This window comes from Jaculus jaculus, chromosome 6, assembly GCF_020740685.1.
Source record: "Jaculus jaculus isolate mJacJac1 chromosome 6, mJacJac1.mat.Y.cur, whole genome shotgun sequence".
Lineage (NCBI taxonomy): Eukaryota > Metazoa > Chordata > Mammalia > Rodentia > Dipodidae > Jaculus > Jaculus jaculus.
The window spans coordinates 31,153,569-31,275,464 of NC_059107.1; the positions used below are offsets into that span (position 1 = coordinate 31,153,569).

General features: G+C 41.8%; 2 protein-coding genes and 1 non-coding gene across 4 annotated transcripts in view; 1 reads left to right on the top strand and 2 right to left on the bottom strand.

Moving 5' to 3' along the window:
- Positions 1-6,728, bottom strand: part of Thoc3 (THO complex 3) — a 10,604-nt gene extending 3,876 nt beyond the window's left edge. The window contains exons 1-3 of the mRNA XM_004665025.2: positions 6,400-6,728; positions 5,639-5,795; positions 3,599-3,803 (exon numbers count right to left, since the gene is read on the bottom strand). Coding sequence (XP_004665082.2) covers positions 3,599-3,803; positions 5,639-5,795; positions 6,400-6,666 — 629 coding nt within the window. The 5' untranslated portion in view covers positions 6,667-6,728. The remainder of the gene's footprint in view (positions 1-3,598; positions 3,804-5,638; positions 5,796-6,399) is intronic.
- Positions 6,729-44,294: 37,566 nt separating this feature from the next.
- Positions 44,295-121,027, top strand: Simc1 (SUMO interacting motifs containing 1). 2 transcript variants are annotated; one of them, XR_006637783.1, is made up of 11 exons: positions 44,295-44,591; positions 75,655-77,094; positions 81,626-81,858; positions 84,117-84,186; positions 87,027-87,181; positions 106,664-106,816; positions 108,853-108,981; positions 114,293-114,449; positions 114,591-114,675; positions 118,473-118,655; positions 120,254-120,329. XR_006637783.1 is itself a non-coding variant. In XM_045153296.1 (10 exons), exons 1-10 carry the CDS (start codon positions 44,463-44,465, stop codon positions 120,502-120,504), a joined length of 2,802 nt encoding a protein of 933 aa, XP_045009231.1. In that variant the 5' UTR covers positions 44,296-44,462; the 3' UTR covers positions 120,505-121,027. The 2 variants fall into 2 exon arrangements, 1 of the variants encoding a protein (XP_045009231.1); XM_045153296.1 differs by lacking the exon at positions 118,473-118,655 and having other exon boundaries at positions 44,296-44,591; positions 120,254-121,027.
- On the bottom strand, positions 63,051-63,157 carry LOC123461878. Its single transcript, XR_006637937.1, has one exon. It is a non-coding gene; the product is annotated as a U6 spliceosomal RNA (small nuclear RNA).
- Positions 121,028-121,896: the final 869 nt, after the last annotated feature.

Here is a 121,896-nt window from a genome sequence, read left to right on the forward strand (position 1 = left end):
ACGAATATACTGCTTTTATAAGACTATTGCAACAATTATTATTGACATTTTATCTTTAAGCAGGTTATATGACTGTAAGCTTTGTGCTTAGGGAATGTACGTGTGTGGGAGCTCATCAACTGTTTCACTAATAAAGTCACTGGATATGTAATACTTTACAAAATGTATAAGTAACAGTGGGCTAGAGATAGCTCCATGGTTAAAGGTGCTTGCTCAGAAAACCTGCTGACCTGGGCTCAATTTCCTAGTGCCAATATAAAGCCAGATGCACAGAGTGGCACATATGTGTAGAGTTCAGTTATCGTGGTAAGATGCCCTGGTGTACCCATTTTTTTCCTCTCTCTCTCCCCTTGTAAATGAATAAAACTATTTTATATTGGATTGAGACAAAAAAAAAGTACTGCAATAAGTAAGCATACAGGATCAGCAAAATCAAGACTGCAAGATTCTCTGTAAGAGACTTGTTTCGTCAACAGCCAAGTTATTAGGAAAAGGAAGAAGTGGAGGGGAATCCTATAGTTTTCTTTTTTCGTTTTCTGGGGGCTTTTTTGTTTTGTTTTTTTTTTGTTGTTGTTGTTGTTGATGTTGTTGTTTTACGAGGTAGGGGCTCACTCTAGCCCAGGCTGACCTGGAATTCACTATGGAGTCTCAGGGTGGCCTCAAACTCATGGCAATCCTCCTACATCTGCCTCCCAAGTGCTGGGAGAATCCAATAGTTTTAACAGACTCAAGGGACATAACAACTTCTCTTTTTTGTTTTTTTTTTTTTTTGAGGTAGAGTCTCACTCTAGCCCAGGCTGACCTATTCCTGGGGCAGACACAAACTCAGCATCCTCCTACCTCTGCCTCCCAAGTGCTGGGATTAAAGGCATACATCACCATGCCCAGCACAGTTTCTTTTTTTTTTCTTTTTTTTTTTTTTGTTACTTTTATTTATTTACTTGAGAGCAACTGAGAGAGAGAGAGAGAGAGAGAGAATGGGCATGCCAGGGCCTCCAGCCACTGTAAACAAACTCCAGACGTGTGCACCCTCTTGTGCATCTGGCTAATGTGGGTCCTGGGGAACCAAGCCTCAAACTGGAGCCCTTGGACTTCACAGGCAAGTGCTTAACCACTAAGCCATCTCTCCAGCCCAGCACAATTTCTTAAATAAACAAAACTAGAGCATCCAGGAACACACATGTGGCAGATGAAACCATAACTAGTGCCAAAGTCAGGAGAGTTTACTGTTGAGGGAGGGAGTTGTGATTGGGATAGAGTTCATGGATGATTTGAGGTGTCTGCAAAGTTTTTCAACCTGCGTGGAGGAATTCATAATGGTCCTGAAAGCAGTATTTTAACTTTATGCACTTTTAAAAAATATTTATTTATTTATTTGACAGAGACAGAAAGGGAGAGAATGGGCACGCCAGGGTCTACAGCCACTGCAAACTCCAGATGCATGCACCCCCTGATGCATCTGGCTAACGTGGGTCCTGAAGAATTAAACCTGGGTCCTTTGGTTTTGCAAGCAAATGCCTTAACCACTAAGCCATCCCTCCAGCCCTGCAATTTTTAATACTTGTGTTTTATAATAAAGAATTTTTTTAAGCCCAGCATGGTGGTGCACACCTTCAATGCCAGCACTTGGTTAGAAGGATTGCTGTGAGCTCGAGGCCACTCTGAGATTACATAGGAAATTCCAGGTCAGCCTGGGCTAGATCAAGACCCTACCTTGAGGAAAAAAAAAAAAAAAGAAAAGGATTTTTTAAGCTTATAGAACTCCCACTGCCTACAAAATTCAAGTTAGTAAGCATAAAATTTAAGGCCTTTTATATGCCACGCCCAAATTATATTCCAACTTTACCTTCCAGTTGTCATAACATTTCTTCATATCTCCTGACACCACTCCTCAACAACCTTGACTTTAAGTACTCAACAAATAAAATTCATACCTGTTGTCAATTAAGCTCACCCCTTTTGCTAATTCCAAAAACTCTTTTCACCTTTCAAAATCCAGCTCAGAAGCCAACTCCTTCAACCTCTGCCATTAATAATGTTTTTCTCTGGGATTCCACAGCCAACCACTGGACTTTTCTACCACAGAATCTATCTCCCTCTACCCTGCGTTGCTCCTTGGCACAGTACTAAGAATAGAATCTTACAGCCCTGAGTTTTAGTTCCACAATTTCACTCATCTAGAGAACATTAGAGCATACTTAGGATCTCACTATTATGTAAGAGGTACCAGGTTAGGCACCGGCAATTCAATAGTAAACAAGACAAACAGACCCTACCTCTATGCAATTTTATAAGATAAAGTTTAATGACATAGAATTGAGAGGTGCTTCCTATAGGAAGTAAATAAAATATACTATAATTGAGAGGGCTGGAGAGATGACTTAGCAGTTAAGGCACTCACCTGCAAAGCCTAAGGACCCAAGTTCGATTCCCAGGTACCCACATAAGCCAGATGCACAAGGTGGCACATGCATCTAGAGTTTGTTTGCAGTAGCTGGAGGCCCTGGTATGTCCCATATCCCCCCCCCCATATATGTATGTATTTGCCTCTTTCTCTTCTTCTCAAATGCCGGGCACAGCAGCACACGCCTTTAATTCCAGCACTGGGGAGGCAGAGGTATGTACGAGGATCATCATGAGTTCAAGGCCACTCTGAGACTACATAGTGAATTAATTCCAGGTCAGCCTGAGCTAGAGTGAGACCCTACCTCGAAAATTAAATAAATAAATAAATGTGTGTGTGTGTGTGTGTATGTGTGTGTGTGTGTGTGTGAGACTCAGCAGTTAATAGTGCTTATTTACAAAACCCGCTGACCCAGGTTCAATTTCCCAGTACCTGCAGAAAGACAAATGCACAAAGTGGTCCATACAACTGGAGTTTGTCTGCAATGGCAAGAGTCCTTGTTGTGCCCATCCTTTTTCTCAGTTTAATAAATAAATATGACTATTAATTAACATATTAATATTAGAACTCTTTTCTAAACATGGGGAGAAGGGAGGGTGGAAGTGGCTCTGCTAGAGGTGTCAGCCACAACTCAAAGTGTGCAATTCTCATGTCCACTAACTGGTAACTGATCTGACTTCCTGAGCCTCAGTTCCCCATAAAACCTCCACTTCTGTTAGTAAACAAAAAGATACAATCAAGCCCCAGGAAATCCTACCAGGACTCAGTAAAATCTATAATCTAATTGCTGACTTAACTGTGTCTAATGGAAGTTAGTATTTTATTTTATTTGTTTTTTAAATTTTTTTTTTGGTTTATTTTTATTTATTTATTTGAGAGCGACAGACAGAGAATGAGGCAGAGAGAAATGGGCACGCCAGGGCTTCCAGCCACTGCAGACAAATTCCAGATGCATGCGCCCCCTTGTGCATCTGGCTAACGTGGGTCCTGGGGAATCAAGCCTCGAACTGGGGTCCTTAGGCTTCACAGGTAAGCGCTTAACTGCTAAGCCATCTCTCCAGCCCAGGATTTTATTTTTAATTCTAATTTGTCTTTCAAATTTTTCAAGGGAGGCTCATGACTAACTCATCTCTAAATGTGATATAATACTGAGAGCAAAGAAAGAAAAGGCAGTCCTCCCAGCCAGAACCTCACCTGAGGATGTTGATACAACCATTGCCATTTGTCAGGAAGAACATGTTATTATCATTGTTCCAGGAGATTTCATTGACTTCAAACTTGAACTGTTCTTCTGCTTTGGAACGGTGTGTCTTGGCATCAATAAAGGTCACCACGTCATCCTTGTTGCCTACAGCAATAGTCTGCCCATCGGGACTCCAGCAGATATTAATGTTCTCCCCTGGGAACCCAGAGATAATCAAGATCATGTTGGCCAATAATCCTCCAGAAGTTTATTTTGCTATCCTAGAAAGAAGACCAGAGCTATCTTCAGAGCTCATTCATTCAGGTCCTAGTCAATGGAAGGAAATTTCCACAAAAGAAGTATTAACTATACATGCATCTAAAAAATTCCTACATCTGATCCTCTAACAAACCTAATTCTTACACTGGTATTTCTTAAACCTTGTCATTTACGTGCACCTTCCCCTTTTTGCCCTACCCATGTAACAGTTGTACTTTCACACCTTTCTTTTTTATTTATTTATATTTATTTTTTTGAGGTAGGGTCTCACTCTAGCTCAGGCTGACCTGGAATTCACCATGCAGTCTCCAGGTGGCCTCGCACTCATGGAGATCCTCCTACCTCTGCCTCCCGAGTGCTGGGATTAAAGGCGTGCGCCACCACGCCCAGTTAAGACCTTTCTTTAACTTGACTTTAAAATTTAAATTTAGCTTCAATTGAGCAACAAATCCTTTGAGCTAGTTCTTTTCTTCTATTAGAGACTAAACTTTATACACAACTGCTTTTTAGTGTTCATCCACATACCACCTCAATCACGCATACATCACCTTGTACACTTCAGGAAAGCACATTCTACTTCCAGGTGCAGATCTCATCAACAAAACTCTCTCAATAAATACATAAATTAAAATTTCCAACTACTGACTCTAAAATGCACATTTCTTCACATTGTAATATCTACAGTGCATCTTAAAATGGACCAGGTTGAGCCTGAAAAAGCTTGTTGGACCCCTTATGTGGATACCTGCCTCTCTAATGCATATAAAATACTGATGCTACTGGACACAATCAATGACATCTTAGAGACAAGTATGATACATGGTCTCAAGATTTACAGGATAAAGCCTGGCATGGTGGCACACGCCTGTAATCCCAGCACTCGGGAGGCAGAGGTAGGAGGACTGCCAAGACTTTGAGGCCACCCTGAGACTACATAGTGAATTCCAGGTCAGCCTGAGCTAGAGTGAGACCCTACCTGGGGGGGAAAAAAATGTAATGTACAACTTTCTTTTTTTTAATTTTTTTTGTTTATTTTTATTTATTTGAGAGCAACAGAGAGAGAGAGAGAGATTATGGGCACACCAGGACCTCTAACCACTGCAAACGAACTCTAGATGCATATGTCCCCTTGTGCATCTTACGTGGGTCCTGGGAAATCAAGCCTTGAACTGGAGCCCTCAGCCTTCACAGGCAAGCACTTAACCATTAAGCCATCTCTCCAGCCCTGTAAAACTTTCTTATTATTTTCCTCCAAACCACCAAGATAACTCAAGCTTGAGCCATTCTAACCCATCACAATTTCCCCAATTCCCTAGGCCTTTGTACATGCTGTTCCCTCCTAAAACTGCCTCCCTTTCTCAGCCACTGTACCCTGACCACTAAATTAGAATGGTCATTCAAAACAGTGCTTTATCTCTCTTCTTCCCTGACTCCCTCAGGCAGATATATCCATTTCTACTCTGGATAGCCACTGTGTAGACTACCAGACACAAAGACCATATCCAGGGGCCTGTGGACATGGCTCAGCAGTTAAATGTGCTTGCATGCAAAGCCTGCCCAGCCTGGTGCTCAATTCTCCAGCCATCTACATAGAGCCAGACTGGTATTCAATTGCAATGGCAGAAGATTTACACACACACACACACACACACACACACACACACACACAAATAAATGATTAAAAAAAAAGAAGAAAGAACATATGAATAAATGGTGGCTGAATAACTGCAGTAGCTTTTCTTCTTCCTAACATCCTCTCTTTGAATAGCTACCTTTGGTGTTCACAGTAGCAATGCATTTTGTGGTCCTCACGTCCCAGATCCGAATGGTTTTATCCCCAGATGCAGTGACGAAGAGGTCAGGATTACTTGGATGCCAGCACAGCTGATCCACACTGTCTCCATGCCCCCGATAGTTGTTTTCTTTGACCTTAAAAAAACAATACCCAGACGCCATTTCACACGTGCACCAACTCCACATGCAACCCATTTTTACTCAAATGAAGGCATCCTAGATAAAAATCTAAATAATTCAAAAGAATTCAGTCTTGTCTCCAAAACACCTTCATTCCCTCCGCTCCAATCACTGTGAACTACTCGTAGCTTCAACCTCAATCCCCTGAACTCTCCCCTTCCTGGCCCCCCTTCTGCTTTTCATGTCCTTCCCTCTACCACCAACATCCCAATACACCTGACCATTCCCAAAGGATGCGCTGTGACCTGCAAAGAGGGTCTCCACCATTCCATCAACCCTGAGCCACTCCCCCACCATGGGATGTCTTCTTCCTGCCACTCCCCTAAGCCCCCACCTTGCCCTTCCCAGCCAATACTGGGCCCCAGCACCACACTTACCACCACACACCCACCAACTCCCCAGCTCACCCCTCTAAGAAACCCAGGCCGTCGGCCCTCCTCCTCGCCTCAGCTCTTCCTCCCCACCAAGCACAAGGTATGGAGTCCTTCGCCATCATCCCATTCTCTCCCTCGCCACACCTCGCACCACCACGGCCCCTCTTCCTGGCCCGGATGCTCACCAACCGGTCCTTCTCCAGCAAGAAGACGCTGGCCGTCTTGTCGAAGGATCCCGAGGCTAAGCGACGCCCGTCGCAGCTCCAGGCCACCGAGTGCACCTTGGCGCTGTGCGCCGGAAACTCGCGCGTCTTACTGTGACCTCGGAACAACTCCTGCATCCCGAGGACGTAGCGTGACGGGCCGCTGCTCATGGAGCACCATGGAGCCATGGAGCCAGGACCTGTCTGGCCTAAAGCCGATGGCCCCATTGTGGGCGTGGGGACCGCCATGCGGATCTGCCGCAGGACTTGCGCGACAGCCAGTCCGGGTAAAGTTACTCCGGGAGCCGCCACGGCACGCATGCGCCCAGGCCGCCACATCGTAATGCGCCGGCGCACAGCGCGCCACCCCGGAAGAAACCACAAATCCCAGCGTGCAGTGCGTTTCCGCTTTGCGGATTCCTAGGATCTTTGGGCTGTAATTTTGTTTCAGTTTGAACGAGTTCAAGTTTTGTTTTTTTTTAACCGTTCATATTTCTCCCTTACCATCTTCTTGGTATCTTTGCTTATCCTAAGAATGGAATAACCTTAAGCCTCCCGTTTACCCACAGTAAAATATTTTTAACCGGAAGCTGGAGAGATGGCTTAGCGGTTAAGCGCTTGCCTGTGAAGCTTAAGACCCAGGTTCTAGGCTCGATTCCCCAGGACCCACGTAAGCCAGATGCACAAGGTGGTGCATGCGTCTGCAGTTTGTTTGCAGGGGCTAGAGGCTCTGGCGGGCCCATTTTCTTAAATATTTTTATCCTACAGTTGTTTCTCCCAGGGAACCGGCCCACCCAAGAACGTAAACTAAAGCCCTGGACGTCTGGGGCTGGTTCTGTAGGAAAAAACCCCCGCAGGGGGCCCCCACGCTCTGCCCGGATAAGGCGACACCCCCAAATCACTCACAAGAAGCGCTCTTGATGCAAACTGCAAGAGGATTTTATTCCAAGCGCGCTGGGGCCCACAGTCGTACACCTCACAGGGGTAGAGGACTGCAGAGCCCCGAATGCAGGAACAGGACAGTTTTTATAGGGTTTCTAACAAAGCCTGTGCATTAGACCAATCATTTTCTAATATTAGGAGCCCCGCAGGGTGTTAGCCAGTCAGTTTGTGCCACCCCATAGTTTCTAAGCCAATTAGTTTATGACCTTGGTGGTCAGCATTTGCGCAGGTCCTTGGGTGGGAGTAGCAGAGTGTGGTACCAGTCTCCTATGACCTTGGAGGTCAGCCTTTGTGCAATTCCTTAGGTGGGGGTAGCAGAGTATGGTATCAGCCTCCTGTGACCTTGGTGGGCTGAGGCAGGCTGTTACAGCTTATGGTGCGAGCTACTAAGGCTAACAGTGTGGGCTATTAAGGCTTATAGTGTAAGGCTTATAGTGCAGGCTATTTACAGAAACCAAATAAGTGGTTCACTTCATTACTCATTTCCCATCCTTGAGGGCTATCTCATGCCCTTTTACCTAGTTTTATATTAGGAGTAGGCTCTGATATAATGAGAAGAGGGATTTTTTACTTGCTTCCAACAGAGAGTAAAGCCTAGAGTTTGAGGTATGCAGGGAGCCCGTTTAAGCTCCCCTTGGAGCATGATAGTATTTCTGAGCTTCTGAATTCTTGGGCCTTTCAGTTCTGTCCAGTGGGCATAGGGAAGGCTGTATGTTTGTGGAGGAGTTGTAGAAGTCCAGGTTTTGTTGTTTTGTTTGTTTGTTGTTGTTTTAATTTTTAAAAATTCTTAAGAACTTGGGAGGCAGAGGTAGGAGGGGGCACAGTGAGTTCGAGGCCACCCTGAGACTACATAGTGAATTCCAGGTTGGCCTGGGCTAGAGTGAAACCCGACTTTGAAAAACCAAAATGGAAAAAAAGAAAAAATTTTGGGTTTTAAGACTGCATGTACATGATTGTAAATGCAAAAAAATATACAAAAAATAAGTAAGTACACCCTCGAACACAGGCACACACTTCTCACATCTCCATTAAGCCAAAATGCTCAGCAATTTCCTGTTGTAATATTGAAGAAATACCATATTTCTAATGTTTCCAGCATATATTAGTTTACATGGGATATAATCAATGTATCTATAAGGAATGTAAATGCACCTAGGACTTTCAATGAACTGATAGCTTTTGCACTTCCCTCCTCTGAAACTGCAGCTGGGGAGATTCCTCTGATGGTAGCTAACAAGAATTCTGTGACTCTGAGCCTGACCCTTTTGGACAACATGTAGCTTCCTTATCTCAGGAGACAGCTCCCTGTGCTTAATCTTATTTGACAGAACCCTACACTCATGCATGTAAGTCGCTCCCCTCTCCAAGCGCGAGAGAATTCAGACAAAGGGTTGTAAAAGATACTAGCCCAGGCCAATCAGAGATCAGGACCTCTGTCGGTTTTTGGTGTGAGCCAGCAGAGGTCCTCCTGTGAATAAAGGCTCTCTTCCTCTCTCTGAAGTGCATGTTGCCTGATTATTCTTATTGACTCATTAATCCCTACAACAGTAAAAGTCAGAGGGGACAGCGACAAGAGACTCTGGCACCCCTGCACAAAACGCACATGCACTCATGCACAAATAAAAATAAACAGAAAGAAACCAGTGTTGAGATGCCAGGATGAGCCAAGACCAGCTAGGAGATTTTTTTTTTTTTTTGATTGAAGCAGTTATAAATTGGAAAAACAAATCTTTGTGGATCTGCAATTACTTCAAAAGTTTTGGGATTGAAGACCTAGCATGCAAAGTCTTGGGTTAGATCCCCAGCATTTAAAAAAACTAAAAAAGCTAAAAAACTTTAGGACATTTTTTTCCTAATGTAACATGTGGACTTGGTAATGAATGTACAAAAGGAACTAAAGTAAAAAGTTTCCCCAGTCTTACTTAAGTCCCCAAAAACCCCTTCCAAATACATATATATTGTTAAATTTCTTATGTGAGCCTCTTATTCAAAATAGTGGTTGAAATCTTGGCTAGAGCAATAAGAAAAGAGGAGGAAACAAAAGGGATACAAACGGGAAAGGAAGAAGTCAAAGTATCCTTAGTCACAAATGACATGATTGTACACATAAGAGACCTCTCCCCCCCAAATCTCTTAGATCTAATAAACACTTTCAACAAAGTGGTGAGATTGGAAATTAGCATAGATACAAAATTGGCATACAAAAAAATCAGTAGCTTCCTATATGCCAATCACAAACATGCAGAGAAAGAAATCAGGAAAACAATCCTATTCATAATCATTTAAAAATAAAAAAAAAAGGAGTGGGCTTGGTGGCGCATGCCTTTAATCCCAGCACTCGGGAGGCAGAGGTAGGAGGAGCACAATGAGTTCGAGGCCACCCTGAGTCCACATAATGAATTCCAGGTCAACCTGAGCTGGTGTGAGACCCTACCTGGAAAAAAAAAAAAGCACACTGGGGGGAGGTGGGGCTGGAGAGATGGCTTAGCAGTTAAGGCCTGTGAAGCTTAAGGACCCAGGTTCTATTCTCCAGGTCCCACATAAGCCAGATGCGCATGGTGGGCACATGCATCTGGAGTTCGTTTGCAGTGGCTGGAAGCCCTGCACACCCATTCTCACTCTATCTCTCTCTCCCTCTATCTATGTCAAATAAATAAAATAGGTAAATAAGTTTAAAAAAAAAAAAAACACCTTGGGGGCTGGAGAGATGGCTTAGTGGTTAAGTGCTTGCCTGTGAAGCCTAAGAACCCAGTTCAAGGCTCGATTCCCCAGGACCTACATTAGCCAGATGCACAAGGGGGCACACACATCTGGAGTTATTTTGCAATGGCTGGAGGCCCTGGCATGCCCATTCTCCCCTCCCCCCTTTCTCTCTCTCTCTCTCTCTCTCTCTTGCTCTCAAATAAATAAATAAGAATAAACAAAAAAAGTTGTTTTTAAAAACACCTTGGTATAAATGAACCTAACCAAGAAAGTAAAATATGACAAAAACTTGAAAACACTGAAGGAATTGAAGAGGGCACTGGGAGCATAGGGACAATCCAGTGACTCAAGGCATCTCCCCAGTCCTGGTAGAGCAATACCAGGGCTCCCCTTCTGTGGATAATTGGTGTTCAGGCACATTGTGGTAGGACTGCTTAGACCAGTGTTGGATGAAAGTATAGTGAAGGTCAAACTGTCTTTGAAGTGAACAGTGAGGAAAAGCCCCTACTTACCATCTCGTGTATGCAAGACAGAGTGTACATATACTTTAAATTATGGCATGCATGGCCTGTGCAAGTGCAGATTGTGCAAGGTTATAAAACAGCTGTCAATCAGGGTAAGGATCCACCCCATCCTGCCTCTGAAAATAGGCTCCTCTCCCTACCTAAACTCATAAAAAAATAACTCAAGAAAGGAACTGGGAGGCACTTGATGGCATAGTTGCTAGTACTAGCTCTTGCCCTGTGCAGTCATCCTATGCATCTACTTCACTTTTAATAAATTCATACATGCTCTTGCACTATGTCTTGTCCAATTTCTTATTTACAACGCAAAGAGCATGGACATTGTAAGGTTCAAGAGTGACCAAGGAACACAGAGAGCACTCTGAGGGAAACATAGAAATTTTATTTGGGGGGGGGCATGAGCTGTCAGGACTGACTCTCAAGAGTGGGAACAGTCAGTTTGGGGTTACAGCTAGTGGGCTTTATAGACTTTTCAATTGGGGGAAGGTGAGAAAGTGAAGGAGTTTTCTTGTTAGGGCAGTAAATCTCTGTTCTTTACATTAGCCATATGGAGAGACCAGGAGTGACCCAGTGGGAGATAAGGGGGTAGTAAATCTCAAATCTTAGGGTGATGCCAGAAGTGACATGGTGAGAGATAAGGGGGTGTGGTAAATCTGTTGGTAAATCTCTGTTCTTGGGACATCATTAATCACTGGGTAATTTCTTGAGGACTGTGGATAATCCATTTCCTGATACCACCCTGTAGCCATCTTGTTTTCTTGTTCCTGATTTTAGTGGAAAAGCTTCCAGTTTTTCCCCATTTAGTAATATGTTGGCTGTAGGCTTGTCATAAATAGCCTTTATTATATTGATATGTTCCTTCTATTCCAAGTCTCTGTAGGACTTTGATCATGAAGGGATGTTGGATTTTGTCAAATGCTTTCTCTGCTTCTAATAGATGATCATGTGATTTTTGTCCTTCAATCCATTTGTTAAATGTATTACATTTATTGATTTGCATATATTGAACCATCCTTGCATCTCTGGGATAAAGCCTACTTGGTCAGGGTGAATGGTCTTTCTGATATATTCTTGTATTCTGTTTGCCAATATTTTGTTGAGAATTTCTACATCTGTGTTCATGAGGGAGATCGGTCTGTAATTTTTTGTTGTTGTTCTATCTTTGCCTGATTTTGGTATCAGGATGATGCTGACTTCATAGAAGGGGTTTGGTAGGATTACTTCTTTTTCTATTTTATGGAAAAGCTTAAGAAGCATTGGTCTTACTTCTTCTGTGAAGGTCTGGTAAAATGCACCAGTAAATCCATCTGGGCCTGGACGTTTTTCAGTTGGGAGATGTTTGATAACTGCTGAGATCTCCATACTTGTTATAGGTCTATTTAAGTGATTGATCTCTTCTTGATTTAATTTAGGTAGGTCATATAAATCAAGGAAATCATCCATTTCTTTCAGTTTTCATACTTAGTGGAGTACATGTTTTTATAGTATGTCCCTATGATTTTTTTAATTTCTCTGGTATCTGTTATGATGCTGCCTTTTCATCTCAAATTTTATTAATTTGTGTCTCTTCTTTCTTTCTTTTGGTCAGATTTTCTAAAGGTTTATCAATCTTGTTTATCCTTTCAAAGAACAAACTCTTTGTTTCATTGATTCCTTGGATTGTTATTTTGGTTTCTATGTCATTAATTTCTGCCCTAATCTGTAGATACCTGTTAGATCCATTTCTTCTATGAACTCATTTAATCCAGATGCCTCTCTGTTTACTTTTTTCCAGGATGACCTGTCAATTTATGAGAGTTGGACGTTGAAGTCACCCACTACAACTGGGTTTGCTGTTATCTGTGACCCTAGTTTAATAGCATCTGTTTGATGAAGCTGGGAGCCCCCATGTTAGGTGCATATATGTTTAGGATTGTAATATCCTCATGTTGGAGTGTGCCTTTAATCAATATAAAGTGACCTTTCTTATCTTTCCTAACTAATGTTGGACTGAAGTCTACCTTGTCAGATATTAGGATAGCAACCCCTACTTGTTTTCTAAGCCCATTTGCGTGAAACACCATTTTCCAACCTTTCACCCTAAGATAGTATCCATCCTTTGTGGAAAGGTTAGTTTCTTGGAGGCAACAAATTGAAGGATCCTGCTATTTAACCCAGTCTGCAAACCAATGTCTTTTGGTTGGGGCATTGAAGCCGCTGATATTAAGAGATATTATTAAAAAGTATGTATTTACTTTTGCCATCTTTTGTAGTTCTGGTTTTACCTTTGCTCTCTTGTATTATCTAGTATTTAAGTATTGTTTGTTTTTTTCCAGGTTCCTTATATGTGTACTTTTCTTTCTCTTCAGCATGGAGATTCTTTCAAGTATTTTCTGTAGAGCTGGTTTTGTCTTCAAATATTCCTTTAGCCTACTTTTGTCGTGGAATGTCCTTATTTCTCTGTCTATTTGAATGGATAGCTTTGCAGGATAAAGTAACCTTGGTTGGCAGTTGTTATCTTTCAGAACTTGGAATACATTACTCCAAGCCCTTCTGGCTTTTAAAGTTTGTGTTGAGTAATCTGCTGTGATCCTGATGGGCTTGTCTTTGTAAGTATCTTGATTTTTCACTCAAACTGCTTTCAATATATTTTCTTTGGTTTGTGTGTTTGGTAGGTTAATTATAATATGGATAGGAGAGGTTCTTGCCAGGTTTTATCTGCTTGGTGTTGTAAAGAGTTCCTGTATCTGCATTGGCACCTCTTTCCCAATTTGGAGGAAGTTTTCTTGTATGATTTTGTTGAAGACACCAACTATGCCTTTGGAGTGAAATTCTTCTCCTTCTACTATACCCTGAATTCTTATGTTTGATCTTTTCATAGTGTCCCAAATATCTTGAAATTCCCATTCATACTTTCCTATTAGTTTGTCTTTCTCTTTGTTGGACTGTATTAGGTCTGCCACCCGGTCTTCTAGTGTAGATAGGCTGTCTTCTTCATCCATTCAACTGGTGAGATTTTCTACAGAGATTTTTATTTCATTGACTGTGTTCTTCATTGCTAGAAATTCTGACTGGTTTTTCTTTATTATTTCTATTTCCTTATTTATGTCTTGTATTGACCTCTGTACTTCATTAAATTAGTTTCCTGTGTCTTTGATTCCTTTGATTTCCTCTTTCATTCCTTTGATTTCCTCTTTGACTTCTTTGGGCATATTTGTAATCATTCTTTTGAAATCTTTCTCAGGCATTTCCTCTAACTCATTCTCACTGGAAGTCATTTCTAATGCATTAATACTTTTTGGTGGATTTATATTGTCTTGATTTTTGGTGTTTCTTGTATCACAATATATATTTTTTTGCATCTTGGATTAATTTAATGCTTGGATTTTCTAGTTAGCTACAGTATTATTAGATGTATCAATCAATCTGATGTTATATATCTTCAGGATAGGAGCTTAAGGTGCTAGATGTGGCTCTTAAGACTCTCAGAGTATCTACAAAGTGACCCTAGGTGTTAGGTTTGCCTGCTGTGAGAGTATTCAAGTAGGCTAAGTGGATCAAAACACAGGCAGATTCTAAAATTTAACTAAACAATGTACACATTTAATGAAAAACAGCACAGAGTATTTATGCAAGAGTAGGTATTATGACAACCAGATCCTCTAACAAAGTCACTGTCTTTTAGGGTGTGTGGTGCCCCACACCCTTAGTACTGTCAACTAGGAGGTTAAGATTTCTGGTCTGTTGAGGGTTCCTAGTCAGCTTGTTACCAAGTGAAATCCTTCCCTAATGTACAACAGAAGACAAACAAAGCCACTATAAATTAAGAAGCAACAAATGACAAGCCAAAAATATAGCTTATTTAAGAATTGCAAATCCAACTATCCATCAGATTTAGCACATAATTTATCCTGATATGTAAGGTGCAATTAGCACTTCTGGTTCAGGGCTATATGCCAGGCTTATTTGGCAGATACTGACCTGATGTAATCCCAGTTACCTTTTGGGATGATTTTGGTCTCAGTTTTGCTGTGCTCCTGCTTGGGTCCCTCTTTAGTGCACTGTGGGTTCAAGTAGGCTGGCTGGATCACTGGGTCACTACTCTGGTCGCTGGTGCTGGATGCTGTGAGCTCCCTTCCCCTGGTCTCTGGTGCTTGCTGGCACTTGCACTGGCAGTGGAGGAGGGGAGGCTGTTGATGGTGGTTCTAGTTCTCCCTGTGGTCCACGTGATCCTCTACCTCGTGATCTGCTCCTCCGTAGTTTGCTGCGGTCCTCCCTTCACTTTTCTTGAGTTTGCGAAGAGCTGTGGTGTGAGTGGAAAATCCCCTCACCTGGCTTTTCCTGCAGCTCAAGCCAAACCTTGCAACTGTGGCCCTGCTGACCTGCTGCCACCGCAAACCTGGTGCTGCTGCTGCTGGAGCTGCTTCTGCCTGCCTATGTGGGCTCTAGATGCTCTGTATCTCTTCTACTTCTCTGCTGCCATTGGTAATTTCTTATATACACCTCACTTTTTAGTAGAAGAGTGTATTTTTCTGGGTGGGGGGAGTAGTTGGCTTTTTCTCCCCTAAGCTGCTTTGGCATGGTTCCTACACCACCATCTCAAGTGGACGTTTCCATCCTGTTTACTGTTGATGACTCCATTTTGGGAAGCCCATTTCAACCTAACAGACATCATGCCGTAAGACCCCCCATGAGACACCCTCCCCCCTGCAGTAGCACTCTTATGCTGATGCAGTGGAATAATTAGTATTATGAAAATGGCTCTACTACCAAAAGCAATCTACAGAGTCAATGCAAGCCTTGTCAAAGTCCAGTGCCATTCTTCACAGAAATTGAAGAAAAACAATCTTACAATTCATGTGGAAGCACAAAGGATTCCCAGATAACCAAAGCAATCCTGAGCCAAAAGAATAATACTGTAAGTATCATATATCTGAACTCAAGTTACACTACAGAGCCATAGTAATAATAACAGTGTGGTATTGGCACAAAACAGACATAAATCAGAGGGAAAGAATAGAAGAGCCAGAGATAAACCAACATAGCTATAGGAATGTGAAGTTTTTTTATTTTTTTATTTGAGAAACAAAGAGAGAGAGAGGTATGGGGAGAGAGAGAAAGAGAGAGAATGGGCACATCACAGCCTCTTGCTACTGCACATGACCTCCAGGTACATATGTCACTTTGTGCATCTGATTTTACATGGGTACTGAAGAATCAAACCCAGGCCAGCAGGCTTTGCAAGCAATTACCTTTAACTACTGAACCATCTCTCCAGCCCATAGCCATCTGATTTTTGACAAAGATGCCAAAAATATACTTAGAATAAAAGACATCCTCTCCAATAAATGATTCTGGGAAAACTGGATACCCACATATAGAAAGCTGAAACTAGATTCCTATCTCTCATCCTGTTTGAACATTAATTCAGAATGGATCAAAGATATTAATGTAGACCCAGAGCTCATTGATTTGGCTATTCTAGCTAAGCAGCTTCTCCCTTTGTCTCCAATTCCTGGGTTACACAGGGACTGCCATGCCCACCCAGCCTTTATGTGGGTTCTGGGGATCTAATCTCAACCTTATGTTTGTGTACCAAGTGTTTTACCAACTGAGGCATCTTCCAGCCCCAGGATGCTGTGTATAGAAAGTATCTCACGATAGGGCTGGAGGGATGGCTTAGCGGTTAAGGTGTTTACCTGCAAAGCTAAAGAACCCAGGTTCCATTCCCCAGGATCCACCTTAGCCAGATGCACAAGGAGACGTATGTGTCTGGAGTTCTTTTGCAGTGGCTGGAGGCCCTGGTGTGCCCATTCTCTCCTTCTTTCTAAAAAAAACAAAAATTATCTCACTACATAGCCCAGGCTAGTCTCAAACTTGTCATCCTCCTGAGTGCTGGAATTCAGGCATGTGCCACCCAGCAAGAGATTCTTAACTCAATGAATCCAAGATTATCAAATTTTTGTAATGTTACAAATTATGCTTTTAGTATACCGCATAAAAATATTTGCCAAACTACTATCAGAAAGATTTTATTTTTTTAAATAACTATTTTTTTTTTCCAGATAGGGTTTCACTCTAGCTGAGGCTGACCTGGAATTCACTATGTAGTCTCAAGGTGGCCTCAAACTCACAACAATCCTCCTACCTCTGCTTCCTGAGTGCTGGGACCAAAACCCAGCTATTTTTCATTTTATAATTTCTGGTGCTAAAGATTGGACCAAGGGCCCCATGCATGCTAAGCACATGCTCTACTTCAAAGTTAAAGCCTCAGGCTTGACAGTTATTTTGTTTTTAGTGTGTGTGGTATATACACATGTATATGCAGATGTGCACATGCAATGAACAAACATGCGGAAGCCAGAGAATATGAGGTGGCTTCTGTCACTCTTCCTCCTTATTTTCTTAAGACAAAGTCTCTCACTGAGCCTGAAGCTGCCATTATTTAGTCAGACTAGCTGAGCATCCAGTCCTAGTGATTCTCCTGTCTCTGCCCCCACCTCCTCAGTTCTGGGGTTACAAGCATGAAGGGCCACCCTCAGCTGTTTACATGGGTGCTGGGGATCAAATGCAGATCCTCATGCTTGTGCAGGAAGTGCTGAGCCATTTCCCTGGCCCTAAGAAGTATTTTTTAAAAGAGACTAGAGATTTGTTTCACATGTAAAAATCTTAATTTTTAGATGTTTTAAAACAAAGCATGTCTATGGTTTATGAAAGACCCATGGACCATGAGTAATGATAGATTGATTTATATTATTCAAACAAAATTATCTTTGGCCTGTATATTGATCCGATTAACTAAATTTTCTATTTTTAACTAATAAAAACAGTAGTTTATAGGCTAATTGTAGGTAGTCAGCTTGAGTCTCATGTCTTTGGCCCAAAACACAGTCAAATATCTATCTACCTATCATCATCAGTGTAGTCCTGTGAATCATATAAGCCACCCCAACCAGTACCTAACTAGGGAAGCATGTCTCCACGCTGAAGCAGAACAAGAGTCCATTGAGATGAGTCAGGTGATATTCTATATTACAAACAGAGGTCTCCACAAACATTTTACGCAAATTTCACATCTATTTCCACCATCCATCCATTCACCCATCCATCATGCCCTTCCTTCCTTTCTTGCCTTCCTTCCAGAATGGCTTCATTTCTGTGGCTAGCTAGGGACAAGGATAGAGGATTGCGTATGTACTCTTGCTTGGCCCCACTGAAATCCTTGCCCCCAACAACAATGAGACTAGAGCTTTGAGGAGACCAAACCTTCTTCCACTCACTCTACTTTCTCTGGGAGCCCCAGCCTCGTTTCCATTACAGCTCTCCAGTTTAGTTCCTTTCAGATTGTATACTGTGTGTTTACTGTTGAATTATTTTTCTTTTGAGAGCGACAGAGAGAAAAAGAGGCAGATAGACAGAGAGAGAGAGAGAGGGAGGGAGAGAATGGTCGTGCCAGGGCCTCTAGCCACTGTAAACGAACTCCAGACGCATCTTGTGCATCTGGCTAACAGGGGTCCTGGGGTACTGAGCCTCGAACTGAGGTCCTTAGGCTTCACAGGCAAACGCTTAACCACTAAGCCATCTCTCCAGCCCAAATTATTTTTTGTACTCATTGACACTCCAGAGAGCAGAGGTGTACTTTGACTGCCACCTAGCGGGCTTTGGTAAATATTTGTCAAGTGACAGATCTCTTAGAGACCAAATCCCCTGAGCTTGTACTATATGTTGTATGTTACAACATCCTAAGTAGCTCAGGATGAACACTGACCCAAGATACAAAAGGGCTGGGGAGGTGGCTCTGTGATTAAAGGTACTGGCAAATCCTGACAGCCTGATTTCAGTGCCCAGACACCCACCTAGAATCGGGGGGGCATCCCTTTGCAGCAGCAAAAGCCTCAGGTGTGTGCCAATACATCAATTTCTTTTTAAAGAAGAAACACGAAGCTCGTAATCCTTTACCTATAACTCACTAGAATGTGTGCTCCATGAGGGCAGAGGCCTGTGCTGTGCTCAGTGCTTGTCTACCCAAATCCAGGCTCAGTGGAGAGACCCTGTCTCAAAAAATTAAACAGCCGGGTGTGGTGGCGCACACGTTTAATTCCAGCACTTGGGAGGAAGAGGTAGGTGGATCCCCGTGAGTGTGAGGCCACTCTGAGATTATGTAGTGAATTCCAGGTCAGCCTGGGCTAGAGTGAGACCCAACCTCGAAAAACCAAAAATAAATAAATAAATAAAGCCGGGCGTAGTGACACAAGCCTTTAATAATACCAGCACTCGGGAGGCAGAGGTAGGAGGATTTCCATGAGTTCAAGGCCACCCTGAGACTACATAGTGAATTCCAGGTCAGCCTGAGCTAGAGTGAAATCCTACCTCGAAAAACTGAAAAATAAATAAATAAGATGGAGAGTAATGGAGGAAGACACCTGATGTGTTCTGATGGTGCCTACTCACACATGCACACATGTGCGTGTGTACGCACACTTATACAGACATTCATACGCACACACACCATACACACATAACCATACCAAAAACTTGTGAGGCCAGGTAGGAAGTCACTGGGGGCAACACCTTCAAAGACAATTGATGTAGTACTTGTGTGACCTCATTATTTTTATTCAGAGGGAGTTAAAAATGGACAGAGAGAAGCCTGTCTCTTGAATCATTCTCTGGCTTCCTTTCTCATCATGTGATGCTTCCTGTAAACACTCCTATCATGATGCCATCTGCTTTGAGGTGACTTAAGAGGACTGGTGCCATGCTACTTGCACTTTCCACCTCCAAGTGTTAACTAAGTGAACATCTTGTCTTCATAACCTAACAAAAATGTGTCGACACAGGCTGTCCAGGAATCAACAGTGAAATGGCATTGGCACAGCCTGGGTTTTTCCATGCCAACCGAATTATTTGCCCAGAACTGACACCATCATCCTGCCTGGCTTGCTTTCATAGAAGGGATTGCATGATACATCTGGACAAATTAATAACTGACCAAACCATGGAGTTCTGAGCCTAAATCACTATATGTCACTTCCCTGGCATAGCCCCAAGGTCAGAGCTCATTATTCTCTTAGTTGCTTTCTGTGGCTGACTGTCCACCCACACAGAGCTTTTGTAGTCAAGGAGGGATGGCTATGGACAGGGAACCTTGCTCTCTCTCTCTCTCTCTCTCTCTCTCTCTCTCTCTCTCTCTTTCTCTCTCACCACCTCCATATATACATATATATGATTGCAGGGGATACATAAAATTAATAAGAATCCAAAACTGGGATAGCATGAACAGCTCAAAGAATGATTCATTTAAGTTCATCTTGAAGAATAATATTAATTTTTTAGGAGTTATTTATGGAACAGTGGCAAACTACAGACAGCTGCATTTTCCTGATGTCACCAGCCCCCTGCCTACCTGTTTTATATGGCTCTGAGTATACAGCACAATCAGTGTGAACCTGGGCTCAAAGCACTACCTAGTGTCACAGCAGCAGAGGTGACAGGTTTAGAAAACACAAAGCACAAACAAAACCAGACACTGGGAAATACATAGTTTATAAGCATTCCACCCTTCCCCTTACTAGGGATTCTGCTTGTCTTGGGAAATACTGTCCCAGGCTGGCTTTTTTTGTTGTTGCAGTCTGGCACAGAGAACACATAAAGATACCTGATGGAGGCTGGAGAGATGACTCAGTGGTTAAGGTGCTTTCCTCCAAAGCCTAACAACCTAGATTCAGTTCCTCAGTACCCACATACAGCCAGATGCACAAGGCAGCACATGTACCTGGAGTTCATTTGCAGTGGCTAGAGGCCCTGGTGTGCCCATACACTCTCTCTCTCTCTCTCTCTATGTATGTGTATCTGTGTTTCTCTGCTTGCAAAAAAATTTTTAAGATACATGATGGGCTGGAAAAATGGCTTAGTGGTTAAGATGCTTGCCTGTGAAGCCTAAGGACCCAGGTTCAACTCCCTACTACCTACATTAGCCAGATGCACAAGGTGGTACATGTGTCTGGAGTTTGTTTACAGTAGCTAGAGGCCCTGGCATGCTCATTTCTCTCTCTCATTCTCTCAAATAAATAAATAAAATATATTTTTTTAAAAAGATACATGGAGAAAGGGTAGGGCTCCTTACAACATGCTCCTCCAGACACAAAATGGCCTGGATATCCATGACTTCACAGTGCCTGACACTACCTACACAAGACCATCATAATAGGAGGAAAATATGATGACATCAAAATAAAAGAGAGACTGATTGAGAGGAGGAAGAGGATATGATGGAGAGTGGAGTTTCAAAGGGGAAAGTGGGGGCAAGGGAATTACCATGGGATATTGTTTACAGTCATAGAAGTTGTCAATAAAAATAAAATAAAATAATAAAAAATAAAGATACATGGTAACCAGCAACAAGATGGCTAGAATTTGGAGGATTTATCTGCTCTGTGATGAAATGGATAGTGCATAGGACTTCTAGAATTTGAAGGACTTCCTCTCTCTCTCTCATATATATATGTGTGTGTGTGTGTGTGTGTGTGTGTGTGTGTGTGTGTGTGTATGTTATATATATTCTATACATATTCTTTATATATATGTATCACAATTACATATTTTTTGGTCTTTTATTTGAAAGACAGAGAATATGGGTGTGCCAGGGCATTCCCTGCTGCAAACAAACTCTGGATGCATGCAGCACTTTGTGAGTCCAGTTTTATGTGGGTACCAGGAAGTAGAACCCAGCCAGACCAGCAAGCTTTGCAAGGAAGTGCCTTTAAACCACTGAGCCATCTCTCCAGCCCCACAATTATATACATTATATATATATATATATATATATATATATATATATATTTACTATTCAAAGATCTACCATTCCTGGCTGGAGGGATGGCTTAGCGGTTAAGGCATTTACCTGCAAAGCCAAGGAACCCAGGTTCAATTCCCCAGGACCCATGTAAGCCAGATGCACAAAGGGGCACAGATGTCTGGAGTTCGTTTGCAGTGGCTGGAAGCCCTGGTGTGCCCATTCTCTCTCTCTCTCTCTCTCTCTCTCTCTCTCTTTCTCTGTCAAATAAATAAAATAGAATAAAAAGATCTATCATCCCTTCCCTACACTTTCTTAACCACTCCACTAAATTTTGATATGTCAAAGCAGTGAGAACAACAGAGGACAAGGTTTTTATGTGGCTGACATTTACCCACAGCTCAGAACCCTTATGCTACTAGGGAACCTCTAGTAGAAATAAGGGCTCTCTGGAAAGTGCATGGAACCATAAGGCTTTATACAGCTCATAAATTCCTGAAGAAAGAGATTAGAGGAACTAACAAAACCAGTCTTACAGAGCCCTGGGGTAAAATTTCAACAGGACCTCCAGCAGCAGCTGATGTTGTGGTCAACAAATCAATTACTACGGCATTTCGCTGCCATTCTCAAATGGGGAAGGGGTGCCTCCCTCAGCCTGGCAGGAGGGGATGTTGTAATTTCCTGATGCTAGAAATAATGAACAGGCAGCAGGTTTACAAAGACCCCAGAGGCTCGCCAACGCCTAGAAAACAGACCAAAGTCATTATACAAAGTGTATTCGTGACTGTCAGTTTGAATGTAAAGTGCCTCCCATAGCTAACTGCTATAGTTACTTTCTTTGCTGTGGCAAAATACCCAACAGGCAACTTAAGGAAGGAAAGGTTTATTTCACCTTATAGGTAAGTCTGTCACGGGGTGGGGGTGGAGGCAGAGCAGCAGGACCACGAAACAGCTGGTCACATTCAATCTGCCTTCAGAAAGCAGACAGCAATGAATGTTAATGCCCAGCTAGCTTCCTCTTTTTTTAAAAAAATTTTTTGTTTATTTTTATTTATTTATTTCAGAGCAACAGAGAAAGGAGGGGTCCAGATAGATAGAGAATGGGTGTGCCAGGGCCTCCAGCCACTGCAGACAAATGCCAGATGTTTGCACACCCTTGTGCATCTGGCTTACGTGGGTCCTGGGGAATCAAGCCTCGAACCAAGGTCCTGAGGCTTCACAGGCAAGTGCTTAACTGCAAAGCCATCTTCCCAGCCCTAGCTTCCTCTTTTTATTCAGTCCAAGCAGCAGCCCATGGAACGGTGCACCCACAGTAAGGGTGGAACTTCCCTGCTCGGTTAGCCTAATCTAGAAACTCTCTCACAGGCGTGCCCAGAGATTTGTCTTCTGGGTGATTCTGATTCTGGTCAAGTTGACAATGTTTGTTGTTTTTATTGTTGTTATTTGTGTTTATTAGTTGATCACTCAGAGGTTTCTGCCAGAGACTCCTCTTCTTACCTCACGTCTGCCTATCAGGTACCACAGGAAACCCAAGCATCTTCGCATAGGCCCTGCTTCCCAACCACTGTGATATGCGCCACCTTGGTCAGTCAGCAAAGCCAGCTACCAACAGAGGCCTTCAGAGGTGGCTGTCCATGCTGAGGTCAAGGACTCACGGTGCATCTGTTCAGTATTTTCATAGAGATTAGTACATGCACAGCGTGAAGACATTTCAGTCAGTGACAGACCCATATCCCCCAGTAGTTGTGCCCCACAGCCTAGTGCATAGCATGCTGTAACATACAGTGTAGGCTTGTATAAGGACACCTGGAAGATTTATATAACAGTGTCACCTAATGACATGTTTCTCTCTTCTTTTTAAAGAATGTTTATTGGGCTGGAGGGATGGCTTAGCAGTTAAGGCATTTGCCTGCAAAGCCAAAGGACCCAGGCTCAATTCCCCAGGACCCATGTTAGCCAAATGCACAAAGTGGTACACGTGTCTGGAGTTCATTTGCAGTGGCTGGAAGCCCTGGCACTCCCATTCTCTCTGTCTGTCAATCTCTTCCCCTCTTTCTCTGTCAAATAAATAAATAAATATTTATTTATTCACAAATTAAGAAAGCAAGAGGAGGAATGGGCATGCCAGGGCCTCTTTCCAGTGCAAATGAACTCCAGATACATGTGCCACTTTCTGTATCTGGTTTTATGTGGGTACTGCTGATTCAAACCTGGGCCATCAGGCTTTTTAAGAAAGCACCTTAAACTGCTGAGCCATCTCTCTAGCCCCTTTCCCATCTTAAAAGTGTATAGAGGAAATAGCAAATTTCATTACTAGTAAAAGAATATTCATTAAGTTCTTGCCTATATGAACTTATTAAATCCGCTTAACAACCCACTATGACATGTACAATCATTATCCCTTTTTACAAAGCCATCAAAGGCCAACATGTAGGACAACATGGTTGGAACGTAGGCAGGTTAACTAGGCTCTAAAATTTTACTCTGTATTCTGAAGAAAAAAAAAAAAAAAGTCCCAGGCTGGAAAGATTTCTCAATGGTTAACACACTTGTTTGCAAAGCCTAACAACCTGGGTTTGATTCTCCAGCACTCATATGCACAAAGTGGCTCACATGTCTGGAGTTTGTTTGCAGCAGCTGGAGGCTAGGGCAAGCCCATTCTCTTGTCTCTCTTCTCAGTATCTCTCTCTGCTAGTAAATGAATAAATAAAAATAGCTTTTGCTGGGCATGGTGGCACACCTCTTTAATCCCAACACTTGGGAAGCAGAAGTTGGAGGGTCACCATGTGTTCAGGGCTACCCTGAGACTACAGAGTGAATTCCAGGTCAGCCTGGACCGTAGTGAGACCTTACCTTGAAAAACAAAAACTTTTTTTTTTTTTAAGAAAAAACAGGGCTGCAGAGATGGCTTAGTGGAGAAGGTACTTGCCTGTGAAGCCTAAGGACCCATGTTCGACTTCCCAGATCTCACATAAGCCAGATGCACACAGGAACGCATGCAAAGGGTTGCACATGCATATACCATGGTACACACATCTGGAGTTCAACGGCAGTGGAGCTCTCTCTCTCTCTTCTCTGCCACACACACACACACATATACTTGTTTTTTCTCTCTCTCATTAAAAAAGAAAACACAATACTTAGTAGCAGAGGCCAGTAAGTTAAAAAGGAGATATAAAGGGAAGAGAAAGGAAGGAAGGAGGGTACTTAATAGGTTGGTATTGTATACATGTAAGTACAATGATTGAGATGGGGAGGTAATATGATGGAGAATGGAATGTCAAAGGGGAAAGTGTGGGGGGGAGGGTATTACCATGGGATTTTTTTATAATCATGGAAAATGTTAATAAAAATTAAATTAAAAAAATAACTTAATTAAGTTTAAAAAAAGAAAAAGAAAAAACAGGGCTGTAGGGATGGCTAAGCAGTTAAGGCACTGGCCTGCAAAGCCAAAGGACCTAGGTTCTATTCCCCAGGACCCATGAAAGTCAGATGCACAAAGTGGTGCATGTATCTGGAATTTGTTTGTAGTGGCTGGAGGCCCTGGCACACCCATTCTCTCTGTCTCTCTGTCTCTCTCTCTCTCTCTCTCTCTCAAATAAATAAATAATATTTTTTTAAAACGAAAAAAAAAAAAGCTGGGCATGATGGCACACTCCTTTAAGCCCAACACTTGGGAGGCAGAGGTAAGAGGATTGCCATGAGTTCAAGGCCACCCTGAGACTACATAGTGAATTCCAGGTCAGCCTGGGCTAGAGTGAGACTCTACCTCAAAAAATAAAATAAAATAAAAGGAAGGAAGAAAGGAAAGAGAGAGAAAAGAAAAAATAGTTCTGTTTCCTCAGTATCCTTGAACTGACTTTTACTAAATGCCAATGCCAACCCAGCAGGGGGTGAGTGTTTTATTTTTTAGCTTTTTAATTGCAAAATACTACAATCTGCTTTTTTTCCCCCACATGCAAATTCTACAAGATTTTCAACATGCATATGCTACTATAACCATCACCACAAATATCTGGCTGCTACGTAACTCTTATTTATATGCTTGTGTTCAAATGAAATGACCCCCATTGGCTCATGTGTTTTGAGTACTTGGTCCCCAGCTGCATGGCAATTCGGAAACACTGTGGAGGCTTTGGGATATGGAAACTTGATGGAGGAGGTGTGTCACTGGGGGTGGACCTTGAGGATTCAATAGCTAGCTCAATGGGACAACTTCCTTCCTGTTGGTGTGACAAGATGTGATATCCAGCCTCTGCTCTGCCATGCTTTCCCTGCCATGATGAAACTTTTCCTTGAAACTGTAAGCTGAAATAAACTCTTTCCTCCCATAAGCTGCTTCTGGTTGAGTGTAATGTCCCAGCACTGAGAAGTTGACTGCTACACTTAGTTAGGTGGTAGTTTTCTTTTTAAAAAAATATTTTGGGGGCTATAGGTTTGGCTTAGTGTAAGGCACTTGCCTGCAAAGTTTAAGGACTCAAATTCAATTTCCCAGTCCCCACGTAAGCCAGGTGCACAAGGGGCACATGAATCTAGAGTTTGTTTGTAATAGCTAGAGGTCCTGGCATGCCCATTCATTCTATCTGCATCTTTCTCTCTACAATAAATAAACAAAACATATTTTATTTATTTGAGAGCTAGTTTGGAGGTTTGCTGGCTTGGGACTGCCTGGACCCTGCAAGCATGCTGCAGAAGCAGGCCCCTTGCTCTGCCTTCCTGAATGAATAACCCCTGGGTCCCCAACTCCCAGATCCCCTGCTCCAGAGGGTGTGTACACAGAAAGGTAGTGAGACCCAAGGAGATAAACTACCCCTCACATGTCAGCCAAGCCACAGATGAAACCACAGAGGAATTGGGGAGATGAGCAAGAGCACTGCCTTCATGGTGAACCTGATAATCAGCACCAGGGTGAAAGAAACACATTGAGGATGTTCAACTCTTACAGAAATCCAGAGGCTCCTAAGATCTCATCACTGAAGTAGACTTAAAAGCACCACACCTGAGGGAACTTTGTGGAAGAGGGGCAGAAAGAATGTAAGAGCCACAGGTTGAGACATCATGGCCAGAGGCATTCTGTCCCCACCTCCCCCCCAAAAAAAACCTGACTGCTGCTCCCATGATGCATAACCCATAGCCCCATGAGGAATACCTACAACCCCAATGAGGAGGGTCCCCAGAAGAATGGGGGCAGGGACAAGGAAAAAGGTTAGCAAAACATGATGTATACAAAATATGTTGTTAACAAGACAAGAGTCAGAGAAGACAGAAAAAAAAAATAGAGCTGGAGGGATGGCTTAGTGGTTAAGGCATTTACCTGCAAAGTCAAAGGATCCGGGTTCCATTCTCCAAGACCCATATTAGTCACATGCACAAGGGGGCACATGGGTCTGGAGTTCATTTGCAGTGGCTGGAGACCCTGGCACACCCATTCTCTCTCTCTCCCTCTTTCTCTGTTAAATAAATAAATAAATAAAATGAGTAAAAATAAAATTCATAGGATGAGGAAAAAATGCTTTCAAACCATATCAATAATCAAGGACATGTATCCATAACTGATAAAGATACGTAATTTATAAGACAATCCAATTAAAACATGAGGAAAATAGTTAAATAAACATTTGACCTGGAAGGATATTGAGGTGGCTTGAATGTGAAATGTCCTCCATAACCTCTAGTGTTTATGATTAAGCCTCCTACTTAGTCCCCAGCTAGTGGAGCCTTTGGGAGGTGGAGCCTTGCTGGAGGAGGTGTGTCACTGGGGCGGACCTTGAGGTTTATTAACCCCATTCCCTATTGGGTGCTCAGAGCTAGCTCACTTTGACAGCTTCCTTCCTGATGATGTGTCACCCCAGCTTCTTTCTCTACCACAGTTTCCCTGCCTATGATGTTTTCTCCTTGAATCTATAAGGCAAAATAAACCCTCTCCTTCCATAAATTACTTCAGGTGAGGTGTTTTGTCCCAGTGATGAGACAATCAGTGCTGCAGATATGACTGGCTTAGAAGTATGCAAGCAGCCAGGTGTAGTGGCACATACCTTTAATCCCAGCACTTAGGAAGCCGAGGTAAGAGTATCACTGTCAGTTCAAGGCCAGCCTGAGACTATATAGTGAATTCTAGGTCAGTCTGGGCTACAGTGAGACCCTACCTCAAAAAAAAAAAAGCAAACAAAGAAAGAAAAGCAAAAGAAGTACACAGTTACTTGATATCTTTAATCATCAGAGAAATGAAATTATAATTACAAGGAGATACTATTTCATAATCACCAGAATGGCTAAATCAGATAAGGGACTGGCACACTACAGGGCCAATTGCCTCTTTTTGGAAATAGGAAATCAAGTTTTATTGTAGTCCATTCACCCCGCTTTGTTTTGATAGAAATGTTCATCCAAACACTGTTCATAATAGCCGCCCCCCCCCAAAAGAAACAAACATCCAGCCAGGCATGGTGGCACATGCCTTTAATCCCAGCACTTGGGAGGCAGAGGTAGGTGGATTGCTGTGAGTTTGAGGCCACCCTGAGACTACATAGTTAATTCCAGGTCAGCCTGGGCCAGAGTGAGACCTTATCTCAGAAAACCAAAAAAAAAAAAAAAGAAAAGAAAAGAAAGAAAAATAAGCCAAGAAACTGAGTATAAATAAGTGCTACAATATGGATGAAACTCAGTTAGGAAGCCTGGGTTGGGCAAACAAATTTGGATGTCAACTGCATATTCATTAAGAAGCTTAGTAAGAGTTCTTCAGAAAAGAGGTGGGAGATGATAATAAAAAAATAACTATGAGGGATGGAGAGATGGGCTGGCGGTTAAAGATGCTTGCAAAGCTTGATGGCACAGGTTCAATTCTCCAGCACCCATGAAAGCCAGATGCAACAAGTTGGCACATGCCATGCATCTGGATTTCGTTTGCAGCACCAGGAGGCCCTGGTGTACCCATATTCTCTCTCTCTGTCAAACAAATAAAATATGGATGTGAGGGTGATCTGGCTGTGACATTTGTCACCCCAATGATTGCCAGGGTTGATTTGGCTGGTTGGCTGGCTAGGTAGGTGACCCTTTCCTACCTCACCGCTCCATGTGTGTCCATCCCGAAGCTGTGCGCTCGGCTGAAGAGGGCGATCTTCCCTGAATAGAGGCCAGCAGGTCTTTGGTCAAGGGTACACAAGTAGCTGCGTTCCCTGGCTCAACCCCCAAACCAGCTCTCAAATAAATAACATATGTTTTACTTACTTACTTACTTACTTACTTATTTATTTATTTATTTATTTATTTATTTATTTATTTATTGGAGAGAGAGAGAGAGGCACATAGAGCAAATGGGCATGCCAGGGCCTCCAACCATTACAAACAAACTCCAGACACATGTGCCACCTTGTGCATCTGGCTTACATGGGTTCTGAGAAGTCAAACCTGAGTCCTTATGCTTTGCAGGCAAGTGCTTTTAACCACTGAGCCAAACCTATAGCCCCAAAAATACTTTTTAAAAAAGAAAGAAAGCAGAGCCCATGACTGGACTTGGAGGAGTCCCACATTTATTTTTTTATTTTTATTTATTTTTTTGTTTTTCAACGTAAGGTTTCACTCTAGTCCAGGCTGACCTGGAATTCATATGTAGTCTCAGGGTGGCCTCGAACTCATGGTGATCCTCTTACCTCTGCCTCTTGAGTGCTGGGATTAAAGGCATGCACCACCACACCCCAGCTCAAGTCCCACATTTAACTGCCTGTGGAGGAGAAAAGGATGTAGGAAAGAAGGGTCAGGAGGTAAATGTGATGTCATGTGATCAAAGGGAAGGACAACATCAAATGCTGCTGAGTCGTCACAGTATTCTTTAGACTTAGCAGCTGCAAATTGGATTGGCTATCTATTGCTGTTGTTAAAAGAACTCAGTGTGGGGCTGGAGAGATGGCTTAGTGGTTAAGCACTTGCCTGTGAAGCCTAAGGACCCCCATTCAAGGCTCAATTCCCCAGGACCCACGTAAGCTAGATGCACAAGGGGGCACATGCATCTGGAGTTTGTTTGCAGTGGCTGGAGGCCCTGGCACGCCCATTCTCTTTCTCTCTCTCTCTGTCTCTCTCTCTCTCTCACTCACTCTCAAATAAATAAAATAAATATTTAAAAAAAGAGAAAACTCAGTGTGTTCCCATCTTGGTGAGTACAAAGCCATGAAACACTACCAGGAGATAAAAGAAAGATTTATCATCCCCAGCAAGTAAAGGCAGCACTAAAATTACTTGCAAGTTTCTCCTAAAAATGAGGAGGCATCAGAATTATATTATTGGGCCTACAGATATTCATATAAGAAAGCACATGTTGGGGGGGAATGCTTCTGAGCATGTTCTCTGTAAGGTGTACATTTCTGGGCATGCTCAGTTCAAAGTCATAGAATGCTTTTTAAAAATTTTTATTAGTTATGTCTGTAGTGTGTATATAGCCATGATGATATCATCACTAGCCTTCTCCCTGTCATCCACCCGTGATGATTGTGAGTGTTGCATTGTGGGGGTGGCCATCAGTTATAGAGGAGAGGCAATGTCACTGTGCATAATGACCCAACTTATGGCTCTAACAAAGGAGAGCACACAACAGACATAAGTGAAATTGAGAGAATAATCAGGACTTACTTCAAAAACCTCTACTCCACAAAATTGGATAATATAGAGGAAATGGATGAATTCCTAGACACATCCCACCTACCAAAGCTAAACTCAGAGCAGATTAATCTCCTAAACAAACCTGTCACAACCACTGAAATTGAAAGGGTAATCAAAGTCCTCCCTAGAAAGAGCTCAGGACCAAATGGCTTCTCAGCTGAATTCTATCAAACCTTCATGGAAAAACTGAAACCAATTTTTTTCAAGTTGTGCCACACAATTGGAGAACAGGGAAAGCTCCCCAACTCCTTCTATGAAGCTAGTACCACCCTAATACCAAAACCAGGCAGAGATGCCACAAGAAAAGTAAACTACAGGCCTATTTCCCTAATGAATTTAGATACAAAGATCCTGAACAAAATCCTTGCAACCTGAATTCAACAGCACATCAAAAGCATTATCCACCTGGATCAAGTAGGTTTCATCCCAAGAATGCAAGGGTGATTCAACATACAGAAATCTGTCAATGTAATACATCATATAAACAAGCTTAAACACAAAAACCACATGATCATTTTGATAGATGCAAAAAAGGCCTTTGACAAAATACAACATCAGTTCATGATCAAAACATTGGAGAGAATAGGTATGGATGGTCTATATCTCAACATAATAAAGGTTATATATAAAGATCCTAAAACCCAAATAATACTTAACGGGGAGATACTGAGGGAATTCCCAGTGAGAGCAGGAACAAGACAGAGGTGTCCACTCTCACCTCTGCTCTCCAACATAGTGCTGGAAGCCCTAGCTCGAGCAATAAGACAGGAGAAAGAAATAAAAGGGATACAAATTGGGAAGGAAAAAGTTAAGTTAGCCCTATTTGAAATGGCATGATTTGCCGGGCGTGGTGGTGTATGCCTTTAATCCCAGCACTAGGGAGGCAGAGGTAGGAGAATCGCAGTGAGTTCAAGGCCATCCTGAGACTACAGAGTTAATTCCAGGTCAGCCTGGACCAGAGTGAGACCCTACCTCAAAAAACAAAAAAACAAACAAGCAAACAAAAAAAGAAATGGCATGATTCTATACATAAGTGACCTGAGAACCTCCATCTCAAAACTGTTAAAAATGATTAATTCCTTTAGTAAAGTAGCAGGATACAAAATCAATACACAAAAATCAGTAGCCTTTCTATATGCAAAAGACAAAGATACAGAGAAAGAAATCAGTGACATTGACCCATTTTCAATAGCATTAAAAAAAACCTGAAATACCTCAGAATAACGTTAACCAAGGATGTGAAAGACCTTTACAATGAAAACATAAAAATACTCAAGAAAGATATTGAGGAGGACTTGAGAAAATGGAAAGACCTCCCATGCTCCTAGATAGCAGAACTAACATTGTGAAAATGGCAATTTTACCAAAAGCAATATATAGATTTAATGCAATACCAATAAAAATCCCAACATCTTTCTTCACAGAGATAGAAAAAATGATCTCAAAATTCATATGGAATGGCAGAAGGCCTCAGATATCCAAGCATATCCTCAGCAAAAGAAACACCTCTGGAGTCATCACCATACCTGAACTAAAGCTATACTACAAAGCCATAGTAATAATAATAATTTAAAAAAACCATGGTGCTGGCATAAAAACAGGAACATAGACCAATGGAACAGAATCAAGGACCCAGATTTTGGGTCAAGTAAACTATAACTACTTGATATTTGACAAAGGCTCTAACAAATGGTGCTGGACAAACTGGATAAAAATGAAACTCGATCCACACATTTCACCATGCACAAAAATCAAGTCCAAATGGATCGAAGACCTTAATACAAGAATGGAAACTCTGCGACTACTGGAAGAAAAAATAGGAGGAACTTTCCATGATATAGGAATGGGAAAAGACTTCCTGAACAAACCCCAGTAGCTCAGGAAATTAAAACAGTCACTCCTACCTCTGCCTCCTAAGTGCTGGGATTAAAGGTATATAAAATCACACCTGGAGTCTTGAGTCATTTTTTGCATCCAGGTTATATGCGTGGCTGAGGAATTAGACCCTAGCCAGCAGACTTTCTAAATAAGTGCCTTTGACCACTGAGCCATCTCCCCAGGCCCAGATCACATATTTCAAAAGAAACAAGGAGATTTGTCCACTTTTGTACTTTTTTGTTTTGTTTTGTTTTTCAAGGTAGATGTCTCACTCTAGCCCAGGCTGACCCGGAATTCACTATGTAGTCTCAGGGTGGCCTTGAACTCACAGTGATCCTCCTACCTCTGCCTCCCAAGTGCTGGGATTAAAGGCATGTGCCACCATGCCTGGCTTCTGATTCTATTAAAACAATGTCAAAGAAGAGAATTACTCAAAATGTAGCTTAAAAGGTGAAAGAGCTGCACATGGGATAAAAGCATATTGACTTAAATGTCAAAATGTTTTCCCAGCATGCCAAAGGATCACCTCATGTATGTTATAAGTTTAATTTTAAATTTAATTTTAATTTTTAATTTAATTTTAATTACTATTCAGCATGAAAGGCACTAAAGAGGGCAAATAGTAATATTTCATGTCAATAAGATAATGATTAACAAAGAAGTATTGAATTTAGACTTTTAAAATGTATGACTTTTCCTACCTTACTATCCCACTTTAATTCCTAGTCTCATGATTGTCATTTTCTTTCTTAATAAACGGTCTCTATTTCTATTTTAAAACAGGAGGTAAGGGCTGGAGAGATGGCTTAGCAGTTAAGGCGCTTGCTTGAAAAGTCAAACGACCCAGGTTCAATTCCCCAGGACCCATGTAAGCCAGATGCACAAGGGGCGCATGTGTGTGGAGTCCATTTGCAATGGCTGTAGGCCCTGATGTGCCCATTCTCTTCTCTCTCTTTCTCCATCTCCTTCTTTCACTCTCTCTCTCTCAAATAAATAAATAAATAAAAATACAATATAACAAGGGATGGTTATGTAAAAATACAGGAGGAGAAAAGGAAGGAGGAAGATGAAGAAGGAGAAGGAAGGAAATAAGGAGGAGAAGAAGAACATTTGAATTTTTTTTTATGACTAAGAATGAAATGAAACCATAGTAAAGGACTTTTCTCCCTTAATGTCTAATGAAATGAGCAGTAAATGGCAAGTGTGTGGCACACACACACACACACACACACACACACACACACACACACACCTTCTCAACATCAGCAAACTTGACTGGTGGCCAATAACAGAAATGGAGAACTCTGATGCAAGTAGGTCAACTTAGTTCCGAAACTACCCTGACCTCACTGCCCAGTGGCCTTGTTGGTTAATTAACAAAAAACTCTGTAAGCTCTTGCTAACTACCACCATTCTGAAGATAATTTGACCTGAGTGGGAATTGTTCTCTGTTATCTTTTATACTGAAGAAGTGACTATAAGCTCCTAGAGAAGAACGGGGAAAGTCAGGTGCTGTGGTGCACGCCTTTAATCCCAGCACTTGGCAGGCTGAGGTAGGAAGGTTGCCACGAGTTCAAGGCCAGCCTGGGCCACACAGTGAGTTCCAGCTCAGCCTGGCTTAGAGTGAGAACCTGCCTCAAAAAAATAGCAAAAACAAATTGAAAAGATTAATCTACAGGTTCTTTTTCCATATTTTTAAGAATCAACAACAACTTGGTGGTAGGAAGATGGCTCTGTGATTAAAGGTGCTTGCTTGCAAAACCTGCTGGCCAGGGTTCAATAAGCCACCCATGTAAGCCAGATTCAAACGCTGGCACAAGCATCTGGCTATCATTTGCAGTTGCAAGAAGCCTTAGCACACGCACACGCACACGTCCTCCCAGCATATGTGTTTTCTTATATGAATATCTAAAGGCTCACCAATGAAATTCTGATGCCGCCTCATTTTCAGGAGAAAGTTGCAAGTAATTTTAGTGTTCCCTTTACTTGCTGTGGGTGATAAATCTTTCTTTTATCTCCTGATAGTGCTTCATGGCTTTGTACTCACCAAGATGAGAACCACTAATATATGTATACATCTATGGCAGGGATAAATTCATCACTATTGAAAAGTTGTTTGGGCTGGGAAGATGGCTTAGCAGTTAAAGACACAAGGTATTTACTTGCAAAGCCTGCTGGCCTGCTGAGTTTCGCCCAGGTTCAGATCCCCAGTACCCACATAGAGCCAGATGCACAGTAAGTGCAGAGGCAGGAGGCTCCTGGGCACTGATATTCATTCTCTCTCTCTCCTTGCAAGTAAATAAATAAAATATTTTAAGTATTTTATGTATTTATTTGAAAGAGAGATACAGAAGTAGGCAGGTAAACAGAGAGAGAATGGACATGCCAGAGCCTCCAGCTACTGCAAACAAACTCCAGATTCGTGTGCCCCCTTGTGCATCTGGCTTATGTGGGTCCTGGGGAGTCAAACTTGCGCCCTTGGCTTCACAGGCAAGGCTTAACCACTAAGCCATCTCTCCAGCCCATAAAATATTTTCTTAAATAAGAAAAGTTAAGTTATATCTGTATCAAAAAATCTGGTGGCCGCCCTAACTGACTAAACAGAATTGATATTGAATATATATAATAATTTCATGTATGTAGTATAGTGATTTCCTCCAAATTGAAACACTGAATTGAAGCATTGTCCTCTTGAAACTGAGGAGGGAAGCTGGAAGTTCAGGAGACTTGGGAGGATAAGCTAGTCTGGGGTAGATGAAACTTAGAAGTTACAAGTCCCTTTCCCAAGGTCATAGAAGCAATAAATAACTTCTGGAAGAGACTCTCCTACCAGCCCAGCTGCCTGCAAGTCCTGCCGTGAGCTCCTGAGATGCAGCTCCCGTGAGTGGTCACCTGTGCTGGGGTGGCCCTTGCAGAGATGCAGTTGCCTTTGTGTCACCCATGTTCCTGTAAGCAGCCCCTCACCCTGCACTGTAAGTCGCCCCAACAAACACATTGGTTCACCAGAATTGGTTTTGGCACAATTTTGCTTTTGCTTTGCTCTGTCATTTGTACCCTGAATATATACATGTTCATGTCTTCCCAAGGAAAAGTTTCACACAACATCTGTACAAGTAAATGACAAATTCACAATCCTCTCTATATTTATTGATATGCACGAGAATATGAATCTATATGTCTTTTTTTGTTTACTCCATTATGGAGAAGAATGTGTGTAGGCTTATATAATGGAGCAAATGATGTCACTTGCATGGTGTTACTCAACAGAGAATGCATAAAGGGAAATCAAAAAAAAGTTATCAAAATGGAAAATATGTATAGTATATCAAGGGAAATATATAAATCAGATAGGTAGCCATAATATTGCAACTCTATAAAACTGAATATGCACACAGTGATGACAGATGATAACATAATTGAAGGGGTAGATTTGTGTCACAGAAAAAAAGAAAAAGAAAGCCAGGCATGGTGGCACATACTTGTAATCCTAGAACTCAGGAGGCTAAGGTGGAGGATTTTCATGAGTTCAAGGCCAGACTGAGGCTAGACAGGGTGAGCCCCAAGTCCGCCTGGACTAAAGTGAGACCCTGCCTCAAAAAGACAGATAGGGAGGGAGGGAGGGAGGGAGAGAGAAACAGATTATCATTAATCAAATAAATGCATATTTATTACAAACCAACTGAGAAAAAATTTTGTCTACTTTGCCTGTCAGTGATATGAAAGCAGAAAATGTCTGTTCAGATAATTTCGTTGACAGAGTGGTGTGGGTAACTTCAGTTCTCTGGCAGACTTCTTGCTTGGTCCAAATCGCTTTAAGCAATGTCTAATTTAATAATGTCACCCCCAATAAGTCATATAAAACAAAGGTTGAAGTGTGGTCATCAACATAATTGGGTCTAAATTAGTCCCAATTCAATTGTTACTCAAATAAGAAATATAAAACTATTTCTCTCTACAATTTCTTCCATACTTTCCACTAATGAACAAGTTCTAAGATACAAAGAAGGGTTTGTGTGAGTTATCCTCCCCCAGATTATTTCCTAAGTTTAGTATACTATTCTGTATATAAGTTCATTTGAGCTCAGCTCACAATACATGAGTTCATTCACCCCTTAAGATCACAGACTCCATCTGTCTCCATTTAACTTAAATTAATATATTCCCCAAATACCAAGCATTCCTTCAAATCTTATGCACAATTCAGATAATGATGAGCAATGAAAAGTCAACACTTTACATGGCCATCAAATTATTCAGAATATAACCTGGGCATAGTCCCAGTACTTGGGAGGCAGAGGTATGAGCATCACTGTGAGTTCAAGGCCACCCTGAGACTACCTAGTGAATTCCAGGTCAGCCTGGGCTAGAATGAGACCCTACCTCAAAGAAAATTCAGAATGTGCTTATTATTATTTTTAATACTATGATTCCCTTGAAAAAATACATAATTAGGCCAGGTGTGGTGGCACACACCTTTAATCCCAGCACTGGGGAGGCAGAGGTATGAGGATCACCATGAGTTTGAGGTCACGCTGAGACTACATAGTGAATTCCAGGTCAGCCTCAGCTAGAGTGAAACCCTATCTCAAAAAAAATTTACAAGGTTAGTTTTTAATTAATTAATTTACTTCTTTATGTTCATGTATGGGCATGCTAGGCTCTCTTGCCACTGAAAATAAATACCCGTAACTCCAAAATGGAGAGGTAAGGTTTTAGTGTAGTTGTTAATGAGAGATGGCTGGAGAGATGGCTCAGCAGTTAAGGCACTTGCCTGCAAAGCTTTAACGACCCAGGTTTGATTCCCCAGTACCCATGTAAAGCCAGATGCACAGGGTGGCTAGAGACCTGGAGTACCCATTCTCTCTCTCTCTCTCCCTTCCTCTGTCCCTCCTTCAAATAAATAAATAATATATATATATTTCTACTTTTAAAATTTTTATTGATTTTTTTATATAAAAGGCTAATACAGTAGGCTGGAAAGATGGCTTAATGGTTAAGGCGTTTGTCTGTGAAGCCAAAGGACCCAGATTTGATTCCCCAAGACACATTTAAGCCATCTTCACAAGATAGCACATGCATCTGGAGTTCATCTGCAGTGGCTGAAGGCACTGGTACACCCATTCTCTCTCTCCCTCTCTCTCTCTTTCTCTCTCTCTCTCACACACACACACGCATTCTTTCTGCCCCTTTTTCTCTCCCTGTCTTTCAAATTGAAATAATTTTTTAAAAAAGTTCACCTACATAGACTCCCTCTCCCCTGGCCCAATTCCGCTGAGGGTCTTCTTTGGTGGGGTTATTGGTGTTCATTGTGGGGACCAAGAGGCCTCAGTCTCTGCAAGGATGGGGGAAGCATGATATCTCAGGCTGTTCCCACCAGCCCTGAGGCTCTTACAATCTTTCTGGCCCCTCTTCTGCAATGCTCCCTGAGCTTGGTGGGCAAGGTAGGAAATCTGATTTAGTGTTGCTTTCTCTGTAGCCTCTGGGTCTATGTTTTGATGAGGTTTGAGTGACCACTGTGTCACAATCTTCCTGGAACTGGTTTTCAGGCTAGCCATGGGAGCAGTATTGGTGTCACCACTTCCCTTATAATGCTTCTGGGCCCAGGCAAATGAGGTAAAGGTGACCCATCCCCTGGTAGACAGTTGGCTCTCTCTTGGTGTATTGGTGTATCTTTGTTCTCCCCTGTCTTCTCCTCCATGCTGTGTGCAAGGTCCCAGCTGCCCTCTACATTAAATATATTTTAAAAAAACAAAACATAAAGAAATAAGAGAGACAGGGCTGGGCAGATGGCTCAATGAATAAAGTATTTGCCACACAAGCATGAGGACCTGAGTTTGGATATTTGGTGCCTGAGTACAAGGCTAGAAATGGAGGCATGGTGGCATGTGCCTCTTATCCTAGCAGTGGTGAAGCAGAGAAAAAAATTCCCTGGGGCTCACTGCATTGGTAAACTCTAGGTTCAGTGAAAGACCTTGTCTCAGACAATCAAGTGAAGACTGGCTAAAGAAGACCTTCTACTTCACCCTCTGGCCTGCACACACACATGCATGCATAGCCACACACACATGTGTGCACATACATATCAACACACATAACATATGCATGCATACCACAAGCAAAAAAAAAGAAAATAATGTATACAATTTTAATGTATTAGTTAAAAATAAAAAGCCTGTAGGCTGAAGAGATGGCTTAGCAATTAAGGCACTTGCCAGCAAAGCCAAAGGACCCAGGTTTGATTCCCAGGACCCATGTAAACCAGATGCACAAGGTGGTGCATGTGGCTGGAGTTTGTTTGCAGCAGCTAAGGCCCTGGTGTGCCCATTCTCTCTCTCTAATAAAGAAATAACAATAAAATCTAAGAAAAAGCCTGCTGTGGGGCTGGACAGATGACTCAGTTGCTAAAGGAGCTTACTTGCAGAGCTTGATGGCCAGTGTTCAATTCTCCAGTACCCACATAAAGCCAGACACACAAAGTGGTACATGTATCTGGAGTTTGTAGTGGCAGAAGGCCCTGGCATGCACATACTCTCTCTCTCTCTTTCTCTCTCTCTGTCTCTCTCGCTTTTTCTCTCTTTCTCTCTCTGTCTCAAATAATTTTTTTAAAAGCCTGATGTGGTGGTTAGCTCAAGCCTATAATCCCAGCACTCAGGAGGATAAAGTCAGGAGATCACCATGAGTTCAATGCCAGCTTGGGCTATAGTTTCTAGAGTTCACTTACAGAGGCTGGAGGTTCTGGCACACCCATTCTCTCTCTATATATATATAGATATATATCTGCTTCTCTTTCTCTCACATAAATAAATAAAATAAAATAAACAAAAGCTGGGTATGGTGGTGCATGCCTTTAATCCCAGCACTTGGGAGGCAAAGGTAGGAGGATCACCTAGAGTTCAAGGCCACCCTGACAACACATAGTGAATTCCAGGTCAGCCTGAGCTAGAGTGAGACCCTACCTTGAAAAAACAAAATAAACATACAAACTAACAATAGATGAATGAATAAAATAGCACACAATAAAAGAAAAGGACATATTTATTCTGCAGTTAGGGAATGATCCCTAAACTATATTAAAGAAAAAAGAAGCAAGATATGTAACTATATATATAGTGTGATATTTCTGTGTTAAAAATAGAGATAGGGAGCTGGAGAAATGGCTTGGAGGTTAAGGCGTTTGCCTGCAAAGCCAAAGGACTTTGGTTTGTTTCCCCAGGACCCACATAAGCTGGTTGCACAAGGTGGCACATGCATCTGGAATTTGTTTGCAGTGGCTAGAGGCCCTGGTGTGCCCATTTTCTCTATCCTCTCTCTCTGTCTCTACCCCCCCCCACCCTCTTTCTCTTTGACTCTGTCAAATAAATAAGGAAATTTAAAAAATAGAGATAGGGGCTACAGAAATTGCTCAGTAGTTAAGGCGCATGCCTGGAAAGCCTAACAACCAGTGTTTGATTCCCCAGTACCTACATAAAGCCAGATGAACAAAGTGGAGTTTGTCTGCAGTGGCTGGAGGCCCCAGCATGCCCTCTCTCCTCTTCTCTCTGCTTGCAAATAAATAAATATAAAATGATAGGAAGATAAGAACCATAAGTTGTAACTTAAAATGTTTTGAAGAAAAATGGTATTTAGGGCTGGGGAAATGGCTCAGTGGTTAAAGGTGCTGGCTTGCAAAGTCTGTCAGTCCAGGTTCAATTCCCCCAGCACCCACGTAAAGCTGGATTCAGGGTGGTATATGCATGGCACACATGTGCCCATTTTCTCTTTCTCTCTCTCTTACACACACACATACACACGAATACATAAAAAATTTAAAGTATTTAATTTTTAGAAGTCTTGGCTGAGAAGACAACTTCCATTTTTTATTTCTTATTTTTTAAACTTTTAAAATACATTTTATTTATTTGAGAGAAAGAGGCAAATAGAGAGAGAATGGGCACACCAGGGCCTATAGCCCCTGCAAACAAACTCCAGACACATGTGCCATCCTATGCATTTGTCTTTACATGCGAATCAAACCTGGGTTCTTAGGCTTTATAGGCAAGCACCTTAACTGCTAAGCCATCTCTCCAGCCCTCATTTTTCATCTCTTAACTTTTCAAAATTTTATTTTATCTTTTTATTATTATTATTTATTTATTTGAGAGCAACTGACAGAGAGAGAAAGGGGGAGAGAGAGAGAGAGAGAGAGAGAGAGAGAGAGAGAGAGAGAGAGGGAGAGAGAGAGAGAAAGAATGGGCACGCCAGGGCCTCAGGCCACTGCAAACAAACTCCAGATGCATGCGCCCCTTGTGCATCTGGCTAACGTGGGTCCTGGGGAACTGAGCCTCGAACCAGAGTCCTTAGGCTTCACAGGAAAGCACTTAACCGCTAAGCCATCTCTCCAACCCAATCTTTTTCTTTTTGATAATCTTACACATGTGTATAATGTATTTTGATCATATCCCCCAATTCCCATGTATTATCTTCCTACACCCAAAAAAACCCTCCTGATTCCCAACTAATCCCCTTCTAACTTTCATGCCCCCCCCTTTTTTTTTCTTTCTTTCTTTTTTTGTAACTGCTAAGCAGTCCTCAACTGTGGTTTAATGCAATTTCTGTTGAATGATTTGTTTCCCATTTTGAAAGGGGAAGGTAATGATCATATAGCACTGTGAATATAATAACACCACTACATTGTGCACTCAAAATTGGTACAGTGGGGGCTGGAGAAATGGCTTAGTGGTTAAAGTACTTGCCTGCAATGCCTAATGACCTGAGTTCAAGTCCTCAGTACCCACATAAAGCCAGATGCACAAAGTGGTCCATGCATCTGCTGTTTGTTTGCAACAGCTGGAGGACCTGGTACACTCATTCTCTCTGTCTGTCTCTCTTCTATCTCTCTCTGCTTGCAAATAAATAAAAGTTTTTTTAAAAAAAAAATTTGAGCCTGGTATGATGGTGCATGCCTTTAATCCTAGCACTTAGGAGGTGGAGGTAGGAGGATTGCTGTGAGTTTGAGGCCAGCCTGAGATTACATAGTGAATTCCAGGTTAGCCTGGGCTAAAGTGAGATCCTACCTTGAAAAACAAAACAATTTTTTTTTTTAAATTATACACAAAGCTAAAGGCCTCTTGTCCTCCTTCCCAATCTTAACCTTCAGTTCCTTCTCTTCAGTATTCCCATGTTTATTCTTATTAACTTGTTCTGTGCATTTCCCCAAATTCATAAGTACATGCTTAAACGATATCTATTTTTAGCTTTAAGCAAGAGCATATCTTCTTTGTATGGAGATTTGAAACAATCATTTGTGGTAAAATATTCTAAACAATAGGCTTCCTGCCTTATTAATGGAGATTGTTTTGTCTTAACAATTTTTTCTTTTTTAAAAATTTTATTTGCATATAGAGAAAGACAGATAAAAGAGAGACAGAGATAATCAGCATGCCAGGGCCTCTAGCCACTGCAAACCAACTCCAGGTGCATGTGCCACTTTGTGCATCTAGCTTTATGTGGGTGCTGGAGAATGAAACCCTGGTCGTTAGGCTTTGCAGGCAAGTGCCTTAACTGCCAAGCCATTTCTCCAGCCCATCTTAACATCATTATGTTTTGTGGTTGTTATGCTGGGTTTGTGTGTGTGTGTGTGTGTGTATTTTGTTGTTGTTGTTGTCTTCTTTTTAGTTTTTTGAGGTAGGGTATTGCTCTAGGCCAGGCTGACCTAGAATGAGTCTCAGAGTGGCCTCAAGCTCACAGAAATCCTCCTACCTCAGCTTTCGGAGTGCTGGGAATAAAAGCATGCTCCACCATACCCGGCCTTAGCATCTTTAAAAGGCTACTTATTCTTTCATTTTTCTTTCTTTTCTTTTTTTAAATGCAAGGCAGGATCAGAGCCTGCAGACCTGCTTTTGTTTATGTTAAAGCTGGCCAGTTTGGGTTTCTCTTTGCTCTGGGGAACACTCTGTCCCTCCTGATGAATTATTTGAGAGAGAGAGAGGGAGAGAGCAAATAGGCACAGCTCTGTGCATTGGCTTTACATGGGTCCTGGAAATTGAACCTGAACTAGCAGGCTTTGTAAACAAGCATCTTTAACCCCTGAGCCATCTCTCCAGTGCTATATCTGTTTTATCTGTTTTGGGATTACATGTTTGTTGTCCTCCAAAATGATGAAATATATTAAATCCATACATAACCTTGTATCTGATGGTCTCTGGAGATGGAACATTTGGGAGTTAATTTAGCTTAGATTAAGTCATGAAAGTAGGTGCCTAAGAATGGGACTAGTGACTTTGTAAAAGAAAGAGATGGTTCTCTTTCTCTTTCTCCCTGGGTGCTCCCATAGGCCATGTGAGAACATAGTGAGAAGCTGACCATATGCAGCCCGAGGAGAGAAAATCTTCAACAGGAAAGATGAACCAGCACTTTGAAGTTGGACTTCCCAGGGTCCAGAAATAACAGAACTGAATTTCTATTGTTTAAACTACCCAATCTGTATTTTGTTATTTGGGAGGCTGGCCCTCAGGCTTGTGCAATTAGTATTTTTTAATTTATTTGTTTGTTTATTTGTGTGTGTGTGTACACATATATGGGCACACTAGAGTCTCTTGCCACTGCAAAGGAAGGCCAGAGTATATGCTACTTTTTGTGTCTGACTTTACGTGGATAAAAGAGAATTGAACCCAGGTTGGCAAGCTTTGCCAGCAAGCGCCTTTAACTTCCAGCCATCTCCTCAACCCTTTACTGAAAGTAAAGTAATGTCAACAACTCCTAGGAAATTGTTAGAAAAACAAACCTTGGAACCTCACTCCCATAATTCAGTACCTGGGTCAGAAACTTGGTGTGCAGTCCAGCAATCTTCACTTCAATAAGTCCTCTGAATGAATCAGAAGCCCAGGAAAGTTTAAGACCCACTGTATTAAAAATATTTTTAATCTATTTATGAGAAAGAGAGAGAATAGGAGCACTAGGGCCTCTAGCCACTGCAAACAAACTCCAGACATATACATCTGGCTTTATGTCGGTACTGGGGAATCAAACCTGGGTCCTTAGACTTTGCAGGCAAGCACCTTAACTGCTGAACCATCTCTCCAGGCCCTAGACCCCACTGTATTAGGTAGTGCTTATACAGTACCTCATAGCCATTCCCTTTCTGTTAAATACATTTTTCTTAGGATCTGTTACTATACTTGGCAAACTTGTTTTAAAAAACTGTATTTTTACTTCTGAGAGAGAGAGAGACAGAGGTAGGAAGAGAGAATGGGCATGCCAAGACCTCTTGTTGCTGCAAATAAAACTCCAGATGCATGGCTTTATGTGGGTCCTGGGGGATTAAACCCAGGAAGACAGGATGGCAGGGGAGGTCATGAGCCTTAGGGGTGTAAAGCCTGCTTTTATCTGACCTAGAACTCACTCTGAAGTCCAGGCCTTGATTTCAGGATGAATTTCCTACCTCAGTCTCCCAAATACTGGGATTACAGGCCTGAGCTGCCATGCCAGGCCAATCCCACAATTTTTATAAACATTGGTTCTATCTTGATAATGTTCCTGCCCTTCAAACTGCCAAAAAGCCAACTATTTACCAACTTCTCCCTTATTCATAACATCTTATTATTTTTTACTTCTAGTACCTCACGGATTTTTTTTTTTTTGTATGCTTTTCATGCAGCTAGCACCTTCTACACCTGACAGTTTAAACTTCTGTGACATATTGTTGGTGAAACTGCAAATTGGTGCAACTTAGGAGGGAAATGTGGTACCATTTACAAAGCAACAACAAAAACATAGCTTTTGAGGCAATAATTCCACTCTTGGGAATTCATACTACAGGTACACATGCACACAAAACGGTGTTCTGTCCCAGGGTGGAGCCAGGTCACCTACCCTCAGACAGTCGGTTGATTCTCCCCTCCCCTATCAGTAAGAAACCACCTTCCCTTGCCTGGGTCACGTAAGGGCCTCTCTAGTACCTTCTGACTGCATCCATCATTCTGTCCCTTCAACCCTGTCAGCCTTGGCACCCTGTCTCCCCTCAAGTGAGCCTGATGAAGTCAGGGGCCAGGCCACCCACTCTCTCGCCCTGAGTCCAGCCCCACTTTTCAGAGAGTTCCCACCTCCCGCAGTCGGGCAGTGGGGCTGATCACACCTCCCTTCCCGCCCACTTTTGTCCGTTGCAAACTCTGGAAGCCCCTCCCCAGACCTCAGCATCTCTGACGGGCCCGGCCTCCTCTCTCGGTCCGCATTTCTCTTTCCCTCTCCCGGGCCCTCCCACGCCCCGCCCCGCCCCCTTTCCCTTGGGTGCCTGTTCCTCCAATCAGAGTGACCGAGGCCTTGACCCGCGGGCCAGCCCCCCCGCAGCCCGCGCGCCCGCGGGTGGGCGTGGTCACGAGGGAGGGGGCGGGGCGGGGGCGGGGCCGGCGGGCCGAGAGCCCGAGAGGTCGCCGACGCCGTAGCTCGGCGCTCCCTCAGCCGCAGGAACCCAAGTCTCCGTGGCGGCGGCGGCGGCGGCTTCGGATCTCCGGTGTGCTCGCGCGCTAGCTCAGCACCATCACTCCCCGCCCTCACACACACACACACACGCACCCCGGGAAGGGGACACGGAAGCCATGGAGGACTTCATCGTGATTTCGGACGACAGTGGTTCCGAGAGTTCGGAAGGGACCCGTTCGGGCCGAGCGCGGAGGCTGCGCCGGGCCCTATCCCGGACCTCGGGCTCGCTGCCCCGCCGGACCGTGGTGAGTGAGCGCCCTCCCCCCCTCCACACACACACACCGTGTGGCCGGAGCGCGTCGCCTCGGCTCCGGGGCCTGGGTTCCTTGGTGGCGACCCTCCGCCGGGTCGGGGGATGGCGGAGGGAAGAGATTCCCCCCTCGTCGACACCGCCACCACCCCTCTTTCCAGCCGAGTGTCGCCGCCGCGCGCGCGCGCCCGGCGCTTCACTCACGGTTACCGCGGCTTCCCGCCATCCCGGCCTCGCACGGGCCTCGAGGGACGCGGCGGGCGGGCGGGCGGGACGCGCCAGGCCTCGGCTTCCAGCCCAGGGGGACGGCTGCGCTCGCTGGCAGCGGCCGCCGAGCACATGGGCGATGCCCGCGGTGCCCACCCCCGCCCCGCGCGAGCTTTTTGGCCGAGCCGGCGGAGGGGAAGGGGAAGAGGGTCGGAGGGGTCGGGCCTGGCCGCAGCCGCCACCAGGACCTCGGGAGCGGGGCAGTTGTGTGGCTTGTGATGGGCACACGCACAGCCTGGGAGGGAGCTCCAGGGCCTGGGTTCCCACCGTGGAGCCCCATCTTGGAGTTGTTGATGCGTATCCATGTACCAGACCCGGAGGGCATGAGAGTGTGTATGGGGGCGGGAGTAGGTATCGTATCTTTTTCCTCCCCTTTCAAGACCTTTCATCATTGTCCTTGCTCCTGAAGTGAATACACACACACACACACACACACACACACACACACACACACACACGTCCTGCTGTTCCAGAATCCTCCACAAATAATGTAATGAACCCCTCCAATGACCTGGACGGGAAATACAATGAAAAACACATTCTTGGTTCTCACGGTTTCTGTCATAGATGATAAGTTCAACAAGTGGTTACGGAGAACCTGCGTGGGAGGGGTGGGAGGTTAGGAGCTTAATACGCGAAAATCTGCAAGAGTCTCCTCAGCCTCCCAAGGTCATACCTCAGAAATGCAAGAATGGTCAAGCTGCAGTGTACTGAGTTTACATTGTACGAAAAGGCACCCTGTTTCCTATGTAAATTCTACTTTGAGGCGACTCTCCTAAGGAATCCTGCGCTGTGAACCTTTTCCTTCAGTGTCTTCCCCCCACCATCACCACAGGTTTAGGTGATTACTACAGCATGAATGGCCTTCGAAACCAGTTAACAGAAAATGTACTGTGATAGTGAGCACAAAGTCAGTTAACATGGAATGTTATGTTGCCAGGTTTCAAACAAGAGGGATTCTCAGTACATCGCAGTAAAGAGTTGACTAGCTGATAAGATGGATGGACGAGAGAGGTTCCCCCCACAAAGGAGAAATTGACCCAACCTCATGTGTGAACAGATGCGTGCACCTAGTTCTGTGGGAGATTCATCCATAAAATGTTTTATTGTCTATAACGATTACCTGCTGGATGAAAGAACGATTGAAGGAATTGAGGGGCAGCCATTCAGATGATCAGGCTCCTGGACAAAATACTAAGGCCCAGTTCGAACCCACTGTTACAGTTACAGTGCTGGTGGGAAACAGGTGGGTTTAGCCAACTTGAAGGAGTTGCTCTGAAGAAAAGTCAGGACTGGAGAGATTTGGCAGGATGCCAAATAAGATCACTAGGAAAAGGGTATGTAAATTTAAAAAAAATGGTAGAAGGAAAACTACAGTGAAGTAATTTATATTTAGTCCTTATCTTTTCATTTTTTAAATATTTTACTCTTGTTTATTTATTTGAGACAGAGAATGGGCATGCCAGGGCCTCTAGCCATTGCAAATGAACTCCAGGCACATGTGTGTTTGGTTTATGTGGGTACTGGGGAATTGAACCTGGGTCCTTAGCCTTCACAAGCAAGCGCCTTAACTACTAACTTAACTACCTCTCCAGCCCCTCCTTGTCTTTTTTTCTATTGGCTTCTTTTCTGTTCATGTCTTGTCTGTATACCCTCATCTCTGTCCAACTTTCTTTTATATACAGATGCCAACCTTACCTTATACCCTTGCACTCCCTAACCAAACATTCTGCTTTTAAATCTTTTAAAAAATATTTTATTTTATTTTATTTATTTGAAAGAATGGGTATATCAGGGCCTCTAGCCACTGCAAATGAACTCCAGATACATGTGCCACCATGTGTATCTGGCTTTATGTGGGTACTGGGGAAATTGAATCTGGGTCCTTTGGCTTTGCAGGCAAGTACCTTAACTGCTAAGCCATCTCTCCAGTCCTTAAATCTTTTAAGTTGAATGCAAATGAAGGAGAAGGCTTCACATGATGGTACACACCTCTAATCCCAATTTGGGAAGGAGAGAGAAGAGAATCAGGAGTTCAAGTCATCCTCCGCTATCAGCTGCACAGCAACTTAAAAGCCAGCCTGAGCTATTTGAGACCTTGTCTCAAAAACAAAGACAAGTTCTACAGAGCAACAATTTAAATCATCTTCAAACATTTGCTCCAGCTTTTTAAAAGCTCCTGTTCTCTTTTCTTGCAGGTTAGGTAAGGATGGCAAGATAGCTATCAAGATTAGAGAGATAGAGAGACTTGCAAGCCAAAAAGCCAAAAGCACGGGTTTTTTAACTTTCCTGAAGGCTCCAATGTCAGAGAAGATGGACCTCTGTTCAAATCAAAGTCCCCCTTGTAGAAGCCATGTGAGCTTTGGCAAGTTCTTTTTTTTTTTTTAATTTTTTTTTACTGACAACTTCTATACTTACAGACAATAAACCATGATATTTCCTTCCCTTTCCCCATGTTCCCCTGCACAACTCTGCTCTCCATCATATCCCCTCCCTCTCTCCAGTTAATCTCTCTTTTATTTTGATGTTATCATCTTTTTCTCCTACTATGAGGGTCTTGTGAAGGTATTGCTAGGCACTGCGAGGTCATGTATATTGAGGCCAATTTCTGTTTGGGCAGTTGCATTGTAAGGAGTGGTGCCCTTCCTTTGGCTCTTACATGTTTTCCACCACCTCCTCCACAATGGACTCTGAGGTTTGGAGGGTGTGATGGAGATGTTTCAGGGCCGAGCACTCCACCGTCACTTCTTCTTAGCACTATGTTGCCTTTTGAACCATCCCAGAGGTCACTGACATCTGAAAGAGAAGCTTCTCTAACCAAAAGTGAAAGTAGCATTAATATATGAATATGAACATTAAGTGTACTACTTTCAGGACACTTCAGTGAGAATAATATATACATTTAGCCAGACAAGAGCAGGCTTTATACCCTTAAGGCACAGGACCTCCCCTGCTATAGACTTTTGATTAGGTTTTCAGTACCAGGTATGTATTCCTTCCCATAGAGCTGGCTTCTAGTCCAATTAGAGAGCAGATGGTTTCCCCCAGAGCAGACATGCCACTATTGCACCCATTCCGTCATTTGCCCTACCTGGCAAAACTTGAGGCTTCCAGTGTCCACTGTTTTCACTGCTGATGCCTTCTGTCTCTCATTGGGCTGCATGCAGTGCAGCTTTTTCTAGCTTACAGTTGTCTGGTCTATAGGGATAAGGTCTTCAGCTCAGCACCAGCTTGATTATTTAGTGATCTTGCTGCCCACACAATGTGAAGTCTTCAACAATAGGGTATTACCATCTGTTACTCCTGGGAAACCAAGGGTCTTGGCAAAAGCCTGTAATGTTTTGGAGGCAGCAGGGACCTCCCTGGCCAACAACTCACTGGTAGGTATCCCATCCCTGGCACTGAAAATTTTCTAGTAGTAATCTGTGGCTTCTGGATGTGCCATTATCTAAAGAAGCAGGCTTTCATATGTCTTATTCAGAATATTTTAAATTTTGATTGACCCTCCCCTCCCCTTCTCTTACTCAGTCTCTTCCCCTAGACTCATTTATGCTATTCCATTCCCTATAATCTGTTCTACTTACATATATGTAATACCATCTCCTAAAGTCCTTCCTTCTCCCTGCCTTATAGCCTTTTTCCAGCTTACTGGCCTCTGCTACCAACTTTTGGTTCCAGCTCACACACAAGTCTATAAACAGCTGTTGCTAGAATCTACATATGAGAGAGAACTTTTGATGTTTGGCTTTCTGAGCCTGGGTTACCTCACTTAGTATAATCCTTTCCAGGTCCATACATTCCCCAGAAAATTTCATTTTTCTTTACTGCTGAACAGAACTCCATTGTGTAAATGTACCACATCTTTATTGCCCATTCATCTGTGGAGGGACATCGAGGCTGGTTCCATTTCCTACCTATTGTGAGTAGAGCAGCAATAAACATGGTTGTGCAAGTATCTCTAAGGTAGTGAGAAGAGTCATTAGGATATATGCCTAGGAGTACTATAGTTGGATCATAAGGTAAATTTATTTTTAGCCATCTCAAGAACCTCCATGCCCATACCAGATTACATTCCCACCAACAGTGTAGAAGGGTTCCTCTTTTTCCGCATCCTTGCCAACATTTACTTACTGTCATTTGTTTTCTTGATGGTAGCCATTCTGACAGGAGTGAGATGGCATCTCAAAGTGGTTTTTATTTGCATTTCCCTGATGGCTAAGGATGCAAAACACTTTTTTAGATGTTTACATGCCATATGTATTTCTTCCATTGAGAACTCTATTTAGTTTCATGGAGCTTTGACAAGTTTTATCACCTCTAAGTGTTTGAAGCCTGAACCCATTGTCCATTGATACTGTCGTGAGAAACTTGTCCCCTGGAGAGATGCAGACACTGCCTTCACCCCAAATAGAGCTCAGATGGCAGTCCAAAGTACATTTACACCAATACCAGTTTTGGTGAACCAATAGTTTATTAGAGGTCACTTACAGAGCATACAGGAATGTGGGGCCCCAAAGCAGCCACTTCGATGGAGATTCCTGTGTCAGAATTACTCCTTAGATGCTCCTCCCATAGCCTCAGGATGAAGGCTTACTTACAGAGCACCAGAACCCCAGAGCAGCCACACCACAAGAGAAGTCCCATTCTACCCTGAATGACAGCTTCCCTGTGGCCACTTCTAAAAGCTCCTTGTCCCTGTCCAGGAGTATAAGGCCATAGAACAGCCTTTCAGTGGGCCTCGCTGTATCAGGGTTCCTCCATGGATGCTCCTTCCTCAGCCTCAGAGTCAGGGCTTATTTACAGAGTTTGAGACCCCCAATGCAGCACTTCAGTGGGACTCACTATGTCGGGATTACCCCCCTTGGATGCTCTTCCCTTCAACCTCAGGATGTGAAGGCTTACTTACAGAGCATGGAACCCCCAAAGCAGCACTTCAGTGAGGCTCACTATATCAGGTGGATGCTCCTTCCTCAGCCTTGGGATAAGGGCTTACTTACAGAGCATGGGACCCCCAAAGCAAAACTTCAGGAGGACTCTTATTCAGGATTGCCCCCATAAATACTCCTCCCTCAGCCTCAGGGTGAGGGCTTACTTACAGAGCATAGAGACTCCAGAGACACCACCTCAATGAAGCTCATTGTTCCTGGATCTTTTTCTCTATATACACTCTATCTCCCCACCCCCAGGTCATGAGATCTTGTGCATTATTGTATACAACTGGCATGGTGGGGGAGGCATCTGAATCTCAGGTCGGGGTCCCCACACCTCTGGTGAGCAGACCCAACTGCTTTTTTTTTAAAAAATATTTATTTATTTATTTGAGAGTGACAGACACAGAGAGAAAGACAGATAGAGGGAGAGAGAGAGAATGGGCGCACCAGGGCTTCCAGCCTCTGCAAACGAACTCTAGACGCGTGCGTCCCCTTGTGCATCTGGCTAACGTGGGACCTGGGGAACCGAGCCTCGAACTGGGGTCCTGAGGCTTCACAGACAAGCGCTTAACCGCTAAGCCATCTCTCCAGCCCCCCAACTGCTTTTGATAAAACTGACAGTAGTAGTTTACGCCTTTCAATGTGGAGGAAATTTGTCATACCTACTTATGTACCAGGATTGTGTGATTTTTTTTCAAGGTAGGATCTCACTCTAGCCCAGGCTGGCTTGGCAGAAGTTAGTCACTAGGGGCAGGTCTTTGGAGATTAATAGCCTGCAATTAGTACCAGTGGCTTTCTGCTTCCAAATCCACTATATATGGAGAGTACATCACATACCTGCCACCATGAACTCTGCATACCTGCTCCGATCATGCTGTAGTGTACCATCTGAAATGAGCCAAAATAAACCTTTCCAAGCTAAGTGTGGTGGCACATGCTTTAATCCCAGCACTCAAGAGGCAGAGGTAGGAGGATCGCTGTGAGTTTGAGGCCACACTGAGACTGCATAGTAAATTTCAGGTCAGCCTGGGCTAGAGCAAGACACTATCTCAATAAACCAAAAATAAAATAAACCTTTCCTACTTAAGTTGTTTTGTCATAGCTAATATGCTACTCTTTGTGCAGTTTCTAAGTCAGGTCCTAGATCCTTTCAAGGGTAGCAGACAACAAAATAAGTAAGCTATATAGATATAGATATATATAGACAGATGATAGATTAGATAGATAGGGGTGTATCATGTATATTTATATAACAGTTATATATATATATTAGCTGAGAAGAAATAACTTACTTGAATTCAGAAAATCAGAATGTTGTCAACTGTAGATGGGATTTATTTTTTTGTAGTACTGGGGGTCAAACCCAAGACCTCACAAATAAGGGCTTTACCTCTGAGCTATATCCCCAGTTCATTCATTCATTCATTCATACACACACACATACACACACACACACAATTTATTTGCAAGGAGAGAGAAAGAGAATGGGTTTGCTAGGGCCTCTAGCCACTGCAAATGAACTCCAAATGCATGCACCTGGCTTTACGTGTGTACTGGGGAATCAGACCCAGATTGATAGGCATTGCAGGCAAACACCTTAACTGCTGAGCCATTTCTCTAGCCCCTACACCCCCAGTTCTTAATCTAGGCTTTAGTCCTCATGACTGTATATGTATTCAATGTTTTTTCCCCCAGTTAATAAAAGCAGAACATTTTCAGATAATCAATTAATTCTGGCTAGTCCAATCATTAAAAAATTTAAAAGTGTATAAATAACTCAAATTAACCTTATTATCCAAAAAATGTCACTAACTTAAAAAAATTACAATATATTCTGGCATCTAAACAAATGTCACTACTATATTCAGACGATAGTCCATTTTGTTTACATTGTTATTCCCAATACACAGTATGGCTCCTGGAACATTGTAAGTATGCATTTAAGGAATATTTTATTTTAGAGCTGGAAAGATGGCTTAATGGTTAAGGTGCTTGCCAATAAAGCCAAAGAACCCAGGTTCAATTCCCAGGACCCACGTAAAGCCAGATGCACAAGGTGACACATGCATCTGGAGTTTATTTGCAGTGGCAGGAGGCCCTGGCATGCTCATTCTCTCTCTCCCTTCCTTCTTTCTTCCCCCTCTCTCTCTTACTCCCTTCAACCTTCCTTTCCTGTCTTCTGATTTCTGCTTGTAAATAAATAAATAAAAACCATTTAAAAAAAGAAAGATTTTATTTTACATCTGTTTTTTTTTTTGAGGCATGGTCTCATTGTAGTCTAGGCTTACCTAGAATTCACTATATAGTCTCAGAATGGCCTCAAACTCATGGCAATCCTCCTAGCTCTGCCTCCTGAGTGCTGTGATTAAAGGTGTGTGCCACCATACCTAACCCAAGAAATATTTTATCAATTTCATGTTATCGTAATATGAAAGATAATTTAACTGGCCCTTTTTCATTTTTGTTTTGCACTGAAGACTATACTAAGATGAGCTTTCTTGCATGATCATAAAAATAAGCTTGTTGGGCTGGGGAAGTTGTTTAGTGGTTAAGGAGCTTCGTGAAGCCAAATGACCCAGATTTGATTCTCCAGGACCCACATAAGCCAGATGCACAAGATGGCACATACATCTGGAGTTGGTTTGCAGTGGTTGGAGTTCCTGGCACATCCATTCTCTCCCTCTCTCTCTCACTCAAATAAGCTTAAGCCGGGCGTGGTGGCACATGCCTTTAGTCCCAGCACTTGGGAGGTCAAAGTAGGAGTATCACCATGAGTTTGAGGCCACCCTAAGACTACATAGTGAGTCCCAGGTCAGCCTGGACTAGAGTGAAACCCTACCTCAAAAAAAAAGACAAAAAACTTGTACCTTATAGTGAACAGTGTGCTTATGATTTTAATGTACACCATTTATATTTGTTAATGTCCTTGCTGTTGTAACAAAATACCTGATAGAAGCAACATAAAAAAGAAAGGATTTATTTTGGTACATGGTTTTGGCCACCATTGTGGCAGGGAAGGCTGGTGGCGGGAGTAACTTTGTCCATGGTAGTGAGAGCTTATGGTCTGGCTTCGTAGGACTAAAAGCAGGACCAGGCTGGTACCCTATAAAGGCTTTTTCCCAGAGACCCACCTCCACCAGCCAAGACAAAACCTTGCACAGCAAGCATCACTAGTTGGAAAGTAGGTGTTCAAACACAGGAGCCTACAGAGGACATTTCAGACTCAATCCATAACACAGCTGTTGTGGACATTATGTCATTTTTGTAGGATTCTATTTGAAGCACAGAACTATGTTTTCAACTATTCCTCTTTCAGAGATATAATGTACTTTTATGTAAAGAAGTGGGTGCATGATCTCCCAGGTTCCACTGGATCTAGTATTTAGATAGGGCACTCACGAAAAGATAGTTAAAGACAAACGTCATCTGGGAAGTACGAGTCACCTATTAGCAGCCCAAATCCCCAACATGGAAAACTACTAAGTGGTGAGAAAACAGCAAAAAGAATTCTCATTCATTGCAGCTCAGAATACAAATGATACACTTTGGAAAATATGCTGATAGTTTCTTACAAATTAAACAGCTCTCACCATATTACCCAGCAGTTGTGCTCTATGCTAAATCTTTATCCACAGGAATGGAAAACTTTCGTCTATTCAGAAATCTTTTTTTAAAAATTTTTTATATATTTGAGAGACAAAGAGAGAGAGAGGGAGAGAATGGGCATGGCAGGGCCTCCAGCCACTGCAAACAAACTCCAGATGCATGCACCACCTTGTGCATCTGGCTTATGTGGGCCCTGGGGAATTGAACCTGGGTCCTTTGGCTTTGCAGGCAAGCACCTTAACAACAAAGCCATCTCTCCATACCATGTACAGAAATTTCAACACAGCTTTATTCATAGTAGCCATTACTTAAAAATGTACTTCAGTCAGTGAATAGATAAGTGAACTGTGATACATCTGGACACTGGAGTAAATAAGTATTCAGTCCTAAAAAGAAATAAAATGTCAAATAATGAAAAGAGAAAAAACATAACTGCACAACTCAAACTGAAAATGCCAATATGAAAAGGCTATCTACTATATAATTCTAATTATGTGGCATCATGGAAGAAACAAAACTATGGAGACAGTAAAAATATCTGTGGGGGTCAGGTAAGAGGAAGAGTTGGTAAATAGGTGAAGCACAGGATATTTAGGGCAGTGAAACCATCCTGTGTGATACTACAATAATGGACACACATCATTCCATATTAGCCAGAACACATAATCACCTTGAATGATCCCTCATGTGCATTAAGGACTTTGAGAGATAATGATGTGTCAATGGAAGTATCACTATCAGATGTCAATAATTAGATGCCAGTGGGAGTACTATGTGTACTTTGTGGGATCAGAGGTTTTATGGAAATTCCATGATTTCTGTTCAGTTTTGCTATGAGCCTAAAAATGATTTAAAAAATAAAAATTGGGCTGGAGGAATGGCTTAGCAGTTAAGGCCTTTGCCTGCAAAGTCAAAGGACCCAGGTTTGATTCCCTAAGACCCACATTAGCCAGCGGCACAGTGGCTGGAGGCCCCAGCACGCCCATTCTCTCTCTCCCTCTCCCTCTTTCTCTGTCAAATAAATAAAAATAAAATATTTAAAAATAGATAAATAAAAATTGATGATTTTTAAAAGTTATCTGTATTTGTGTAAAAATTCAAATACTAGAAAACAACATGTATAGTAGAAATTAGGATGACATTATTCCCCAGCTCATAGATTCCTAGAGTTTTTCTGGATTTTGTCAGGTAATGCTTTTTGTTTTATTTTCTTACTTAATGTGCTAGCCAGGCATGGTGGTATACACCTTTAATTCCAATACTCAGGAAGCTAAGGAGGGAGGATCTCTGTGAGTTTGAGGCCAGCCTGAACTACATGAGTTTCAGATCATCCTGGGCTAGAGTAAGATCCTGCTTCATTAAAAGCAAAAGATAATTTTTAAACTGAGACTACATAGTGAATTCCAGGTCAGTTTTGGCTAGAGTGAGACCCTACCTCAAAAAAAAAAAAAAATTATTGCCGGGCATGGGGACACAAGCCTTTAATCCCAGCACTTGGAGGCAGAGGTAGGAGGATCATTGAGAGTTCAAGGCTACCCTGAGACTACATAGTGAATTCCAGGTCAGCCTGGGCCAGAGTGAGACCCTACCTCAAAAAAACAAGAAAAAAAAATTATTTATTTAAGGAACAGAGGCAAACAGGAAAAAAATAAAAAGTGAGTGTGGGTGCTCCAGGGCCTTCAGCCACTGCAAACAAACTCCAGATGCATGCACTACTTTGTGTATCTGGCTTGCATGAGTACTGGGGAATTGAACCCAGGCCTTCAGGCTTTTACAAGCAAATGCTTTTAACCTCTGAGACATCTCTTCACTTTTTTTTTTGTTTGTTTGTTTGTTTTAAGTAGGGTCTCACTCAAGCCCAGGATGACCTGGAACTCACTATGTAGTCTCAGGGTGGCCTTGAACTCATGGCAATCCTCCTACCTCTGCCTCCTGAGTGCTGGGATTAAAGGCATGCACCACCACGCCCAGCTTTCTCCAGATCATTTAAAAAATATTTTATTTATTTGAGAGACATAGAAAGAAGCAGACAGAAAGAGAAGGTAGTGATTTTGATGAACAGAAATTCCCAGGATAGTCAATATTTTCTGTTATGGTTTATACATTGTATCTTATATAAGAAATATTTGGGGGTGGAGGTGATGCCTTCTTGGTTGCAGGCACTTGCTTGCAAAGTCTAGTGGCCTGGGTTTTATTCCCCAGTGCCCACACAGAGCCAAATGCAAAAAGTGGCATGTGTATGTATCTAGAGTTTGTTTGCGGTAGCGAGAAGTCCCCTGGCATACCCATTCTTGTTCTCACTCATTCTCTCTCTGTCTCTTTCTATTTGAAAATAAATAAATAAATAATTTTAAAAAGAAATTCTTTGGGCTGGGGGTTAAGCTCAGTGGTAAGCATTTCATACAAAGAATATACATGTTATATCCATGTATTCTGTAACGCAGGCTGCCTGGAATTCACTGTGTAACTCAGACAGGCCTCAAACCTCCAGTGAGCCTTTGGTTATGTTAACAGTTTGTTTTCAGTGTTGAGTTCTCTTTACCCTCTCTATTTCTGTTAAGATGTATTTCAGTTCACCTTTGTGTTTGTTGTTATTTCCCTGGAAACAGTTGTCAGGCTAGCATTGGGAGCAATAGGATCTGGATGGTTTGTTGTTGCTGCTGTAGTTTTATTTTGCTTTTCAAAGTAAGATCTCACTCTATCCCAGGCTAACCTGGAATTCACTCTCAGGCTAGCATGCACCACCATGCCCAGAAACTATCTTGGCTAGGCGTGGGAGTGTATACCTTTAATCCTATCACTCAAGAGGCAGAAGTAAGAGGATCACCATGAGCCTAAGGCCACCCTGAGACTACAGAGTGAATTGCAGGTTAGCCTGAGGTAGAGCAAAAACCTACCTTGAAGAACCAAAACAAAACCAAAAAAAGGGGGGTGATCCTGGTAACCATTTATGAATGCAGAATGAAATGACACCTTACTCCTAGGTTTCTAGTAATATAAGTCATTAAATTCTCTTTTATCAGCAGTTAATGCCAGTTTTAATTGGGTTTCCTGTCACTGGCAACCAATGTTACTATATTAAGAAACTCTCCCTAATGTTAACTGAATAAAGCTTAGGCAAGGGAAAGCCCTGGGCCCATGTTCTGTAGAAGATTTTGCCAACAGCCAGCTGTTGATCTGTAAGGTTCATACTATTGAATTTTCATGGAAGCATGTAAGCCTCCTTGAGGACATCCACAGTCTCAGAGCCACTGAGCAGAATTTTCTGGATGATGTGAGCCACAATTTCTCTGGGTGGATAATGCTGGGGTGAAACAAAGTCCATCAAAAGCTGCACAGTCCCCAGAGGAAAGTTTTCTTCAATGGTATTTGTCACCATTCTTAGTCTTTGATGAGGGATGGGTTCTGTAGAGAGAAAAAAATAGAAATTGCTGTGGGTTTCTGTAATACATTAAAATAAGCGGTTCTACAGAAGGTTAAAGACAGCACTATACATTTGAAGTATTTCATAATGGAAGAGAGATGAGAAAGGTCTATGTGAAAACCTCAATGACATGGGGAAGTTAAAAGATGAGCTCTAAGGAAAAGATGATGACATCAAAATAAAAGAGAGACTGATTGAGAGGAGGAGGGATATGATGGAGAGTGGAGTTTCAAAGGGGAAAGTGGGGGGGAGGGAGGGAATTACCATGGGATATTGTTTACAGTCATGGAAGCTGTCAATAAGAAATAAATAAATAAAAATTGTAGCAATCAAAAAAAAAAAGATGAGCTCTAAGTTCTACATACAACATTTTCATCTATGTTAAAAGATAGCATAGAAATTAAAATACAAGTCATCCAGCCCAGGATAATTTAAGACTGAGAGCAACAAGAGATATAGGGGTAGTTATAATGTTACCAGGTACTGAAAAACAGAGATAAGAAGGACAATTTAAATATGTTGTATTGTTAGAAGAATCCTATTTTCTTTCCTGTCTTCTTGTCCTCTCTCTTGTATCTTCTTGAGAGAGGGAACAGAAAGAAAGAAACCATCTGACCACAAGAAAATTGCCAGTGGTTGTCTCCTAGGGAGTGACTTGAAGTCAAGGACATTTTCACTCTTGTTTTTCATTTTCACTTTTGTTCTGTCTTAATTTTAAAAACCTTTCCCCATCTAGTATTTAAAAATTATAGAGCAAGCCAGTGTGGTTACACATGCCATGAATCCCAGCATTCTGGGGGCAGAGGTAGGAGGATTGCTATGAGTTCAAGGTCATCCTGGGACTACTGAGTGAGTTCCAGATCAGCCTGGGCTAGATTGAGATCCTACCTTGAAAAAAAATAATTACAAAGCTAATAGTAGTAGTAGTAGCAAAACAATATAAACTCAAATATGTTGCATTCTAGTGAGGTTTGTTTTTAAAAGTTGAATGGTGGTGTTCATTTAGCTTTCTCCTCCTTATTTAAAGTCCAAGATGGTGCTTCCCACAAAGTCAGTCTTCTTCCCATGTCAACCTATTATAGAAACTCATAGGTGTGCCCAGAGATTTGTCTCTTAGGTAAATCCAGATCCTGTCAAGTAGACAATCAATGTTAACCATCACAAGTTCACCACATTCCTGTTCCGAAAGATGAATAGTAAGACTTGAACCCGGCGGCAAATAGTAAACCCTGCCATCCCATACTCAGCACCTGGGGCTTGTGATGGGATCATTGAGGTTCCACAGGGCTTGGGTAGCCCTGTTCCTCTAGTCATGCTCTCTGCAGCACACAACCTCTCTCTTCCGCCAGACCTACTCCTTGCAGATGCTCCATGGTTTTGACCTGTCCAAAATCCTGAGGTTTCCATTGCAACTTAGACTTCACTTTCACAGCTTCAGTGACCTCTCAGGACCTTCTTGCAGGGGTTCTGACGTGACCCGGCCACACATTGCCTGGTCACAGCAGCTCTCTGGAACTGTGGTGCAATAATGCATGGCCCCCTCAATCTTGCATCTTTCATTTCTGCACAACCAGTACCATGTGCACAATGCTGCTGTGTTAACGTCAATTACATTAGCCTTTGCATGCTTCTTTTATCCTGATCCCAAGGGAAACTTTTGAGCAGGGACCCCCTTCAGTGGCGTTCTTAGTTTAGGTTCTCTCCTTCAAGTGAATTTACACTTTTACAAGATGGAGGAGCCTTTGATGGGTGGACTTTTCGAGATAGGGTCTCACTCTAGCTCAGGCTGACCTGGAATTCACTATGTAGTCTCAGGGTGGCCTCGAACTCACAGTGATCCTCCTCCTACTGCCTCCCGAGTGCTGGGATTATTTATTTAGACAGAGAGAAAGAGGATATGTCCCTCAGATTTGTCTCCTAAGTGATTCTAGAGCCTTTGGTCAAATTGACAATATTAACCATCACAACTATGATGGTTGTGGAATAGTGATATTTACAAAACTGGATTTTATTTAAATATTAGTATTCTACTGTAAAAACAATTTTTTTCAGGGCTGGAGAAATGGCTCAGTGGTTATATTATTGCTGGGACCTAAAGTATTTTATGGAAGGAAAGTGTTTATTTCTGTTCAGAAGAATTTTTTTTCTGGCTTACAGTTTTGAGAAGTCTGTCCTGGTAGTAGACTGTTAGCATCACATCTTCACACCAGCAGAGAGAAAGTAGAAAAGCACAAAAGCACCAAGCAGGGCTGGACTATAACACTCCACAGATCACCCCCACTGACACAACCACTGTAGTCAGCATTTAAAGGCACCACAAACTTCCAAAACACTGCCACCAACTGGGGATTAAGTATTCAAATACACAAGTTTATGGGGGATATTTACATCTAGACTACCACACTAGGTCCTGTTATGTTTCATTTTTTTTTTTTTCAAGAAACTACAAAGTTGATGCCCTGACTGCTGTTTTACATTCCCACTGGAAGTGTATGAGGAATCTAGTTTCTTTGTATCGTCCTCATCATCTGGTATTGTCACTGTTTTTTTTTTAATATTTGTATTTATTTATTCGCAAGCAGAGACAGATATATAGAGAGAGTGGGAGCTGGAGAGATGGCTTGGCGGTTAAGCACTTGCCTGTGAAGCCTAAGGACCCCGGTTTGAGGCTCGGTTCCCCAGGTCCCACGTTAGCCAGATGCACAAGGGGGCGCACACGTCTGGAGTTCATTTGCAGAAGCTGGAAGCCCTGGCGCGCCCATTCTCTCTCTCCCTCTATCTGTCTTTCTCTCTGTGTCTGTCGCTCTCAAATAAATAAATAAAATTTAAAAAAATATTAAAAAAAAAAAGAGAGAGAGAGTGGCCTCTAGCCACTGCAAACTCCAGATGCATGTGCCACTTTGTTCATCTGGCTTTACTTGGGTACTGGGGAATCAAACTGGTCAGTTGTCACTGTGTTTATTTTAGGTATTCTAATAGGTGTGTAGTAATAATCTCATGGCTAATAATATTTTTCTACATTTATGAGCTATATATCTTCTTGTTTAACTTTTTACATCAGTGAAATTTTAATAGGCTATATATCTACTTCATGAAATGTCTTTGTTCACAGGTTTTTCCACTTTTCTAGTTGGATTTTTTTATTTGGGGATGGGGCTTTACTTGATACACATTATAAAAATTCTTTATATATCTGAGAAACTAGTCTTTTGTTGGCTATGTGACCTACAAATATTTTCTTATAACCTATAGCATGTCTTTTCTTCTCATAAGCCTTCACAGAGCAAAAGTTAGTCATATATTTTTTGTATGTGGTGTGTATATGCTTATTTGTATGTGTGTAGGTACATGTTGAATGCAGGTACCCAGGTTTTCATGTGCATGTGGAGACCAAAGTCAGCATTAGGTATCTCTCTCTATGTCCCTACACCTTATAGGTCCAACAACCTAAAAAGCTCACTGATTTGGTTAGTCTAGCTGGTCAGCTTACCCTGAGGCCAAGCTTGAAGAGCTCACCACCAGAAAAAAAATGACTACATCATCATTGAAACTATTTTTCCCACTTGCTAGGCTGACAAGAGTTAATAGAAATATCCTAGGAGAAAAGCTGAGCCCAAAACCGTAGGAAATTAGAGTGCTGAATAGCACATTACATCACGAACACTACAGGCAGGAGATAAGCCTTGGGCCAGCAGTATATTACTATAGCTGAATCTGAAACCTCTGATTCAAAACCCCAAAAGATAGTGCCCCGCTTTCTGAGCTTTATGGGTTTTTACTCTAAAATATGAATCATATTCCCATCACAGGGTTGTTATGAGATTTCTAGGTCTGAATATAACCCTATTTTCAAAGGAACAAGCCTGGTGACCTAGTTTCATTGTGCATATGGCCAAATTTTGGGGAGCCTTAGTCATTTGTATCTTCTCTCCTGGCAACCCAATTATTAAAACTGAAAAGATAATTTATTATCTATGAAAACTGAGAGGACTATGTGATGAAAATGCAAATAATTATTAAGAAAACAATGAGATGAGATGGTAAGTAAGCTATAGCTTAAATTTATTCATTTGTTTCAGGCAAGATACCAAGGATATGGAATACAAAAAGTTGTTTTCTGTTAGGTGAGGGGCTAATCAAGTACTCTATCAAGTGCCCTATAATATGCTGTGTCAGTTACTTTCTCATTACTGGGACAAAGTAACTGGCCAGAAACTGTTTATGGAAGGAGAAGGTTTTAATTGGGCTTATAGTTCCAGATTGTGAGTCGGTTATGGCCGGGAAACAATGGCAGGAAGAAGAGGCAGTTTCACATTGTAACATCAGCAGAGAGGAAGTGGGGGAGGAAGAGAGAGATTGAGAGAAAAGCAAGTAGGGCTGCACTATCAAACCTCAAGGCCAGGCTGGGGAGATGGTGTAGCACTTAAGGCAAAAGCCAAAGGACCTCAGTTCAGTTCCCCAGGACCCACAGAAGCCAGATACACAAGGGGACGCATGCATCTGGAGTTCGTTTGCAGTGGCTAGAGGCCCTGGCATGCCCATTCTCTCTCCCTTTCAAATAAAAAAAAAAGTTAAAAAAAAAAAACTCAGGACCCACCCACAGTGACACACTTCCTCTAGTAAGATTCCACAACTCTCCAGAACAGCACCACCAGCTGGGGATTAAGTATTCAAGCACACGAGTTTGGGGGCATTTTGCATTCAAATCACCACCTATGCTACTTTGTGGTGTGGTGTGGAATTATCAAAGAAGGGAACAACTGTGTCTTTCCCAGGTTTGCAATCAGTATAGTTGGATCTTCTTCTAGTCTATAAATCTTTGTTATTTCATTATGTGGTTCTCTTGGATGCCTAGTAAAGTATCAGGAGATGAAGCTGGGTATGGTGGCACACACCTGTGATGCCAGCACTCACGAGACAAGAGATAGGAGGATTACTGTGAGTTGATGTCAGCCTGAGACTACAGAATAAGTTCCAGGCCAACCTGGGCTAGAGTGGAAAAAAAAATCGGGATAAAAGGTCAAGCATGGCAGTACATGCCTATAACCAGTGGCAAAGGTCAGGGTTAGTAGAATGGGACAAAAAAAGTAGAGATTTCTAGAAACGAGTTAGCCCACAGGAAGGATAAGCCCCAAAAGTTGAGTGTCATATCAGCCTACATCCTTGGCTGAAAGCCAGTTGTGCAGGCACATGGGGAATCCTCTCCTTCAAATGTGTAACAAATCCAAAGTGATTCTGACATTTGCTCATGTTGCATTGGACAGTTTGCACTGCAGTCTTGGGGCTTGCACACTTTGCATTGCTTTTACTGTCATGTTATCCAATGCCAACGCTACCTGGGATACCTCAGTTGAGATTCAAGACTATCTATGCTATGAATTGTTTTTGTTGTATTTAACTTTTAGTTGCTGGGAAAAAACACCCAACCAAAAGCAGCTGATGAGAGGGAAGGGTTTATTTTGGCTTTACAGTCTTGGGGGGGGGGGGGTTCTATCATAGCATGGAAAAGCATGACAAAGCTGAGACTGGGTATCACATCTTGCCATGGCAGCTCATAGGAAACAGCAAGTATAAGCTGACTAACACTGGCAAGCTGGCCTAATAAACTTCAAGATCCACCTCCAATGACACACCTCCTCCAAGATTCCAATTCCCAAATTGACACCAGCTGGGGACCCAGTATGAAACTTAATCCCAATTACATGAAGCTATGGGAGACACTTTAGATTCAAACTAATGTACTGTATATGCAAAGTTTTTTATTGCTAAAGAGCCATAAAAGTTTCATTACAGAAAACAAAGACTTCTAATGTTTTCTTACCATCATTCTTCAGCATGTAAATATCAAATTAATCTGGTTTATGATTGTACTATGTTAGAATTTTTTATCTTAAGAACTGCAGTTTGAGTTACCAGTTTGCATTTCATTTAAAAAAAAAAAAAAAAAGCTGAACCCAGTGTGGTGGCACACGCCTTTAATCCCAGCACTTGGGAGGTAGGAGGATCACCAAGAGTTCAAGGCCACTCTGAGACTACATAATGAATTCTAGGTCAGCCTGAGCTAGAGAACAAGACCCTGCCTCAAAAAACAAAAGTTTGAAATGGTGGGCTGGAGAGATGCCTCTGCATTTAAGGCACTTGCCTACAAAGCCCAACGACCTGAGTACCCATGTAAAGCCAAATGCATAAAGTAGTACTAGAGTCCGTTTGCAGCAGCTGGAGGCCCTGGCGCACCCATTCTCTCATGAATTTGCATGTCATCCGTGTATAGGGACCATGTTAATCTTCTCTGTATCATTCCAATTTTAGTATATGTGCTGCCAAAGTGAGCATAAAAAAAATATTTTTTTTAATGTCAAATGAACCAATGTGATGGCACATGCTATTAATCCCAGCACTTAGGAGGCAGAGGTAGGATCACTGTAAGTGGGTTCAAGGCCAACCTGGGACTGCAGAGAGAGTTTCAGCCTAGGTTAGAGTGAGACCTTACCTCGACAAAGCTAAAAAAAAAAAAATAAACCTGGCAAATGCATCGTCTTGGCTCTGGATTAGGATGGAATTTCCAACAGTTTCTGAAATGTCCCTAAACATACTTCTGCCACTGCCACTTTATACTGTGTATTTATGCAAAGTGGCATTCTCAACACTGACAATTATAAAAAAAAAATAGCTAAGGCTAGGGAGATGACTCAATGGTTCAAGGTGCTTTTTTGTTGTTTTGTTTGTTTGTTTGTTTTGTTTTTCAAGGTAGGATATTGCTGTAGCCCAGGCTGACTTGGAATTCACTATGATGTAGACCTAGGTAGCCTTAAACTCATGGCAGTCCTCCTGCCTTGGCCTCCCAGGTGCTGGCATTAAAGGAATGCACCACCATGCCCAGCCCTAAAGGTGCCCCACTACCCATGTAAAGCCAAATGCACAAAGTGGTGCATGCATCTAGAATTCATTTGTAGAGGCCCTGGCATATACACATATTCATTAATTCTCTCTCCTTGCAAGTAAGTTTTTTTTAAAAAAAGGAAGATATCAGCCATCTATGAAAAGTGTTGAGGAAGCTCTATATCCTCTCCTACATATCAAATATTCAGCTAAAAAAAATTTTTTTTTGAGATAGGGCTGAACTGGAATTCACTGTGTAATCTTGGGGTGGCCTCAAACTCATGGCGATCCTCCTACCTCTGCCTCCCGAGTCAAAATTTAATTCTTTCTCTAAAGTAAGCAAGCATATTTATCTCATTAGTATGCAACTTGATTTTTGTCTCTAATAAGTGGATTATAAATAATATATGTAATAACTAATAAATAAATAATGGATATTCCAAATAATTGTTTTAAAATCAATTTCTTGGGCTGGTGAGATGGCTTAGCAGTTAAGCACTTGCCTGTGAAGCCTAAGGGCCCCGGTTCGAGGCTTGGTTCCCCAGGACCCACATTAGCCAGATACACAAGGGGGCACACGTGTCTGGAGTTCGTTTGCAGTGGCTGGAAGCCCTGGCATGCCCATTCTCTCTCTCTCTCTCTCTCTCTCTCTCTCTCTCTCTCTCTCTCTCTCTGCCTCTTTCTCTCTCTGTCTGTCACTCTCAAATAAATAAATTAAAATAAACAAAAAAATTTAAATATAAAATCATCTTTAGTATGGGGAGTTTGGCTCAGTGGATAAAAGCACTTGCCTCACAAGCATGCGCACCTGGATATAGATCACACTCACACATAGAAAGCTGGAAGCCGTGGTGGATTTTTTTAAATGTATTTTTATTTATTTATCTGCAGAGAGAGATTGAGAATGGGTGAGCCAGGGCCTCTAACCACTGCTAACAAACTCCAGATGCATGTGCCACTTCGTATATTGGGCTTTACGTGGGTACTGGGTAACCAAACCCCAGTCTTTAGGCTTTCAGGGAAGTACCTTAGCCACTGAGCCATCTCTCTAGCCCATGGTGGATTTTTGTAATCCTGGCATGCTGGATGGCAAGAAGGAAAGCTGAAGCAGGAGAATTTTCCAGGAAAACCTTTGGACCAGGTAGCCCAGAAAACAAAATGATGAACAATGGGAATGAGACACCCTGCCTGAAAACATAGTAGAAGGAAAGGACTGACACCTGAACGCTGTCCTCTACTGTCTACATGCACACTGTGGCACATGCGTGCTCACAGTCACATACACACGCAAATAAATTTCTTTATGATTGATTATCAGTAAATGTTTGATTTGTATACCTACTTTATACCTACCTGAGGTTGCATAAAAGGTTTTTGAAGTGAAAAGGGGCCACGAGTGGAAAACATTTAAGAAGCTCTGCACTAGAACATCGGAAGCATGACAGGGCTGGGGAGATGGCTTGGTAGTTAAAGGAGCTTACTTGCAAATCTTGCTGGCCTAGACTCAGTTGCCCAGTACCCACGTAAAGCCAGATGCACAAAATGGTACATGTACCTAGAGTTTATATGCAGCAACAAGAGGCCTTGGCATGCCCATTCTCTCTCTCTCTCTCCCTCTCAAAATAAATAAAGATTTTTTAAAACAACAAAAAAGAAATAAAATCTCAACAGAGGGCCTGGAGAGATGGCTTAGCAATTAAGGCGCTTGCTTGCAAAGCCAAAGGACCCAGGTTCTGTTCCCCAGGACCCATGTAAGCCAAATGCACAAGGTGATACATGCATCTTGAGTTCATTTGCAAGCAGCTGGATGCCCTGGTGTGCCCATTCTCTCCTTCTCTCTCTCAAATAACTAAAATGCTAGAAGAAAAGATTTAAAAAGAAAGAAAAAAAATCTCAATAAGAAAATGGAACCTGAAAAACTGTGTCTCCTCCAGTATAATGGAAAGTCAAAAATATAGCTGAAATTTATGAAAAAAAAGTAACCAGACTCAACAGAAAACTGAAAACTGATTAACAAAATGAACAAGAAGTTTAAGACAGATCAGTAAGAATCATTCAATTTCAAAATAGAGCAGGCAAGAAGATGGAATACAACTAGGTAGAACAACAAAGACGTGTGGAGCAATATGAACCAACCCCAAAGCATGTGTGATTGACATCGTGCCAGGTGGGTGTGCAGCATCCCTATAATCCCAGCCCTCGGGAGACAGAGACAGAATAACTAGGAGCATGCTGACTAGCCACATCTTACAGCCCTGGATCACAAGAGACCTACCCCCAGTAAAACAAGATGAAAGAACTGACTTCCACACATGTGTACCCACACATGTGAACATGTACACATGCACCCCGTACACACAACAAAAATATAAGGTGAGGTACAGTGTAAGGTGGAGAGGTTTCTTTTTTTGGTTTTTGAGGTAGGGTTTCACTTCTAGCCCAGGCTGACCTGGAATTCACTATGAAGTCTCAGGGTGGCCTCAAACTCATGATGATCCTCCTACCTCTGCCTCCCAAGAGTGCTGGGATTAAAGGCGTGTGCCACCATGCCCAGCCAAGGTGGAGAGTTTTATAATGCTACTATGTTTTTACTCCTAATCCAATTTGTTTTTTCTAAGCACACTAGAACAAACTGAATTTCTATACTGTAACCCCAAAAGCAGCCACAGAAAATATAATTTAAAGAAGAAGCAAGAAAATTAATAGGAATTCAAAAGAGATAGGTAGAATATCAACAAAGGAATTTAATTGGAATGCCATAGAAATGTGGTTAACATAAAGGGAGGTGTGGGGTAAGAGGACCAGAGGAACAATGGACAGGTGGGACAAATTCAAAAACATGGCATGACTATAGATTTAAAATCAATATCAATAATAAATAGACCAAAATTCTTTTTTGCCTTTTTTGATATTCTTTGCATGTACATGATGTATTTTGAACATAATCCCCCTATTACTTTTCCTATCCCCACTCCCTACCTACTTCCATTAATCCCGTCTTCCCAATCAGTCCCTCTTCTACTTTATGTCTTTTTGTGTGTGTCTGTGTGTTTGTGTGTGACCCACTGAGTTTAATTAGGGTTGCCTGCATGAACATAGGTTTAGGGTTATTTACCAGAGCACATGCAATTTACCAGTGGTTATGCCACTGAAGAAAATGTCTCTGGTCCTCCAGAATGGGCCAACAACTCTTCAGGGAGTAATAGGGGCCACATGCCCTCCTCTACCATCCACAACAGAATGTTGTTGATGGGCCCAGTATTGTCAAAATGATAGTCAGGTTGAAGTCATGAACACAATGACCATGTCATACCCAGATGACAGCATTCCAAAGCACTTGTCCCCATCTTTTTTGGCTGTTACATTCTTTCCACTACCCCTTCTACAAAGTTGCCTGAGCCTTGGTGGACTAAGGTGTCTCATTTAGTGCTGAGCACTCAATAGCCAATTCTTAGCACTTTGATGAGGTTTTACTCTCCCCAGTCACATTGTGATTGGGTCTAGTGTTCAAATTCCAGCACTTGCAATCTCCCTGTTAGTTCCACCATGTGTGTACATACCACTGACCAGGGAGGCGAGGATTTGTGCTGTTTCAGCACTCAGATTCTCTTCAGCAATCCTCCCTTCCATACCATGGTAGGGAAGGCCACCAGTGATCTCCCATTTGAGCAAGTACCCAAGTGTAAATTAAAACCTAGCTGCAATCAAATTAAGACCACCCACAAAAAAGTACCAAGTGCCTCTAAGACTAAACCCCAAGCACCTCAAAGCAGAACAAAGACCAGTGAAAACAAACATTAAGCATGATTCCAAGTAACACAGATGTGCCAAATAAACCTGAGCAATGCACTACTTCCAAGTGGATGAAAAGCCAAGCCAAACATGTCTTCCCCAAGAAATTCCAGTCCTATAGCCGAGGACCACCTAGCTACCTAGATGAAATTCCAAAGAGCTCAAAAGAATGATTATAAATATGTATAAAAACCTCGAAGAAGGCATGGATAAATGCATAAATAAAATCTTGAATACATTCAGAGAGGACACAAACAGATAAAATGAGAAAATCAAACCAGGATATAAAAATGGAACTTGAGCCGGGCGTGGTGGCGCATGCCTTTAATCCCAGCACCCGGGAGGCAGAGTTAGGAGGATCATGATGAGTTCAAGGCCACCCTGAGACTACATAGTGAAATCCAGGTCAGCCTGGGCTAGAATGAAGCCCTACCTTGAAAAACTAAAAAAAAAAAAAAGGAACTTGAGCCAAGTGTGGTGGTGCACACCTTTAATCCCAGCACTCGGGAGGCAGAGGTAGGAGGATTGTCATGTGTTTGAGGCCACCCTGAGACTATATAGTTAATTCCAGGTCAGCCTGGGCCAGAGTGAAACCCTACCTCCAAAAAGAAAAAAAGGAACTTAATAAAGAGAGAGAAATCCTGAAGAAAAGCCAAGCTGGCCAGGCATTGTGGTGCACTTCTTTAATCCCAGCACTCGGGAGGCAGAAGTAGGAGGATTGCCATGAGTTCAAGGCCATCCTGAGACTTCATAGTGAATTCCAGGTCAGCTGGGCTAGAGCGAGCTCCTACCTCAAAAAAAAAAAATAAAAGCCAGGCTGGAGAGATGGCTCAGTGGTTAAGCACTTGCCTGTGAAGCCTAAGGACCCTGGTTCAAGGCTTGATTCCCCAGGACCCATGTTAGCCAGATAAACCGGGGCACATGCTTCTGGAGTTCGTTTGCAGTGGCTGGAAGCCCTGGCGTGCCCATTCTCTTCTCTCTCTATCTGCCTCTTTCTCTCTCTGTCACTCTCAAATAAATAAATAAAAATGAACAAAAAATTAAAAAAGAAAAGAAAAGCCAAGCTGAAAATGAAAAACACAATAAGTTAAACAAAATGTTCCTGGACAATTTCACCACGTGGCAGACAGAATAACAGGCCTTGAAGAAAAGAAAAGAAATTGGATAAATTAGAAACAATGAGAAGTTTTTAAAAGTGACACAGGACTGGAGAGATGGCTTTGCAGTTAAGGTGCTTGCCTGTGAAGCCTAAGGGTTCATGTTCGACTCTCTAGGTCCCACGTATGCCAGACACACAGTGACATAAGCATGTAATGTTGCATGTGCACACAAGGTGGCACACATGTAGAGAAATGTGTGACACCTTGAAAAGACCAAGGAGAACCTCAGGCCAATGGCAATGAAAATGTTTGTAATAAAATTACAGAAGAAAATTCCCAAATCTAGGGAAAGAGATGCCCACCCAAATACAAGAGGCATGCTGAAGAAAGAAAAACTTTGCATGGTAAAAACAGGCTAAAGGAATATATGAGCACTAGGCCAACCCTACAGAGGATCCTGAGTGGAATACTTCCCATTGAAGAGAAGAATAGATGTATGGAAGAAGCTAGAGGAGGAAAAAGCAATAACCAACACAAGAATACTTGTTAAGCAAATGGAGACCAAGAACATACCAAAGACAATAAAACATCAACATGACAGGAATTAACACACATTTTCAATCATAATACTAATGGTCTTAACTCCCTAAACAAAAGACATATACTTACAGACTGGATCAGGAATCAGGATCCATCTCTTTGCTATCTCTAAGAAACTCACTATCAAAGACAGATACAACCTTAGGGCAAAAGGATGGAAAAAGGCATTCCAAGAAAATGGAACTAGGAAATAAGCAGGTGTGGTGACTTTGAAAAAATAGATTTCAAACCAAATTAATCAGAATAGGTAAAGAAAGTCACTTCATGCTGATTAAGGGATCAGTCCACCAAGAGGATATTAAAACTCTAAACATATGCATACTGAACACAGGTATATCAAATTTTATTAAAAAAATCTATGAGATATAAATTCAAAATAAATCCAAACAAAATAATAACGGGCAACTTTTGTACCTACTATCACCAATAAGTAGGTCATCTAACTAGAAAATAAACAGAGACAATGAAGTAACACCATACATCAAATGGACTTAACATACCTTTACACAGATTCCATCCAAAAACTACAGAATATGCATTCTTCTGAGCAGCCCATGAAACTGTCTCTAAAATATATTACATATTAGCACATAAAACAGGTCTCAACAAATTTGGGGAAATTAAAATAATTTCATGTATTTTATCTGACCACAATACAACAAATCTAGATATCAACAAGAGAAACTCCAGAAAATATACAAACTGGCCAGACATGTTAGAGCAAGACCCAACCTTGAAAAACCAAAATGAAAGAAAGAGAAGAAAAGAAAAGGGCTGGAGAGATGGCTTAGCTGTTAAGGTGCTTGCCTGTGAAATCTAAGGGCCCATGCTTGACTCTCCATGTCCCACATAAGCCAGACACACAAGGTGACACAAGTGTGCAAGGTTGCACATGTGCCCAAGGTGGTGCACATGTCTGGAGTTTGATTGCAATGGCTGGAGGTCCTGGCATGCCAATTCTCTCTTTCTCTCTGTCTCTCTTAAAAAATAATACAAAAAAATTTTAAGGGCTGTAGCAGTGAAGGAGCTTGCCTACAAAGCCTAAGGACCCAAGTTTGATTCCCCAGTACTTACATAAAGTAAATGCACAAGGTGACACAAGCATCTGGAGTTCATTTGCAGTGGCTAGAGAACCTGGCCTGCCCATCCCTTCTCTCTCTGTCTCTCAAATAATTAAACATAAATAAAGATTTTTAAAAAATTTTAAAATTTTAAATAAAGATTTTAAAAAGGAAAAAAAGCTATACCAATGTCCTTGATGAAAATTCAAAAATCAAGAATATGGGCTAGAGAGATGGCTTAGTGGTTAAGGCACTTGCCTGTGAAGCCTAAGGACCCATGTTTGACTCACCAGATCCCATGTAAGCCAGACACACAAAGGTGAGGCAAGCACAAGGTTACACATGCCCACTAGGTGGTGCAAGCGTTTGGAGTTCAAGTGCAGCAGCTGAGGCCCTAGCATGCCAATTCTCTCTCTCTCCTCTGTCTCTCTCTCTCTCTAAAATAAATTAAAGTTAAGTGGATTTTTTTAAAATCAAGAATTTGTTGAATATGCACCTAAATCAAGTTGGCATTTTACCAGATATGCAGAGATGATTCAACATCCACAAATCAATAAGCATACACATCACATAAACAGACACATGGACATAAATTATATGATCATCTCAAAAGATGCAAAAATTTTTTTTTTATAAAATCTAATATCCTTTCATGATAAAAACATGAGACTAGGGATGGAGGGAGTGCATCTCAACCTAATAAAGGCTATTATAACAAGCCTATAGCCAAAATAATACCAAAAATGGAGGAAACACTCAAAACATTCCTACTAAGATCTGGAACAAGACAAGGGTATCCATTCACCTTTTATCCCAACACTTGGGAGGCAGAGGTGGGAGGATCACCATGAGTTCGAGATCATCCTGAGACTACATAGTGAATTCAGTTCAGCCTGTACTAGAATGAAACCCTACCTCCAAAAACAAAACAAAAGAAGGGGGGAGCTGAGTGATGGCTTAGCCATTAAGGGGGCTTGCTAGTTTCCAGATCTCATGTTATCCAGTCACACAAAGGTGAGGCAAGAACAAGGTCGCACATGCCCATTAGGTGGCATAAGCGTCTGGAGTGGCTGAGGCCCTGGGTTTCTCTCCTCTCTGTTTCTCTCTCTAAAAAAATAACTAAAAATAAAAAATAAAAATAAAAAAATAACTAAATAATAATAATAATAAATACTGTTAAAAAACAGTATCCACTGCTATTTAACATAGTAATTAACTTCTTAGTTCAGCAAGACAAAAGAAAGAAAATAGAAGATACAAATTGGAAAGGAAGAAGTTAGCCTATCCTTGTTTACTAATGGCATGATTCTCTATATGAGATGCTAAATTTCCACCAGAAAACTCCTAGAGCTAATAAATTTTTCAGCAAGGTGGCAGGGTTTGTAAGCGTTAGTGAAAGAGCGGGGAGAGGTACGGATAGGTACGGGTCATAAGGGGATTAGTTAGTACAAAGGTCCTATTGATGCCTACTTAGCATGTAGGGATTTTCCAGGTGAGTGGGAAAGGGTCACATGGTCTAAGTGGCAGGAAGAGGTATAGGGTGTGGGTCATTAGGAGATTGGCTGTGCTAAGACTGCTGGCTGATACCTCATTAGCATTTTGGGACATTCTGGGAAAGTGGCAAAAGGTCACAAGGCTCTGGGGAAAGTGAAACCAAAGTCTTATCAGGAAGTCGAGGCGCCCCAGGCTGGGGGTAGGGAGCGACCTCACTTCTGCCGGTCTCAGAGTCTAAACCTGCTGCAACCTCTGGAGTCCAGGACCCTTAGTCATGCCTGACATCTCAGGCCTGCTTAAACCTCCAGTGACCCAGAGCCCCCAACCATGCCCAACAAACATGTTATCATGAGTAACGAAGGAAGGGGTACATCAAAATAGGACAGGGGGACTGGAGAGATGGCTTAACAATTAAGGCACTTTCCTGCAAAGCCAAAAGATCCAGGTTCGATTCCACAATACCCATGTAAAACAGATGTACAAGGTGACACATGCACATGGAGTTTTTTTTGTTGTTGTTGTTTTTGTTTTTTGTTTTTTGTTTTTTTGAGGTAGGGTCTCACTCTGGCTCAGGCTGACCTGGAATTCACTATGTAGTCACAGGGTGGCCTCGAACTCACGGCGATCCTCCTACCTCTGCCTCCCGAGTGCTGGGATTAAAGGCGTGCGCCACCACGCCCGGCTCTTGTTGTTGTTTTTTGCAGTGGCTGGAGACCCTGGTGTGTCCATTCTCTCTCTCCCGCCTCCCTCAAATTAATTAAATATTTTAAAAAATATTTATTTTATTCAAGAGAGAGAAAGGAAGATACAGAGAGAGAGAAAGGGCATTCCAGGGCTTCCAGCCACTGCAAATGAACAGACACATGCAACTCCTTCTGCATCTGGCTTACTTGAATCCTGGAGAATTGAACCTGAGCCCTTAGGCTGCACAGGCAAGTGCCTTAACCACTAAGCCATCTCCTCAGCCCCCTGTTCTATTGTTTAAAACATATTTTATTTAAGGGGTTAGAGAGATGGTTTAGTGGTTAACAAACTTGCCTGCACAGCCTAAGGACCCAGGTTTGACTTCTCTCCAGGTCCTGCGTTAGCCATATGCACAAAGGTGAGGCAAGCACAGGGTCGTACATGCCCGTTAGGTGGCACAAGTGTCTGGAGTTCAATTGCAGTGGCTGAGGCCTTGGCACACCAATTCTCTCTAAAAAAATTATGACAGGGATGGAGAGATGGCTTAGTGGTTAAAGCACTTGCCTGAGAAGCCTAAGGACCCAGGTTCTATTCGCCAGGACCCACATAAGCCAGATGCACAAGGTGCTGCATGCATATGGAGTTAATTTGCAGTGGCTGGAGGCCCTGGCATATCCATTCTCTCTTTTTTTCTCTTTCTGTGTCTGTCTGCCTGCCTGCCCCCCCCCCCCCGCTCAAATAAAATATCCAGGTATAGTGGCACACACCTTTTATCCCAACACTTGGGAGGCAGAGGTGGGAGGATCATCATGAGTTCGAGATCATCCTGAGACTACATAGTGAATTCAGTTCAGCCTGTACTAGAATGAAACCCTACCTCCAAAAACAAAACAAAAGAAGGGGGGAGCTGAGTGATGGCTTAGCCATTAAGGGGGCTTGCTAGTTTCCAGATCTCATGTTATCTAGTCACACAAAGGTGAGGCAAGAACAAGGTCGCACATGCCCATTAGGTGGCATAAGCGTCTGGAGTGGCTGAGGCCCTGGGTTTCTCTCCTCTCTGTTTCTCTCTCTAAAAAAATAACTAAATAATAATAATAATAAATACTGTTAAAAAACAGGATGGAACTGATGGGAGGGAGAAAGAGATTCAATCAAAAGGGTATAGGTTAGTGGGAGAAGAGAGAGTGATAGGAGGGTATTAAGATATATATAGGTGTGGTCAAAAGGATATAAAATATACTATCAACTACAATGAACTAATTGAATTTGCAGAACTATTAACAACTGCATAAAGCTTTTTCTCCCAAATGCATGCAGAAGATTCACCAAGGTAGGCCATGTGCTAGGGGCTAAACCCAGGGCCTTGTGCATGCTGGGCATATACTCACCACTGAAATAGACTCCCTGCCCAATGCTGCTGCAGTTTAGCAGTTAACAGTGGGAACGAAATTAGGTTCAGACCTTCAGAGTGGTCTTTTAGCTGTTAGTTCAGTTCAGCTAGCTGTTGCAAGTCATCAAAGGCAAGCCTCTGTGATGATTGCCTAGGAGTGAAGCATTAGATTTTACCAAACAGTTCTTCAGCATTGAGTACATCCTACCTTCTTAACTTGATACATCCCGAATCCTGTGTGCTGCTTTAGTGCTCTTGGCAGTGGTTACCATCACGTCTGTTAAGAGAAGTAGCATGAAAGCAGTAGAAAGGCCTGTCTTGAGGGAGAAAGGTACCAACAAATGATGATGAGGAAGTGGTCAGGGGAAGGCATTGGGGTGGGCAGCAAAAAAATACAAAGTTTGTGTATATGAAAATATGACAATACATACATGAATATATATATATATAACAGTATATGAATATATAACATAAATATGAAAGTATCAATGTATACACATGAAAATATGACATCATATATAACACATTACATTGTACGCGAACTAAAAAAAAAATTTTAGAAGAGAGAAATAGCATGCTGGCTCTAGTTGGAGCAGTAGCACTTCTAGGATCCTAATGTACCCACAACAGTAGTGCTCAACCAGGTGAGACTACAGCAGTTTCATTTCAGGATCATGGAAGAAAGGTTGATAGCCATACACCTGGCTATCATTGAGTTTTGTGAACTGCCTGATCAATTTTCCAAGAAATAGGTAATTAATATAGTTAGAGCTCAGACTTACACTATTGCTCTTATAGGCCTTATTGTTATGAAAAAATGTCTTTTTAAGATGATGACATTGGATAAAATTATACATTTCTAGACCATAACAGAGAAATTTGACATTTGAGTGTCTGTCTGCCTCTGCTACTTAGCTGTATTATCCTTAGGTAAAGAGCATAGCCCCCTCAAACTGTTCATTTCATTGTGAAAATTTAATATACCATATGAAAAATGACACGAATTTAAAAGAAGACAGGATAATGGCATCTATATTAAGCCTGATAGTTGTGGCCTTATCTGGATAAAGTCTTCACAGCTCCTACTATTCCCTTAGCTGTGCTCTGCAGGGGTCTTAAAGACCCAAAAGTTCAGGCTGAGATCTCATTATAGTTGCACTTTCATGCAGGTGCCTCTTTTCACATTACAACGTTGGTTCTGAACATTCCATCTTTTGTTAAAACTCTCCTTCCCTGATTCCTAGAAATGCCCTCCCAATTCCCAGAAATCTTCACAATGGCATAAGATTTTCTGTCTCATAACAATTTAGTTGCCAAGCTGAGTTGCCTACTTTTCTCCCTTTTTTATGAATGTACAGTTGCTTTTGCTTTAAGGAATCTATTTCTACTTGTGTGTTACCATCTCTGATAAGACTAAACACCTTTGGGACCTCCATCACCAGTGACAAAACACTCAATATGTTTGTAGTACATAGATCATCTTATATTAATTAGCTTCTATTGATTATCCTTGCATTTGCTTTTTCCTAACAAAGGTTGCTTTCAAGTTGTGACAGATGGAATATCCCTATGCCAAAAGCAAAACACTGAACAAAGGAAATAAATGAATACGTATGCTATAGAATAGGCATAGGGGTCTGGAGGTACAGCTCAGTGATAGAACACTTACCTAGCCATGTACAAACCTCTGAGCTCAGTCACCAGCACCGAAAAAGAATATAACTTACCAATGAAATGAGATTATTCATTCTTAAGTGCTAAAACTTAAGTCTTCTCAGGTAAAGTTGACATTCCCCTCTCTAAATCTTCTCTTCTCACAATCTTCAACAGGACTTCATTGACTTAACTAAAGAAACCAGAACAAGGACGAAAGATCGCAATGAACTCTGTGTGATTGATCTGACAAGAAGTGAGGAAGAAAGCAGACCTATTGCCACTCTAGACTTGACACTAGAGCCTGTCACTTCCTCCCAGAAGGAACCAGCCATTCTCCAGACAAGTACCAGTCTCTCAGATAAAAATGTGATGGAAACTCAGGTAGACAGAAGCTCTCGGCCTGCAGCACAGAGAATCATTAACAGTGTCCCTGTGGATTTGGATCTGGTGGAAGAAATCACATTTGAAGGCCCTCAACCCCCTACAGCCATGGATCAAGACTCCATTTATCCACCAGTACCAAATTGTAGCTCAGCCCCATGCAAAGGTGGCCTCAGCTTCTTGACAAGCCTCCAGCTCTCCTCACAAGTGAGCTCCCTCTTCCCAGCAAGCAGTAATGGTAGCATCAGCAATCAGAGGGCACCTTTGCCATGCCCACAGCAAGATGTGCCTTGCCCACCTCAAGGCTTTCCATGCCTACTGCAAGCCCTACCATGCCCACTAAGAGCGTCTCCATGCCCATCACAGGCCTCTTCATGCCCACCACGAGCCTCTTCATGCCCACCGCGAGCTATGTCGTGCCCATCACAAACTGGGCAGTGCCAGTTCCAATCCTTGCCGCATCCACCTCAACAAGTGCCGTGTTCCTCTCCAGATCTGCCATGCCCCCAGCACCCAGTGAGCACACTGCAGGATGTTCCAGACCCACCTCAAAACTTACTCTGGCATCCTCAGCACCCAGTGACCCTACCACAAGATGTATCAGACCCACCTCAAAGTCTCTCATATACTCAAGATGTCCTAGGCTCACCTCAAAGTCTCTCTTACGCACAGAATGCAGCACACCTTAAAGACATTACTCAATCATTGCGAGATGTGCCACCAACAACAACAGATTTATCCCAGTCACCAGGAGATGTGAAGCAATCACTCAGAAGTGTGTCAGAGTCAGTAGATATTCCAGAGCCACCCAGCAATGCCCTACACTTGCGAAGCAATATGTCAGAGTCAGTGGGAGATTTACCAGGAAATGTTCCACACTCTCCACAAGACTTAGTGAGCTTACCACACAGGAGGCCCGGCTCTTCCCTGAATGATGTGCAGAATCATGACATACCTATGGATATTTCTGCTCCATCTTCTCCAAGCCACTCCCCCTGTCCACAGTCTGAAAATTCCTTAGAGAAAGTTCCTTGGCTTTCTGTTGCAGAAACCCCAGCCAGAAAAGAGAAATCACTGCCAGAGTCTACCAATCCTGGGTCTTCCCGGGTACACGCACAAATACAAGGTGGGGTGCACAGTAGGCCTTGCCTACATAGACTAAAGTACTTCTTACGACCTCCAGTACATCATCTCTTCTTCCAGACACTAATACCAGATAAAGATACACGGGAGGTGAGCTGAAATGCTTCCCTTGGGGATTGGATGACCTTTCCATAGGCCCTAGATAAGGCTACTGTGACTGGAGTCTTGCATTAGAGAACAAGCCAAATATAAATGAAATTTTTATCTTTACTCTGCTTGTAAAGGGAATCAGATCTGAGTTCAAACTTGAGAACCCACACTTAACAGCAGGCACTTTATATATCACTCTACTTTTGTGAGTCTTAGCCTCCGTATCTGTAAAATGAAGGCAACACATATGCCTCATGGAGTCATTAAATGAGCTGATACACAAGCTTGGTAGTGTCTGACTTGTCATAAGCCTTCATTCAATTCTCATCCTCCATCATAGTGCCTTTCTCTTCCTGATACCCATACAGTTCCCATATCACAGGAGAGTAATAATCTTGTCACCTTAGTGCCTCCAAAACACTAATATTTGGGAGTAGAAATTGTTTTTTTTTTCATTTTTATATTAACTTTATTCTACTTAAGTCCTTAAGAATTTCATCAAGCCAGGTGTGGTGGTGCACACCTTTAATCCCAGCACTCGGGAGGCAGAGGTAGAGGAGGATCACTGAGTTCGAGGCCACCCTGAGACTACAGAGTGAATTCCAGGTCAGCCTGGGCTAGAGTGAGGCCTTACCTTGAAAAACAAAAAAACAAAAAGAAAGAATTTCATCAGTATTGTAATAAATAAAACTTATTCCATAGTCGAAATTCAATTTTTAAGGCTTAATGTGAATACTTTTTTCCATTAGACATCATTGCTATATTAGAGTTAAACTAGATGTAAAGGGACAAAAATGTTGTGACTTAAGTTTCACAGTGTAAAGCCTATTTTTTTTTTTAATTCCCTTCAGCCTCATCCGAACATTGAAGTTCATAAAGTCAAAATGCATACTCTCCTTGTACGAGGGCGACAGCCCAGTAGGTCCAAAAGTTTACGTATTTGTCTTCTGATAGATGACAACTTATTCTTTTTTCCTATGGGTTTTGTCTCAGGATGGCACAAGCATCTGTCCATTATCAAAAGCACCCTTGCATGATTCAGGAGAGCTCATTAGGTGCTTTGGAGGTGCTATGACTATAAGGAAGCTGTCCTCCACCTGTGAGCATGTAATGGCTCAGAGTATGAGTTGGCAATTTGGCTAAATAGAATTTTCTTTTGCTTAACACTTTAATGAAGAACATAATGCAAATTGGTCATCTTTCCATTGGGTTAGCCTCTTACACCCCTCTTACCTGCCCCCATTTCCCAGAGGGTCTTCTTCAGTGGGGCATTGTAGTCACTATGGGGTCATGAGTGCACTGTCAGTTCCTGTGGGGAGGACAGTGCCTCATAGTATGCCTTGCCATCCTGTGGCTCTTACATTCTTTAGCCTAAAGGGGGTTTTCTTTGTCTTTATTTCTTTCTTTAAAAAATTCAGACATCTAGAATATATGTATAAAACTTTTCTACCTGTCTTCTGATTTATTTTGGGCTTTTGGCAAATATGTCTTCACTGGGTCACATTTCTCCCAGGATTTTTTTCACCTAGTCTCTACCACTGCCAATTTCCAGCAGTTGGCCTTGATTCCCGAGTCTCTTTTATGTTTAGCTCTAAAATAAAAGACATATCATAAAATTACTTGTCTTAAAGGTAAACATACACAGCCACCTTTCAAAGCCTGCACTTACACCAGGGATGTAGCCTGGTGGTAGAACATTTGCCTAGCATATGAAAGCTGTGGGTTCAATCCCTAACACTACAAACAACAAAAAAATTTTTTGCTTTAATGATATGGGCATCAGGGCCTGGAGAGATGGCTCAGAGGCCAAAGGCACATGTTGCGAAAACTTCCAGCTTGGGTTCTATTCCCCAGTACTCACATAAAACCAGATGCACAAAGTGGTACATGCATCTGGAGTTCATTTGTAGTGCAAGAGGCTTTGATACGCCCGTATTCATCTATCTATCTGTCTGTCAGTCTAGTATGTCTCAAATGAATACATTTAGTTTTATTTAAGAGAGAGAAAGAGGCAGAGAGAGGGAGAGAGAGAATGGATGTACCAGGTCCTCCAGCCACTGCAAACACACTCTAGACACCCCCTTGTGCATCTGGCTTACGTGGGTCCTGGGGAATCAAACCAGGGTCATCTGGCTTTTGCAGGCAAATGCCTTAACCACTAAGCCATCTCTCCAGCCCACATATTTTTTTTAACAATATGGACATCAAAATAATTTGTAAATATTTCTTTGTTGATGTCCCCATTTGTAGGCAAAAAATTTAATAATGCAGGTTTAAGATTGTAAAGTATGTTACATATAAAATCATTCCTCAAAGCAAGAATTTTATTTTTCTCTTGCCTTTTCTCTTAATTCTTATTTTATGCCTTATCTCTCATCATTGAATTCAGGTGTACCCTATAGGTGATTTGAGACCTAAGGATAGGGCTGGAGAGAGGGCTGAGTAGTTTAGGCACTTGCCTGCAAAACCCAACAACCTGAGTTTGATGCACCAGTACCCACGTAAAGCCAGATGCACAAAGTGGCACACACATCTGGAGTTAGTTTGCAGTGGCTAGAGGCACTGGTGTGCCCATATGTTTCCTTCCTTCCTCCCTCCCTCCCTCTTTCCCCCTCCACCCCTCTCTCTCTCCCCCCCCCCCTTGCAAACAAATAAGACATAAGGATAGGCTACTGGTCTTTTCCTCAGAGGGTTTTCTGGAGCCACCACTGTGTTACCATATTAAAATATACTGTTGGAATTTCTTTTGTTAGTAGTTAAAAATGAATGTTTATTTTATGATTTTAGTTTTTCGAGGTAAGGTCTCACTCTAGCCCAGGCTGACCTGGAATTTACCATGTAGTCTCAGAGTGGCCTTGAACACAATCCTTGTACCTCAGACTCCCAAGTGCAGGGATTAAAGGTATGCACCACCAAGCCTGGCTACTATTTTATAATTTTTAAATAGTGCTTGCTTATTACAAATATTTAAAAAAATATATTTAGAGTGAAATAGAAAGAATTAACATGCTAGGGCCTCAGCCACTGCAATTGAACTCCAGACACTTACACCACTATGGGTGTGTGTGACCTTGTTCTTGCCTCACCTTTATGTATCTGGCTTATATGGAATCTGGAGAGCCAAACGTGGGTCCTTAGGCTTCACAGGCAAGTGCCTTAACTGGTAAACGATCTCTCCAGCCCCTACAAATATTTTTAAGTCACCCATTGTACTGTTATACAGCATGTTATATACACTGTCAGTATTATTCCCTTCCCAATTGCCTTTTTATATCCAGTCATTTTAGTTATTTTTAATAGCTGGGAATTTTTAGCATATATACTTATTACTGGATTTGTTGTCTATAGAAAGAAAGGACGAAGAACCAGGTATGGTGGCACATGCCTGCAATTCTAGCAATTGGAAAATGGTGGCAGGAGGATTAAGAGTTCAAGGCCAGTAGCCACTAGTTACATAGTGAGTTTTAGTGGGCCCTTGTAGTGCAGTGGTAGCAACTGACTTTATAGTGAGTTTGAGACAAGCCTGAGCTACCTGGTACCCTATGCCCTCTCTCAAGAAAGGAAGAAGAAAAAGAAGGAGGAAGATAGAAAAGAAGACAGGAAAGAAAATAGGATACTCCTAACAATACAGCATATTTAAATTGTCCATCTTATCTCTGTTTTTCAGCACCTAGTAACATTATAAATATCCCTATATCTCTTGTTACTCTCATCTTTTGAATTTTAATTTCCACCTTTTTTTTTTTTTTTTGTTTTGTTTTGTTTTGTTTTTCAAGGTAGGGTCTCACTTTGGTTCAGGCTGACCTGGAATTCACTATGTAGTCTCAGGGTGGCCTCAGACTCATAGCGACCCTCCTGCCTCTGCCTTCTGGGTGCTGGGATTAAAGGCGTGCACCACCACGCCCAGTTTGTATTTTAATTTCTATGCTATCTTTTTTTTTTAACCTTTTTCAAAGATTTTTTTTTTCTTTTTTTTTTTGTGTTTTGGGGTAGGGTCTCTAGCCCAGGCTGACCTGGAATTCACTATGGAGTTTCAGGGTGGCCTCGAACTCATGGCTATCCTCCTACCTCTGCTTCCCGAGTGCTGGGATTAAAGGCATGAGCCGCCACACCCGGCTGCTCAAAGATTTATATTTATTTATTAGAGAGAGAGAGGGAAAGAATGGGCACACCAGGGCCTCTAGCCACTGCAAATGAACTCCAGACAAATGTGCCACCTTGTGCATCTGGCTTATGTGGCACCTGGGAAATTGAACCTGGATCCTAGGCTTCACAGTCAAGCACCTTAACCACTAAGCAATCTCTCCAGCCCATATGCTGTCTTTTAATATAGATGAAAATGTTGTATGTAGAGCTCAGAGCTCATCTTTTAACTTCCCCATGTCATTGAGGTTTTCAGATAGATCTTTCTCATCTCTTCCATTATGAAATATTTCAAATGCATAGTGCTGTCTTTAACCTTCTGTAGAACCTATTTTTATCTACTATAGAAACCTACAGTAATTTCTATTTTTTTTTTTTATCTCTACAGAACAGGGGTCAAAAATTAGAACCCATCCCTCATCGAAGACTAAGAATGGTGACAAATACCATTGAAGAAAACTTTCCTCTGGGGACTGTGCAGTTTTTGATGGACTTTGTTTCACCCCAGCATTATCCACCCAGAGAAATTGTGGCTCACATCATCCAGAAAATTCTGCTCAGTGGCTCTGAGACTGTGGATGTCCTCAAGGAGGCTTACATGCTTCTCATGAAAATTCAACAGTATGAACCTTATGGGTCAACAGCTGGCTGTTGCAAAATCTTCTAGGGAACCTGGGCCCAGGGCTTTCCCTTGCCTAAGCTTTATTTAGTTAACATTAGGGAGAGTTTCTTAATATAGTAACATTGGTTGCAAGTGACAGGAAACCCAATTAAAACTGGCTTTAGAGCTATGCATGGTGGCACACGCTTTTAATCCCATCACTTGGGAGGCAGAGGTAGTAGGAGGATCACTGTGAGTGTGAGGCCAGCCTGAGACTCCATAGTGAATTCCAGGCCAGCCTGGACTAGAGTGAGACCCTACCTCAAAAAAAAAAAAAAAAAAAAAAATCTCGCTTTAATTGCTAGTAAAAGAGAATTTAATGACTTATGTTGCTAGAAGCCTAGAAGTAAGATGTCATTTGATTCTGCATTCATTAATGGTTACCAAGGTCCTTTTTTTTTTTAACCTCTGCCTCTCAAGTGCTGACATTAAATGTGTGTGCCACCACGCCTGGCAAAGGGTCCATTTTTCATCTGTCTTAATTCTGTTTTGAGGCTCCACCTGGTAGTCCTTAGTCTTGGGCTTTTATAATCCTCTGACACAGAGTCTGTTTTCGCTATAGTCATAAAGGAGTTAGACTGCATGTGTGATTGTATGTATGGGCACCCATGAGTATGCAGGTGCACGTTCACATACTTATACATGTGGAGACCAGGGTTGATGATGGTTATCATCTTCAGTCACTGCCTTAGTTTTTGGAGACAGGATCTCTCAGTGAACCCGGAGCTCACCAATTAGGTAGATTAGTCAGCAAGCCCCAAGCATGCTCCTGTCTCCATGTCCCCAGCTCTAGGATTATAGATGTGCACCACAACACGTGGCTTTCATGTGGGTTCTGGGGACTCACTGTCCATCTCTTTGTTCTTGTTATTGTTGTTCAGACATTTATTGAATGTTTTTCTGAGAAAATGGAATGGGCTTACCAAGTTCCAGGAACAATTGGGCTTAAATCTACCCTGATGATAGGCGATGAAGAGTCAATGAAGTATCAAAATAATAGTTGTAGTAATAACAATAAAGTATCAAAACAGTAATAGCCAGACCAGCACTCAGGAGGCAGAGGTAGCAGGATCACCATGAGTTCAAGGCCATCCTGAGATTACATAGTGAATTCCTGGTCAGCTTGGTCTAAAGTAAGACCCTACCTCAAAAAACAAACAAAAAGATACTAATAACATTCTCCATTGAGACAAGTTAAGATAATATTTAGTTTGAGTGTATCTAATGAACAGGAAGTCAATCACTTGATACATCTGGTTTTTGTTGCTGCTGCTGCTGCTGGGTTTTGGGGTTTTTTTAAATTTTTTTTAAAATAGTTTTTATTTCTTTTCTTTCTTTTTTTGTTTGTTTGTTTTTCAAGGTAGGGTCTTGCTCTAGCCCAGATTCACTCTGTAGTCTCAGGGTGGCCTCAGATTCACGACAATCCTCCTACTTCTGCCTACCAAGTGCTGGGATTAAAGGTGTGTACCACCCTGCCCAGCTTTTTGAAAATAGTTTTTATTTATTTGAGAGAAAGAAAAAAATGCAGATAGAAAGAAGGAATGGGCACACCAGGGCCTCTAGCCACTGCAAACAAACTCTAGACACGTGCCACCTTGTGCATCCGGCTTTACGTGGGTACCAGGAATCAAACCTGGATCCTTTGGTTTCACAGGCAAGCGCCTTAATTGCTAAGCCATTTCTCCAGCCCTGTTTTATTTATTTTTTTAACAAAGGTTTTAGTCTTATATCCCTTCTCCCCCATCCCATTTTCCCTGAGGGCTCACCTCAGTGGGGTTGTTGGTGTTCACTGTTAGGTAGTTAAGGGCTCAGTCAGTCTCTGCAGTTGGAAGGAGTGGGCTGTACCTCAGGATATCTTTGTGCACCCTATGGCTCTTTCAGTTTTCCCACCCCCTCTGACCATTTCTACAGTACTGAAATTGAATCCTACAAGAATTATCTTAGCTTAACATAAGACTTGAGACATAAACCTATTTTTGAGCCAGTCACAGTGAATTGAGCAGAATATTGTGATTAGTTCAGCAAATCCTGTTTCATCCTAGGGCCCTAGTAGGTGAAGGTAGTTAGTAAGAACCATCCTGAGATTGACGTGGTGTGGTACTTCAGGGCAGGCCAGCACACTGAGAAGAAGAGGCTTTTCTCTTCTGTCATCTTTCAAGCCCTATCCCTTCTCCCACTTATATTTTTCAGAGTCCTAACTGTGTCACTTGGCTTTCAGGCTTCACCCAGCCAATGCCAAGACGGTGGAGTGGGACTGGAAGCTGCTCACCTATGTCATGGAAGAAGAGGTAACATATCATTATGAAGGTGTGTCTTTTGCAGAGGAAGTTCTAACTATAAAGAAAATGGGAAGAAAAAAATTTGGGAAAACCTTGATAATCCTATCCCTACCAAAAAATTACTATTAAAACTGTGTGTGTGGGCTGGGGAGATTGCTCAGTGGTTAAAGGCTCTTAATTGCAAAGTCTGCCAGCTGGATTCAATTATGAGAGATAGATAGATAGAGGAGTCTCAGGCTAGGAGTAGAAAAGAATATTTATTTATTTATTTATTTGAGAAAGAGAGAGAGAGAGAATGGGCATGCCAGGGCCTCCAGCCACTGCAAGTGAACTCTAGACACATACACTATCTTGTGCATCTGGCTTACATATATTTTTAACTATAAGCAATTATGTAGTGACAAAAATATTTTATAAGTAAACCATGTTTATACAGCTTCATTGAACTGTGCATTTTAAATAGGTGGATTTTATGGTATATGTATAAAGTTATTTTTTTTAGACATGCCCAATGGACTGGCCTTCGTTTTATGCAAGAGAGAGAGAAAATTGGCACGCCAGGTCCTACAGCCATTGTAATCGAACTCCAGACATGTGTGCCACCTTGTGCGCATGTGTGACCTTGCATGTTTGTATCACCTCATGCATCTGGCTTATGTGGGACCTGGAGAGTCGAACATAGGTCCTTAAGCTTTTCAGGCAAGCACCTTAACTGCTAAGCCATCTCTCCAGCCCTAATAAAATTATTTTTAAACTTTAAAAAGAAAAACAAGACTGACTTGAGTCGGGCATGGTGGTGCATGCCTTTAATCTTAGCACTCAGGAGGCTGAAGTAGGAGGATCACTGTGAGTTCAAGGCCATCCTGGAGCTACTGGGTGAGTTCCAGGTTATCTTGGGTTAGAGTGAGACTCTACCTTAGGGGGTAAAAAAAGACTGACTTGAAAACACAGGTATTAAAAACAAAATGAAGCTGGGTGTGGTGGCCCATGCCTTTAATCCTAGCACTCAGGAGGCAGAGGTAGGCGGATCACTATGAGTTCAAGGCCACTCTAAGACTACATAGTTAATTCCAGGTCAGCCTGAACCAAAGTGAGACCCTACCTTGAAAAAAAAGAAAAAAGAAAAAAGAAGGGACTGGAGAGATGGCTTAATGGTTAAGGTGCTTGCCTGCAAAGCTCAAGTTTTATTCCCTAACTCCCACATAATGCCAGGTTACAAGGTGGCGTATATATTTGGAGTTCATTTGCAGTGGCTAGTGGTCCTGGCATGCCCATTATCTCTGTCTGCCTCTCTCTGTATATTTCTCTCTCTCATGAATAAATAAAAATGTTTTTAAAATTTTTGAAGAATAAGCTGGGCATGGTGGCACACACCTTTAATCCCAGCACTTGGGAGACAGAGGTAGGGGGATTGCCATGAGTCCGAGGCCACCCTGAGACTACATAGGTCAGCCTGGGCTAGAAGTGAAACCCTACCTTGAAAAAAAACAAACCTTTTTTTGAAGAATGTTGGTATTCTGAAGATGTAACACCATTCTGAGGAATTGAAAAAAGCATGGTTATTATATTACACTGTGTAATGAAAGAAGAAAAAAACAGGAAAAGGAAAAAATCTTCACAAGGAAATAATGATTTTCTTAGTATATGAATTTTCAGTATAGTAAGTAATGTTAATGTAGTCCTGATGTTATTTAGTTAAACATTATGAATCAGTTTATATCTAAAGCAGAGGGATCAGTTCTCTTAGCCTTGATCATATAAAGTGTGAAACTTACAAACCCAGGTTCAATTCCCCAGTACCCACTTAAGCCAGATGCATAAGGTGGCACATAAGTCTGGAGTTTGTTTGCAGTGGCTTAGAGGCTCTGGAGTGCCCATTTTCTCTCTCTCTCTCTGTCTCTCTTTCTCTCTCTCTGTCTTCCTCCCCCCCCCCCATCAAATAAGTAAAATATTAAAAAGTTTTTTTTAATCCTAATCATCCACAAATGCCTAGTTTTTTAATTATTTATTTTTTTATTTTAGAGAGAGAGAATTGTTGTGCCAGGGCCTAAACCACTGAATTCAAACTCCCAGACACTTACACCATGTAATAGACATTTGCAGCCTTGCACTTTCCTCATCTTTGTGTGTCTGGCTTACATGGGATTCGGAGAATCAAACATGGGTCCTTAGGCTTCACAGGCAAGCACCTTAACTGCTAAGCCACTTCTCCAGCCCAGATGCCTAGATTTTTAAAAAATAATTTTAACAGCTGGGTGTGATGGTGCATGCCTTTAATCCCAGCACACAGGAGATAGAGGTAGGAGGATTGCCATGAGGTTGAGGCCACCGTGAGACTACATAGTGAAGTCCAGGTCAGCCTAGGCTAGAGTGAGACCCTACCTCGAAAAAATAAATAACAATTTTTACATGTATATTTATTTGAGAGAGAGAGGATGGATGCACCAGGGCCTCTTGCTGCTGCAAACCAACTCCAGATACATGTTCCATTTTGTGCAACTTACCTGAGTACTGGAGAATCGAACTAATGCTGGCAGCCTTTACAAACAAGCATCTTTAGCTACTAGGCCATTTCCCCAGCTCAGATGTCTAGGTTTTTTAGTAATCTTTTTTTTTTTTTAACTCCCTAGGCTGGGAAGGGCTTCTAAGACCTGAGGGAGTGTAATTATTTTTAGCATTTGCTTTATTTTTCCTCTTACTGGAATGACTCAGACTACCTGCTCTCTTTTAAGTCCAGATAAACTTGCAGACTCCTGTCATTTCCTTGAAACTTCAAGGTTATGACAGCCCGATGCTTATCATCATCCAAGAGACTGATAAGAAATATTGACATGCTCTTTCTCCTGCAGGGACAGACTCTGCCTGGGCGAGTCCTTTTTCTGCGATACGTAGTGCAGACCCTGGAGGATGACTTCCAGCATATCTTGAGGCGGCAGCGGCAGCACCTGCAGCAGTCCATCGCGAACACCGTGCTGTCCTGTGACAAGCAGCCCCACAATGTCAGGTAATCAGCTGCCAGAACTCGGGGATGTGCACCCAATAAGGGTCAGTGTAGTGAGAAATACAACTCAAGAGAAGGATTTATTTTAACTCTCAACTTCAGAGGTTTTAGTCCATCATGGTAAGGTGGATGTGGTGGGGCAGAGCTGCTGGACTCATGGCAGCCAGGAAGCAAAATAGAGTGGTAAGAGGAAAGGGCCAGGTCATGACATACCCCCAATGATCTGTTTTTCCAACCACAGCCCCCTTCCACATTTCTACCACGTCCTAATTGTGTTGGTCATATTTTTAAAATATTTTTTATTGTTGTATTTGAGAGAGAGAGAGAGAGAAAAAAAAAATGGATGCAGTAGGGACTCTAGCTATTGCAAACTAACTCCAGATGCATGTGCTACCTTATGCATCTGGCTTATGTGGGTACTATGGAATTGAACCTGAGTCCTTAGACTTTGCAGGCAAGTGCCTTAACTGCTAAGCAATCTCTCCAGCCCATATATATATTTTTTTCTTTTTTTGTGTTTTGTTTTGGAGGTACAGTTTCACTCTAGCTCAGGCTGACCTGGAATTCACTGTGTAGTCTCAGTGTGGCCTTGAACTCGTGCTGATCCTCCTACCTCTGCCTCCTGAATGCTGAGATTAAAGGCATATGCCGCCATGCCTGGCCCTTGCTTATATTTTTAATCAATAGGTTAGACCACTCATTACAGTGCTCTTATGATTGTGAGAGCTAATTGTCTCTGGAAATGTCCTCACAGACATCCAAAGGTGTGCTTTCATTAAAAAGTTTTTTTTTTTTTTTAATTTGTAAGCAAAGAGAGAGTGAGAGATAGATTTGGCATGCCAAGGCCTCTTGCCACTGCAAATGGACTCCAGATGCGTGTACCACTTTGTATATCTGGCTTTATGTGAGTACTTGCATATTGGACCCAAGCCAGCAAGCTTTGCTAAAAAGTGCCTTTTAACCATTGAGTAATCTCTCCAGCCTGCTTTCATTAAAAGAAAAAATTATTTATTTGAGAGAGAGATAGTATGGCATGCTAGGGCCTCTTGCCACTGCAAACTAAGTCCAAAAGCATGTGCCACTTTGTTCGCCTGGTTTTACCTGGGTACTGGGATTCCATCCTGGGATAGCAGGCTTTGCAAGCTTTTTAAGCAAGCTCCTTTAACCGCTGAGCCATCTTCCCAGCCCCAGAGGTGTGTTTTCAATCCCATCAGATTGACAATCAAAATTAACCCAGATACCCAGCCATGGTGGCACATGCCTTTAATCCCAGCACTGGGGAGGCAGAGGTAAGAGAATTGCTGTGAGTTTGAGACTACATAGTGAATTCCAGGTCAGCCTGGGCTAGAGCTAGAGCCTACTTTCAAAAACAAAACAAAACAAAAAGACAAGAAGAAAAATTTGTCTGGCATGGTGGTGCACACCTTTGATCCCAGCACTTGGAGAATTCCAGGTCAGCCTAGGCTAGAGTGAAACCCTACCTGGAAAAAAAAAAAAATTAACCCAGAGAGCTGGGCATAGTGATGTACACCTTTAATCTCAGCACTCGGGAGACTGAGGCAGGAAGATCCCTGTGAGTTTGGAGCTAACCTGGGCCACAGAATGAGTTCTAGGTCAGCCTGAGCTAGAATGCAACCCTTGCCACTAAATACTGTAAAAGGGATAATTATTAAAATTATGGAGATCCCCAAAGTGGCATATGTGTCGCGTTCATTTGCCGCAACAGAAGACTCTGACATGCCCATATACTCTCTGTGTCTATCTGTCTCTCTCTCTCTCTCTCTCTCTCTCTCTCAAATAAATAAATGTTTTTAAAAAAATTGTTTTTAGGGTTGGAAGATAGCTTAGCAGTTAAGGTACTTGCCTGTGAAGCCTAAGAACTCATGTTCAAATCTCCAGGTCCCATGTTAGCCAGACATACAGTGACACAAGTGTACAATGTCACACATGTGCACAAGAAGGCACATGTATCTGAAGTTCATTTTCACTAGCTGAAGGCCCTGGTACACCCATATTCTCTCTCTCGCTCTTGCTAATAAATAAAATAAATAAAAATTATTTTTAAACTGCAAGAGAAATTACAATAAAATAAACTATGGAGATCATAAAGAAATCCACTCTGAGCTAACAGTGTGCAAGCCCAAGTGGCTTTTCTCTCAAACTTCCATTGATCTAGTTCAGTATTGTCCAGTCTTATGAGATTTAGAGAAAAACCTTCATATGTATAAAACTTTTCATAGTTTTTATAAGTTATCCTCCTGATGAACTCAATGTGAATCTTATCTGTTACTATTGATTTCTAAAAATTGATATGACAGTAGTTGGCCATGTAGCTGACAATAAAGTTCAGTAGGAAGCAACATGGTAACCCAGGTTCAAGTCCCTAGTCATCCACATAATCTAGATGTAAAAAGTGGCTCAAGCATCTTCATTCATTTGCAGTGGCAAGAGGCCCTAGTGTGCCCATATGCACACAAGTGCAAATAATTAAAAGTTTTAATATCACTGTATAGCCCTGGCTGGCCTGGAATTGGCTGTGGTGGACCTCTGATTTGCAACAGTTCTCCTGCTTCAGCCTCTTGAGTGCTAGAGGCATGTACCACCACACCTGGGTTTTCGTCATTTTTATCACTGGTCATTGTATATTGACTTCCCACATGAAATAGAGGAGTTAGCTCTCTTCATCTCCACCTCTCCCCTCACACATACACATATCCCAGTCCCTATAAATTAGTATAATTTTAACAGTCTTAAATTGGTACTCAACATTTTTTATCATAATTATGTTAGCTTCTTATCCCTTTAACAGAATGTCTGACAGAAACAGGTGAAGTGAGGGAATGTTTGCTTTGGTTCTTGGTTTCAGAGGGTTCAGCCCATTATTGCTTGACCTCATGCATATTGGCAGAGCCTCATGATACAGGGACTGTATGGTAGAGGGAGTCTTCAGTTCATGGTAGAAGCAGAAGAGGAAGGAACAAAAACATACCTTTAAAGACATACCTCTCCAGAGTATCAACCTCCCAAAATATTGCCACCAGCTTGGAACAAGCACTCAACATGTAAATGTTCCCTGTGGGGGTAACATTTTATATTCAAGCCATACTAATGACTGCTAGCCAGAGTTTAGCCTTGTATTATAATTACTTCAACTTTCATTCATATCTTTTGATTTTCCTAGAGCCAATAATTACTTTAGTTTCCCTTTTTTTGTGTGTATATCAGAAGTCAATCTCAAATTCTGTTAGTTGATCTCAATCTGCTTTCAAGATGTTGATTTACACTGAGCAGTTTTCCTCTCTTGGACTGGGAATATATATTGCTCAGTGATAGAGCACTTTCCTAACATGCTTAATGCCCTAGATTTACTTCTGTGCACCACAACTAAACAAAATAAAAGTTCTTCCTGAAAACTGAGTTGAAACATTTTAATCTCTTCTATCTAGATTGGTTTTACTCTTTCCAGTAGTCATAATAAATTTGGGTTTCTCTTTACTTCTTTCTAGATTGGATCTCTATTTGTATGTTTGTTCAAGTGTGTTTTCATAGTTTACTTCCTTGGTTTTTGTTTGTTTGTTTGTTTGTTTTCTTCCATTTATTTGTTTTGTTCTGGTTCACTGTTATTTTTAGATGAAGTCTCACAGTGTTGCCCAGGATGGTTTAGAACTCAAGCAGTCTCCTGCCTCAGCCTCATAAGTAGCTGGGATTTCAGCTCGCTTCACCCAGAGTACTCCCTTGTTTTCATGAGTCAGACTCTCATAGCCTTCTAAGAAGGTAATATGGGAAGTAAAGTTTTTGTCATGTATGTATCTGAAAGTGTCTTTCCCCCCATATATTTACTGACAAATAGATTGAAAATAAATACTAAGTTTAAAATAATTTTTCTAGGGGCTGGGGAGATGGCTCAGTGGTTAAAGTCATTTGCAAAGCCTGCTGGCCCAGGTTTAATTTCCCAGTACCCATGTGCCAGATGCACAAAGTGGCCTATGTGTCTGGATTTCATTTGCAGCACCAAGAGGCTGTAGTACACACAGTCTCTGCCTCCCACTTCTCTGCTCACAAATAAATAGATAAATAAAAATAAAAAAGAAATAATTTTAACACAAGTTTGAATGGAATTATATCCTAGCTTCTAAAAATGTTAAGAAATCATATGCTGTTTTCCTCTGTAAGTTTATAAAGTGCACTTTGTGCAGTCTGTGTTTATTTTAGGTCTGTCTCCATCCATTGTGCTCCACATTCAGTGAGCTATTTCTGGGTAGAAAAATAATTCTTGATTTCTGGAAAATGGGATTTTTCATTGTTTTTCAAGAGCTCTTTTCTTTCCCTCTCTACTTGTTCCTTATTAAAATCAACAAATAATATTTTGATCTTAAACCAACATATCTCATATGTTCTATGATACTAATAATAGTTTTTTAGGTTTGTTTTTTTAATTTTGTGATTACTGTATAACCTATTTTCTGCAAGTGAGTTACCTTTGGGAGGGATTTTCTTAGCCATTTTGATCTCTAACTCTGTTTTTGTTTGTTTGCTTATTTGTTTGTTTTTCTGGCATGTGAAATTGTGTTTGTACATGTTTGCATTCTTGTGAGTACACATGTATGTACATGCACATGTGTGCATAGGGAGAGGTCAACATTGGGTGTCTCCTATTTTTTTAAATTTTTGTTTATTTTTATTTATTTGAGAAAGAGGCAGAGAGAAAGAGAGAGAATGGGCGCACCAGGTCCTCCAGCCACTGTAAACGAACTCCAGATGCATGTGCCACCTTGTGCATCTGGCTAACGTGGGTACTGAATGGAGCGTCGAACCAGGGTGCTTAGGTGTCACAGGCAAGCACCTAACTGCTGAGCCATCTCTTCAGCCCTAGGGTATCTTCTTAATTGTTCTCTACCTTCTTTTTCTTTTTTTCTTTCTTTTGTTTTTGGTGTTTTTTTTTTAATTATTTTTATTTATTTATTTATTTGACAGAGAAAGAGAGAATGGGCACACCAGGGCCTCCAGCCACTACAAATGAACTCCAGACTCGTGTGCCCCCTTGTGCATCTGGCTAATGTGGGTCCTGGGGAAACAAACCTGGGTCCTTTGACTTTGCAGCCAAATGCCTTAACTGCTAAGCCATCCCTCCAGCCCTTTGTTCTTGTTTTAGAGGTAGGGTCTCACTGTAGCCCAGGCTGACCTGGAATTCACTATGTGGTGTCAGGGTAACCTCGAACTCACAGCACTTCTCCTACCTCTGCCTCCCAAGTGCTGGGATTAAAGGTGTGAGCCACCACACCTAGCCTTTATTTATTTATTTTAAGAGAGGGAATGAGTGTGTCAGGGCCTCCAGCCACTGCAAACAAACTCCAAACACATGTACCAGCTTGTGCATCTGGCTTTCATGGGTCCTGGGGAGTTGAACCTGGGTCCTTTGGCTTCACAGGCCAGTGCCGTAATTGCTAAGCCATTTCTCCAGCCCTCTGCCTTATTTGTTGTTGTTGTTGTTGTTTTCTCTTTTTTCTTTTTATAAAAAAATTTTTAACTTTTAAAGCCAGGCATGGTTGTGCATGCCTTTAATCCCAGCACTTAGAAGGCAGAGGTAGTAGGATCACCGGCCAAGAGTTCAAGGCCACCCTAAGACGACAGTGAATTCCAGGTCAGCCTTGGCTACAGCAAGACACTACCTCAAAAAACAACAAAAAAAAAACCTTCATTGACAACTTCCATAATTATAGACAATAAACCATGATAATTCTGTCCCCCACTTTCTTCTTCACAAATCCAATCACTATCAATTCTCCTCCCCCTCTCAGTCAGTCTTTCTTTTACATTGATGTCATCATCTTTTCCTCCTATTATGAGGGTCTTGTACAGGTAATACCAGGCACACAAGACCATAGATTTCCAGGCTGTTTTGTGTCTGGAAGATTGTATTGTCAGCAGTCTTCTTACCTTTCTTTTGGCTCTTACATTCTTTTCACCACCTCTTCCATAATGGACCCTAAGCCTTGGGAAGTATGATACCGTTGTCTCAGTGCTGAGCACTCCTCTGTCTCTTCTCAGGACTATGCTAAATTTTGAGCCATACCAGAGGTCACTAACATCTGAAAAGAGAAGCTTCTCAAACCAAAAGTGAGAGTACATTAATATATAGGTATGAATGTTAAGAAAAGTGCTTACAGGGCAGTTTGGTGAGCATAATATATGCATTTAGCCAGACACCAGCAGGCATTATACCTTTAGAGCTCATGACTTCCCCTATCACAGGCTTTTGACTGGGTTTTCAGGTCCAGGCATGTATTCCTTCCCATGGAGGGGGCCTCCAGTCTGGTTGGTTTCCCCCATAACACACATACCAATATTTCACCTGTTGGCTCATTTAGCCTAGCTGACCAAACTTAAAACTCGCAGTGTCCACTGTTGTTTATCACTGCTCATGGCTTCTCTCTCCCATAGAGCTGCATGCAGCATGGTTTTTTCCAGCTTTCTGTCAGCTGGTCTACAGAGAGGAGATTTTCAGCTGAGCTCCAACTTGATTTCTCAGTTACCTGCAGCCCAAGCATGCAGAGTCTTCAGCAATAAGGTCTTACCTTCTATTTCTGGTGAAAAGTCAAGAACCTTGGCAATGGCCTGTAATGTTTTGGGGTATCAGGGATCTCCCTGACCAATAATTCACTGGAAGGTATCCCATCCCTACCACTGAAATTTTTCTAGCAACAATCTATGGCTTCTGGATGTACCATTGTCCAAAAAAGTAGGCTTCCATATACTTTATTCATAACACCTTAAATTTTCATTAACGATCCCCCACCCTTCCTTTACTCAGTCTCTTCCCAGGACCTCACTTAGGCCATTCCACCCCCAGTGATCTGTTCATCTACTTATATATACACAATGCCATCCCCTTAAGTCCTCTCCTCTCCTCTCCTTACTCCCTTTCTAGCTTACTGGCCTCTGCTACCAATTTTTGCTCTGACTCAACGTACAAGCGTAAACATTTGTAGCTAGGATCTACACATGGGAAAGAACATGTGGCATTTGGTTTCTGGGTCTGGGTTATCTCACTTAGGATAATCCTTTCCAGATATATCCATTTACCTACAAATTTCATAATTTCATTTTTCTTTACCACTGAATAGAACTGCATTGTATAAATAAATAACATCTTCATTATCCATTCATCAGTTGAGGGAAATCTATGCTGTTTCCATTTCCTAGCTATTGTGAATAGAGCAAAAATAAATACGAATGTGCAGGTGTGTCTAGGGTAATGAAGAGTCCTTAGGATATATACCTAGGAGTAGGAGTAGTACAGCTGGATTATATAGTAAATCTAATTTTTAGCTGTCTCAGAGGAACCTTCATACTGATTTCCACAATTGCTGTACCGGTTTTCATTCCCACCAACAATGGAGAAGGTTCCACTTTTTCTGTATCCTCTCCAGCATTTATTATCATTTGTTTTCTTGATGATAGCCATTCTCACAGGAGTGAAATGGAATCAAGCTAGTTTTAATTTGTATTTCCATGGTGACTAAGGATATAGAACACTTTTTTAGATGCTTATATGCCATCTATATTTCTTCCTTTGAGAACTCTATTTAGTTCCATAGCCCATTTTTTTTTACTTGGTTTAATTTATTATTTAACTTTTTTTCTTCTTTGTATATCCTAGGTATTAATCCTCTGTCAGATGTATAGCTGGCAAACATTTTCTCCCATTCGATAGGTTGTCATTTTTCTCTATTGACAGTGTCCTGTGCTGTACAAAAAGCTTTTTAATTTCATGAGTTCCCAGTTAATGGTTTTATTTCCTGAGTAACAGGGGTTATATTCAGAAAGTCATTGCCTATGCCAATATGTTGAAGTGTTTCCTCTACTTTTTCAAACTTAGCAGTTTAAGGATTTCAGGTCTGATATTAAGATCTTTGATCCATTTTGACTTGATTCTTGTGTAGGGAGAGAGATAAGGATCTATTTTCATCCTTCTACATATTGATATCCAGTTTTCCCAGCACCATTTGTTGAAGATGTTGTCCAATTAATATTTTTGACATTTTTGTTGAAAATCAGATGGCAACCAAGGATAGTGGCACACGCCTTTAATCCTAGCACTTGGGAGGCAGAGGTAGGCAGATCGCCGTGAGTTCAAGGCCACCCTGAGACTACATAGTGAGTTACAGGTCAGCCTGGACTAGAGTGAGACCCTACCTCAAAAAAAGAAAATCAGATGGCTGTAGCTGTCTGGATTTACATTTGGGTCCTCTATTCTTTTGCATTGATCTGTTTGCTTTTTGTGCCAGCACCATGCTGTTTTTGTTATTATGGCTCTGTACTATAGCTTAAAATCAGGTATGGTGATACCACTAGTCTTATTTTGGTATTCAAAATATATTTGGCTATTCAAGGTTTTTTGTGCTCCAAATCAAAGTTTAGGTTGTTTTTTTCAATTTCCCTGAAGAATGCCATTGAAATTTTGATAGGGATTGCATTAAATGTGTTTGCTTTTGGTGAGATTGCCATTTTCACAATATTGATTCTTCTAATCCAAGAATATGGGATGCCTTTCCATTTCCTAGTGTCTTCTGCAATTTCTGTCTTGAGTCTTAAAGTTTTCATTGCAAAGATCCTTCACTTCCTTGGTTAGGTTCATTCCAAGGTACTTTATTTATTTATTTGACTTACTTTTTATTTTATTTTTCAAATTTTTATTAACAACTTCCATGATTATAAAAAATATCCCATGGTAATACCCTCCCTCCCCCCACTTTCCCCTTTGAAACTTCATTCTCCATCATATCCCCTCCCCATCTCAATCAGTCTCTCTTTTATGTTGATGTCATGATCTTTTCCTCCTCTTATGATGGTCTTATGTAGGTAGTGTCAGGCACTTTGAGGTCATGGATGTCCAGGCCATTTTGTGTCTGGGGGGAGCATGTTGTAAGGAGTCCTATCCTTCCTTTGGCTCTTATATTCTTTTCGCCACCTCTTTCTCATTAGACCCTGAGCCTTGGAAGATGTGATAGAGATATTACAGTACTGAACACTCTGGTCACTTCTTTCCAGCACTGTGATGCCTTCTGAGGCATCCCAAGGTCACTTCCATTTGAAAAGAGAAGATTCTCTACCAAAAGTGAGAGTAGCATTAATATAAGGGTATAAACATTAAGAGAAGTGCTTACTGGGCAGTTTGATAAGCGTAGTATATACATCTAGCCAGACAGCAGCAGGGCTCATGACTACCCCTATTTTAAGTTTTCAGTTATCAGCGATGTATTCCCTCCCATGGAGCAGGCCTCCAGTCCAATTAGAGGGCAGTTGTTTCCAACATGACAGACGTGCCACTTTTGCATTCATTGGCTCATTTGGCCTGGCTGGCCAAATATAAGGCTTGCAGTGTCCACTGTTGAGTATATTCACTGATGATTTCTCTTTCTCCCATTGAACTGCATGGAGAATGGCTTCTTCCAGCTTTCTGTCAGCTGGTCTACATGGAAGAGGTTATCAGCTCAGTTCCAGCAGGATTTCTCAGTGGGCTTGCAGCCCAAGTATGTGGAGTCTTCAGCAATAGGGTCTTATACCATCTTTAACTGGTGGGAAACCAAGGGCCTTAGCAATGGCCTATAATGTTCTGGGAGCATCAGGGACCTCTCTGGCCAGCAACTCACTGGAAGGTATCCCATCCCTGGCACTGAAAATTTTCTAGCAACAGTCTATGGCTTCTGACTGTTCCATTGTCCAAAAGGGTAGGATTCCATGTGATTTATTTATATCCTCTTAGATTTAGAATAGCCCTCCCTCCACCTTTCCTTTACTCAGTCTTTTCCTCTGACCTCACTATGGGCCTTTTCACCCCCATTAATCTATTCATTTCTCTTTCCTTTATATTTCTTTTCTAGTTTACTGGCCTATGCTACTGAGTTTTCTTCCTACTCACACAGAAGTCCAGTCATCTGTAGCTAGGATCCACATATGACAGAGAACATGTGATACTTGGCTTTTTGGGCCTGGGTTTAGTATAATCCTTTCCAGATTCATCCATTTTTCTACCAATTTCATAAATTCATTTTTCTTTACCGCTGAGTAGAACTCCATTGTATAAATTTGCCATATCTTCATTATCCACTCATTGGTTGAGGGACATCTAGGCTGGTTCCATTTCCCATCTATTGTGAATTGAGTGGCAATAAACCTGGTTGAGAAAGTATATCTAAGGTAATGAGATGAGTCCTTAGGATATATGCATATGAGTGCTATAGCTGGGTCATATGGTAGATCTATTTTTAGCTGTCTTAGGAACCTCCACACTGATTTCCACAATGGCTGGACCAGATTGCATTCCCACCAACAGTGTAGAAGGGTTCTTCTTTTCCACATCCTCGCCAGCATTTATGGTCATTTGCTTTGATGATGGTAGCCAGTCTGACATGAGTGAGATAGAATCTCAACATAGTTTTAATCTGCATTTCCCTGATGACTAGGGATGTAGAACAGATTTTTCAGATGCTTATATGTCATCCATATTTCTTCTTTTGAGAACTCTATTTAGGTCCATAGCCCATTTTTAATTGGCTTGTTTGATTTCTTATTATTTAATTTTTTAAGTTCTTTGTATATTCTAGATATTAACCCTCTACCAGATGTATAGCTGGCAAAGATTTTGTTCCCATTCTGTAGGTTGCCTCTTTGCTTTATTCACAGTGTCCTTTGCCATGCAAAATTTTGTAATTTCATGAGGTCCCAGCGGTTAATCTGTGGTTTTATTGCCTGAGCAATTGGGGTTATATTCAGAAAGTCTTTGTCAAGACCAATATGTTGAAGGGTTTCCCCTACTTTTTCCTCTAGCAGTTTCAGAGTTTCAGGTCTGATGTTAAGGTCTTTAATCCATTTGGATTTAATTTTTGTGCATGGAGAGAGAGAAGAATCTATTTTCATCCTTCTACAGATACATATCCAGTTTTCCCATCACCATTTGCTGAAGAGGCTGTCTTTTCTCCAATGAGTATTTTTGGTATTTCTATTGAATATCAGGTGGCTATAGCTACCCAGACTTACATCTGGGTCTTCTATTCTGTTCCATTGATCTACATGTCTGCTTTTGTTCCAGTATCATGCTGTTTTTGTTACTATGGCTCTGTAGTATAGGTTAAAATCAGGTATGGTGGTACCACCAGCCTTATTTTTGTTGCTCAGTATTGTTTTAGATATTCGACGTTTTTTTGTGATTACAAATGAATTTTTAGATTGTTTTTTCAATTTCCGTGAAGACTGCCATTGGAATTTTGATGGGGATTGCATTAAATGTGTAGATTGCTTTTGGTAAGATTGCCATTTTTACAGTATTGATTCTTCTGATCCAGGAACAATGGATGTTTTTCTATTTCCTAGTGTCTTCTGCAATTTTTCCCTTGAGTGTTTTAAAGTTTTCATTGTAGAGATCCTTTGCTTCCTTGCTTAGGTTTATTCCATGGTACTGTATTTTCTTTGATGCAATTGTGAATGGGAGTGATTCTCTGATTTCATCCTCTGTATGTTTGTTGTTAGCATATAGGAAGGCTACTGATTTCTGTATATTTATTTTGTATTCTGCTACATGGACATAGGTGTTTATCAGCTCTAACAGTTTGCTGGTACAGTCTTTAGGGTCCTTTATGTATAGAATCATGTCATCTGCAAATAATGATAACTTGATCTCTTCCTTTCCAATTTGTATACCTTGTATGTGTGTCTCTTGCCTTATTGCTATGGCTAAGACTTCCAGTACTATATTAAATAAAAGTGGGGCCAGTGGACACCCTTTTCTTGTTCCTGATTTTAGTGGAAAAGTGTTGGCTGTAGGCTTGTCATAAATAACCTTTATTATATTGAGATATGTTCCATCTATTCCCAGTCTCTGTAGAACTTTTATCATGAACGGGTGTTGGATTTTATCAAATGCTTTCTCTGCATCTAATGAGATGATCATGTGATTTTTGTCCTTCAGTCCATTGATATAATGTATTACATTTATCAATTTGTATATGTTGAACCATTCCTGCATCTCTGGGATAAAGCCCACTTGGTCAAGGTGAATGACCTTTCTGATATATTCTTGTATTCTGTTTGCCAGTATTTTGTTGAGAATTTTTGCATCTATGTTCATGAGGGAAATTGGTCTGTAATTTTCTTTTTTTGTTCTATCTTTGCCTGGTTTTGATATCAGGATGATGCTGGCTTCATAGAAGGAATTTGGTAGGATTCCTTCTTTGTCTGTTTTATGAAAAAGCTTAAGAAGCAATGGTGTTAGTTCTTCCCTGAAGGTTTGGTAAAATTCAGCAGTGAATCCATCTGGGCCTGGACTTTTTTTAGTTGGGAGATATTTTTATAACTGCTTGGATCTCCATTCTTTTTTTTTTTTTTTTTTGGTTTTTTCGAGGTAGGGTCTCACTCTAGCCCAGGCTGACCTGGAATTCACTATGGAGTCTCAGGGTGGCCTTGAACTCACAGCGATCCTCCTATCTCTGCCTCCCAAGTGCTGGGATTAAAGGCGTGCGCCACCACGCCCGGCTTCCATTCTTGTTATAGGTCTATTTAAATGATTAATCTCATCTTGATTTAATTTAGGTAGGTAGATCATATAAATCAAGAAAATCATCCATTTCTTTCAGATTTTCAGACTTAGTGGAGCATATGTTTTTATAGTATATCTCTATGATTTTTTTGAATTTCTCTGGTATCTGTTGTGATGTTGCCTTTTTCATCTCTAATTTTATTAATTTGTGTCTCTTCTCTCTTTCTTTTGGTCAGATTTGCTAAGAGTTTATCAATTTTGTTTATCCTTTCAAAAAACCAACTCTGTTTCATTGATTCTTTGGATTTTTTTTTTGTTTGTTTTGTTTTCTATGTCATTAATTTCTGCCCTAATCTTTATTATTTCTTCTTGTCTACTGATTTTTGGTTTGCCTTGTTCTTCTTTTTCCAAAGCTTTAAGGTGAAGCATTAGGTTGTTTACTTGAGACCTTTCCAATTTCTTAATATAGGCACTTAAAGCTATAACTACCTGGATTTATCTCTTAGGACTGCCTTCATTGTGTCCCAAAGGTTTTGGTATGTTATGTTCTCACTATCATTTGACTCTATGAATTTTTTTATTTCCTTCTTGATTCTTCATTGACCCATTCATCATTCTGTAGTGTATTGTTTAGTTTCCATGATTTTATGTATGCTGTATAGCTGTTCTTGCTATTGATTTGTAGTTTGATTCCATTGTGGTCAGATATAATACAAGGAATTATTTCAATTTTCCTATATTTGTTAAGATTTGCTTTGTGTCCTGATATATGGTCTATTTTAGAGAATGTTCCATGTGCTGCTGAAAACAGTGTATATTCTGTAGCATTTTGATGAACTGTCCTACATATATCTGTTAGATTCATTTCTTCTATGACCTCATTTAGTCCAGATGCCTCTCTGTTTATTTTTTCCAGGGATGACCTGTCAATTGATGAGAGTGGGGTGTTGAAGTCACCCACTACCACTGTGTTTGGTGTTATCTGTGATCTTAGTTCTAATAGCATTTATTTGATGAATTTGGGAGCCCTCATGTTAGGTGCATATATATTAAGGATTGTAATGTCCTCCTGTTGGAGTGTGCTTTTTAATATAAAGTGATCTTCCTTATTTTCTTAACTAATGTTGGATTGAAGTCTACCTTGTCAGATATTAAGATACAACCCCTGCTTGCTTTCTAGGCCCATTTGCTTGAAACACCATTTTCCAACCTTTCACCCTAAGATAGTGTCTATCCTTTGTACAAAGGTGAGTTTCTTGGAGGCAACAAATTGAAGGATCCTGCTGTTTAACCCAGTCTGAAATCTATGCCTTTGGTTGGGGCATTGAGGCCATTGATATTATATATATTATTGAAAGGTGTGTATTTATTTTTGCCATCTTTTGTAGTTCTTCCAGTTTTACCTTTGCTCTCTTGTGTTTTAGTAGTATTTAAGTATTGTTTGTTTTTTTCAGATTCCTTGTAAGTGTGCTTTTCTTTTTCTTCAGCATGGAGGATTCTTCCAAGTATTTTCTGTAGAGCTGGTTTCGTCTTCAAATACTCCTTTAGCCTGCTTTTGTCGTGTAATGTCATTATTTCTCCATTTATTTGAATGGATAGCTTTGCAGGATAAAGTAACCTTGGTTGGCAGTTGTTGTCTTACAGAACTTGGAATACATCGCTCCAAGCCCTTCTGGCTTTTAAAGTTTATGTTGAGTAATCTACTGTGATCCTGATGAGCTTGCCTTTATAAGTAACTTGATTTTTCTCTCAAACTGCTTTCTATATATACATACATACATACATACATACATACATACATACATACACACACACACACACACACACACACATATATATTTGGTTTGTGTGTTTGGTAGTTTGATTATAATATGGAAAGGAGAGGTTCTTCCAGTTTTTGTCTGGTTGGTGTTCTAAAGGATTCCTGTATCTGCATTGCCACCTCTTTCCCAATTTGGGGAAAGTTTTCTTCTATAATTTTGTTGAAGACACCTACTATGCCTTTGGAGTGAAATTTTTCTCCTACTGTACCCTGAACTCTTATGTTTGATCTTTTCATAGTGTCCCAAATCTCTTGAAATTCCCATTCATACTTTCCTATTAGTTTGTCTTTCTCTTTGTTGGACTGTATTAGGTCTGGTCTTCTAGCTTAGATATTCTGTCCTCTCCTTCATCCATTCTACTGGTGAGATTTTCTACAGAGTTTTTTATTTCATTAACTGTGTTCTTCATTGCTAGTAATTCTGACTGGTTTTTCTTTATTATTGCTATTTCCTTATTTATGTCTTGTATTGACCTCTTTATTTCATTAAATTGGTATCCTCTGTCTTCTTTGATTCCTTTGATTTCTTCTTTGACATCTTTGAGCATATTTGTAATCACTCTTGAAATCTTTCTCAGGCATTTCCTCTAACTCATTCTCACTGGAGGTCATTTCTGATGTATTAATACTTTTTGGTGGATTTATATTGTCTTGTGTTTTGGTGTTTCTTGTGCTATAATGTATATATTTTTGCATCTTGGATTAATTTAATGCTTGGATTTTCTAGTTAGTTGCAGTATTATTAGATGTGTCAATCAATCTGATGTTATATATCTTCAGGGTAGGAGCTTAATGTGCTAGGTGTGGCTCTTAAGACTCAGAGTATCTACAAAAGTGACCCTAGGTGTTGGGTTTGACTGCTATGAGAGTATTCAAGTAGGCTGAGTGGGACAAAATACAGGCAGATTCTAAAATTTTACTAAACAATGTACACATTCAATGAAAAACAGCACAGAGTATTTTTGCAAGAGTAGGTATGATGACAACCAGGTCCTCTCACAAAGTCACTGTCCCTTAGGGTGAGTGTTGCCCCACACCCTTAATCCTGTCAACAAGGAGGTTAAGATTTCTGGTTTGTTGACGGTTCCAAATCAGCTTGTGATCAAGTGAGACCCTTCCCTAATGTACAACAGAAGAGGAAACAAAGCCACAGTAAATCAGAAAGCAACAAATAACAAGCCCAAAATATTTCTTATTTAAGAATTGCAATTCTGGGGCTGGAGAGATGGCTTAGCCGTTAAGATCTTGCCTGTGAAGCCTAAGACCCCAGTTTGAGGCTTGATTCCTCAGGACCCATGTTAGCCAGATGCACAAGGGGGTACACGCACCTGGAGTTCGTTTGCAGTGGCGAAGGCCCTGGCATGCCCATTCTGTGTCTCTCTCTCTCTCTCTCTCTCTCTCTCTCTCTCTCTCTCTCTCTGTCTCTTTCTCTCTCCATCTGTCACTCTCAAATAAATAAATAAAAATAAACAAAAAAATTTTAACAAAAAAACGAGTTGCAATTCTGACCATCCATCAGATTTGACATATAATTTATCCTGATATGGAAGGTGCAATTAGTACTTCCAGTTCAGGCCTATATACCAGGCTTATTTGGCAGGTACTGACCTGGTGTAATCCCAGTTACCTTTTGGGATGATTTTGGTCTCAGTTATGCTGCGCTCCTACTTGGGTCCCTCTTTGGTGCACTATGGGTTCAAGTAGGCTGGCTGGGTCATTGGATCGCTGCTCTGGTCACCGGCGCTAGGTGCTATGAGCTCCCTTCCCCAGGTCTCTGTTGCTTGCACTGGCAGTGGGAGAGGGGAGGCTATAGATGGTGGCTCTAGTTCTCCTGCTGGTACACGTGTTCCTCTACCTCATGATCTGCTCCTCCATTGTTCACTGCAGTTATCCCTTCACTTTTCTTAAGTTTTTGAAGAAGAGCTCTGGTGTGAGTAGAAAATCCCCTCACCTGGCTTTTCCTGCAGCTCAAGCTGAGCCTTGCAGCTGTGGCCCCGTGGACCTGGTGCCACCGCTGCTGGAGCCGCTTCTGCCTGCCTGTGTGGGCTGTGGATGCTCTAGTTCTCTCCTACTTCTCTGCTGCCATTGGTGATTTCTTATACACCTCACTGTTTAGTAGAAGAGTATATTTTGCTGGGGATTTTTTGTTTGTTTGTTTGTTTGGTTGGTTGGTTGGTTGGTTGGTTGGTTGGTTTTTTTTTTTTTTTTTGTCTTTTTCTCCCCTAGGCTGCTTTGGCAAGGTTTCTACGCTGCCATCTTTTTTTTTTTTTGGTTTTTCAAGGTAGGGTCTCATTCTAGCCCAGGCTGATCTGGAATTCACTATGGAGTCTCAGGGTGGCCTCAAACTCACTGTGATCCTCCTGCCTCTGCCTCCCGAGTGCTGAGATTAAAGGCATGAGCCACCATGCCCGGCTTTATGCCACCAACAAAAGTCCCCACTTCTATGACACATTTAATCCAGTTGCCTCTATGTTTATTTTTTGCTGGGATGATCTGTCAATTAATGAGAGTGGGGCATTAAAGTCACCCAGTACAATTGTGCTTGGTGTTTTCTGTGACTCTAAGTCTAATAGTATGTGTGTTGAAATTGGTACCCCTCATGTTAGGTGCCTATATGTTTAGAATTATAATGTCCTCCTGTTGGAGTGTTCCCTTTATCAGTATAAAGTGACTTTCTTTATCTTTTCTACTAATGTTGGTTTGAAGTCTACCCTGTCAAATATTAGGATAGCCACACCTGCTTATTTTCTAGGTTCTCACTGTACTCCAAACTCACCAGTTTAGATACTTTCTGTACCCTGTGTCCACCTCCCCAGCACTGAGTTTATAGTCATATAAACACATATATACATAGCTGCTAGGGATCCAAACTCAGCTCCTCACACTTACATGGCAAACATTTTAAAACTGAATGAGCCATCCGCTCAACACATTCTCTAACTTTTATGTTAGAAGTTTTCCAGATGCCTGGTAACCCTCGGTAGTCTCCCCTACTTAAAGGTGAGAGACTTAAAACATGATGGAGTCTCTGAGAACACAGGAGGCTCATCATTTCTGCACTTCCCTGTCACAGGCCTGATTTCCCATTTCCTGCAAAGTCTTTTCCTTTTTTCTGTTTTTGGGTGGTACTTGGGGTTGAGCCTAAAGCTTCACACGTGCTAGGCAAGTGCTAGATCTACCACTGATCTACTGATCTAGTTTTTAAAAGAACATTTTATTTATTTACTTTTGAGAGAGAGAGAGAGAGAGAATGAATGTGCCAGGGCCTCCAGCCACTGCAGGTGAGCTCCAGACACATGTACCACCTTGTGCATCTGGCTTATATGGGTACTGGGGAATCAAATCTGGATCTTTAGGCTTTGTAGGCAAGTACCTTAATCACTAAGCCATCTCTCCAACTCCCCCACCCCCAGCCCTTTTAAAATTTTTTTCATTTTGAGACTCATTAAGCTTACCAAGACAGCCTTGAACTTACTCTATAGTCTTGGCTGACTTGAACTGGGATCCTCCTACCTCAGCCTCCTAGGTAGTTTGGCTTCAGATCTGCTTAGATTATTTGGGTTTTTCAGAAAATTTCTACCTCCTACATGAAAGATAATGACTCAGATTTTGAAGACCACTGTGGGAGGGTGACAGGTCTCATCCAGCATGCTGTGGTTAACTGAATGTCTCCATTTTCCTTCATGCCTTTGTCTACACAGTGCATCTGCTGTTATTGTCTAGAGACCCTCTGCTTCATCTCTCTCCAAAGGAAAATAATAGTCTACAGTGTTGGGGAAGAAGACTTAGGGTTCTTGAAGTAGCTTGAAAAGATTTCAAGCCTTTCTACTTATTTTAATTTACCCTCCATTCACAGAAACTAAGAGCTGTCACTCTATGTTCTTTCAGTCTCTTAGGTAGATTGCTCTACTGCTGATTTGCCCTAGTTAAAACAGTTAAAGGTTATTCCTTTGCAAAAGTCCCAGACTTGGATTAAACAGCACCTTTAAAGCATGGCACAGTGCCTTACTTGCTTACTTAATTGGTTATCTCTAACTTTTTAGTCAGCACTTCTTTTTTTTTTTTTTTTTTTGAGGTAGGCTGGGGATGTAGTTCAGAAGTCCACTGCTTGCTCAGTTCAATCCTTAGTACCACAAAAAAAAAGGAAGGAAAATGTGTATATTTCAGTAAGCTTTTATAGCCATGCTGTAATTAAATTAAGGGTTTTCATTAGACTTATTTATTTATTTATTTGAGAGCGGAAAGAGGCAGAATGTTACAGAGAGAGAGAAAATGGACACACCAGGGCTTCCAGCCACTGCAAACAAATACCAGATACATGTGCTACCTTGTGCATGGTTTACATAGGTACTGGGGAATCAAACCGAGGTCCTTTGGCTTTGCAGGCAAGCTCCTTAACTGCTAAGCCATCTCTCCAACCCTAGACTTGTTTACATATTAAAAAATCTCAGGAGCTGGGTGTAGTGAAATCCCAGCACTTGGGAGGCAGAGGTAGGAGGATCACTGAGAGTTCAAGGCCACCCAGAGACTACATAATGAATTCCAGGTCAGCCTGGACCAGAATGAGACCCTACCTGGAAAAAACAAACAAAAATTAACTCAGGCTGGAGGGATTGCTTAGTGGTTAAGGCCCTTGCCTGCAAAGCCAAAAGACCCAGGTTCGATTCCCCAGGACCCATGTTATCCAGTTGCACAACAGGGCACATGCATCTGGAGTTTGTTAGTAGTAGCTGGAGGTCCTGGCATGCCCAATCTCTCTCTCTCTCTCTCTCTCTCTCTCTCTCTCTCTTTCTCCCTGCCTATTTTTCTCTCTCTCTCAAATAATAAAGGAAAATAAAATATTTTTTAAAAAGCTTAAAAGTTTTGTTGTTGGCGGGCATGGTGGCGCACACCTTTAATTCCAGCACTTGGGAGGCAGAGGTAGGAAGATCACTGTGAGTTCAAAGCCACCCTGAGACTACCTAGTGAATTCCAGGTCAGCCTGGGCTAGAAAGCTAGACCTTACCTCAAAAAACAAAGAAAAAGAAAAGTTCTTTTTGTTGCGTCTTCCAAAATTAAGTATTCAGTCCAGAGCACCTTGAGTAGAACAGAAGTTTGAATCTTCTCTTTCTTATCTTTTGCATCACAGAGATGTTATCAAGTGGCTGGTCAAAGCAGTGACTGAAAATGGATTAACTTCAGCCCCAAATGGGAATCAGACCTCTTCTGGACCAGGAATCTTGAAAACCTGCAACAGCCAACTTTCTTCCCAGCCTGCCCTGACCAAGAGCACCAATCAGCTGTAAGGAGCAAGCAAAGTTGTCTACCCAGGGCTGTTCTATTAGGACTAAGAGTTTTTGAGTGGAAGCCTAGTCCTGAAGAGTAGCTTCTCAAAAATTATTAAGCTGTTGTAATACAGACTGATTCATGTTGAAGACTTAGTTTAGGGTTGAATAAGCACTGGGTTTGATCTCCAATACTGAAATAAAAAAAATACCAAACATAAATAAATAAATACCAACACACAAAGGGTGAAATGGCTAAATCCAATTATAGAACAAATACAAATAAGTAATAAAGGATTATTGTTACTCATCACTGGAGCTGTCCCTACACAGATGCATGGTGGGGAGGTAAGACATTTAGCAGTCTTCAGTTCACAGAGCTCTTTGTTTCACTTCCCAATTCCTGTGAGGAAAATAGCAACTTCAACTTGCAGGTTCAAAAAGATACCCTAAGAATTGTTAAGGCCAGGGCAGGTCCTGTCACCTCAGATGACACTGGAAATGTTCAGTATTTCTTTTATGGAATTGAGGGTGGACTTGGCATTTTCTGTTGGATTTTAGGTTAGGGTTGCTCTTACACAAATAACCTAGGTTTTCATGCCAGTCATATTAGTCAAATCTTGAACATTTTAAATTTATTTTATTTATTTATTTGAAGTGGGAGGAGAGAATGGTCATGCCAGGGCCTCTAGCCACTGCAAACGAACTCTAGATGCATGAGCCACCTTCTGCATCTGGCTTATATGGGTACTGAGGAATCAAACCTGGGTCTTTAGGCTTTGCAGGCAGGCACCTTAACCACTAAGCCATCTCTCCAGCTCATATTTTAACATTTTAACATTTATAGTGCTGCATTATATTATATTTTGATCAATTTGATTTTCATATTAGGCTTATGGGCTTCAACTAATTTAGGAGACAGTCTTGTCCATAATGGGGAACTGTTTTAGAACAGTGATTTGTTTTGACATTGGAGAAGACTCTAAAGTGGGGTTATCAGGCTGAGAGTATAATTAAGTGATAGAGTGCTCACCTAGCAAGCATAGGCTATAGAATCAATACCCAGAAAAAAAGGGGGGACTGGGGAGATGGCTAAGCAGTTTAAAGTGCTTGTTCACAAAGCCTGCCATCCCAGGTTCAATTCTACAGCCATCCACATAGTCAGGTGGGTATTCTCTTACAGCACCAAGAGACCCTTGTAAGTGTGCGCACATACATGTGCACACACACAATTGTTTAAAACTGTCATGAAAAAGAAAAGGCTGGTATCAAGTCAGGCTTATCCTTCTGAGGGTTTGCCTAGATTCCCAACACCATATCAGGCTTTCTTGATGAAAGAGAAGGTCAGGTTTCACCGGTGGAAATTCTAACACTAATCTTAATAGGAAATTGCTGCATTTTAAAGGAACTAATAACAGGAGAAATAAATATATTTTCTCCTATATCAAAAGATTCAGCTGGTCTTAGTGGTGCATGCCTTTAACCCCAGCACTTAAAAGATAGAGGTAAGTGGATTACTGTGATTTTGTGGCCAGCCTGGGACTACAGAGTTACTTCCAGGTCAGCCTGGACTAGAACGAGACCCTACCTTGGAAGAAGGAGGGAAAAAAAATCAATACATTTAGTAACTTTAGACCTGTTGCTTTGTTTGCAAAATAAGGAAGTTATAAAGTAGATGGTATTTAGAATTCTCTAGGATGTTAAGATTGTGTGGTTCTATTTTTAATTTAACGGCAGCTCTTAGCAGGGCTGGAGAGAGAGCTTAGCTGGTAAAGCACTTGCCTTGCAAGTATGAGGACCTGAGTTTAATCCTCAGTGCCCACATCAAAGCAGCCTGTTTATGCAGACCAATCCCAGATTCTGACAGTGCTATGATGGCAGAGGGAGTGCAGGTGGGTGACTGTGCTCTGTGACACTCACTAACCTACTGTGTACTTTGTACCATCCTCTAGCGGCCTCTGTTCTTGGCATGCACTGGTATGACCGTTCCTTCAGCCATAGGTGACCTCTTGCCAGTCTTCCCCCTCACTTGTGTCCTGTGTTCTGGATCCAGGGTTGTGTGTCAGCTTCAGAGGATGTTGTCCATAGCCGTGGAGGTGGACCGCACTCCCACCTGCAGCTCCAATAAAATAGCTGAGATGATGTTTGGGTTCGTGCTAGACATTCCTGAGCGGAGTCAGAGGTGAGTCTAGTTTTCTTTTTGGCCTGTTTGTTTTCACCATTAAAAAGAGAATTGGGAATTTTTTTTTTTTCTTAAATTAACTTTTCTATCTATCCGGCTTGCTGAAACAATAGACTTTCAAAGGCAAAACCTCAAACTGAAGTTAAAAAAGGAAAAGGGTATGGGGAATAGTTTATGTCTGTGACTACTTGAAATAAAGAGGGTTCCAACTAATTACTATTTGCAATAAAAGCATTATTTCTTGGGAAGAACCAGGTTACTCTACCTAAATGATGAAGCCTACAGCCAAATGTAATGACGCACATCTTTAATCCCAGCTCTCAAGAGGCAGAGGCTGAAGGATTGCTGTGAGTTCAAGACTACCCTGAGATTACACAGAAAATTCCAGTTCAGCCTAGCCTAGAGCAAGACCCTACCTCAAAAATTTTTGTTAAAAAAAGCCAGGCATGGTGGCATACACCTTTAATCCCAGCACTTGGAAAGCAGAAGTAGGAAGATCGCCTTGAGTTCGAGGCCACCCTGAGACTACATAGGGAATTCCAGGTCAGCGTGGACGAGAGTGAAACTTTATCTCAAAAAAAAAAGATGGAGCCTAACTTTGACATATCTATTTGATCACCAGTTTTAACTCATCCTTCAAATTTAGACTTGGAATGAACAACAAAAAGAATTTAAGTAAAAGCTAACCCTAGGCCAGGTGTGGTGGCACACACCTTTAATCCCAGCACTCAGGAGGCTGAGGTAGGAGCATAGCAGTGAGTTTGAGGCCACCCTAAGACGACGTAGTGAATTCAAGATCAGCCTGGGGGCTGGAGAGATGGCATAGCGGTTAAGCGCTTCCCTGTGATGTCTAAGGACCCTGGCTCGAGGCTCGGTTCCCCAGGTCCCACGTTAGCCAGATGCACAAGGGGGCACACGCGTCTGGAGTTCGTTTGCAGAGGCTGAAAGCCCTGGCGTGCCCATTCTCTCTCTCTCCCTCTATCTGTCTTTCTCTCTGTGTCTGTCGCTCTCAAATAAATAAATAAATAATTTAAAAAAAAAAAAAAAGATCAGCCTGGGCTAGAGCAAGACCCTACCTCAAAAAAAAAACAAAAAGAAAAGAAAAAGATGGGTTCGCTGGGGCCTGGGAGTGCCCACAGCCATGGCGAGTCAGTCGCAGGGTGGCCAAGGTGTCTGAGGCCCACAAGCAAAAGACTCGAAGGCTGAAGCAGGCCAAAGAAGAAACCCAGGCTGAGATTGAACAGTACTGACTGCAGAGGGAAAAATAGTTCAAAGCCAAGGAAGCTGCAGCACTGGGGTGGAGAAGGAAACCCAAGAGAAGACAGCCGTCTTCCAGACCTACTTCCAGCAAATCATGGATGAAGTCCTGAATAACCTCTTGGCCATAGTGTGTGACATCTAGCCAGGAATTCACAAAAACTAACCATAACTTACTAAACATAAACATAAATGGATAGGAGAAGAGGGAAGCGCCTCTTCCACGGGCTAGCACTGAAGGCGCCCTCATGGAGTGGCAGCTTCGCAAAGCTGGAGTTCATATGAAAGGCATTACATTATTGTTCTTCGCTGTAGTATATCCCTTCACTTTTTGTAGAGTAGCAAAATCTAGCTCTTTGTATGGACTTACTACTTATCCAAAGAATTCATCTTATCACCTGTGTGTCTTAGAAATTTAATGAGCATATGTTGTCTGTTTCCCTGTGTGTTTTTGCTTAGGCAACATGTGTCAATGTTGACTTTTTCTTTCTTAGTCTAGTAGGAAGAAAATTAGTTCTTTGAAGAAAGGAAGGGATTAAATTTTCCCTCACACTTTCTTAAAGGTCAGGGGCTTTATCTATAAAAAAAGTAGCAAATAGTCAATTGTAACTTGAATGAAGCAGTAGCCAGTCTTCCAGTAATCTATTCTAGCTAAAGGTTAAAGCAAGTAAATAGTAATATACTTGTTTGGGCTGCTGCTAATCTGTCTTACTCAAAATTGCTAGATAGTAGGACTGAAGAACTTGTTACATGTTACTTGGTGTACTGGTAATCATTTAAAAGTAAGGACTTTGTCATGCAAAAAGAAAAAAGAAAAAGATATGTGAGGGTATATTTTTTTTATAATTTTTTTATGAGAGAGTGACTGAGAGCAAGAGAGAGAGAGAATTGGCATACCAAGGCCTCCAACCACTGCAGTCGAACTCCAGATTTATGCACATAGGTGACCTTGCATTGCCTTGTGTGTCTGGCTTATGTGGGACCTGGAGAGTCGAACATGGGTCCTTAGGCTTCTCAGGCAAAACCTTAACCGCTAAGCCATCTCTCCATTCTGTGAGGGTATACTTTAATACAGTTCATATACACATAATGTGTGTTCACACGTCTGTTTCATATCTCTGCACACTGAAACAGCATAGAAACATGACACTTAGTTGCAGTGAGCACGCTTCCTATGTGAATCTTTGTTTCTGAATTCCAATTTACACTGAAGAAAGTCAGAGCTCCTTAAATGGGTAGGTGAGAATAAAACTGATGAAGGATAAGTGCCCAGATGAACCTGAAACATCTGGTGTCAGAAAGTAAGGATATGTGTAAAAAATATTCACAATATTCAAAGACACATGAGTCAGCTTCAACTGACTAAACCTGGGTTAACCTGATTCTACAATGGCATTGGCAGGGAAGGATTGTAATCTGTTATTTAAAATAGGAACCTGCCAGGCATGGTGCCACATGCCTTTGATCCCAGCACATCGGAGGCAGAGGTAGGGGGATTTCCATGAGTTCAAGGCCAGCCTGGGATTACAGAGTGAGTTTCAGGTCAGCCTGGAACCCATAATTGTTTGGTTGGTTTTGCTTTTGGTTTTCAAGGTAGGGTCTTGCTGTAGCCCAGGCTGACCTGGAATTTGCTATGTAGCCTCAGGGTGGCCTTGAACTCATGGCAATACCCCTACCTCTGCCTCTGAGTGCTGGGATTAAAGGCATGTGCCATCATACCCAGCAGAACCCATAATTCAAATACTGATAGGAAGAAAGAAAGAGAAGGGATCCTTCTCCTCACAGTGAAAAGCAAAGTAGAAATGCAATAGGAAAACAATGGTATTTGGCTGTTATACTAATAGAATTAAGCCAGTGGTGCTATGATAATATTTAATTCAAGTATGAATAGATACTAAGATGGTAAAATTTATAGAATAACCAGACATTTTCAAACTGGGTTTGTTGATGCACCTGTAATCCCAGAATTCGAGTGGCTGAGTCAGGAGGATTGCAAGTTCAAAGCCAGTCTGGGCCACAGAACAAGACTCTGTCTCAAAAAACAAACAGGGCTGGAGAGATGGCTCAACAATTAAAGGTACTTACTTGCAAATCCTGACAAACTGGGTTCTGTTTCCCAGCTAAAGCCAGATGCACAAAGTGCATGTGAAGTTCATTTGCAGTGGCAAGAGACTCTGGCATGCCCATTCTCTTTCTCTGTCGCCCTCTTCTTGCAAATCAATAATAAAAATATAAAATCTAGCCAGGCATGGTGGCGCATGCCTTTAATCCTAGCACTTGGGAGGCAGAGGTAGGAAGATCAACATAAAATTGAGTCCACCCTGAGACTACATAGTGAATTCCAAGTCGGCCTGGGCTAGAGTGAAACCCTACCTCGAAAATACACACACACACACACACACACACACACACACACACACACACACATTATTTTCATACTTAAAAAGTATATTTTGGGGGCTGGAGAGATGGCTTAGCGGTTAAGCGCTTGCCTGTGAAGCCTAAGGACCCCGGTTCGAGGCTCGGTTCCCCAGGTCCCACGTTAGCCAGATGCACAAGGGGGCGCACGCGTCTGGAGTTCGTTTGCAGAGGCTGGAAGCCCTGGCGCGCCCATTCTCTCTCTCTCCCTCTATCTGTCTTTCTCTCTGTGTCTGTCGCTCTCAAATAAATAAATAAATAAATAATTTTTTAAAAAAAAAGTATATTTTGGGAGCCGGGCGTGGTGGCGCACGCCTTTAATCCCAGCACTTGGGAGGCAGAGGTAGGAGGATCTCCGAGAGTTCGAGGCCACCCTGAGACTACATAGTGAATTCCAGGTCAGCCTGAGCCAGAGTGAGACCCTACCTCGAAAAACCAAAAAAAAAAAAAAAGTATATTTTGGGGTCTGGAGAGGTGGCTTTGTGGTTACAGATGCTTGGTTGCAAAGCTTGACAACCCAGGTTCGATTTCCCAGTACCCACATAAGCCACATGCACGAAGTGGCACATGCATCTCATTTGTTTGCAGTGGCAACAGGCCCTGGTGTGCTCATTCAACTCTTAAATGAGAGACGTTCTATGAAGATGACCTATGCTTTTTTAAAATGCCAATTTATCATGAAAAACAAAATAAAATTCAAGAATTGTTCTGTATTAAAGGACATTAAAGCCAGGTGTAGTAGCACACGCATGTAATCCCAGGCTGAGGCAAAAAGATCACTGCAAATTTGAGGCCAGATTGATAGTGACTGGCCTCAAACTCATAATCTGCCTGCTCAGCCTTCAAAGTGTTGGATGTGTACCAGGTAGTCTTTAAATTGTCAAAGACTTTTCCTTCTCTCTGAAAGTTGTTAAGTCACAAACAAACTCATTTCTGTCCTATCCACAGGCATTGTAATTTTGAAGGTCTCCATTGTGTTCCTTCTGAACTGTTTTTTCCAAGGGTAAATGTTAGCACACTCACGGCAACTTGTAGTATCTGTTCTTTGAAACTGAGTTGTGGTGGGTCTGGAGAGATGGCTCAGTGGTCAAAGGCACTTGCTTGCAAAGTCTGCCAGCCCAGGTTCAAATCCCTAGTAGGTGTGTGCTACTATGCCAAGTTTAAAAATATGTTTAAGCCAGGTGTGGTGGCACATGCCTTTAATCCCAGCACTCAGTAGGCAGAGTTAGGAGGATCACCATGAGTTTGAGGCCACCCTGAGACTACATAGTGAATTCCAGGTCAGCCTGAGCTATAGTGAGGCCCTACCTCAAAAAAAAAAAAAAAAATCCAGGTATGATGGCACATGCCTTTAATCCCAGCACTCAGAGGCAGAGGTAGGAGGATCGCCAAGAGTTCGAGGCCACCCTGAGACTACAGAGTGAATTCCAGTTCAGCCTGAGCTAGAGTGAAACCCTACCTCAAAAAACAAAAGAACAACAACAAAAAAGTTAAGATTTAAAATAATACATGTGAGTCTGGAGTGGTGGCACTCCTTAAAAATGTGTGTGTGTGTGTGTGTGTGTGTGTGTGTGTGTGTGTGTAAGAAATGTAGTTGTGATAGTGAGCTCTTTTCCTTCTTATCTTTATCATGCAGGGAGATGTTCTTTACCACCATGGAAAGTCACCTTCTGCGCTGCAAGGTGTTAGAGATCATATTTCTCCACAGCTGCGAGACACCCACCCGCCTGCCCTTGTCCCTGGCCCAGGCCCTCTATTTTCTGAACAACTCCACATCACTGCTCAAGTGTCAGGTACATTTTTCCTGCTTCAATGCCAGGCCCTGCACACTTTGGCTTACTCCTGCTGAGCCTTATGTAAAAATGACTTGAACATTGTGGCCTAAGTTGAACTGGAAAAGACATTTATCATCACTTCCTTTACTGTCTCCATAGTCAGATAAAACCCAGTGGCAGACTTGGGATGAGCTGGTTGAGCATCTGCAGTTTCTGTTGTCCAGTTATCAACATGTTTTAAGAGGTAAGGAGCCCGTGCTCACCTCAGGGGTTGTGGGAGGTCTCACAATGAACATAATTATGAATGGCAGCCACAGAGAGGTATCATATTTGTTCTAGCATTTGCCTATGATCCCAACACTTAAGAAGCTGAGGCAGGAGGATGGACACTTCAAGGCTAGCCTGAACTACATAGTGAAACTCTGTCTAAAAAAAGCAAAAATTTGGGCTGGAGAAATGGCTCAATGGCTAAAAGCATGAGGGCCTGAGAACAATTATTGTGATTCTTCAGCACCCACATAAATAGCTAGACGTGACCCTGCACATCTGTAACCCAGTCATGGGAAACAGAGACCCAAGAATCACTGGGACTCACGAAGACAGCAAGCTCTGGAATCAGGCAAAGTCTCTGCCTCAAGGAAACAAGCAGGTAACAATGGAAGGAGGCACCCAACGTTCTCCTCGGGCCTCCATGCGTGTACATAGGGTGCCACATCTGCACACACACTGCATCACACCTACCACACATGTGCACACACACAAAATCATTGCCTGGATCCTAACTACTCCTCAGATTATCACATTATAAACATCTGCCAATATAGAACAAGCACAGATACCAAGATGGGCATGTGTATCTTAAAACAGATGATACCTAAAGCCTATGAAAGTAGCTCTTCAGAGTTGCTCAAATCCCAGGCAAAGCCAGGAACCAGACCCTGGGATGGCAGGACAGTGCAATAACTGTTTCTAGTGAGCCAAGGATTATTTATTAGGAAAATTGAAGAACTGGTAAATTACTAAATATAAGTGGAAAATAATTTTTAAATATTTATTTATTTGAGAGAAAAAGGGGCAGAGAGAGAAATAGTGGGTGTACCAGGGCTTCTAGCCACTGCAAATGGATTCCAGATGCATGTACCATGTTGTGCATCTGGCTTACGACAGACTAGGGAATTGAACCTGGGTTCTTAGGTTTCTCAGGCAAATACCTTAACAGCTAAACCATCTCTCCAGCCCAGAAAAATAATTTTTGACATATGATCTCTGTTTTGTAGCTCAGGATGGTCTGGAACGCACAGTATAGCTCAGGCTGGCTTTGAACTCAAGACCTTCCTGTCAACCTCCTGAGTGCTAGGGTTTACCTGTATATCAGATTGTTAACTTTATCTCGCTGGACCTTCAGGCAGACACCACCATAACTAGCAAAAAAATAGTAACTTGTCCAGGCATGGTGGCGCATGCCTTTAATCCCAGCACTTGGGAGGCAGAGGTAGGAGGATCAGTGTGAGTTCCAGGCCACCATGAGACGACATGGTGAATTCCAGGTCAGCCTGAGCTACAGTGAGACCCTACCTAGAGAAAAAAAAAAAAAATAGAGCAACTTAACAGGGAAGAATCCTGGCATTTCTCCTAGACATGTTAGACTGAGAAGGACACAGCATCACATATGTAAAGTTCTTGCTAAAAATCTATGACCTGCATCTAGTTACAGGAAGCATCAAACAAACCCAGCTGGAGTGACAACTTACAGATAACTGACTTTTGTGTGACTACGTCTCTGTTTAGATGTAGTAAGGTCTTAAACTGAACACTGCGATCCTGTTCCAGACTAAAAGGAGACCAGCACACATGTATACTAGGTGCAAAACATGATCCAGGCTGGCCCTGAATCTGAGGAAAGAAAATATTGGAGGGTTGGGTGTCAGTAGTAGAGGGCTTGACTAGCATGAGCAAGGCTATGGATTCTGTCCCTAGCACTGTAATATAAAGGGCACTGTTGAAACCATGGTAAAATTTGTTTCTTTTAATAATGATACCAGATTATGACACTGAGTGTCCTTGATCTTAGGATATCCATAAATGAATCCATAATGAAGTATTGAACATGGTGTCTGTAAATTATCCTCCAACAATAAGGGGAAAGTGTACATAGAAAGTTTGCCTGCCTGCCCATGAGCATGTTGATGTTGATTTTAGCTCAATAATACGCACAGAAGGGAAGAAAGCAGTTAGACTACTCGGGCCTGGCATGACAAAGCTGGTGCAGGGACTTTTAAAAATAAAAATAAAAACCCTGCATTTAAACAGGAAGTCTGGGTTTAGTTCCCAACTTCACCTTTTACCTATGTATCAGATTGTTAACTTTATCTTGCTAGACCTTCAGGATTTGTTTTTTTTTTTTTTTTTTTGCATACTTCAAAATATTTTATTTTCTTATTTGCAAGCAGAGAGAGTGTGTGTGTGACAGAAAGAGACAGATAGAGGACAGAGACAGGGAATGGGCATGTCAGGGTTTCTAACCACTGTAAATGAACTCCAGATGCGCATGCCACTTTGTGCATTTGGCTTTACGTGAGCACTAGAGCATTGAACCTAGGTCGTTAGGCTTTGCAGGTAAGTGGCTTATCCACTGAGCCATCTTTCCAGCCTCCCCCACCCCTAGGATTTGTTTTTTTGTGACTGTGTCTCACTCTGTACCCCAGGCTGGCCTTGGACTCCTGACGATCCTCCTGTCCTAGCCTCCCAAGTGCCAGGATTGCAAGCTTGAGCTACCATGCCCAGCTTCTAGGCCTTGGTTTCTTTCTTCTCTAGAATGTGGCTGAGGCTGATAATAGTAACTTGCAAGAATTAATTATTCTTTTGTTGTTGTTTTATTTTTTTGTTTGAATTAGTTTCTCACTCTAGGCCAGGCTGACCTGGAACTCATCCTGTAGTCTCAGGCAGATCTTGAACTCATGGTAATCCTCCTACTTTTGACTCCCAAATGCTGGGATCAAAGGTGTGTGCCACTACACTTGGTGATTAATCTTGAATATATGATAAAATAGTATTGTCCAATAATTGTGTGCTTAATTTTTGTCTGCCTATTTGCCTAGCTATGAGAAGACTACAAGGGTCTTCTCTATTTTAGAATATTATAACTGAAATGTGGGGTAAGGGGTTGGGTGGTGCTAGAAGCTGAACCCAGGCCTCAACACATGCTAGGTAAGCACTTTACCACGAACTATACCCCTAGTCCAGCCCTCATGACTAAACCTTTAAGGCCACAATGTAGTTTTGTGGTTTCTGCAGGTTTTTTGGATCCTCAAATGGACATGTTCTTAGAATAAAGCCCTAAAGGCACATTCTCTGGGTGTTCAACCTCATTGAAGTTTTTGTAACTTTTTCATTTGGAAATCTCACAGAAAGTTTAATATTAAAGCAGCTTTGTTGAAAGTTCAACATTAACACTTGTTAAGTTACTTTTATACTAACCTGGGAAGTCTGTCCTGAACCTCCACCTCGAAAATGTTTCTATAGAGGACAGAGCAGCCCTCCTGGACCAGAATTCTCTAAGAGAATAAACCACCTCTCCCCACTTTGACACTGTGGAACTCAAGTGTGGGACTCAGCAAAATTAGAAATGACTAATCTGTCATGGCATCTTCCCGATGCTTGTAAATAGTCTAGCCCTGTTTTGAATACCATTTGGCTGGACAGGGTTGACAAGGTGGCCCATAAGTCAGGGTCATCCCAAAGAGACACACACAGCCATCCTGTAGAGCCCCAGCTGCCACTGAGGGGAGAAAAGATGAAACAGGGAGGATCACTTCAGTTTCTCTATTTATCCAGGCATAGATAGTTCCTAACCCTTCTCCACACAGACTCACTGGGAAATGCTAAGTGAATAAGACCAACATGGCTCCTGTCCTCACAGCTTACTGGCCAGTGGGAATATCCACCCCAAACAAGTCATCACACAAGTAACAGTAGAACACAAAGTCAGTGCTATGAAGGAAGTATGAGTACATGTAACACAGTGACCTCACCTTGTTTCAGCGGGACCTGGAGAGGAGAGGCCTTCAGAACATGTGACACTCAGCTGACAAGGATGCCAAAATCCGCTGTGCTTAAATCCTTTCTGTGAAATGGCAGAGCATTTGCGTATCACCTGCACACCTCCTCCCAGATTCTTCAGTTCATTTCTAGATTCGTTTTTGTTTTGTTTTGTTGTTTTTCAAGGTAAGGTCTCACTCTAGCCAAAGCTAACCTAGAATTTACTATGTAGTCTCAGGCTGGCCTCCAGCTCACAGCTATCTTCCTACCTCAGCGTCCTGAGAATTGGGATTAAAGGTGTGCATCACTACACCTGGCATCATTTCTAGATTCTTAAAATACCAAATACATTGTTCATGCCACGTAAGTTGTTACATTGCTTGTTTAGGGAACACAGACAAGAAATTCTTCATGTTCAGTACAAGCACAATCTTTTTTGTTTGTTTTTTGAGGTAAGATCTCTCTCTAGCCAAGGCTAACCTGGAATTCATTTTGTAGTATCAAGATGTTGTTGAACTCATAGCAATCCTCCTACCTGTGCTTCTCAAGTGCTAGGATTAAAGGAGTGCACCACTATGCCCAACTATAATCTTTTTTGTGAATTTATTAATATTTTATTTATTTGGGCTGGAGAGATGGCTTAGCTGTTAAAGCATTTGTCTGCAAGGCCAAAGAACCCAGGTTCTATTCTCCAGGACCTATGTAAGCCAGATGCACAAGATGGTGCATGCATCTGAAGTTCAATTACAGTGGATAAAGGCCCTAGCATACCCATTTTCTCTCTCTCTCTCCCCCTCTTTCTATTGCTCTCTCTCTCTCAAATAAATAAAGTGAAATAATAAAAATTGTAAAAAGACATTATATTTTGTAATATTTTATTTATTTATCATTTATTAGGGCGACAGACAGACAATGGGCATGCCAGGGCCTCTAGCCATTGCAAAGGAATTCCAGATGCAGGTGCTACTTAGTTCATCTGGCTTTACGTGGGTAATTCAAACCCAGGTCCTTAGACTTTGCAGGCAAGCACCTTAACTGCTGAGTCATCTCTCCAGTCCCCTTGTGAATATTTTATTTTCTTTTTTAAAATTTTTTTGGGGGGGACTGGAGAGATGGCTTAGCGGTTAAGCGCTTGCCTGTGAAGCCTAAGGACCCCGGTTCAAGGCTCGGTTCCCCAGGTCCCACGTTAGCCAGATGCACAAGGGGGCACATGCGTCTGGAGTTCATTTGCAGAGGCTTTATTAGCAAAGAGAGAGAGTGAGAATGGGTATGCCAGGGTCTAGCCACTGCAGATGAACTCCAGTTACATGCACCACTTTGTATATCTGGCTTTACATGGGTAGTGGTGAACCAAACTCTGGTCATTAGTCTTTATAGGCACACGCCTTAACTGCTAAGCCATTTCTCTAACCCCCCACCCCCACCCCACCTTCTTTATTTGCAAGCACAGAGAGATCTGACAGCCTATAAGACACCAGGGCTTCTTGCTACTGCAAATGAACTCCAGACACATGTGCCACTTTATGCATCTGGCTTTATGTGGGCACTAGGGAATTAAACCTGGGCTATCAGGCTTTGCAAGTAAGTGCCTTTAATCATGGAGACACCTTCCCAGCCCCAGAATAATATAAAAACTTTTTGAACATCACAGTGAACCAAGAATACTCATTGGAAATGGGGTTCCCACAGTAACCCACATGGCCTCTTTACCTGCTTCCCAGTATAGACAGCAGACCTTACCTGCTAAAATTTGACTTCACCATTTTGGCTTCTTCCCATTGCAGAGCACCTACGGAGTTCAGTGATTGATCGAAAAGACTTAATCATCAAAAGGACTAAACCCAAGCCCCAGCAGGGAGACGACATCACCGTGGTGGACGTGGAGAAGCAGATTCAGGCCTTCCACCGCCGCCTGACTCAGATGCTGGGGGAACCTCTGGTGCCCCAGCTACAAGACAAAGTGCACTTGTTAAAGCTGCTGCTCTTCTATGCTGCTGAGTTGAACCCCGACTCAGAGTCTACCCTAAAGCACTGAAGGAGCCCAAGCGAGAGACCTCCGAGCACCGAGAACACCTGTCTCCAGTACTTAGGAGCTCTGAAGTATGGACAGTAGTTAACATAAATCATAGGACCAAACCTATATATTTATCTGTAGGTTATAACTTTCTAACTCTTTAGCATATATCTTTTTTGATATACCCTATCCTAGCCTGTTCAAATATGGCTTCAACATACAAGGTGTATATATTTTAATAAATTATTTATCTACTTTTTCTGTAATAGGCAATACCATATGGATTGTATGTTTAACATTTCCATTCATGTGACAGAAGCCTCTGCTGAACAAGCTGTGCATCACTGATGTGTTATTCAGGCACTGCCAGACGGCCTCTTTCTGGAATAGAATACAGACATTCTATATTAGACTTTTCATATTGCCTGTGAATCTGACTTTGTGGCTAATTTATGTAACAAGGCAGAGCAAAGAAACAAAAGGATAGTGTGTTATAAACATTTCATGTTAAAGATGTAATAAACAGGCAATGTTTTTTTCAAAATGTCAAGTTTACTATGCTAACTTCCATGATTGTGAACAGCCAGAATGGTTTTGTTGTTGTTTTGGTGGGTTTTTTGTTATATTTGGTTTTTCAAGGTAGGGTCTCACTGCAGCCCACACTGACCTGGAATTCACTCTGTACTCTGAGGGTGGCCTTGAACCCACAGCAATCCTCCTACCTCTGCCCCCCCACGTGCTGGGATTAAAGGCATGCGCCACCATGCCCAGCTTGTATTTTTTTGGTATATTTTATTACTTATTTATGGGGGGGGAAGGAAGATAGAAAGAGAGAATGGGCATGCCAAGGCATCCAGCCGCTGCAAACAAACTCCAGACACATGTACCCCTTTGTGCATCTGGCTTATGTGGGTCCTGGGGAATTGAACTGGGGTCCATAGGCTTTGCAGGCAAATGCTTTAACCACCAAGCCATTTCCTCAGCCCTGTTTTGTTTTTTTAATACAACTTTCTTTCCAATAGCCAAAACCTAGAAACAACCAAGATGTTTTTCACTGGGTAAATGATTAAACAAACTGTGGTACAGTTATGTAATGGAAAACCACTAGGCAATAAAAAAAAAAAAAAAAAAAGGAACAGACTACTGAGACATAGCTACCACCTGGATGAATCTCTAAGGAATTATATGGAGCAAAGAAAAGAAAGACATTGGGCTGGAGAGATTACTTAGTGGTTAAGGTGGTTACCTGCAAAGCCTAAGGACCCAGGTTGGATTCCCCAGTACCCACGTAAGCCAGATGCACAAGGTGACATATGCATCTGGAGTTCATTTGCAGGGACTGGAAGCCCTAACATGCCCAAATTCATTCTCTCTCTCTCTCCCCCTCCCTCCTTCCCTCTCTCTCTCTCTCTC

What these genes read in the sequence shown, in the direction of transcription:
- Simc1 (XM_045153296.1), top strand. Translation starts at nt 44,463, where the DNA reads ATGGAGGACTTCATCGTGATTTCGGACGACAGTGGTTCCGAGAGTTCG. An exon ending in CGCTGCCCCGCCGGACCGTG is followed by an intron (nt 44,592 to 75,654) that starts GTGAGTGAGCGC and finishes AATCTTCAACAG; the next exon opens with GACTTCATTGACTTAACTAA. An exon ending in ATTCCTGAGCGGAGTCAGAG is followed by an intron (nt 108,982 to 114,292) that starts GTGAGTCTAGTT and finishes TTTATCATGCAG; the next exon opens with GGAGATGTTCTTTACCACCA.